General features: G+C 43.8%; 7 protein-coding genes and 3 long non-coding RNA genes across 18 annotated transcripts in view; 3 read left to right on the top strand and 7 right to left on the bottom strand.

Moving 5' to 3' along the window:
• The window catches only part of rtn4rl1a (reticulon 4 receptor-like 1a), a 101,972-nt gene extending 74,505 nt beyond the window's left edge, over positions 1-27,467 (bottom strand). The window contains exon 1 of the mRNA XM_077020322.1: positions 26,597-27,467. Coding sequence (XP_076876437.1) covers positions 26,597-26,609 — 13 coding nt within the window. The 5' untranslated portion in view covers positions 26,610-27,467. The remainder of the gene's footprint in view (positions 1-26,596) is intronic.
• A 6,693-nt stretch (positions 27,468-34,160) lies between these two features.
• LOC143525877 (uncharacterized) lies at positions 34,161-40,573 on the bottom strand. Its single transcript, XM_077020321.1, has one exon. The coding sequence runs from the start codon at positions 38,491-38,493 to the stop codon at positions 34,801-34,803; it is 3,693 nt and encodes a 1,230-aa protein (XP_076876436.1). The 5' UTR covers positions 38,494-40,573; the 3' UTR covers positions 34,161-34,800.
• Positions 40,574-57,583: 17,010 nt separating this feature from the next.
• ovca2 (OVCA2 serine hydrolase domain containing) lies at positions 57,584-59,180 on the top strand. The gene is made up of 2 exons (XM_077020320.1): positions 57,584-57,962; positions 58,475-59,180. The coding sequence occupies exons 1-2, from the start codon at positions 57,803-57,805 to the stop codon at positions 58,987-58,989; spliced, it is 675 nt and encodes a 224-aa protein (XP_076876435.1). The 5' UTR covers positions 57,584-57,802; the 3' UTR covers positions 58,990-59,180.
• A 2,609-nt stretch (positions 59,181-61,789) lies between these two features.
• On the bottom strand, positions 61,790-66,667 carry LOC143525876 (uncharacterized). Its single transcript, XR_013133750.1, has 2 exons — positions 66,373-66,667; positions 61,790-62,862 (listed from the first exon to the last, which is right to left on the bottom strand). It is a non-coding gene; the product is annotated as an uncharacterized LOC143525876 (long non-coding RNA).
• Positions 66,668-71,348: 4,681 nt separating this feature from the next.
• On the bottom strand, positions 71,349-73,297 carry LOC143525874 (uncharacterized). Its single transcript, XR_013133748.1, has 2 exons — positions 73,165-73,297; positions 71,349-71,725 (listed from the first exon to the last, which is right to left on the bottom strand). It is a non-coding gene; the product is annotated as an uncharacterized LOC143525874 (long non-coding RNA).
• On the top strand, positions 72,187-85,962 carry smg6 (SMG6 nonsense mediated mRNA decay factor). Its single transcript, XM_077020319.1, has 19 exons — positions 72,187-72,320; positions 73,238-75,563; positions 75,796-75,988; positions 76,153-76,263; positions 76,986-77,092; positions 77,189-77,267; positions 78,211-78,321; positions 78,623-78,835; positions 80,212-80,273; positions 80,647-80,792; positions 81,643-81,759; positions 81,882-82,041; positions 82,184-82,400; positions 82,579-82,758; positions 82,879-83,034; positions 83,169-83,313; positions 83,416-83,645; positions 84,201-84,282; positions 84,448-85,962. Exons 1-19 carry the CDS (start codon positions 72,218-72,220, stop codon positions 84,576-84,578), a joined length of 4,869 nt encoding a protein of 1,622 aa, XP_076876434.1. The 5' UTR covers positions 72,187-72,217; the 3' UTR covers positions 84,579-85,962.
• Positions 85,963-86,581: 619 nt separating this feature from the next.
• Positions 86,582-97,266, bottom strand: zdhhc20a (zDHHC palmitoyltransferase 20a). Of its 3 annotated transcripts, none has more exons than XM_077020317.1 (15): positions 97,073-97,266; positions 96,692-96,891; positions 95,595-95,624; positions 95,319-95,413; positions 94,678-94,798; positions 94,520-94,589; positions 94,384-94,416; positions 92,593-92,713; positions 92,258-92,293; positions 91,961-92,093; positions 91,639-91,765; positions 91,358-91,441; positions 91,013-91,119; positions 90,444-90,491; positions 86,582-89,147 (listed from the first exon to the last, which is right to left on the bottom strand). In XM_077020317.1, exons 2-14 carry the CDS (start codon positions 96,807-96,809, stop codon positions 90,448-90,450), a joined length of 1,119 nt encoding a protein of 372 aa, XP_076876432.1. In that variant the 5' UTR covers positions 96,810-96,891; positions 97,073-97,266; the 3' UTR covers positions 86,582-89,147; positions 90,444-90,447. The 3 variants fall into 3 exon arrangements, with proteins under 3 accessions (XP_076876432.1, XP_076876431.1, XP_076876433.1); XM_077020316.1 differs by having other exon boundaries at positions 96,692-96,841; XM_077020318.1 differs by lacking the exon at positions 92,258-92,293 and having other exon boundaries at positions 96,692-96,841; positions 97,073-97,265.
• A 916-nt stretch (positions 97,267-98,182) lies between these two features.
• Positions 98,183-99,906, bottom strand: LOC143525870 (uncharacterized). 2 transcript variants are annotated; one of them, XR_013133747.1, is made up of 3 exons: positions 99,580-99,906; positions 98,762-98,905; positions 98,183-98,588 (listed from the first exon to the last, which is right to left on the bottom strand). It is a non-coding gene; the product is annotated as an uncharacterized LOC143525870 (long non-coding RNA). The 2 variants fall into 2 exon arrangements; XR_013133746.1 differs by having other exon boundaries at positions 98,792-98,905; positions 99,580-99,904.
• Positions 99,907-99,943: 37 nt separating this feature from the next.
• On the top strand, positions 99,944-104,233 carry LOC143525869 (uncharacterized). Its single transcript, XM_077020315.1, has one exon. The coding sequence runs from the start codon at positions 100,198-100,200 to the stop codon at positions 102,616-102,618; it is 2,421 nt and encodes an 806-aa protein (XP_076876430.1). The 5' UTR covers positions 99,944-100,197; the 3' UTR covers positions 102,619-104,233.
• A 3,199-nt stretch (positions 104,234-107,432) lies between these two features.
• On the bottom strand, positions 107,433-133,142 carry phldb2a (pleckstrin homology-like domain, family B, member 2a). 6 transcript variants are annotated; one of them, XM_077020309.1, is made up of 20 exons: positions 132,901-133,142; positions 130,778-130,901; positions 129,078-129,248; positions 123,497-123,619; positions 121,619-122,574; positions 119,898-120,272; positions 116,826-116,960; positions 116,123-116,260; positions 115,717-115,845; positions 115,298-115,453; positions 115,017-115,127; positions 114,803-114,880; positions 114,414-114,560; positions 114,075-114,174; positions 113,778-113,955; positions 112,772-112,871; positions 112,268-112,414; positions 111,551-111,770; positions 109,655-109,740; positions 107,433-109,544 (listed from the first exon to the last, which is right to left on the bottom strand). In XM_077020309.1, the coding sequence occupies exons 1-20, from the start codon at positions 132,901-132,903 to the stop codon at positions 109,404-109,406; spliced, it is 3,618 nt and encodes a 1,205-aa protein (XP_076876424.1). In that variant the 5' UTR covers positions 132,904-133,142; the 3' UTR covers positions 107,433-109,403. The 6 variants fall into 6 exon arrangements, with proteins under 6 accessions (XP_076876424.1, XP_076876425.1, XP_076876426.1 ...); XM_077020310.1 differs by lacking the exon at positions 132,901-133,142 and adding an exon at positions 131,200-131,821; XM_077020311.1 differs by lacking the exon at positions 115,717-115,845 and having other exon boundaries at positions 132,901-133,139.
• Positions 133,143-144,179: the final 11,037 nt, after the last annotated feature.

Here is a 144,179-nt window from a genome sequence, read left to right as displayed (position 1 = left end):
TGTACAGGGGCTAACTACTCAGCAGGATTGCAGGGTGTACCAGGAGGCAACGACGAGGGCAAGGCCGTGGAGTAATGCATGCAGAAGGGTTAAGGCAGTACATGGAGAGGTTGTGCAATATTTCAAGAGTCGTTACTCTGAAATGCATCATATACGTGTTCTCAGATTGATTCGGTATTTCACAACTCGCTACAGTGCTTCACTACTGTTTCTGTTTGTATGCTTGAGTAACACACAGAGTAATGTAAAGGTTGTCAGTTGTTGTGAATTACAGAGAAAGAGTGACCGACAGAGTGAGTGACACGATGAAAGAGAGAGAGAGTGACACGGTGAAAGAAAGAGAGTGACACGGTGAAAGAGAGAGAGGGAGAGAGGGGGAGAGAGAGAGAGAAAGAAATGATAGAATAGAGAGAGAGGTAGAGAGAGAGGGACACAGTGGTAGAGTTTGACTGTGTGAATATGCAGTTTCAGAAAACAACTCACTTTTGATGAGGTTGCTGAACTGTTGGTCTGTAAGTGCACATCTCTGATAGACCATGAAAGGCCCCATGATTCTTGGAGTCAACTGAAAAAGCAATTTAATTAAAAATGTCTCAAATCTTTCTTTCTCCCTCTCTCGTGTTGGCAGCATGACTTGGGAATGGTTGCTGGAGACTGCATTTTTCCTTTGATGTTTGGAAAGCTGAGGTTAATCCAAATCTGTCCGGGTGCGATTTTTCCATCATATTACCCATGCTTTAAATGTACAGAATGGCTTTTCTATTCTGGGAGAGCCTGTTGTTACTTCATTGGGGTTTTAGGAAGGGAAAGAGACAGAGACAGAGATGAGACTTCATAAGGAATGCAGGGAAAGGCCATCGAATCAAAGCAGAGAGAGAGAGAGTGAAATAGAGTGAGAGAAGGAGAGAGGGACTAAGAGAGGGATTGCGAGAGGGATTGAGAGAGGTACATTTCCTTCTTACTAACCAATTGGGAGAGAAATGAAGTGGAATGAAAACCAGTAGAAATGATCAGTGTGTGTTCCTGGCTTGTCTCTGCCAGGGCAGGTGTGTAATTAACCAAACCTGCTGCTAGACGTCATGACTCACCTCCCCATAAAGAGGCGTATCATGGCTGAACATGAACACGCAGAACAGCTCATACATCAGTGGCCAGCTGCGGTTTCCTCACACGCAGGCATACGGACCGGGAGACGTTCATCCTCACACACACCCCGTGGAACACAAACACATAGGGTGGAGTTCATCCTCACACACACGCAGGCAAACGCACAGGGAGGCGTACATCCTCACACACACGCAGGCAAACGCACAGGGAGGCGTACATCCTCACACACACGCAGGCAAACGCACAGGGAGGCGTACATCCTCACACACACGTACGTGTATAATCCCGTACATATGCCAACCGCCCCCCAATGCTCTCTGCATGAGTGTGACAACCGCATGAAAGGAAACAGCCCCTGTATGAATAACACACAGGTTGATGACTGCACGCAATCTTAGATGTGGAACGGAAACAGTGAAACTGCTATCAAGAAAATATGAATATGAATAAAATCCCAACTTATTATGTTATTAATCATAAGGAATTGTATTAAGTAACTACTGTGGATTATTCAGGAAGTATATTGAAAACATGAACTGAATAAATTAAGTGACAGAAGTATGGACCACAAGGTTCCTGGGAGTTTAAGGATGAAAGAACAGATTCAAACCTCAGTGTACAGCCTTGAAGGCATCGTGTTCCTCCTACTCACGTGCCCTGCTGGTGGTCTCTGCCCCTGTTTCTGCCTCTGTCTCTGCCCCTGTTTCTGCCCCTGTCTCTGCCCCTTCTCCTGCCCTGTTGAAGGGCCATGCCCTGCTGAAAACATACCCACAAGGCTGCAGCAGTCAATGCCAGAGATGTCTGTTGTGCTGCAAATACTTATATGTGACGTGTTCTGCTGACAGAAACTTCCAAAACTGGCACTGGGATCCATCTGAAACAAATCCTGTTCCTCTATTTCTCTCTCTCGCTCTCTCTCTGTCTCCTTCTCTCTCTCTCTCTCTCTGTCTGTCTCCTTCTCTCTCTCTCTCTCTCTCTCTCTCTCTCTCTCTCTCTCTCTCTCTCTCTCTTTTCTCTCTCATAATTTGCAGATGTTTGATTCGTGCCTCAGTGATCATTATTTATCCAAGCATCACCACCACTCCTGCAAACACCACACAAATCATACACACACAAGCACACACAGGTACATTCACACACACACACACACACACACACACACACACACACACACACACACACACACACACACACACAAACACACGCACACACACCAGCAGCCAGCTTGAGTTTGTGTGACAGATCCAACCCAGTTAAGCACAACAGAGTCATGGTTGATAAAAATTACTTCAGTTCCATTACATTTAACTCACTTTAATTTAATAAAGTGAGACTTGCTGATAGTGACAGACAGAATGCTTCATGGCGAGCTACAGGGTTAATTTAGACAACTAATTAGAAACATATGGCTGTTTCTTAACCAAGAGTTACAAGTATTTATTTCACACATGCATGTAAACAGAACGGACTCTGAAATTGGTCATTATATCCATCAAGTTTTAATGGAATGTAATTAGGATGTTTTCCTGGCTAAAATGAAAAACAGACAACATGTTTAAGGAATAGGTCAAGTGTCACACAGCACAATTACTGTAAAAAAACTACAACTTCCAGCATCTCTCACCAGATTATTACTGTCACTAGTTCCTCATTTAATCAGCACTATTCATGGCACTCAGAAATGTCAGTGTGTTGTAAAGTATTTCCAGCTCTTGTGTGTTTTGTGCTACTGAGCGTCTTTCATTCTGATTGTTTATTCTAACTTCGAACTTGGTTTGCACTTTGACTCCTGTTGACCGCCTGCCCCCCTGTGAATCGATCTACACTTTCGCACTGTCTTCTGGATTTTTCAACGTTTTGCTTGTTCTTCTCGACTGGAGTGTGTTTTTGCCGCTGACTGCTCTTCCTGGTTTTGACTCTCACCTGTTCCTGACTATGTTCATCATTAAAGTGGTCTGTACTGTCTGCAAGCATCTGTCCTGTCTTACTATGTTACCACACGACTGCACTACACTGCCTCCTACTGCTTGGACCAATAAAGCTTCAACAGAAATCAAAACAAAACATTGGGTTCCTAAACCCAATACAGGATCCGGCCATGATGCAGAGAACAGAGAGGTCCACGCTGTGCACACCGAGATATGTTCTGTCAATTTTGTGACAAAATCCAGAAGGACTCAAACTGAACATCTGCCATGCTGCTCCCAGAACATGAGACATCAGTGGACTAGCTGTGATGATGGTGGTGACTATTCCCAGTTCTATGTGTAATTTGAGAGAAGAGATGAAATCTGAAGTCTGTTAAGTATGTCTTGTAAGTATAGTCGTTACTGGATCCTAGTAAGCAAACTTTACATTAACCAAACAGTAGCCGTCCAGGTCAGGAGACCCATTTTAGCCACAATGAAGTCATGTTTTATCTTTCAGTTTGTAGGGGGGGGAGTAAAAATAAATTGCATCTATAAAATTGTCAAAAACTGTAATAGGAGGTATTCTCACAATAACACGTCCAAAACATGTCACACTTCCACTGGCGTCATGGTTACCAGGGCAACCAGCATGGCCACATATTCCTTGTTTTGGTTTTGGTTTATGTCTCCAGCTTGTCTAGTTTCCTTCTTATTCGATTGTGATATGTGCATCGAATCTGTAGAGATACATACATACAAACATATATATAGTGATTTATATATAGAGGTGTGTGTGTGTGTGTGTGTGTGTGTGTGTGTGTGTGTGTGTGTGTGTGTGTGTGTGTGAACCAGAGTCCTTTAGCTAGCTACCACAACTGTCTAGATGTGTGCATCTTGTTCAAAACTTCAACTGTCTTCTGGACTACAGTTTACTTTGCTTAATTAGACTTATCAATCTGCAGTGACAACGATCTCACAGGCAGGCAGCACACAGTGAGATGTCTGTAAGAGTCTGTGCTGCACAGGAACGGTGATTGACTATCTCAGCCAAGACCATTAAAAATGGCAGGGAGGACATTTGTGTGACTCACATATTTGTATCTGTGATGGGTCTGGAAGTAGAGGGGGATGGATCACTCCATACCGGTCGCTATGAACTCCTCAATCACAAAGACATGTAACAACAGAATAGCACCTTCAGGGAAGCATCCCCTCCACCATCCTCCACGTCAGCATCTTGGCACGAGATCTTCCTCGACACCCACGTCTGCCTTGCTGACACATTCATCTATTGATTTAATTATCTGGCTAATTTCAATCCCCTCAATGTCTCATTTGATCTCTCGTATCCACCTCCTCCTCTTCCTCTCTCTTCAGCCTGGTTCTTTTCACCTGGGAGGGCTACCACACACACAGCCAGAGACCCTATACATGCATGTGGGTGCGTGTGCGTGTGTGTGCGAGTCTAGCAGAGAGAGAATTGTGTGTGGATGTGTCTGAGGCAGTCTGAGCAGACAAACCGCTGATGGAAAGATCGTGTTTGACATGGCAGTGAGACACCAAACATGTACGTTAACCACTGAACATGGGCGTGACCCACCGAACGTGTACGTGAACCACTAAACACAGATGTGACCCAAAGAATGTGGGCGTGACCCACGGAACATGGACGTGACCCACCGAATGTGGGCGTGAACCACCGAACGCAGGCATGACCCACCAAATGCAGGCGTGACCCACCGAACGTGCGCGGGACCCACGGAACACGGACGTGATCCAATGAACGCGGCCGTGACCCACAGAACACGGATGTGACCCACCAAACGCGGGCGTGACCCACCGAACACGGATGTGACCCACCAAACGCGGGCGTGACCCACCGAATGCAGGCGGGATCCACCAAACGTGGGCGTGACCCACCAAACGTGTACGTGAACCACTAAACACAGATGTGACCCACCGAACGTGGGCGTGACCCACGGAACACGGACGTGACCCACCAAACGCGAGCGTGACCCACCAAACGCGAGCGTGACCCACCAAACGCGGGCGTGACCCACCGAACGTGGGCGTGACCCACCGAACGCGAGCGTGACCCACCGAACACGAGCGTGACCCACCAAACGCGGGCGTGACCCACCAAACGCGGGCGTGACCCACCGAACGCGAGCGTGACCCACCGAACACGAGCGTGACCCACCAAACGCGGGCGTGACCGACCAAACGCGGGCGTGACCCACCGAACGCGAGCATGACCCACCGAACGCGAGCATGACCCACCAAACGCGAGCATGACCCACCAAACGCGAGCGTGACCCACCAAACGCGAGCGTGACCCACCAAACATGGGCGTGACCCACCAAACGCGAGCGTGACCGACCAAACGCGAGCGTGACCCACCAAACGCGAGCGTGACCCACCAAACGCGAGCTTGACCCACCAAACGCGAGCTTGACCCACCAAACATGGGCGTGACCCACCAAACGCGAGCGTGACCCACCGAACGCGGGCGTGACCCACCAAACGCGAGCTTGACCCACCAAACGCGAGCGTGACCCACCAAACATGGGCGTGACCCACCAAACGCGAGCGTGACCCACCGAACGCGGGCGTGACCCACCAAACGCGAGCTTGACCCACCGAACGCGGGCGTGACCCACCAAACGCGAGCGTGACCCACCAAACGCGAGCTTGACCCACCAAACGCGAGCGTGACCCACCAAACGCGAGCGTGACCCACCAAACGCGAGCGTGACCCACCAAACGCGAGCTTGACCCACCGAACGCGGGCGTGACCCACCAAACGCGAGCGTGACCCACCAAACGCGAGCGTGACCCACCAAACGCGAGCTTGACCCACCAAACGCGAGCGTGACCCACCAAACGCGAGCGTGACCCACCAAACGCGAGCGTGACCCACCAAACGCGAGCTTGACCCACCAAACGCGAGCGTGACCCACCAAACGCGAGCTTGACCCACCAAACGCGAGCTTGACCCACCAAACGCGAGCGTGACCCACCAAACGCGAGCTTGACCCACCAAACGCGAGCGTGACCCACCAAACGCGAGCGTGACCCACCAAACGCGAGCTTGACCCACCAAACGCGGGCGTGACCCACCGAACGCGAGCGTGACCCACCGAACACGAGCGTGACCCACCAAACGCGGGCGTGACCGACCAAACGCGGGCGTGACCCACCGAACGCGAGCATGACCCACCGAACGCGAGCATGACCCACCAAACGCGAGCATGACCCACCAAACGCGAGCGTGACCCACCAAACGCGAGCGTGACCCACCAAACATGGGCGTGACCCACCAAACGCGAGCGTGACCGACCAAACGCGAGCGTGACCCACCAAACGCGAGCGTGACCCACCAAACGCGAGCTTGACCCACCAAACGCGAGCTTGACCCACCAAACATGGGCGTGACCCACCAAACGCGAGCGTGACCCACCGAACGCGGGCGTGACCCACCAAACGCGAGCTTGACCCACCAAACGCGAGCGTGACCCACCAAACATGGGCGTGACCCACCAAACGCGAGCGTGACCCACCGAACGCGGGCGTGACCCACCAAACGCGAGCTTGACCCACCGAACGCGGGCGTGACCCACCAAACGCGAGCGTGACCCACCAAACGCGAGCTTGACCCACCAAACGCGAGCGTGACCCACCAAACGCGAGCGTGACCCACCAAACGCGAGCGTGACCCACCAAACGCGAGCTTGACCCACCGAACGCGGGCGTGACCCACCAAACGCGAGCGTGACCCACCAAACGCGAGCGTGACCCACCAAACGCGAGCTTGACCCACCAAACGCGAGCGTGACCCACCAAACGCGAGCGTGACCCACCAAACGCGAGCGTGACCCACCAAACGCGAGCTTGACCCACCAAACGCGAGCGTGACCCACCAAACGCGAGCTTGACCCACCAAACGCGAGCTTGACCCACCAAACGCGAGCGTGACCCACCAAACGCGAGCTTGACCCACCAAACGCGAGCGTGACCCACCAAACGCGAGCGTGACCCACCAAACGCGAGCTTGACCCATGCTAACAGCCTCCTGGTGGCTCTTCTTGCAGCTGCTGTATGATTCCTTTAGCATCAAAATACACATGGCAATCAGAAAAAAATAACATGAAAATCAGACCCACAATGTAGTGATGCAGTGAGGAAGCCCTTAGGAAAGTGTTGTGCAGTAGAGGCTGCGTGCCACGGGCCGCCGCCATGATGGCCTTCTCTCCTTCACCCTGGAGCTGAGCTGTGAGGCCCTTGGTAACCTGCACTGCCTGCTACAGCCTCCATTACTGGAGTGTGGTAAATAATCTCAGACAAAGGGGCCTGATCGATACCATATCTAACCCTTCCCCAATAACACTCTCTCCTACTGTTTCTCTTGCTCATCACTCACACACACACACACACACACACACACACACACACACACACACACACATGCACACGTGCGCACACACGCACACGCACATATTTTCTCTTTTCTCTCTTTCAGTTTCAAATTTTTCCTCTGCCCATACCTCATCCTGTCCTGATTTGATATTTTTTTCCTTTGTCTTTTGTTGGTTCGCTGGTATGTGGCATGTAGTGTTCATGGTTTTAAATGTGTGTGTGTGTGTGTTTCTGCATATGTGTACAGTCATGTGAAGGCAGGGATTAGTGGAGGTAGTGCTGGAAACGTGCAGAAAAGAGCCAAGCTTATCGTCAGAGGCAGCCGGCCAGACTGTGACTCCTAAATCTGCCCCCCAGATGGATGCGGGGCTGGGGGAGACAGCAGAGAGCCGCCCTGCCACACCACCCGGGCTTGGAGCTGCGACACCCTCACACCATCACTATTTGTTACTTTAACAAGAGATCCATCAGCATACGCTCTGTGTGTGTGTGTGTGTGTGTGTGTGTGTGTGTGTGTGTGTGTGTGTCTGTGTGTCTGTGTGTCTGTGTGTGTGTCTGTGTGTGTGTGTCTGTGTGTGTGTGTGTGTGTGTGTGTGTGTGTGTGTGTGTGTGTGTGTGTGTGTGTGTGTGTGTGTGTGTGTGTGTGTGTGATTGGGTAGATGAGTAAGAAAAGGAAGAAAGAAAGATTGCAGGAAACAAGGCAAGAATGAAAGAAGGACAATAAGCAAGAAACCTCAAAGGGAAAAAGGCAGGAGGAGAGTTCCATAAGCTTCTGTTCTTCCCATCAATCTCTGTCATCCTGGGACTCTGTGGGAAAGTGATTGTGCATGTGGCTGTCAGCAGCTCTAATCTTTACGACAGAGACATCCACATCCCTCCGTCCTCTCCACACGGACCGACCCGATCTTCCCCACAGCGCTCGCCCATCCGCGCCTCCACCAACTCCACCGATCCGAGGCCCGGCGGTATAAATCTTTAATGGCGGGAGCCCTGCAGCTGCACGTGGACCTGGGCAGCCATGCACAACCCAACGCTGCATTATTCAAACGGCCCTGGAGAGGGCGTCGCACCCAGAGGCCATGCACCAAACAGCCCTGTGTGCCCCCCCCCCACACACACACTCACACACACCGCACCTGCTCCCTGAGCCAGGCGGCGGTACTTTGCTCTTTGCCGAAGAGAGACCACAAAGACGTGGAGCGCTTTTCTCACAGTAGGGAGCAGTGAAGGTGGTACTTAACTGCAAGAAAGGAGAAAAGGTAGACACAACCCACAAGTCTTGTTTCTTGAGTTAGAGATGTTAGTATAAGCCCTCGTTTCAGACCAGTGCCCCAGCTGAGGTATTCTATCTTCCTGAATTGCAATCCTCGTCTTATAATTGTGAGGGGTCAGTGATAATATGGCATTCATCTGACTTTAAGGCATGCTTATTGTCACTGAATGCTCATGCCAACTTCACACGATGACGTCTAGTCTGATATAGTCGCATCAATCTCAACATTTTCTTCTTCTACTGTGTCACTCAAGAGGAACAGACCGAAATATTTACATTTACTCTTACTCTTCTGGGTTTTTTCCCTCTATTTTTCACGTTTTCTTTCTTGTGTTTATTGTGTGTGTGCATGTGTGTGTGTGTGTGTGTGTGTGTGTGTGTGGTGTGTGTGTGTGTGTGTGTGTGTGTGTGTGTGCATGCATGTGTGTGTGCTGAACACAAAGGAATCAGACAGTAAATGGATGGTCTTGTTACTCCACCTGCACAATGTCTGCGTTCCACGGGAGATGATGTTGATATCAGACAGGTACACATGTCTGAGCTGCACAGTGTAGTATGGATGATGGCCTTCATGTGCCTGTGCATTAATACCCGGCTTGTTGTGGTCATACTAAGGTCATACTGTCACTAGGCAGTCTGAGGCAGCCTGAAGCAGTCTGAGGCAGTTTGATCCAGCTGTTGGATCAGATAGAATGACAAACTAACAGAATGAGCACCTCAGGTCTCTCATTTCTTCTCATGCCTTTTTGCTTCACTTTGTGCTCAATTTCTCTTTGAATTTGGCCTCTTTGTCTCTCGTTTCCACCTCCTGTTTGCTCTGTTGTCTCTTACAGCCGCTCGGCTTTTCCTGGGAGGTGCTGGGTAATATATGCGTACCTGCCACTGGGGACGGCAGAGCTGGGGAGACCGAAACCAGAGGTGCGAGCACACATCTGACAGCCACACTTTGTGTCTTCCGGTTTTGTGTTTGTCTCTTGAGAATGTAGAGGAGAGAGAGAGAGAGAGAGAGAGAGAGAGAGAGAGAGAGAGAGAGAGAGAGAGGGAGTGTGTGTGTGTGTGTGTGTGTGTGTGTGTGTGTGTGTGTGTGTGTGTGTGTGTGTGTGTGTGTGTGTGTGTGTGTGTGTGTGTGTGTGTGGTCATGTGTCACCTCCTTTACTATCTGTGATAAACTCAAGGCCAGGCAGAGCTGATGGTGTTTTTCTCGCCTGTCTTGCTGCTACTGTGTCTTCCTGCAGCCGTCTCCCTGTCTTTTTTCTGCTCTGTCTGTTTTCTGCCCTGTCTTCCTGTATCTCTACCTCTATCTATATACTCCATTAGTCTTGGTTTTCATCCTAAACATCCTCATGCAAATATGTATACTTGTTTTTAGATTCACAATGTTCAGTGCTGTCCAAGTACCAAAGAACCGCACATCTCCAGCTGTGGAGGTGTGATGGAGAACACTCAGGCCACTCAGGCTTCCAGATTACCTGTGTGGATCCCCTACATAAAGCCAGTAAACATCCAGTTTACATGTAACCCCAGTCTCCCTTCAGGAGAAGAAAAATCTGATGTCAGCTCAGAGCTACAAATATAAGCTCTGAAGGAATTTCAATTTATATTGGTTTAGTTAGCTTATATCCCAAAATGTGTTGGGTTTTAAGAGGTCACATTTATACTGATTCTCACTAGAATGTGTCCCAACATTCACTTTGCACCTTGTTACATCGCCCCTCCCCTTTCCCTCCTTTCTTGCATACTTGTGAACTTGTGAACCTCTGCTACTGCCGCCCTGTTCCACTTACCATGTCTCTGCTGCATCTCCCTGTTCACTGTATGTCTCTCTTCTCCTGTCTCCCTGTTCACTGTATGTCTCTCTTCTCCTGTCTCCCTGCTCACTGTATGTCTCTCTTCTCCTGTCTCCCTGCTCACTGTATGCCTCTCTTCTCCTGTCTCCCTGCTCACTGTATGCCTCTCTTCTCCTGTCTCACCATCCTGTTAGCCTGTCTCTCATCTCCTGTCTCCCTGTCTTCCTGTTACCCTGTCTCTCTTCTCCTGTCTTCCTGTTACCGTGTAACCTACAAACATCCTCAAATTGTCATCATTAATCCAGTAGTGAAGTTTAAATCTGTTGTGCTAAACATACATAAGATACCTTTAGCTTTGTTTTGTTTTTGTTTTTTGCATTGTAATGAATTCCTGGCAGTTGACCATGAAATTCATTCAGACTCAGTATTATCGATGTGCTCTGAAACAGGTTTACAAGTAGTAAAAGCATGAGATCTTAAAATGTCTTCCAAAACTCGCCACAAAAATAATACCAACATTGGTTTCTATAATGATTGAGTCTAGTGTATCTTCACAGGATTGTAAGCCATTCCTGATGGGAAAGAAACTCTTTTGGGAGTATCTAAGAAGAAAATGCACAAACCACACACACACACACACACCCTCCCACCTGCAGTGGAGCAGGGCCTTTCCTGCCCAGAGGACTGTCTGTCTCCTCAGGGCCAGTGGGTGGAGAGCCAGTGTGTTGCGCTAACGCACCTGGCCCAAGGGAAACGTGAGCTAGTGCAGAGTCATATGCCCATAACTGAGAAACAGAAGTGACAGCTGCTTCAGCCCGCACTGGCTGGGCTAATGCCTTAGCATGTCTTCACCTTTTTACACAGATGAGGAATGCACAGACTCTCTCTCAGGTAGATGAATCCTGGGAAATGGAGAATATGAATGGGATGACTCGACATATGTCCTAGCTTAGCGGGAGGGGTATTGAAAGAACACTGTCGCTGTGATGTCTGAAATCAAGGTCCTTCAGTTGACAGCTTCCTCCACACGAAATGTAGCTGAAAACATGAAACCCCATTCGTTGCTTTTGGTAAGTATACTAACACATTACACTACTGTGTGCTAAATTACGCTGTAATCATGCTCAACCAAGCCTGGGTAATTTAATTAACACTGGATTGGCTTTATTCAGTAAAGGCTCTAATTTCATTTTCACATTTTGTACTTAGCATTAGAGTGTGGGTTGCAACAGAAAGTCTGCAATAAAAAATTACAGTGTCACCTTATGTAACACATTAAGTATGCTGTTTTAAACGTCACCACTCCATAATTCATGTTCATATATAACAGCCGGGAAAATGGTGTCGAGGGTTGCCGGAAGATTCCACTCATATTTTACAGGTGTAGGTCACAAAGTTGCGAGAAAGACCACAAATTCATTCATGTTCAATTCAAATCCTCATATTCTGCATTCCCATTGTACTGACTTAATTTATGATTTGTTAGTGTTTTATTTCTGTATGCTTTAAGGAGTACACCAGGGTTTATACACCAGTCTTTATACACCAGCACTGGCGCTGAACGGATCCAAGGCCCATGTAATCAACATTTCATCTGTGTCACTGGATTCCATGTTTAAACCTCAAACTAAACCTGCTGAAAATAAACCAAGCCTATAGCATGACTCACTGAAATGAGACACCCAATGCCGTTTTTAACCAAAATGTGGTGGAACAACCGTTGCACAATCCAGAAACAGGCAGCCGATCTCTTTGTGAGGCACTTCAAACAGCCAGTCAATATCTGCGTCAGTAGAGATTCATGTTCAGGTGCATCCAGCCACAGAACGTCACCAGATTCTTACTAATATCCTTTTATAATACCAGTTTTGATCCAAAGACTGAAAGTTCCAAAGAGGGGCAGATGCATGAAAGAGCCCGTGCTCCACATTACGTAAAAGCTTTTTTTATTCTTAGTAATCATAAAGTTGGCAGGACGGATGATCACGGATAAGGGCCCGCATGCCAGCTGTTGCTCCTGAATATTCTCTTCTCCCTCTCCCTATCTCAGTATCCCTCTCTCCTACTTTCTTCTATCTCTCTCTCTCTCTCTCTCTCTCTCTCTCTCTCTCTCTCTCTCTCTCTCACACACACACACACACACACACACACACACACATAATTTCTTTCTTCACAGGCAGTCACAGGCAGTTGAAGTGTCTTCTTAATAACAAAATGTTTGCTTTGTTTCGGTGTTTACTTTCCATAAGATTTAGATTCACAATAAGATTTATTTCAGGTTTTATATAGTATTTCAAATTTTTTGTGTCAGATGTCAGGGTTACATACATGAGTAGTGTTTCATGGCCTTTAAACTGTTGGACTGGAATCAAACACTTGGGGTAGCCCTCCAAAAGAAAACTTGGCTCAGTTTTTTGCCCAGTCTTCTAGATGTAGCTGATGTGACTCAGTCAGGTTTCTGGGCCTCCCTCGGACACTTTTCCAGCTTAGCGCAAAGGTTTTCAGGGCTTTGCAGTCCAATCCTTTTACTTTGTCATTTTAAGCCATGTTGGCACAACTTTGGAGAAAATGCTTCGGATCAATGTTCTCTTGCAACCAGTCTGATTTCTGACTGCCTCCAAGTTTTGCTTCAGTATTTCTAGATAATCCTCCTCCCTCATTATATCATCTATTTTCTGAAGTACACCGAAGTTCCTCTTCAAGCAAAACACCTCCATGACACCCCCCCCCCCCCCACCAGACACATTTTTTGGATTGAACACCTAACAGCCTAACCTCTCTCCCTCTCTTCTCTTTCTCTCTCTGTCTCACTCTCTCTCTCTCTGATTCTCTCTCAGTATGAATTACAGTGAAGTAAAGCCATTATTGAAGTAAAGCCATTGTTGTCTTGGTTATCCATTATATATTTAATCTTTTAAACAAGGCGTCCATCATAGATTTATTGTGTGGAAATATAAGGACAAATGTTACATATTCATGCTGTGACCGGAATTGTAATGAATTTTATAGTGCAATGTAACATATTTGTATAGTGCAATGAATTGTTTAATTATTCATCTATGCTTTATATTCATTTGTAAGAATGTTTTATACTGTGTCATGCTAGTTATTTATGTATCCATACAACATTTGCATATTTCTGTGAATGTTATGTTTGGATCGTCCTTAAGAACAACCATAAATACACACAAACATGTTAGAATATGACTTGTGACATGTCCAGCTCAGCCTCATGCAGGTCCAATAAGCTGTAAGCTTCCAGTTGTGAGGGGACTCAACCACCCCAAGCCAGGCCAGACTTTCCCAAGGGTTCATGATCCAGTCCAATCCTGCAGCCAGCTTACATTTTAGCTCTGTCCCAGCTCCTGCCACATTTTAGCCAGGTAAACAAACACCACAGAATGGAATAAAATAAAAACAGGGACTGGATTTGGTCTCAGCAGACTGGACAGAAATAACCCTTTTCTATTATTAATTGGTCAGTTTTCTATTGTTTTGGTTCCATTGTCCAGCACTTTTGAGCTGAAATGTAAAAGAAAGCGTAACTAAAAGATTTGATTCGAAGGTATTTTGGTGTATACAATGTAACTAATAGCTCCATCTCACTGGCCCCATAACATCCTATCTGAATTCTTATACCCAGAGTTCTGGGTAAAACAGCAACCTGCAGACACACACTCCCACACACACATACATACAGCTGGGCTAGTCAGAGGCAGACAGGTGGAGACACTTTTTTTTCTAGAGGATCCCAGCGGTAAGCTGTTGAGGAGCATGGAGGTGCCAGCCCAGCAGCTGAGCTTGAGCCTCACGCAGAGTCGTGGTTGTGGCGGCAGATGGAGCACTAATGCGGAGGGTTACGTCAGAGCTGCCATTGCCGGTGCCGTCTCGGGGCTCCTTAACAGCACAGAACATCCCATGCTGGAGAACTTTACATACACACTGCAAGGTTTCTGAGATCACTGCAGGTGTCAGTCGATCCTTATGCATGGATATGTACTAAACAGAAAAGTCAATGATTTCTTTAAAAACTCACACACTGCTTACACTGAATAAAGTCTTACAAAACCAAATGATTTGTAAAGAGATTTCATATTAAGAAGGCTTTTAATTTCTTTGCCCATTTAATAACAATAAGTGCATGTTTCCCCAGCGGTATAGCACTGACCTTCTGGTAATTCTAGAGAAGGTTTGCTTCCCCCACTTGCCTGAGGACATTTTTGAGTCAAAAACTGTTTGGCAAAATAAAATTGAGGTGTGAATCAGCTGTTTCAAAAAAATGTGAATTCTATTTTGAAAACCGTGAACTATCCAAACAGCCGTCTTCATGTTCTTCTTTTCTCTCCTTTTCTTCTTCTCATTGAAAAAGGAACAAAACAGATTTCTATAAAATATTTCAGCAGTCTAGAAAAAATACTACAGGGTGGCAGTCTGTATTCTCAGCCATTATTATCATTTTTTTTCTACCTTGTGTTTTGTGGTAGCCAGCGTCAGTTGGGAGCAGTTGTGTTATCCTTGGCTAGCCGGCTGAGAGTCTGAATCTGAATAAGGCTTTCTTCACAATGTCACAAGAGAATCATGTCAGAAAAGAAGACTTGTCAGAGTAGGAGTAAGATTTTCAGCCTGTGTCACACGAAAGCACAATGGAAGATTCTATCTGTATTGAAATTCTGTTTTTCTTTTCATTGTAAAATTTCACTTGGCCAAAAAGTTTCTCTCGTTTTTCATCGAAGAACAAAGTAATAAACAACAGAACCATTTTTTCATCTTTACTAATGGATCCCATTCATTCTTGAGGACAGTGTGCAAGACAACGGCTGTTAATCTAATAGTCCACATTTATAGACTTAGTTCATTTGACCGCCCACCACACTTATTTATGGGTGCTGGGCTCTTTAGGAAGATTGGGACCGGTCCTGCTGCCAAGACACGCACCCTCCCACTGAGCTGGCTGGACGACTGTGTCCATAATTGGACTACAACTGTGAGACAAGCTGAGATCAATAAAACACACTTAATTCGTCACAGCAGAAGATGTCACGTTGTTGTGGAACATAGAGCGGCGGTGCGCCCGGGGCTCGAAAGCAGACGGATGGGTGGTGGTGGTGGGGGTGGGATGGTAGTGTTGGTGGGGGTGCTGGGGGTGGTGGTGTTGGTGGGGGTGGGGGTGTTGGTGTTGGTGGTGGTGGTGGGAGTGGGGGTGCCGGAGTAGGTTCAGCTCCACCATCAGACCAGGAATCAAAACACACTTTAATAATTCAGCAGAAATAGAAAAAGTGAGAGCGAAAGAGAGGGAGAGGGAGGAAGAGAGAGAGAGAGAGAGAGAGAGAGGACAAAAGGAAGTGAAAGAAGGAGAAAGGAGGAGGCAGAACAACAGAGATATCTGCAGATGGGGTTAAAGGAAACATGGGACAGCACAGCCCGGGCAAGGGGTCCAAACACCAGAGGAGCAGGTGGCGCACTAACAACCCAGCCAGTAAACACAGCTATCAATCCACAGACACGCCACAAACAAACACAACCGGTTTGCTAACAGGACGGGAAGCACGCACCACGTTCCCATTTCCGTGGAGGTGCTCTCAACACGGTTCTGTTGTTCAAAGGTTTCTGTTGCAAAAAGCTGTCAGCTGTAGTGTTTACTGACGCGGGCATGTGTGTCAGTTTGAATAACCATTATAGCTGCACAGTGGTATTTACATTAACCTGCAATTGCCTGGAGCCCACAGGCAGCTGTGATGAAGCCTGCTTTAACAGTGACATGTGGGAACGCAAAGCCCTGTGTCCACTGTAAGTCTGTTATGGAGGCAGTGGATCTTAAACCCTGGTGACGTGTGAACCCTGATCACTTGGCCTTGGCTCACTCTTACGTTTGCATAACTGACTGTCAGTAAATGGCAGAATGTTGTGTCTATATGAAGAGCTGTTTCGCCTCAGAGCTGCGGACCAATAGACGTGGGATTTAGAAAAAGCTCAGAACCCAGGAAATGGTTGTTTTTGGTACAGTAATGACAAAAATAGCGCTGCTAAAATAAGCAATGCATGAATTTTTCGCCCATTCTTTCAGTGTGATCTGTGGTGGCTATGGTAACATATCACAAATCTGATATGCCTTATAGTATGTACACTGAATACACTGTAATGCATGTCATATCTTTCAAAGACAAAAAGGCTGATGGTTTAATCGCTGTGATAGTCTTTAAAACACACAATGTTGTGCAGGATGAACCACTAATATGATGGGAAGAATGCTTATTGCAGTATTGTATGTTGGACACGTCAGCTAGCTCTCCAGAGTACCGTGAGACAGGTACCACGCTAAGGTTTCGCTGACATGGATGAGGTCCAGAGAGGCTCGGGCAGCAAGGTCAGAGAGTGTCTGTGAGGACAGCGTCTCTCCAGAGGTGGCTGCTTTCTGCATGAACGCAGTGAAAAAAGCCGGCGTCTGTGTGCAGGGAGTGAGAGATTTGTTTTCAGTACAATTTCAGCACTGAGTAAACAGTGACGCTACACAGGTTGGTACTAAGCTCCGTGCTGTCCTGGCCACCTACAGCGTTCTGGGGGGAGGATGCAACTGAGACTGCTGCTTTACAGGCCGATGCACTCCAATATGTGGAGGCATCACTAACACTGTTTAGCAACTTTGTGCATCATTTAGAATAATAAGCCATACCCAGCAGACCGGTGTATTTAAAGGTGCAAACTACTGATGCTTGTGCCATTTTAAGTGGTATGTGTGATGCTGGCGAGCGACTGGGAATAGAGCAGGATGCAGGCGTGAGTCTCGGAGCAGAAGTGCATGCATTCAGACCCGGAGTGAAACAAACATCAGAGCAAAGGAGGCAAACGAGGTAAACAAGGTAATCGAGGCAGGCAGTGTGGACATTGCATTGACAATAACCAACAAACTCGCTAGTGAACAGAAGGGTTTAAACGCACACTATTTGGGAATGGAACGGTGGGGGGGGGGGGGGTGTGAAACATAAGGAGGGAAAGTAAACACACAAGGTGACATCAAACGTCAAACATAAAGGCAAAGACCAGGAGAAGACGTGGCAGGGCTGTACCATGTGGGTGCTACATGGGTTATGTATTACGTGGGTTATGTACCATGTGGACTATGTACCAATGTGGGTTATGTACCACGTTGGTTATGTACCATGTGGACTATGTACCACATGGATTATGTATCACATGGGCTATGGATGTGTGGGCTGCACCATGAACACTTATGGAACACTTATCTTTCTCATGTAAAAAATAACCCTGAAAATAAATTATGTTTGTACGAGCCCTTCATTAAAACTTGGAATTATATAGAATCTTCCCAATTAAAACAAAATTAAGACAATTAAGTTTTCATGAACCAAATGAACCAATGTGCAATGTAGATTTTGAACATTTTGTGCATGGGTGCTTCTGCTAATGTGAATATTATTGGAACAGAAACAGAAGCAGTTCATCTGTGACACTCTTGTTCTCAAACTCTGTTCATCTGAGATTATGTATTGTACCATCCCTATTGAGATTATCCCATGAGATTATGCCATCCTATCTTGACAGCTAATCCTGAATTGTATTCCATTGCCCTATTGACCGCTGCATTTAGCATCACAATTCTCTCATTCAAAATCATTTAGCCTGAGCTCATTTTTGAAGGACATGTCAATACATAGTCCTGCTTTAATCTGAGGGCATTTACATGTCGCCTGAATCATACAGAAACCACAGCCCCTTTTTAAGCATAGTCCTCATATATCAGGGGAAGAAAAGTAATTGCACAAATGATCATAATCTTTAATAAAGCTGTCATCTTAAATACTTGGTTCCAAATTGGTTTGCGGCTGATTACTGCAGGCAAGCCTTTGACATCACTCCGTGCTGCAGGCGCAGTGCGGACGCTTTTGTTTCATGGCCTTTTTTCCTTCGATGTTGTCTTCGGTACGTCAAACGCATGCTCCATGAGCTTAGCAGACGGAGAGACCCAGCCCAGAGCGTTCCACTCGCCGGCCCTGAAAAGCCGCTTCCGTTTGGCAGTGTGTTTCAGGTCATTGTGCGGCTCGTTGGTGCGCTGTGAATTGCTCCTTGGTGAGTTAGAAGGCTGTTGGTTAGATCCGAACAGTTCAAACGCTTTTATACAATTTAGAATTCACTCTGCTGCCAGCATCAGTCAGATCACATCAGTGAAAACAAGTGGGCCAGGTCCACCGGCAGCTCCGTTTGTCCACAACGTCCGCAGACGGACGGTACTTTGGACCACTAGCGGTTCTCTTTTTTGCATTATCTAATGAATCAAAGGCACACTGCCTAAGAAGCGACTTGACAGGTAATTACAGGTAATTACTTGTGGTCTCCTAAAATGGGACGAGTATGGATAGATCAGGCTATAATTCCAACACTGCTCTGCTGCTATGAACACACATCCTTGATTTAAAAGCTGACACTCTGCAGTTTAACTAATTACTGTTTCTGAGTACAGACCCAAAACAATAAAAAACTACACTATCCGATTTCTTCATGGGTTTCAGTGTAGGTACATTTGGGACAGGATAACCTGTAATAAATCATGCTTCAAATTGTGCATATCAACTCTACCCATCATGTGGGTTTCTCCAATCAGAACGGCTGAACAATTTCAGCCGGTACTTCAGAGAAAGATGCTTGCTGGCCACACAGACCACGTTTGTCCTGATCCACTGCCAGTCCTCTACCTGAGTTCTGTCAGAAATCACCTGCATTGCTACATCAAGCTGTTAACAGCTATTAGTACTCGGGGCTTCGTGTTTCCTCAACACAGCGTCGATTGTGTTGTATCCTGACTACTCTCTCTGATACACACCCTCTCACACAATATCCCTGAGACACACACTCTCTGTGACAAACACACCATCCCTGAGACACACACTGTCCCTGAGACACACACACTGCCACTGTCTCTCTCATGCACTCACTCAATCACACTCTGTGGCTGTTTTTTTCAGTCCCCATGCACACACATGGACGCTGTCTCTGTCTCCCTCTAGGAAGGCACTGCGTGTGTGGTGTGAGTTGCAGAGTTCCAGCCTCTGTGTTTCCCCTGGCGCCCCCCCCAGGCCTTAGCAGCAGCTGCGCTCCGTGTCTCTGTGGAGCTCTGGTGTCCCGGCAACACACGCCCGGCAACACACGCCCGGCAACACATGCCCTCTTCTCAGACGCACTCCACCCAGACTCTGGCAACATGCACTCATGATCACTACAGTACACACACACAAAAAAACAGTCACTCAAAACATGAGCTCCATACACACAAATGCAGATACAAACACACACAATGGAAAAATCCCTGTCTGTAGATCCAGACCTCCACATTTATATCCACTAAGAGCTCTACTTAAAAAACTCTGCACAATCTATCACTCTTACTTGCTCTCTCTCTTTCTCTTACACTCTCTCTCTCTCTTTCTGGCTCTCTCTCCATCTCTGTTCCTCTCTGTCTATTCCTCACGATTTTTAATCATCGGCTCATAGACAGTGGTATCTGTTATAATCAGGCAGTGAAAGCTCCTTCCGATGGACTGCCCTGTTGTGTTGTGTGTGTGTGTCCCAAGCCCAGTCCCAAAGCCCCAGAGCCCCAGCACACACACACACACACACACACACACACACACAGCAGGGTTGTGCTCCAGTGCTCTGCTGCGATAAGCGCAGCGGACTGCAGCAGAAGCACACACACACACACACACACACACACACACACACACACACACACACACACACACACACACACACACACACACACACACACACACACACACACACACAAACACACTATCTATATATTCCCATCCTGCAGGTCAGAGCCACTGCTAAACAGGACACACATATCCATTTCATCTAGCCGACCCGATGCCGGCGGCCTCTTATCCTGTGACCCTGTGTGTGTGTGTGTGTGTGTGTGTGTGTGTGTGTGTGTGTGTGTGTGTGTGTGTGTGTGTGTATGTGTGTGTGTGTATGCATGCTTGCGTGGGCAACCATGTGTGTGTATGTGTGCGTTTGGGTTTGATATCTCTTCCACTAAGACCACTTCCTCCTTCAGTCCTAACCAATGAAGTGCATGTCCTGCCTTACAATTCAATTAATCTGTCAGACCTCCCTGACAGAACACCTGGTGGAGGGAAACATGTAATCAGGCTGCAATTTCAAAAGAACTGATTTACATTTCAGTGAGATATCCTGCGCATGGTGCCATTTTACTGTGAGGTCAAAGGGCAGAAGCAGCGACCTCTCACTGAACATATGAAGCTTAGCTACATTTTATGATGCATGTATTCCAAACACACAGAAAACACTTATGGATATTCAGCAATATATGAACATCCAGAGAAGCACTCAAGTCAGACACAGACAGAGGGAACCGTCTAAGCAGGTGTTTGTCACAGTCAGCAACCAGCAGTTGTCCAAGAACCTTTGCTGGTGATTACAGAACAACACCAAAAGAACTGCAAACGTTGTCATACGTGTGTGTGTGTGTGTGTGTGTCTGTGTGTGTGTGTGTGATTACATGAGGGGTTATGTAGGTTTCTGTCAAATGTCATACGTGTGTGTTTACATGTGGGTGTATGTAGGTTTCTGTCAAACGTTGTCAAACGTGTATGTGTGTATGTTTGTGTGTGTGCGCTTACATGTGGGTGTACGTAGGTTTCTGTCAAACATCATACAACGTGTGTGTGTGTGTGTGTGTGTGTGTGTGTGTGTGTGTGTGTGTGTGTGTGTGTGTGTGTGTGTGTGTGTGTGCGTATGTTTATGTGTGGGTGTACATAGGTTTCTAAAACTACTGTGTTCGATTGTCACTCTTCTACAGTATTCTAAGTGGACTGAGTACTCTTGAATCAGTAAGTTCTGTTGTTTTGGCAAATGTTTAGTGGCATGTGACTGAGTTATCAAACGTTTGTGTGTGTGTGTGTGTGTGTGTGTGTGTGTGTGTGTGTGTGTGTGTGTGTTCGCGTGCTTGTGTGCGTGTGTGTGGCTAAAAGCACGAGAAAGAAAAATAAATCCTATATATTGTGCTTGTCTCAGTATTTGTGATCTACAGTGTTACATGAAGGAAAGAAAGATTTCTTTCAATGTGATTGTAAGGATATATCCTTGGATGAAAGCATGTTGTGGTCTGGTGTGGTATGTATGTGTCTGTGTGTGTCTGCATGTAGGTGGATGCAAATGTGAAAGACTGCATATGTTCTGTGGTGTCTTCACAGACACAGCTCAGCTGTACTTGAAAGCGGAATATAATGAAGCTTTTGAAAAATCCAATAATCCAGTTTGCCACTTATGCGTCTTTTTTTGCTTTTGTTACCACCATCCCCTTCTCTCACTCTGTTTCATCTGTTTCTCTGTCTCTTGTTCTCGTTGTCTATCTGTCTCTTGTTCTCGCTGTCTGTCTGTCTCTTGTTCTCACTGTCTGTCTATCTCTTTCTGTGGGCAGGACAGCTGCAGATGAGTGCTGGCCCCGTGCCCTGCTCCTCCGTAGAGAGTAAAGCTCCTCTGATTGGGGTCTGGGTGACAGAGCAGCGATACAACCCACCCTCTCATCCTCACACTTCCTCCATTAGAGCTCCTCCTTGTTGCACCTCCCACCCCGCCTGGCCCTCGGAGTGGCCGTCTGCCGAAACTGCTCCAGAGGGACCTGCCTGAAACAGAGGCGATGATCGTTTCCCACAGACGTCTGGAGAGGAACTGAGAGCAAAGCCCCTCTATGCCTTGCACTCTGCTAGCGTTAGCCACTTTCTCCAGCAGTGGCTCAGCGCTAACCCTGTCAGGCTAACCGAGCCAGAGTCTGACAGCACGTAGAAGACAAAAGCAAGGGCAACGGGGTGGGTGGAGCCCCAGCCAGACAGCTTCAACTCCACCCTCCAGGTGAGACAGCCTCGCCTCCACCCTCCAGGTGAGACAGCTTCAACTCCACCCTCCAGGTGAGACAGCCTCGCCTCCACCCTCCAGGTGAGACAGCTTCAACTCCACCCTCCAGGTGAGACAGCCTCGCCTCCACCCTCCAGGTGAGACAGCTTCACCTCCACCCTCCAGGTGAGTCAGCCTCGCCTCCACCCTCCAGGTGTGACAGCTTCAACTCCACCCTCCAGGTGTGACAGCATCGCCTCCACCCTCCAGGTGAGACAGCTTCAACTCCACCCTCCAGGTGAGACAGCTTCAACTCCACCCTCCAGGTGAGTCAGCCTCGCCTCCACCCTCCAGGTGTGACAGCTTCAACTCCACCCTCCAGGTGTGACAGCATCGCCTCCACCCTCCAGGTGAGACAGCTTCAACTCCACCCTCCAGGTGAGACAGCTTCAACTCCACCCTCCAGGTGAGACAGCCTCGCCTCCACCCTCCAGGTGAGTCAGCCTCGCCTCCACCCTCCAGGTGAGACAGCTTCAACTCCACCCTCCAGGTGAGACAGCATCGCCTCCACCCTCCAGGTGAGACAGCCTCAACTCCACCCTCCAGGTGAGTCAGCCTTGCCTCCACCCTCCAGGTGAGACAGCTTCAACTCCACCCTCCAGGTGAGACAGCCTCGCTCTTCACTGCAGCAGGGGCCACTCGTGCGAGCGTTTGCAGCGCCATGGGGGGAGATTCGCTCCCGCCAGGCCGAGAGTGCTTCACTGCTATTTCATCGTCTTTATGTCAGGCGTAAGGGAAAACGAAGGCTGCCATGTTGAATCAGTGCTACAGCTGGCTCCTGTCAAGCAGCCCTTGATGTTGAAGGTGTGCAGAGTCTTTTCTTCTGCCAGTACTAGAGATGCAAATGTGAGGGGGTGGGGGGGTCGTAGGAGGGGCACCACGAGTGTAGGCGTCTCGTTCTTTCTTTTCCATTAAATAACATTTAATTATATTCTTTCACCTCACCTTTTTCTGAATGCTGTTTTAGAACTCTCAAGTCCCCTGGTTAAAATATTCACAATGACATTTCAAACAGATGGGAGCCAATACTGAATGGGCACATTTTCTTACTTTAATTTCTGACAGTTAAGAAGAGCGAAAAGATTTCAACGTGCCCGAAACGGTTCGGTAATGTTCATTCAACATAAAGACAATGACAATGGCACTCCGAGAAGTGCATTTCCAGGGCCACCTTCCCATGTGTGCCCACGAGCATGTGGTGAAATTGACCATTATCTCCCTTTAAAGTTAATCTCACAGAAATACCATTCAGCATGCTCTGCTCCACACGGCCACTCTGCAAACAGCCCCTCTCGTGCGATCTCCTCTCCAAAGCGGCTTCACGTCACCGCTGACCTTTCGGCATGTGATTACCCTCTTCATCCTCTCCCATCCATTATTAATCACTTTACAGGCTGCGAGACAACAGGCCTCTGTTTGTTTTCTTCTTCATCGTCTCCTAATTATCATCGGCTAATGGCCCGGCCTTCCCACCCCTCCGATTTAATTAGCACTCCAAAGTGGGAGAGCGGTGCAAATGTTCTCCAGGAGTTCAGGTTAAAGCATCTGCTTTGGATGGAGAGGAAGCTGAGTGCAGCTATTTTTATTGTGCCGAGGCCTTGGTAAACCTCTACAGCTATGAGGTAAACAGCAGAGGAAAGGAGATCTTCCTTGTCAAGAGATTAACCAAAGTCTACGTCAGTGTGGCCTTGAGTCCTGCCGAAACCTCTGGACACTTTTAACTCCTGAAAATGCTTTTAACTGATTCTTACTGCTGAAAAATGCTCGTAAGGCTGTGTTTGGAAACCCTGTCAAATCTGATTCTTTTTTCACAGCTCAGCTAAGCATCTGATCTGCTGCATGAAGTCTAAATAAAGCATGCACAGAAGATATTTCCAGAGATGTGCTTTTCAGTAAATGATCACAAGCTGATGGCATCTGCAAATCTCCACTGAGGTTAAAACAACAGATTCAGATAAGAGTAATGAGCACTGAAGCCTGGAGGAGAACAGCACAAAATATCAGCAAAAGGTTGTCAAAGTCGTCACTGCTCATTTTCACAGTATGCAAAGTTATGCAAAGTGCTGTCAATTCAAATTTCATGGCTGGATCAACTTGGTATTCAGAGTGGCTTTTTAACTGAGATCACTGTGTTTTCACAACACCCTGCAGACACAGCACATGGGCAGTCTGCCATGTGCGCTTAGATACATAAATACAACATCTAATATTTAGTCATTCCAGAGGTAGAGGAACAATTAAATTAAGGATAATGTCAATGTGTTATTGCTTGCAGTGTGACGCCCATCCTTATCTTATATTACAAGAAACCTCACAATTCACACAAGCAAAGATACACACAAATGCATCATCTGCTGCAAAAGAAGGAGCTTGTGTGTGTGTGTGTGTGTGTGTGTGTGTGTGTGTGTGTGTGTGTGTGTGTGTGTGTGTGTGTGTGTGTGTGTGTGTGTGTGTGTGTGTGTGTGTGTGCATGAAAGGTATACTAAAACAAAGCCATGTCAGTATGTATGATTGATCTTTCCTTTCAACATGCAGCCACAGCGTTCCCATGACCTCTGACTCCACGGTTGTGCAAGAAAAACAGTCCAGTCAGTAGCGATGTAAAAAGTAATGAGCACGCCTGAACAATATGCTTCAGAGACATCCAGTCCAAGGTGCAACTACCTATCTGACCACACTGCTCACTCTCATCTGTAACCACCTTTATCCCGTGAGCCGCTGCACCACACCCGTCTTTGCAGACCGGGATCAACCTGTCGCATCCCCAGCCAGCAGAGGAGTCAGAAATTGTCATAACACTCATAACTCGCCATCACTCTTTCACTTTGCATCTGTTGTGCTTTCAGATTGGAGAGAGGCTCCCTTGCATCACTGAGGCGTCATTTTCAGCGAGCTTCTCTCTGTCTTTTGCTCTCCCCGTCACCCCATCCCTCCATCTTCGCGCCTGGAGCCCACACACTGTCTTGCCAGGTCTATAATGAAGTAAATGAGGGAGCCAGTTCCCTAAGCAGGCTGTTCAGAAGCTGCCAGCTGAATGCTGGTCAAAGTTCTCTGAGTCTGCAGAAATACTTTAACGTGCGTGGATCCTGCATAGATACAAATGGAATGTGTGTGTGTGTGTGCGTGTGTGTCTGTGTCTGTGTGTGTGTGTGTGTGTGTGTGTGTGTGTGTGTGTGTGTGTGTGTGTGTGTGTGTGTGTGTGTGTGTGCATATGCAGGTGTATTTGTGTGTATGGCTGTTTTTTTTTCTTCACATAAATCCAAAAACAACAACAACAAAAACATGATTTGAAATAAAATAGTACTTATCATTTATTCATGTTTACAATAGCAAAAATAGATTAAATCGTTAAATCCAAGACAACTATTGCGTCTAATATCAGCCCCTCCTTCATGTAAATTAGCACCACTCGGTGGTAGAAACATAAACAGCTCAGCCATGCCCTGAATGTTTTCTAGTCATAATCTACAAAACTTATTTCTGTTGTGGAAACTACAGTGCCACCTCATGGGAGCCCTAAACGACTCTTCTTAAGAAACTGTTTTAGAAAACCCATTTGTTTCCATAACATGTAAGTCAATCTGCCTGTAATAAAATAGCAGTATTAATGTATTACTGCAGTCTGTGTTCACACTAATAGTTATTGTTTTCTAAAAGGCCTACTTTGTTGGGGTTTTGTTCATTTTACATTCGGATCATGGCATGTTTCTCAAGATCGGCGGTCTCTTTTTTCTACCTCTTGCGACTTTAAAATTCATATCAGTATTGGATTGAAATTACTGTACGCTATTTATGGAGGTTCGACTAAATGTCAACTGCAGTGCGGCACTGGCATTTTCTTTATATAAAAATACCATTAAGCGATATATGCATGAATATTTCATTCTCGAGTTAAAAGCTATAACAAAGCGGAATTCCATCCCTGGGACACTGAGCAGGTAAACTGTCTAAACCACGAAATTCAATATTCTGCCTTACAGGACCATGAAAAGTCTCAAACAGATCGATGGAACAGAACTAACCCATTTGGCAATAACAACACAAACAGTCTCTAAAAACGACAGCTGTTCCGTACTCAGTAAACATAAAACTGGCTATTAAATACATCTTGTTAACGTTACACCCAAGGAAAAGAATGATGCGGCTCCCCAATATCGAAATATTGTTCTTACCTCGCTTAAACATTATGAAAATGGCGTGACCCTTTGCTGCGAAATCCCGTCAAAATATACGTCTCATATTTGCTCTTCCACTGTAAAAGGCTCCTGCGCGTCGAATATGGCTAAAGTTATATCATTCGTGCTGTCTTCAACCTGCCTGGACTGGGTGGAGATCTGGATCATCTGAAGCAGAAGAACTTGACCCAGGTCTCAGGTAGCAAATAAAATGGGAACCATCCTGAAACGGAAACCTCACAAAATCTTCAGACCCTCGAGGAACATAAATGTGAAAGAGGGATGACTCCGAATGGATCTGAAGATGATGTCCGACACACAGTCCGCTTCCCAAAGCCCCTTCAGTAACTACACACAGATCAGTTATGTGGTTCCGATGCTGCTGAACGTTAGAAGATGTCCGATAGCGTCAAACGACACAGAAACACACGCCAAACTGCGCGACTTGGTCGAGCGCGTCGTACACGTCCAAGAACAAATTCTGATTGGGTTTCTATTAGGGAGGCGCTCCGTCCGGGGGTGCCAGGCTGCCTCTCGGTCAGACGTTTCCCGGGCTGTCAAACACTCTCACCTCCTTAAGTCGCGGAGCTCTACCGAGAGAAGTGAATGAGCCGTAGTTATTTATCCTACTGCATTTCACGTTTTTTTTGTGTTTTGTTTTTTTCTGTCTTTTCCCGAGTCCTAGTCCGGGCGTTTCACTCAGCTCATTACGATGTACTTCAAAAAACAAATAGGAAAAGACATACGATAAAACTGTGTTGTCTCTTTGAGTGTTTTTCTCTTTTAGTGTTCTGTTGTTTTGATGTAGTTTCCATGGAGGAGAGGATGGAGCTCTCGCGCTCGTGCCTACCTGCTCGTGCCTACCTGCTCGTGCCCTCCTCTGACGGTGAAAACAGAAAATGGGCCAGCGGTGATGACTGCCCACGCCATTAAACTTATATAGGATAGTTGTTTTAAAAGTTATTTTATGCCATAATTTCAGTCGCACAGAGTCAAACTGTCGCTTATTACTATAAAATGCCCATAGCTTATATATTTAGCTCTTCCTTATTTATTTAAATAAATTGATTTTAGTTTCAATTATAACGCTCAATTCTAAAACTCATAGTTTATCCACAATAAAAAATCTGTGTCATTTTGGTATATAGGCTACTGGTATATATGATTAGACGTTTAATCACTGCTTTATTGTTCGTTTTTGTGGTCCTCTTATTTAAAGCCCATTGGATTTTTTAGGAGGAAATTATGCCCGGTTCTTTCCTTTAACAATGCTTTGTCATTCTTGACTTCATAAACTCTTGTTAGGGCATAAGATCTCGTCGGACCACTTTGTCCACTTATATGTGTTTTTCATGCAATTGATTTCTGTAATAAGTTAGTGTAAGCATAATAAACAAGGCCTTTCAGTTCATTTGAGACTGCTGCTTTGAACTAAATTTGTGTTGAGAACAATAGATATTCCCAGAGGCTCCGTCCTCTCATTCTGGTGGGAGGGTATGCCAGCAGAGGCGATACATCTGTGTCTGTCTGTGAGCAGACGGGAATGGATAATGTTCCTGCTTGCTGTTCTCTAACAGATATCTGCAACATACACATCTTACTGTCGGTAAAGTACTGGGGTCAGAAATCACAGAGTCCGTTCTAAAAAAAGGCTAGCCAGGACTACATGTCTCTGCATCGATTTCTTCATTTTTGTTAATCAGTTTAGTCGAAGGTAGTTTTGGCATGAAAATGATACTGCCATGATGAAATAATATAGCAAAGCATATGTTTATTTTACATATATTACATAATTAAACAACAATTACACTGAAAGTAATATCAGCCTGAGATCTCAGAGGGCAAATTAAGTGCAAATATATATCCATTAGTGCAGAAATTCCAGAAGAGATGGAGAAGTTCTTCCTATTGTGGAAACACAGGCCATTTAAAGTCTCCAAGGTCTGAGTTATGACTGGTCTGCTTTGTGTAGCTTACCTAACGATCTCTCATTCTCCAGCATTTCCTGAACAGTGGTCTGACTGTGTCTTTATCACAAGGCCCATAATACATTTCACAAATTTACAAATGTCTGATGGTTTGTATTCAAACACTCTGTACTTTACCGCAGAGAGGCTGTTTTGATAACCGGCTTATGAAACATGAAACATTTATGTTGTGTAATGACACAAGAACCATGTTCTTGTATTTTCATTTCTGTTCCTTTAAGCCTTCATAAAGTCACACCTGGTCTATATCTTTCTTATCCACGGTTAGCAAACACAGACGTGCTGGTCATTAGAGTTTATAAGATCTCACCCACATGAGCAAGCACCAAAGCTCTAGAGCTGTATGATGTGTGTGGTGAGACTCATTAGTGCAAACTTCACAATCAAGTGAATTCATTGTGCTGAAAGAAAGATCTCTTGGTAAATTAAACCGCATGCCTGCGTGATTGATTGAATATACATAAATTGATTGTTTGAGAAGAAGGGCAAGACAACAGCAGGAGCACGAACATGGATTCAAAACAACGTTGCATGTGGAGGAGCCGTGACCCTCTTGCTGGTTCTCCCTGGGGGTCTAATTGACAGACGAGCGGCACAAGTCGTCTCAGATGAATAGGAACACTTACCTTGGTCCTCCACCATAGCACTGACACACTCTTTAATACCAGGTTGACATTGTGTTATGAATGTCCCAACTTTCCAGGCATTCATTTTGACATTCATTCTGACTTCTTTTTAATATGCCTGTGTATAAATGCTGTAGTGTCACAGTAATGCTGTGTGTTGTAGATGTAAAGGTTAATGCCTGATTTATATTTAAGTTACATAAGGTCTGTAGAGACCCATTACTAAGCAAATAAACAGACAAATGTAATTTGGCGTGTGTCTGAACAATTTCTTGTGTATTCCATAGAGAAGGCAAGGCAAGTGCATTTATAAAGCACCTTTCATACACAACAGCAATGCTAAGTGCTTCTGGAGAACAGGACTGTTTTGTACAGGGATTACTGAGTTAGCTGGATTGGATTGTTGATGATATGACATGATCCTGGACTTTTCCGTTTTTAGAAGCTGTAATTAGGCTTGTTGCCAGCACAAGCCCTTGATCTCAAACTAGCTCAGGAGCAAGATTGTTCAATGTAAACAAGATTACATCACAGATTTAGACATGTTTTCTCTCAGCTGTGGCCACTCCATTGCTTTGGGAACAACACACTGAGATTGTGACACAATTGTATTAACATGCAGAACGTTTGTAGCACATAATGTATGTTACGAGATTGCTGATAGCATTTGGTAAATGCAAATCAAAAGGCAGCATTTTAGTTGGGATGAAACTGTATTTTAAAAGTATAATGAGGCCACACAATAAAACAGTTTGGCACAGTTGTGTCTTGACAATAAAGCAGCCAATGTATTGATTAGCAAACCTTCACAATGGTGTACACAGAGGTTGCGGGAAATTAGCCTAAAGAGTGTTGGGTGCTGAGAAATCGGAAAGGTGTTGCTCTCAAAAAGAATTTATTAGATCTCATTATCATATTTAGAGTGCAGACTACTAAAGTGGGCTTTTACTCCACCATGGGCAAAGTTAAATTATACATGACTTTGAACATTTGAACACTGGCATAACAGTTTGCTGTTTTGTTGAGAATTCCCTAATGCAGATTAAAAGAAGCCATAAAGCAGATTTTGTTTAAAGAAGGCATTTTCCCAGCATGTATTTCATAACTAACATTAAATGAAAAATCACCACTGTTAAAGTAAAACAACACTTGAACATTTTCTTTTTAGCTTTTCATTCATCCTCTTAGCTGTGACATCGGAAAAATAAAACAAAAAAAATTCTACAGCAGAAATTAATCCAACCATAAAAACACATATGCATTTAATTTACCAGCTGCTTTCTGCAACCCTTCTTTTTACATCACAGCTGCTTTTGGGATTGTATTTAATGGTTAGTATGATTAACTTCTGCCTTACACTCTTAGTTGTGGCCCTGCAGCTGATAAAGGTCTGAGGTTTTTGTCTCAACATTTGTCTCAACAACATGCTGATGCTGACTTTGAGTTTCTATTTTTATTCATTTTTCCATCAAGACCGGAGTTCTGATTTCTCAAACAACCTAATCTGGCCATTGTAATGAAGTTGACAATTATGCAAAACAAAAATACACACACTAACCTGTTTGGATTTATTATCAGATCTAGTATGTGCCAGGTTATGCTGTACTGGATATGAACAAAATAACAGGTGGTTAGGTATGTTGTCTAGGTGGTTTGTATTGTAATATTGGCTGGTGGACCAATATAGGTATATGCAGGGAACTATTTAACTTTTTAATAGTTATTCAATACGTTTTCAATTAGAAAGGTGTTTCACTGTAATAAAATAATGTTCTTTTGTTCAACAGTTTAATTCCCAAGGCGATTAATCTCCTCAACCAGACCTCAGAAAATTCATTACAACTGACAGTAACAACCTTCAATTGACTTATAGGCACCCGGAGAGTCTATAAAGCTAACAGACACATGCCTTGTTTCATATACATTTTAAGGATAATTGGCAACTAGTATGTAAATATTAGGAAATATATATATTTCATAGACTTTCTACTGCACATGTTTACTTTAATAACACCCACAGCTGCTAGTGGTTATTGCATTGCTGAAATGACTAATGCTGTATCTGCACAGAACATCTTATACATGTTAGCTCATGGACGTGTCCTCACCTACACACTTACTAGATGTATGTCCATAGATCAGTTATAGCATTGCACCATACACACTTCTCCTCTGCTTTACTGACTACTGATGCTCTACTACTGATTCTGTATTATTTGTGTGTTACTACTACATCTGCATTCTGAGATTCTTGGAGAGCACCACTATAATCTCAGTGTACTTGTACAATGACAATAAAGATTTTCGTATTTGTATTCTGTACACTGTAATTTACAAACTCTTAAAATCCATTAATATATCTCCTCTCCTTCATCTACAATGACTGAAATAGATTCAGATCAATAAGAATCAAGAGTCTTCAGATGGCTTTACCTGGTCAGTCTGTATTAAGCACATACCTCCATAAGGTGGGATGGTGCATGTGTCTTGCCTGGCCATCATTCCTTCATGTTATGTGCATTTTTATGCTGTTTGTGTGACGGGCAGGGAGTGCTAAATAAAATGGAAGCAATCACACCAAGTCTCAGAGAAAAAGGAGGGTTTAATGATTAAAGTGTGCAAACCAAAAATCCATGACTCGATTCGAATTAAGGATATAATAATCAGCAGTCAACTGGTACAAAGACAAGACATATATAGACAGACAAATGACCATCAGGTGAGGTGAATCATAGACCCCACCCACCTGAGGGACGAACACAATGCAACAACAACAAGACAACCGCCGCTGTGGACAGGGGCGACCGGCAGGGGGCCCTCCATAACGTGACAGTTTGTTTTCATTTTTGTTTTTTCTTGAATGCCTTGACTGCCAAAACCTTCTCATTATCGGCTTGCCCATTGTGGATCTATGAAGTCGTTATTTGTTGCGTTGCGTTGATTCCCAGCTTCCCACCCAGAAACTGTTTGAACTTGTCACCTGCTTTTTTTACCTTGCATAGCTGAGAAAGTGCCACAGAAAAGGGGAAAATGATCAAGCCACCAGGTGAAGCTGAAGACTCTTGATGAGCCAATGTCACATGTCCTTGCTTTCAAACCATGTCCAGCTATTGGAGTCCATGGTGAGATTACCTCATGAATCAGAGACACCAGGAACCAAGAGATGCCCCTTTCCAGTGTGTTATTCCAATAGATCCAACTGATCACAGTCACTTTACTCTTTCTTATTGAGTCCATTCTTCTAATGCAGAGGAGGACATGGCTGGCCAAATTTCAGAATACTGAACTACATACACGTTCTTGGCACAGAGGCAACACTGTGTAAGATGGCAGTTTTGTTTCAAATGACTTGTAATTTGGTTTTTCTACAACAGAAACTTTGCATGGCACGATTGACATTTTCTTTAACTCTGGACTGCGGATCGTAAGTTATTTGGCACCTCTAGGACTACCGGATGAGGTGGAGGTGCAGCTGTGGTTTGTAAAAACCTATCCATGCTCTTACTGTTCAAATGTACTCTAGCTTTGAAATTCAGTTGCTACAAAATCTAGATTTCCTGTCCTCTGTTCGCTGGTTTACAGCTCTCCTAGAACAAATTATTTTATTAACATATTTCATAATTTAATTTGTGTGTGTGTGTGTGTGTGTGTGTGTGTGTGTGTGTGTGTGTGTGTGTGTGTGTGTGTGTGTGTGTGTGTGTGTGTGTTTGTCTCCAGTCATGCCTACTACTAAAGTCCATTGATTTTCAGGGATTTTAATATTCATGCTTTTTGTCTCACTGAAACCTATAGTTAGTGCTTTCAATCATCTTCTTGACACTTTTAATAACGTACAATCCATTAATGGACACTTCTGAATATGGGCCTACTCTGTATCTCATATTTTTAACACACAATTATCTTGTCAAGTCTCTGCTACTGGCAGATTTGAGTTTCTGGTTGTTGCTGTTAGTCCTTTTCCAGTTGCTTTTCAAATGCTTACCTATACCCACAGGACAATCGACTGTGGCCTCATCTCCTTAGTTGAGTATGGACAAACAAACCCCTGTTTAAATCTGAAGTAAGCCCAGCTTCCAAACATGGCAGAACAATACTGCTGAGGAGTGAGGGCTGGAGTGTGTGAGTTGTAGTCTGTGAGTTGTAGTGTATGTGTTGTAGTGTATGAGTGTAAGAATGCAGAGTTGGAGTGGAACAAAAGCATGTATGACTATTGACCAAAGGGCCACACTACTATTGAAAGTTTTAGTTTGAGATTATTTTCAGGAACTGTCAAAGACTTGATGTTCTTTTATTCAAAACTAACCTCAGTGTGCCGCAGTGATAATGTATTCTCTAAAATTGAATATTTTCTGAATTTCTTCACAGCTATGATTATGAATTTTAAATGAGAATCTGATTACGGATTATGGAACTCAGATGTTTTTAATTAGTTTGAGCTGATTTGTTGCTTTTATTTTAATAAAATAATATCATATGTGTGACATATGATGCCCACTAGACTGGGTTTCAATTCAAACTTTTTGCAAAAAAAATGTGGCAAAAAAAAAAAAATTGTAGGCCAAGCAATGAAACTGATTCATACCACCAGATGTGCCAGGGACACAGAAAATATCACAACTTGGTCTGATCTGGTGAAAGGAAATCATGTGACTCAATACATCATGGTTTATTTGAAAACCGTTTTTCTATTGGCCTGTTTTGCATTTCAGCTTCAGCGATGAATGTCCTAACTATCTCACCTCATCCAAGCATCCAAAATGTTCTCTATGCTTATCTATGCTTCTCTATTGAGGGTTTTGCTTGATCACTCTCATAAATTGGTCTATGGGTTTTGATGTTATCCCTTCACGTGTCATAAAAGACATTAATGTAAATGCCATTTGTTACGACCCTTGTCTAGGCCCCGGGGCGCAACAGCAATAAGGAGAGAAAAACAGGACCAGTGGCGTGACTTGTGGGTATTTATTGAGAGGAGTAGCTTCAGGAGCCGACCAGGCCAAAACAATAACCAAAAAGGAGTCCAGAAGGAAAGAAAGAGTACCTTACCTACCTTTTAAAGAAACACAACCAAAATACATAAACCTACCCTGACTCCCTAAATCAACACAATATGTAACGTGAACAAAGAAAAGGCGTCGGGCTCCCTACTTCCTCGTATACCAGTATTCGCTATTTACACTATGTACAGAATTTACAATCAACATTTACAGATACAGATACACGCATAGAAGAACTCAAACGTAGACACACTATCACAATGTTATCAAAACGGGCGAAAACACATATGAACTACACAGCCAACTCTGACATGTCAAACACCGAACCAAACAGACAGACCAGCCACACCCTGTGTCAAACAGCGGAGGAAAAAAAAACCCTCCCCTTCCTGATCGGACGTGTCGGTCTTATAGGCGGTCCAGCGAAGCGCCGAAACGAGGCAGCCAATCCCATGACGTCGCGACACCGGGCCGTCGGCGCGGAGGCACGTCTGGACCATAGCCTAAAAGGAACAACACAAACACATACTGCACACAAAGGGGCCGTAACACCACCCCCCTTAAAGCGACAACCACGGTGTCGACACATATCACGAACGAGATAAACAATCAGCCACAACGTTTTCGGAGCCTTTCTTGTGGACGATATTTAAATTGAAACTTTGGCATAAGAGTGACCAACGCATGAGACGTTGGTTCTTGTTGGACATTCGGTGTAGAAACACTAGCGGGTTGTGGTCCGTATACACCGCAACCGGTATGGGGCTGGAGGTGACGTAAATTTCGAAATGTTGCAAAGCCAACAATAGCGCCAGAGCCTCCTTTTCTATTGTGCTATAATGTACCTGATGACGATTAAATTTAGCAGAAAAATAAGCCACCGGGTGATCCAGATGCGCATCATCCTCCTGCAACAACACAGCCCCGCAGCCCGAATCACTAGCGTCAACATCTAACTTGAAAGGTTTGTTGTACTGTGGGGCCATCAACACCGGAGAAGAACATAGTAATGCTTTTGCTGCATCAAAGGCCGCTTGGCAGTCCGAAGTCCAGACGAAAGGGACGTCTTTGCGTAGGAGAGTTGTCAGGGGTAAAACCACATTGGCGAAATTCCTACAGAAACTCCGGTAATATCCGGTCATTCCCAAAAAGCGCCGAAGCTCCCGCAAAGTGGTTGGCGTTGGGAAAGCCACGATGGCACGGACCTTTGAGTCCACGGGACGAACGCGTCCATTACCAACCTGTTTCCCAAGGTAGACCACAGTAGCTCGGCCAAATTCGCACTTATCGAGGTTAAGCGTCAAACGAGCCTGACGAAAACGTTCAAACACGTTCGCCAGGGTACTTAAATGCTCGGGCCAGGATGCTGAAGACACTACGACATCGTCCAAGTAGGCGTCACAGTCGTTCAGGTCATTCAAGACAATGCGCATCAGCCTTTGGAAGGTAGCGGGGGCATTCTTTAGCCCAAAGGGCATAACGGTATACTGCAGGAATGTGTCAGGCGTGGCAAACGCGGAGATTTCTGATGCGCGGTCTGTCAGAGGCACCTGCCAGTACCCTTTTAGTAGGTCTAGCTTTGTGACGAACTGAGCGTGTCCCACACGATCAACACAGTCATCAATTCTTGGTATCGGAAAAGAGTCTGCCTTGGTTAGAGCGTTGACTCTCCTAAAATCAGTACAAAACCGAAACGTGGCGTCTGGTTTTGGAACTAACAAACAAGGTGAACACCAAGGGCTAGAGCTTGGAACAGCCAGGACGTTTTCTAGAAGATAATCAGCTTCTGTTTTCATCAACGCTCGTTTTTCTGGATTGACTCGATAAGCAGCCGATCTGACTGGGGTATGATCTCCCACGTCAATGTCATGTTCTATGACGGTGGTTCGGGACAGAGCGTCGGAAAATATGTCTGCATACTCACGAACTAAATCTAACAATTCCTGTCGAGCTGTTTCATGCAAATGATCGAGTTTGGTCGGTAGCACCGCAAGAGCCTCGGAGTTCGGCAGCCGAGCTACGGGAGGACATAGGCTGCCAAAAGACAAACCATCGTTCTCAGGAACGTAAGCCGTAGAAGGAGCACTGACAGACGTCATCAACAGAGCGGGAACAGGGGTACTAACAGCCGGGGTATGTGAATCAGCCCTAGAGACATAACGTTTCAACATGTTGACGTGACACACTCGTGTCTTTTTCCTGCGATCAGGAGTTCGAATCACGTAATCGGTGTCACTCAATCGAGATAGGACCTCGTACGGCCCCACGAACTTTGCACACAGGGCAGAACCCGGCACTGGCAACAATACCAGAACCTTGTCACCCACATCGAGGGAACGCAGGACGGCCTTTTGGTCGTGTCTTGACTTCATGCGCGTCTGTGTGGCGCTCAGCGACTCCTGCGCCAAAGCACACACAGAATGTAGCCGCTCACGAAACGAACTAACGTAATCCAACACGTTCGTTGGGGGAGACGAAGGAGGCGTATCGGACAACATTTCTTCCTGCAATATCTTCAGGGGTCCTCGAAGTGCGTGCCCAAATATTAATTCAGCAGAACTAAACCCTAGGGACTCCTGTGGGGTCGTGCGCACAGCAAAAAGAAGGAAAGGGAGACCTTCATCCCAATCCTTATCATGTGATAAACAATAAATCCGAAGCATGGACTTCAATGTTTGGTGGAAACGTTCGATGGCTCCCTGTGACTCGGGATGATACGCACTTGATGTATTGTGTTGTATGTGTAATTGTTTCATTGCTCTACGAAAAACAGCCGACATAAAATTCGACCCTTGGTCTGACTGAACCACCTTCGGTAATCCGAAAGTGGTGAAAAACTTGATCAGAGCCCGAACTATAGCTGGGGTTTTAAGTGAACGGAGAGGGATGGCTTCGGGGTATCTGGTGGCCGTACACATAATCGTAAGTAGATATGTGTATCCTGTTTTGGTTTTTGGGAGAGGGCCAACACAATCGATTAACACCTTCTCGAATGGTTCACCATATGCCGGGATCGGTTTTAGCGGAGCTGAGGGAATTGTTTGATTTGGTTTACCTGCTAACTGACAAACATGGCACGACCGACAATATCGAGTGACATCCGACTTCATTAACGGCCAAAAAAAATACTGTAGTAACCGCTGGTATGTTTTGCGCACCCCTAGATGACCAGACATGACCTGGTCATGTGCTAGACTCAGGACGTGTTCCCGATATGGCTTAGGAACGACTACTTGAAAAACAGTACTCCAGTCACTCTCGGAATCCGACCTCTTTGGGGTCCATTTCCGCATGAGGACGCCATCGTCGTAAAAATACCCAACAGAACGTGAAGAGAGCTCTTCCGTGTTCACAACGTTTTTCGCGTACTGCGCTAATGAGCTGTCCTGTTTCTGTGCCAAGACCAGCTCTTCTCTGCTCAAGGTGGGAGACAGCGAAATGTCAACATCACACCCAGGTGCCGACGTAGGAACGGCGTCGGCGGTAGCGGGGTCCAGCCCCTCAGCTATGGGATGTTCCGAACATAAAAACGAATCTGACAGGTTCTCCACCTCTGCATACCTTCGGGCTTGGGCCCGAGTTAAAACACATGCCGGGAAGACCGTAGGGAACTCCTCCCCTAGTAAATCCGAGGGTTCGGGAGCCGAGACCACTTCAGGTAGACACGAACCCCTCGAAATGCCAACAAGGTCGTTCCCTAATATAAAAGATACATTGCTCACGGGTAAGTGGGGACAGATGGCTACCGTAACGGTGCCCGTGACAAGGGCTGAGCGCAGGTATATTTTATGCAGGGGAGCTCTTAAAATAGACAAATCAATGCCTTGCACCAATACTTCAGAGCCACAACTGGTGTCGGCAGAAAGCGGAACAACCGAGGCCAGCATAAACGACTGCGCTGCACCCGTGTCCCTCAGAATGCGTACAGGGCGGTGGCAGTGGTCTAATGGAGATAACGCCACCGACCCCTCTATGATATATGGCTCAAAGGAAGAGGCTTCTGTTCCCACCAACGGAACGTCAGGTGCAGGGGTGACAGCACGTACCAGTCCAACCGGTTTGATCTGCCCTTTTTTTTGTTTCTGGTTCTTTTGTTCAAGTCTAGGGCACTTAGCTATCACATGGCCGGCCTCATGGCAATAATAGCACTCACGGTTTTCACGCACGAGCGGTGGCCGGAGAGTTGCTGGTGGGTCGGGCAGCGGGAGTCTCCCCACGCGGAGTCCGCTTCTGTTCGCGCTGTGACGACGAAAACACAAGTTTGTGGGTGAGCACGAATTCATCTGCCAATACTGCCGCTTCCGTAAGGGACACAACCTTTTGTTCGTTCAAGTATACGACAAGCCTCTCAGGTGCACAGGTCTTAAACTCCTCCAACAATATTAACTCTTTAAATTGCTCCAAAGACGAAATCTTACAGGCAGCACACCATTTGTCGAGAAGAGCAGCTTTCTCCCTCGCAAACTCCACATACGTTTGCGTGGTGGCCTTAGAATGAGCGCGGAAACGTTGCCGATAGGCTTCAGGTACTAGCTCATATGCTCTCAAGACAGCTGCCTTCACAGCATCATAATCCACACTCTGCTCAAGAGTTAGGGCAGAACACACCTCCTGTGCTCTCCCTACTAACTTGCAGTGTAACAATAACGACCACACCTCTTTCGGCCACTGCAACGTCGTCGCTATTCTTTCGAACACAGGAAAATATGTGTCGACTTCGGTTTCCCGAAACAACGGAACCAAAGCAAGGTTCTTACTAATGTCAAATCTGGAGTGTGTGACACTGGTGGGTGACAGGTGGGGAACCAATAAAGATGACGTAGCCCGTAGCGGAGACGCCTGAACAGAGGACGAGGTGTGACGTGGTGTGGGAACAGGGGGAGTGGGTGGCTTCCCCCTTAATTCCAATTCCAGTTCTCGCACCCGAACGTCTCGTTGCATTTCGATTTCTAGCGCGCGAATACGCTGCCGTGACAGCTCCAGGTCCAGCTCTTTCAGTCGCAGCGTGATCATCGGGTCAGTCAGTGGCGGACTGGGACCGGTGGGTCCTATGCCCAGTAGGTCTTTTGACTCAGCATCAGCATTCGCGGCCGCCGTGTGCACTTCCTCGGGCTGAGGCGCGTCAACTACGGTCTCGTTATCTGCCGCTACGTGCATAGCCCTGGGCTGAGATGCAACGTACTCGGGGTCGTCATCCTCAGGAAGGATCTGCATCTGCACGAGTTCGGCGTACAGAGCAGCCTTTACCACTCTCTTGGCCGCACCGTGGGGCACCGAAACACTAAAGAAATCTGCGATTAACAATAAATCGTCCTTACGACACTTCTCAAACTGCTCCAAAGTAGGACACAACGTGAACCGCGTTAAGTCGAACCGCCCAGCCATCACAACGCCAACAGCACGACACACAACCACAACCACAACACCCCCCCCCCCACCAAAAAAAAAGGAGAGAACGGAGGACGAGCCCCCAATTCTGTTACGACCCTTGTCTAGGCCCCGGGGCACAACAGCAATAAGGAGAGAAAAACAGGACCAGTGGCGTGACTTGTGGGTATTTATTGAGAGGAGTAGCTTCAGGAGCCGACCAGGCCAAAACAATAACCAAAAAGGAGTCCAGAAGGAAAGAAAGAGTACCTTACCTACCTTTTAAAGAAACACAACCAAAATACATAAACCTACCCTGACTCCCTAAATCAACACAATATGTAACGTGAACAAAGAAAAGGCGTCGGGCTCCCTACTTCCTCGTATACCAGTATTCGCTATTTACACTATGTACAGAATTTACAATCAACATTTACAGATACAGATACACGCATAGAAGAACTCAAACGTAGACACACTATCACAATGTTATCAAAACGGGCGAAAACACATATGAACTACACAGCCAACTCTGACATGTCAAACACCGAACCAAACAGACAGACCAGCCACACCCTGTGTCAAACAGCGGAGGAAAAAAAAACCCTCCCCTTCCTGATCGGACGTGTCGGTCTTATAGGCGGTCCAGCGAAGCGCCGAAACGAGGCAGCCAATCCCATGACGTCGCGACACCGGGCCGTCGGCGCGGAGGCACGTCTGGACCATAGCCTAAAAGGAACAACACAAACACATACTGCACACAAAGGGGCCGTAACACCACCCCCCTTAAAGCGACAACCACGGTGTCGACACATATCACGAACGAGATAAACAATCAGCCACAACGTTTTCGGAGCCTTTCTTGTGGACGATATTTAAATTGAAACTTTGGCATAAGAGTGACCAACGCATGAGACGTTGGTTCTTGTTGGACATTCGGTGTAGAAACACTAGCGGGTTGTGGTCCGTATACACCGCAACCGGTATGGGGCTGGAGGTGACGTAAATTTCGAAATGTTGCAAAGCCAACAATAGCGCCAGAGCCTGTGGTCCGTATACACCGCAACCTAGACAAGGGTCGTAACACATTTAATATCACAGTATCTTTCCCACAGTAAATATTTTTAAATTGTTTTAGACATGTAGTAGTATAGCCTTTATTTTTCTTAGTAAAGTTTATTCCATTTTCCAAAGATGTTTTTAGAGGAAGCAGTTTTTTCCCAACTTTGCTCGTACTTGAGCAAACATGACATTTTTAAAACTCTCATGACATTTTAAAAACTCTATGTGCCTTGTTAAAATGGCAAAGGTCTTATCACTTGCTGTTAATTCTGCTAAATATGCTATCTTGATCCTTTTCGATCTCAGTGCTGCTTTTAACATTGCATATATTAACATCCTTATTGGATGTCTTGTATGCACAGTTGACCTGCAGGGAATTTCTGTAATGTTTTAAATAGAATCTCTGTCATATAATTAGCAGTTTATTTTCACCATTTAGCTTAGCTGTGGAGTTATTCAAGGATCTATTTTAAGGTCTATACTATTCTCACTATATTTACCTCTAAAAATACATTTTGCAATTCTGAAGACATGACTTTATCTTGAAGGCCAAACAAAATCTGCTGATTGAAGCAGCTTGACGGCTGCTTTAAAGTACAATAATAAAACAGTTGATACTCCTTTAAAGTTTTAGCCTTTCCAATTTGAAATGTATCAATAGGAAACCCTTTCATATATTGCTGCCTTATTTTAGCCCATGTTTCTGATCAGTTACACTTGGTTGTTCCACAGTCTCAGGTGATCGTGCTACTGTCGTCACTGTCGTATGGCTGGAACAAAATAAGATGTTGTGTATATACATATTATGATTTAAAACATCTACATCTACATAGAGATGGTTGTGCGTGAAAATCCCAGTAAATCAGCAGTCTGGTACCAGCAACCATGCACTTTGAACGTGCAAAGTTACTTCAATCACCTTTCTTCCCTATTCTGATGCTCGGTCTGAACTGCAGCAGATCCTCTTGGCCATGTCTGCATGCCTGAATGCATTGACTTGCTGCCATGTTCGACATTTGCGTTAATGAGAAGTTGGACAGGTGTACATAATAAAGTGGCCGATGAGTGTATATACTGTATACCGTGTGTGTGGGGGGGGGGGGGGGGAGGGGGGGCATGTGTGTGTGTGGGTGTGTGTGTGTGTGTGTTTGTGTGTGTTTGTTTAAATATATGTATAAAAGTCACTCAACACTGTAAGACCAGAAAGACCAACATGTACACCGCCTGCATTGACTAAAATAAATCTAATGATTCATTGCCCAACACATGGATTCTGTGATGCTTACAACTGTATAACATCAACAGAATGCTATGCGCCTTCATCAAGAACTCAATGAGACTGTGGAAGACAACCCTAGAGGCCAACTTCAGACTAGTATGAGTCACTATCGAGTGTGGGATTTACCAGAGTGATACCCTGTTCCTGCTGCTGTTCTGCATATGCCTGAACCCCCTCTGAAATCTTCACCAAGAGTGACTATGGATACCAGCTACAAATAGAAAAACCATCAACCACCTCCTCTACATGGATGATGTCACATTGTACGCCAGAAGTGAAAGAGACATCAATTTACTAACCCATCTCACCAGGATATACAGCGATAACATGGAATGTCATTGGAATGTAGCAGCACATAGAACATAGAACATAGCAGATGTTGAGGACAGATTCTCATACCTTGGCATCCCACAGGAAAACGGAAACCACAAAGAGGCCACAGGGGAAAGCAGTAATAGCCAAATACCTACAAAAAAATGAGGCAGGTCCTGAGAAATGAGATCCAGGCCATCGACACCTATACTCTACCAGTCATCTGACAATCATCTGGACAAAGGAGGAAACAGAAGATGCTGACATCAAGACAAGGAAACTCCTCACAATGCATGGAGAGTTTCATCCCAAATCCAGTGCTCTGAGACTGTAGACTAAGCTAAGGATTAGTGAGCATCAGAGTCACTATCCAGAATCCAAGATCCAAGTTGTTTCCATTTCTTCACTAAGCATTTAATCAGAAGATGGCCCTGACTGACAAAATGCTTATTGAACACTTCAGACAGCAGAAACCCTGTGGATGGGAATACAGAGGAGCAGGAACCATCATGTACTACCAGCAAATAGTTTGCTGATATGCAGGCAGAGTATACATGGAATTCCATAACCAAGTGGCTAGCCCATATGTGCCGAGTTTGGGCTGGACCACGTTCCAAGGTCAAAGTGGGACACACCTCCGTCAATGGTGGAGAATGACCGAGCTGTGTTCCTGTGGAACTTGTGGTAGAGGACCCGTGATTAAGGGAAACAGAGACCTCCCAAGGGGCGGCAATTTTTTTTTTCAATTAAGGAAAAACTGTGATGTTTATTAGATGTAATTTTCATAATAAATAATTAATTAGTTCATGTAATAATTTCCATTTGTTCAAAATGTTGCAGCTACTGTATGTATCATAGACATTAGTCCACCGACTCACATAGATGGCATCAGTCTGATGGGCCTTTAACCTTTTCTTGACCTTTTTCCACCATTCCTTGGCCTTTCGCCCCTTGTAATGAGGGTTTGGTGAGCCTACCTTCCTAATGTTCAGCTTCCAAACACTCACCTAATGACCTTTTCAGCAGAAAGGCTCTCAGTGTTTTTCCGTTCTCTAAATTGTACAATGCCTTTTTATTTTTGAGTTACTGAGTAACTCTGAACTTCAGTGATTGCTACACTTCTAGCCACGGTCATTTGTGGGGAGGTTTGTCCTTTTCACAAGACAGAATTACAGCACATCTCACTGCCCAGGCTGCTATGACATCCAACACAAATATGCCAGTCAATATCTGGGTGGTAAGAACATGCAGTATCCCAGAGGAGGAGCAGGGCACAGCGAGATGTGAGATTTAAGATCGGCTGTTCTTTTGGTTTTGTGTGTGAGGAAATCCTGAGGGATACTAGACCACTGAGTTGTTGACTTGAAGATTTTTTTAATGTGGTAGTTTATTAGTTTATATACATGATTAAGTATTAAAGATCATTTTAGACTCTAAGAGGACTTGGGGGGAGGGTGGTTCAAGGCCTCCGAACAAGAAAGAAGGTTTAGGAGTTCTGTTGTTTTATTTTATTTTTGTGTTTATATGATTTGAGTCTATACTAACCCACAAATCAAAAACCTACTACATAATTCTCTTTGATATAATAAGGGTTTAATGAGCATGCCTTCCTAATGTTATATCACTTTCTCACTGTAATGATATAACTATCACTATAAATATATATAGTGATATAACTATATATTTAGTGAGGTATATGGTCACTAAAACACATGAGATTTTCTCTACTGCTAAGAGCAAAAAATGTTAAATCCAGAAAAAATTATTGCAATACCTCCTTATCTGGCCTACCACAGATCCCCTTGATTACTCTGAAATGAGTTCTGAGTGTAGCAAAACCAAAATCCTCACTCTTCTGGAATAAGGGATCAGAATACACCAACTCAGATCTGCCCTGTGCCTACTCATATCTTTGAGTAAATTTTTAGATCCTTTTATTACAGCTCTCATACTTTGACATCCTTCTACCTTAAGATATGATTGTTGGATATGCTAATGTATCATTTACTTAAGTAAAACGTTGTTGTTGTGGTTGTTGAATATTTATCTTCATTTATTCGGGAGCTAGTTCGAACAGTCACACCTCTCACACATTCATTGCCAACTTGTTGTCTTGTTTACATACCTGTGCAATCAGTTATTTCACAGTACACTGCTTACCACAGACCTCAAGGGTTCCTGTTTTCCTGCTCAGGTGACTCTGTGTATGTGTGTGTGTGTGTGTGTGTGTGTATGTGTGTGTGTGTGTGTGTGTGTGTGTGTGTGTGTGTGTGTGTGTGTGTGTGTGTGTGTGTGTGTGTGTGTCTAAGCACATACAATGATTCTGCGCTCTGTTTTGTGCACATTCTCCAAGGGATAGAATTTGTGGTTTTTGTTTATGTGCATGTAAAAGAAAGCAGCGGAGACCTTTCCCCTGTTTGAGGGAGAAACCTAACCCTCAGCGGCCATTTGAGTATGGGCATCAGATGTACTTCTATAAGATTATGAAAAGTATCTCAAAGTAGCCCACATAGAGGAGTCTTTCTATGGCTCAGCACTGAGAACATATTGTTTCATTTTTCTGGACTGGCCATTTTTCTGCTGAGAGACCAAGTTTCCAGGAGAGATACACAAGCACTAAGAAGCACAGCATCTGAAGTGTAACTGCAGTGTGCAGGTCCTCAGGTCTCACTCGGGGGATTTCTGACGCTTGTTTGAGGGTTCTGTGGTATGTGCATACACTGATGTGTTTATGGTACGCACTCTTATAGTCAGAGCAGCAACACTGCCGAATCTCCATGACTGTGGGCTGATGTAGGCCCTCTAAAACCCCTTTTAATCAGGCCATATTGCATCATATTGCTCTTACTGCAACAGAACCTTGAAGATTACATAACCCAAATTGTGCGTTTTTAATGGGGCATGTAATAGGGCAGGTTAACCTCACACCTAAACCAATGAAAACACTTCTCCAATTACCGTGTTTTGCTGAGGTACGTTTCCAAGAGGTTCACATAATTCTCTCATCAATGACCTTGACTACTTAAACCATAAATTAATTGAAGGTAGCACAATGTAGAAGGTACATGTATTTAAATAAGAAAGCTTTTGTTTATTATATCTTAGACCATATAAAATAAGACCCTTTTCATGTGGAACTCCAGTTCATTCAAAAGGGTTTACAAACATTTACAGTTACATAAAAACACTTCAAACCTTCAGATGTCCCGTTTCTCGTCTGTGGTGGATACCTGACCTTGTCTTTTCGTCCCTGCCCATGGAGTGTAAAGGGACGCAGGAGCGAAGAGGATGTGCTGGAGGGATGAGAGGGGCGGAGCACAGGTGATGGACAGCAGACCTAATTGCCTGGAAACGACGGGACCTTTTTTGAGCGAGACGAAGCACAATGCTTACACGGCAGGTTCAGCGGGACACTGTCCCCCCGAGACTCTGTATTGCACAAGCCTCCGTCAACTTCAGCTACAGTTGGAATGCAATGTTCTCTATTATTAAACCTGAAAATGTGAAGCAAAGGTTGTGACCATAGTCCTCTGCCATGTGTCCCCGCCACCTGGCCTTTGGCACCATGGGCCACCTGTGACACATATCTGTGTGAAAAAGGAGTACATGTTTTACATGCCTATAAACCTTAAATAACTATAAACAGTCAACAGTGTTTTTTTTTTTACATATTTTCATATGTCTTGCTTGAAGGGACTGTGAAGTCTGAGTGTGTGCACTCTTGGGTTTGAGTGGGAGATGGTCCGTGAGTTTGTCCTTGAAGATAAGGGTCCCTGTACTGTACTCCGACAGCCACAGGCTGACCTCTGTCTCCGCAGACCTCTTCTTATTATCATAATTCAGACCAGCACTCCTCTTATCAGTGCTAGAGAGGAGGAGAGAGAAAGGGTGTGTGTGTGTGTGTGTGTGTGTGTGTGTGTGGGGGGGGGGGGGGGGGGGAGAGAGAGAGAGAGAGAGAGAGAGAGAGAGCAAGAGAGAGAGAGAGATATGATGAGACAGTTGAAATAAGGTGTGATTCTAATCTTAGCACCAGTCTTTCTGATACCCAGTCTTCATAAACTAGAGTAGAAGAAAAACGTGTTTGTTTTTTAAGCAGGACAGCTCATTAGTGTGTACACACCTCACTGCCCTGTAAGAGTCAAACACCACCAATACACACACACCCACACACACACACACACACACACACACACACACACACACCCACACACACACACACACACACACACACACACCCACACACACACACACACACACACACACCCACACACACACACACACACACACACACACACACACACACACCACCCACACACCCACACCCACACACACACCCACACACACACACACACACACACACACACACACACACACACACACACACACACACACACACACACACACACACACACACCCACACACACACACACACACACACACACACACACACACACACACACACACACACACACACACACACAAACAGGTCTTATATGAATATACATACAGGTCAAAGCATACAGTGCCATCTATGTTGATTTGGGGATCGCGTGTTGCTTCACTCGTCTATTCATTCAGAGCAAACCCAATTGAAACTTCTACAGTGACTATTGTAATTGTGCTCATTTGGTAACAGTTTGATTACTGAAGTATAAGTTGGATTTATAATAATGACATAATGGCGAAACCATAGCTTACAAATAAACTGTCCTATCAACCCAAATGCTTTATACAATTGGTCTTTCTTGATTGTTCTAGAATAGTATGGACAGCCATTGTTAAATCATAAATATAACTACCTTTTAACAACCGACAGAACACACCAGTGTGCCAGTACTGATCTTGGCGAAAGCCATTTAGATAATTGATTCCACAAGTACTGGCATAGCTGAACATATTTGAAAGAGACGTCTGGAAATCTGTCTAAACAACTACAGCGGCAGTAACAAGATCGACAACTACAACAATGACAACGAAATAATGTCATTGTTATTCTGTTTTAATTACATAGCAGCTTTCTTTGTCTCAAGGATACTTCACCGTAGGTAATGTTTGTGTCTACCTGGATGTAAATATAAGTCAGTTTAAGTTGACACATAGCCACACTGCACATACATTGTGAGCAACTAATAGAAAAAGCTAAAGACTTGAATTAATATTAATGGTAATGTTTGTCACATTATATTCAACATTCAATCTATTCAACTGCTATCAGTGCAATTCTGAGGACTTGCAAAAAAACTGTTCCAAAGGCTCTCTCTCCCTCCCTCTCTCTCTCTCTCTTACTCCCCCTCTCTCCCTCTTTCCCTCCCTCCCTCTCTCTTTCTCACTAACACATGCAAACACAGAAGCATGCCTGGGCCTGTTGCCTCCATCATAACGCTACCAATGATCAGAAATGCTGAGTGTTAATTGGTTTTGCTCAATCTCTTTATCCCTATCAGTAGTCCGTTTATCTCTCCTCGACAGGCTTCCTGGATCGGCCTCTCTCCAGCTCCCTCTATGCCTCAGTCCTCATCCCAGACCGTGAAGAAGTATACTGCTTAAGTCTCATGGATGGCTAATACAAGTCTGCTCCCTCTACAAACCACAGCTTCTTCTTCTTTTGATGCTTTATGTTATTTTTGACTCTGAGGCATCTGTTTAAAGCTACTGTTTCTCTGAGGCCTCTGTTCCTTTTCACATTACAGCCTGTTCTTTGTTTGTTTCTTTCTCTTCCCTCCCTCCTTCCATTCCCTCCATTTTGATTCCGCATGACCTGGAGTGACAGATACTTATAGCCTTGTGTAATAGCAGCACAACTTTGGTCGTTTGATTTACCGTGGGAGTAAATTTGCTCATGTTACATAAGAGCACTGGTCATGATGATAGTGTAAATGCTACAACCTTCACCAATTTTATGCACATTCTTTTTTTTCTAGTTTTGCAACAGCCATGTGTTGGAGATATTCAGCCCACTGCCTGTGGCGGTTTGGGTGGAGGTCAGAGATGTGGAGAGGGCCCCATGTTCCCACTTGAGGTTATTGTGTTCCTCTCTGTTGTAGTTAACATCTTCCACTAATTCTGCTCCTGTGGGTGATAAGGTTAATTAGTGGAGCGTAACCAGCCAGATACAGGCCCTGTGTGTCTCCTCCTTCTTCCGAGTCTGGGACTTTACAGGCATACTGGTATACACAAAACCTGTGTAAAGAACTATAATCAATACAAAAACATATAACTGTATGTTTGGATTAAGAAAGACATTCACATATTTTAGTTGATCTTCAATGTGAGTCCTTGCATTTTTTTTGTTTCAGCGGTAATGCATAGGTTACCATAAGCAGCAGTTCACTGTTATGTGTTCAGTTATGGGAACTGAGAAGCAGCTGGATGTTCAAATCTATGAATAATGATTGAAATTAGGGATAAAATGGCAATCCAGCTCTCTATTTTCCTATCTCACCCTACGTTTGCTTTTCATAAATCGCACTCAAATATTAGATCGTACTTATTACTGACCACTTCTCTCTCTCTCTCTCTCTCTCTCTCTCTCTCTCTCTCTCTCTCTCTCTCTCTCTCTATCTCTGTCCTCCTCTCTCTCCCCCTTCTCTTTCTCCCTCTCTCTGTCTGCCTCTCTCTCTCCCACTCTCTCTCTCATACTCTCTCTCAATCTGGCTCTCTCTCCCACTCTCTCTCTCCCTCTCTCTCTCTCTCAGGCTGCATCTCTCTCCCTCTCTCTCACTCTCTCACTCTCACTCTCTCTCACTCTCTGTGTGTGTCTGCCTCTCTCTCCCACTCTCTATCACTCTCTCTCTTTCTCCCTCTCTTTCCCTCTCTCACTCTCTGTCTGCCTCTCTCTCCCACTCTCTCTTCTTCTCTCTCTTTTTCTCTAACCCTTCATTCTATTTCCCACTCACTTCATTACTATGTAATGAGCCACCCAATCCTTTCTTATTTATTACTTTCAAGCCAAGGATTTTTGTTGCCTAATGTTTGTTGCTTAGAACTTAAGTATACATTGACGTGTGATGAGTTATTTCCAATCACTGACAGCACAGAGTATCAAGTGATATGTGTTCACTGAGGAAACATTTAAACACATATAGTTGTAGGTTTAATGCTGAGAATGAGAGAATACAAAGACACTAGCAAGACATGGTGATTTATGTAAGAGTATGTGCTATATATAATTTAAAGCTTTTTATTCGTGCTCTTACTGAAATATTTATCAGGAATGCTCTCTTCCAATGTGATCAATAAGTTACTGCTTGTCTTCAGTCAAACGTTTAAGAGGAGTTATGGAGATGTTTGGTGCTGGAGATGTTTGGTTGGTTGTCCAGTGTTGTCCATGGTGAGGCTACACAGCTCCTCAGAGTAAGAGTGCTGATTATTGATCAGCTATGCCTGCCCATAAAACCTGTTAAATGTCTTCATTGGGATAGTAATAAATACTTAAAACCCTTAAACTCACAAGAGTTGCTGGTCAGTACATGTTCTTAATCTTCAGTTCTTATAACTAGGCTACACTTTTGTTTTAGGTTCAGTGTATTTAATAATTTACAGAATTTATGGAATATGCCTTAAGATGAATAACTAAATTAGAAGGCGTATGTTTAAGAGGTTAATGAAAAGATGTGGCCCATGGGCTTACATTCTCCTTCTGTCATAATTACACAGTGTAAAAATGTGTCCTCGCTTCAACTGAAAAGAACTGTAATGGTCGCCACTGTTGTGCGAGGTGTGCAGAGGAGAAGAGGAGAACCGGCAGAACAAGCCGATGGCGTCTGTAGAGAAGACAGCAGTTAGCTGCTGAATCATCCTGCTTCTGCCACTCAGCCTGCATGTTAAGTAGCTGTGTGTCAGAAATGAGGGCCAGACCCAAACTCATCAACTGGCTTCGCAGTCAGCCGTGCCACGTCCACAGAATTGGCTGTGTGTGTGTGTGTGTGTGTGTGTGTGTGTGTGTGTGTGTGTGTGTGTGTGTGTGTGTGTGTGTGTGTGTGTGTGTGTGTGTGGATTTAGGATTTACTGCCTTCGTGAGGCACCCATGTCCTGACCCATGTCATTCCTGGTGGGAAGAATGTACTGAAATTCTGGACTTCATGGAAATATTCGCCTGATTTCATTGTGAAGGTGTATAATATTCCAAATATATTTATTGTTTATTATGGTGAGTGTAAGGTTAAGTATAAGAACAATGGTATTAGTCAGTAATAGGAGAGTAAAATAACTGGTGTAATTGTGTTGCAGTAAACATTTGTAAAGCAGATATGTCTACAGCCATTGTATTTGAAGGTGAGTCATAGCCCTTTCACAATAATATTTGTTGGAGCCATTAGTCTGAACTTTGAGAAAAGCCAAAATTTTCAGTTTGCATTTCTCTGATGTTACCAGTGGCCCTACATGAAAATTAGTGCATAATTTTGTTGATGATGATAATGACAAATAAAGACGTAGTCTCCTAGGAGATCTGTTGGGGACACACGGCACATCGCGCATCTGCGGCTCGAACCTGAATCGCACCGATCATGGACGGCTCAGGAGCCCGCTGGCTTGGCTCCGCACATGCAGGCTTATGTCCTGGGCATGTAGCTGTTGAGCGTGCAGTGCCACAGTATGCGCTAACTGTCAGTTTTATTGATCGTGAGCCTGGTTTAGTTAAAGATGCATAAGCGCGCCACAGACGCCCCCTCCCCTACTGACACGGGCTCACGGTTGTTTACTCTCCCTCGTCTTCAATGCACTACAAACAAACAAATGCTAACAAGAGCGAAGAGAAGACGCCAGGTGGCGGGGAGACACTGTTGGGGCTGTATTTGACTCATAACAAAGAGAGGAGCAGATGTCCTGATGTTTTTGGAGATTATGGAGGGGATTATGCCCACTCGGACACACACAGCAGTTCCACACATACACTAATCCCGGTTATCCCAGTCGGAATGATCCGTGTCAAAGCCAGGCCACATGACCTTCACTGGACATATCTACTTTTCTCTCTTGTCTTTGTATCATCCTTTGCCCCTGATAATCTCGGTCAGGATACAGCACGCTGTCACTACTCTATGTGTTTCTTTTCCCCTCTCTCCCTCTGCCTTATCCCCAACAACATTCTCCTCGATACCTAAACCTGTGTTCTCCATCCTTTAGCTTTGTTTTCTTTACCTTCCTCACTTTGTTAGACACCCTGGACCTTCATCACATCCACCATGACTTGTGCTCACATTCAGTTTCCTGTATTACGCAGCATAGGGGATATTACATGAGGCTAAAAATATGCATCTTGTATAAGAGATTAAAAAACTTTGAGCTCTGTCTCTCTCTCTCTCTCTCTCTCTCTCTCTCTCTCTCTCTCGCTCTCTCCTCTCTCTCTCTCTCTCTCTCTCTCTCTCTCTCTCTCTCTCTCTCTCTCTCTCTCTATCTGCTGCCTTACCTACCATCCTTGTCGGAGCCTCTTAAGAACTTTAGAACCACTTTTCTCAGTTCTCCTCCTCCCAAACCTCCAGTCAGCTAGCTTATGAACACATGCTAGTTTCCTCTGTCGCTCTTTGTTGCTGTGATAAGCTTCTAATCTTTTATTGCAGTGCTCCATGCTTGTCATAACCTATAGTTTCTCCTTTATGCAGACATGGAACTCTCCCGCTCTCTCTCTTTTTCCCCGTAGAGCCTCTGCTCATCCCATCCTTCTCAGACATTTTGCTGGACTCTCTCTCTCTCTCTTGCTCTCTCAACCTTCTTCTCTCATGTGTACCATATTATATTAATGAAGATTCCTCTTCCTTAAATAATTAAGGTATTTGAGTCAGTGAGTGCCTCTCTAGTCATTTCAGTGATTCATGAACTCGGTGCTGAGGTCAGAAGGGTGTCTTCAGTTTCACATCTTCAGCTACGCATGTAAATATCTGGCTGTGAGATATAGACGTCTGATAAATTCTCACAAAATTCTTGTCCTATTCAGTTTCTGACCTATATTAGGGAAACGACCAATCTCAGTTGGTCTCTGAAATACAAAGGACAATCCACTTTCAAGTAATTGCCAGTGGTTTGTATGTGTGGACTTAAAATGTAAGTAGTTTGTACTCTAGTCATCCACCTTAGACCTGCTATCAGCAGCCTCTAGGTACACATGTCTTGTAGATATAATATGTATAAATACAATTACAGACTGTTTTGCATGTATTGCTTAGCATAATTTGTTGATGTCCCATGCTGCTCAAATGATATAATTCAAATGTAAGACAGTGGTGGTTGAAGGGCAGTGTTGTTATGAGTGTACAAGCCACAGTTTGTGGTCCGAAAGTGATGCAGAGTTAATGTCTAATGGCTATGTGATGACTAGTCCAAACAGTGCATAATAAAATACAGCTACTAACCACTTTATTAGAAATACCTGCACATTTGCTTATTCATGTAATTTCCCACTGGCCAATCACAAAACAGCAGTGCAGTGCATAAAATCATGCAGCCTCAGGGGTAGAGCTGCACAGAACATGTAATGTGTGTGACTTAGACTGTGACAGTGTTAATGTTATCAAATCTGGTACTCTGGTTTGACTATTTCAGAGACTGCTGATCACACACACACTTCAATCTTTAGGGTTTACACAGAATGGTTCAAAAACATGTCCAGTGAATGGTAACCCTGTAGGCAGAAAGACACTGATGTCAGAGGGGGGTGGCCAGACGGAGTCCAACTGACACAAAGGCTGTGGCAACTCAAATGAACACCCTTAATTCCTATAGTGAGCACCAAAGTAGCTCAGGAGGTACATCACATCAAGCCTAAAGGCAGATGGCCAAAACAGCATAAGACCATATCAGGTTTCGGTCTGCTCAGCTGAGGACCAGAATCTGAGGTTCAGTGAGCACAAACACAGTGAGACCAGAAAGTGCAAGATGGCAGGATGTTTGGGTTTCTGCTCTAATACGTAGATGGGAGGCTCCAAATCTGATAGCAAATGGGGAATCTACCCAGTATTAGCAGAGTGCTTCTAATTAAGTATTAAACAACAGCCTTGTCTCACCCTTGTCTCACCCTTGTATGTATATTAAGACGTTAGTATGTCTTAAAAGAGGTTTGCAGCAAGTGTGTAAGACTGATATAAGGCTGATAATGGTTAGGTCTGCCTACACTAATAGGTGCCAGTAAAGCAGTTTTGTAATTGTCCCCACCTGTGAGCTTTCACTCACACAGTGAGTCCTCATTATGACCACGTACAAGCAGAGTGTGAGCAAGAAGGAGAGAAGGAGGAAATGAAATGAGAGGAAGTGAAAACGACAGCCTGGCTTCAATGCAGATGAAGATCACATGTTAGTAATGTGCGTGAGTGGATGTATTAGCGTGTGCGTGCAACTATATGTCGGCAGAATCATCTTAAGATAAAGAAGAAAAGGAAAACCAGTCCTCCGCACCCCCGTACTGCCATTCTAAAACATTTTGCATCGATTGACCTCTTGCTATTTGACACCGAATCCTCCACTCTGCAAGACGAGCATCTTCTAAGGAGACAGCAGATCTCTCATGTGCATGGTCTCCACACACGCACCGAGCGAGTTGTGCATCCTCAGACCAGAACGGCTCCACTGCTCAGCTGCACAGCATTCCGCAGTCTCTTTTTGGAGCGGTCTGGAGGAACATTCTGCCTCCTACCTCCTGCACTGCGGCTGGCACTGACTGAATTTAGTTCAGTACACTGAAATAAATGAGCACACCGAAAGGAATAGGTGAATTTTAACAGGAGATTTCCAGAACCAGCCCTGGTGAAATGTATTCGGTCCCAGTGCATTCTTCCACTCTACTGTTCAGTATTCTAATCATGCAAACGAAACCTCAAATCATTTGTCATCATTTATTCAATCTGACTTCATTCTGTCTCCTGAAGACAACACAGACACACACAACAACTAGTAATTACATGAATATCTCATTCAGCTACATCTTTCCTGCATTTTAGTTGATGTCTTCACTTTCCTTAAGGAGAGCATTCAAACACAGGTTTGACCACAAATAGCAGGTGAACGGGGAATAGTAATTGCCCTGTCCTTTGGGACTGTTTTCTAAGTGGTCCTGCTTGCCTTTGTATCACACTTAGCTCCTCTCCACTTGAGGGCCTTTTACAGAGAAATCAGCGTATGCCATGTCGAATTGGTCAGGGCTTACGCTGAAGTGCATGGTGCTTTGTCAATTATAAGGGGGATACGGACGAGAGGAGATCTAACTACTACTTTGGAGTAAATGTCAGTCCGGTCCAAGCACTGGACATAGCTGTCAGGAGGCTGTAAGAGATTCGTTAGCATAGAACAGTTTGGGTGTATGCACAAGTGAATCCAAGCAATATTGTTATAATAAGATATCATAAAGCAAAGTAGGAGATGCAACAAAGAAATAAATGTTTCAGACAGCAACAAATCGCACACACATGAAAACAGTAACACCTGCAATAGCAGACATGGGGAAAGCACAAAGTCCATATAATTAGGAGCCAATAATTACTTGCTGTAAACCATAATAAAAGTACTGTTCATGATAATATTAACAAGAAGAAGAAGGGAAAGAGACTTTTGTTTTAAAGCACACCTTTTGTTGTACTGTAATTAACTACACGTGTGTGGGTGTGTGCAATGTGGATATTACAAATGTGTAATCAGGTTTGTTTGCCACGCTGCGGATGGTTGGGGCTTGGGATCAGCGCTGCAGGCGTGGGTGAGAGAATCACTCCTCCAGCGGCCTCTAATTTCACATAAATCACATAAGCACTTCTGAGAATGAAAACTAGCCCCATGCCCTTTATTTATTCAGACTTCATTTATGAATCATCTTTTGAAGGCTCATCATGAATATTAAAGTAGGACAGCAATCAGAGGGGCTCAAGTAAGCAGCAGACTTATATGACAAAATGGAAATACAGCAAAAACAGTGGCTGATGGAGAGACCCCCCACTCTCAGTGTGAACTCCTGGTGGTCAACTGAAACAGTATGGTTTTGTGATTATTCCTAATCTATAGAGTGGGCAAGCCAATACCAATATATGAAGATTATATATGCTGGCCTGCCTTCAGCCACCAGAGGGCGTCAAATGGTGGCTCTAGGTAATCAGGAGCAATTAGCTACACCTGCCATCCTGGAGTATTTCAGGTAGCCACCTCAATGGCCACCATTGTGGTCTCTTTTTCTCTTTCTTGCCCTTTTCTTCCTGAGTTCCATCAGTCCTGGCTAGTCTGTCTAGTGCTGGTCTTGGGTTGGACCTTGAGATTTGTATTTTATTCCTTTTGGTTTTTGAGCCCCACTCCTGAAGATCAGAAGAGAAAGAGAGAGAGAGAGAGAGAGAGAGAGAGAGAGAGAGAGAGAGAAAGGGAGTTTGACCCCATGTTGAGTCCCTCATTGTTTTATTTATATATAATGTGAAAGTGAATCCAGGTTCTAGCACTAATTATAGTGCTTCTGTTCTATTTTCAATGAGCATGCTGATTTGCTTCAAAACGGCACTTAATTATTGCTCACAGCATATGGTCAATGTCGTTTTTTCTCTCTCTCTCGCACACACACACACACACATACACACACACACACACACACACACACACACACACACACAAACTTGTATGCATCTCAAGTAGTCTTAAAACTTGGATTTTACACATGGGCTGAACACCAAATGCAGGAAAGAGTGGTCTGAATGGCTCTGAGTGTGAATGGTAAAACTTAATAGAATGGAAAGCTTAAATGCTATTGGGCAGTGATGATGTCATACAGGAGCCAGAGATAAATTGGTCTGTCAAAGCTGGAAGAGAGATTCTATCTAGAGACTGGCCTTCATTAGTCATTTACAGACCTATCAAAATTCTTGTTTCATCTATAACAAGGAAACGTACAGAAATGATCTCAGACCAGCACCAATGCGCTCAGTTTGTTTGTCATCCTGCAATGGAAGACATCTTGAATCATACAAACTTTGTTATACTGGGATTAGTGGCCTCCATCCTTCAGGGTGCTTATATATTTTTAGCTTAATTCTAAAGTGCTCAAGAAGCAGAATCACATTGGAAAACTCGAACAACAATGTCAACATGAAAAAGTAATCCGAAAAACGGAATTATGAGCGCTCCCCTTAGGAAAGCTCACTACTGGGATGCATGCAAATGTAAAGATTTCTTCCTTTGCATTGCCTTGAGTCTTGCTTTTCTTTATTATGCAAACATTCTGATCTGTATATAAAACAGACCCCTCACATTTCTCCGAATAATTATGAAAAGCGTTCCGACACCCTTTCTGCTTGAAAGACTTTAGCATTTTAAATGCAAGTTATTCGCTTTATTTTTCAGCCAGTAGGCGGCACGCCCACGCACCTTCACAGCTCTGTTGCTTTCCAGGGCAACTGCAAATCTTCAGTCCAGATACTAATTAGTAAGTTCATCCTTACACCTTTAGCCTCAATCTCTCTCAGTTCCACAACTACTCTCCTTCATTCTTCCTCTGTCTGCCACGCTGCTATGTGGGGTAGGTCCACTGAGACTGGCTAGTATTTGCTACCAGCTCTCCTTAACTCATCTACATTCTTTCTCTCATTTGTCAGATCCATACTGGCCTTCTTCTGCTCTATTTCTCTCTCATTCCATTTCACCTCTCCTTTTCAAAGAACTCGTTCACCCTTCTTCTTTGATACATTTTTGGCTGCAACCCAACAAACATTTAAAGACTCAAACAAGACTGGAAGAATTTCATAAATACAACATATGCCTGCTACAACCTTCACATCTGTAACAAATATGAACTGTATATCAGGAACTGTTTAGTGATTTTAAAGGGAAAGGACATTTTCATAGGTAATGCACCTTACATTTTAAAGGTATGGGGTGCACCCTAGTGAATTAATAATGTAACTGCAAGATTGTCATGTTTGCTTTATCTACACAACAACAACCACAACAACAACAATAATAATAATAATGATGATGATAATAATAATAATAAAATAATAATAATAATAATAATAATAATAATAATAATAATAATAATAATAATAATAATAATAATAATAATAATTTAGGTGTTTTTCTTTAAATTAACATTATTATTACTTTGTTATGACTTGCATCAAGAATGATAACTAGGCACCTATATATCTAGTTAACTAGTTAAAAGAAATAATGCTAATTAACGGCTTTCTGTCAACCAGTGGGCATGTAATTGAAATAAGACCTTTTCAAAACAGAGCAAGATTATAAAATAAAGTCTCTACGCATTATACTGGATCTCTCATTCTAGGTTGTCTGTAGTTCTCTTACTAACACAAACTCCCACACACACACATGTATATTGGGCTCTAGCTGGTGAGGCACTAACAATGCAGGAGGAACCTTATCAGAATGTTTCCACACGGCTCCACTAACCAGGCGTACATGTAGGAAACGCCAGTGATTTCAGTTGTATTTGAAAATCTGATTCCTGTGTAAAATTATATTTCGTTCCAGTCAGGATTTTTGGCAGTGTTTATTCGGCCAATTATTTGTACTTTCTAGACTTCATGCTGTGTCTTAAGTGAAACTCGTTTCATAGCGCTCGTTAGAAGACAACACAACAGAGCTCTTCCGCGGTCATGTCCAGCGCCGCAGTGCCGCTGCGAGTCCTCTGTGTTCACGGCTATCGCCAGAACAGCAGCTCTTTCAGAGAGAAAACTGGAGCTTTGCGAAAACTTCTCAGAAAACAAGTCGAGCTAGTGTTCATTAATGCGCCACATCAAGTTCCCCCTATTAGCAGTAAGTTTACTATACATTTGACCGCCTCTCCTCTTGCAGCAAACTAGTTAACTAACTAAGCGAACTTGCATTTCTTTACTTTCTGGTTAACTGGTTTAATAAAGCAGAGTTACAGGTAATTTGCTAGGTTCATTGAGTTAACCAGTACCAAGTGGCGCTCTAACCCTTATAAAATATTGGAAATTTAAACAACGAAGTTACTAGCAACATATGTTATATAAGGTGCAAGATATCGGTTTGAATCAGCTAGTAGTTCATTTTAAATAATAATGTTTATTTGTATAGCACCTTTCGTACATACATAAAGGCATTAAACTTGAGACAGCCTTGTGCCTTCTATCAGATAAGCCATCCCTAAACAACATCTATAGCTGTTTTCTTTTTTTTAATCAGGACAATGTTTAATGAAACCTAAGGGCAATGAACTTAAATAATTTTAGGTTAATATTTACTCTTTAAAAAATGGCTTGTGATGTGCAGGACATGACTCACTAACACACTGGTTCCACCAGGCGCCCAGGTGCAGGAGAAGTCTGCCAGTGATGAGGACCAGAGGGGCTGGTGGTTTTCTGATTCCCAGGCACGCAGTTTTGATGCCAGGCAGCAGTGTGAGAGCAGCCTAGGCCTGGAGGAGAGTGTGGAGGCTGTACGCATGGCCGTGAAGGACCAGGGCCCCTTTGATGGCATCCTGGGTTTCAGTCAGGGTGCCGCCCTGGTGGCCATGATTTGTGCTCTGCAGGAACGGAAACAGGAGCCGGTATTTAACTTCCGCTTCGCTGTCCTTGTGGCAGGCTTCCGCAGTGCCTGTGCCCAACATCAGCACTTCTATGAGAACCTGGAGATCACCTTGCCTTCCCTGCATGTGTTCGGACAGGAAGACAAAGTCATCCCAGAGCAGATGAGTCGAGACTTGCTACCCACTTTCCCCAGGGCGCACGTCCTCACTCACCCAGGTGGACATTTTGTCCCCGCTGGCTCAGCACACAGACCGGTCTACCAAGAGTTCCTAAAATTATTTCAGCAGTAGGGGGAAGATTAGGAATGAGCCCATTTACCTAAGACTTTATGAATATTATGTGATATGTGAACAATTGATGGGTTCAGTTGCAAATTCTCTATGATGTTACATGACTGTAAGTCTGGAACAGTGATAAGTAATATATTGTACTACAGGTCTCAGGGTACATATACTTGAAATAAAATAATCAGTTCATATTGTTGGCATGTTTTATTTCTGTCTTTTAAAATTAATAATCTGATCAGAATTCTTTCTTCTGTCTACATGGAGTATCACGTGCAATATTCCGCTTCGGGGCAGTCATGGTCCTGGGGTTCGATACCCAGGCCTGAGACCATGACTGAAGTGCCCTTGAGCAAGGCACCTAACCCCAACTGCTCCCTGGGTGCCGGGCTAGGGCTGCCCACCGCTCTGGGCATGTGTGCACCACAGCCCCTAGTAATCACTATGTGTGTGTGTGTGTGTGTGTGTGTGTGTGTGTGTTCTAACTGCACATATGGGGGAAATGCGGAGGACAAATTTCGATTGCGGTAAAAAATCACAATTGACAAAATATGGCACATTTCATTTTCAACATTTCAAATTCATTAGTTAGTGCAATACTGATGTTGAACACTTGGAGTGCTAGTGAGCCACAGGAAGTTTTCTGGCAGAAGCATTGCGCTCGTGCACAAGCATGCGGGAACTTTGTGTTCTTTTGTAGTTTATGCGAGCTTGTGATCCAGTATTGCACTCATAACCATTTCCAGATGCTTGAGGATTGTGCCCTTATTTCTTTCTCCTTTTTTATGTAGCCAGTGTTCTCTCACCTTCTTTCATCCTTTATCTCTCTCCGTCCCCGTGTGTAACTGGTGAAACTATTAGGAAGGGCCTTTAGGTCTGGCTGGAACACAAGGCTCTGAGCACCCCACTTGGTTGTAGTTCCTTTTTCATGCAGGCAGACCACTGTGTTAGTTTGGGCAGTTTGTTTGTGTGGTGGTTCTTGGGCTGCTGTCCAGCAAGCCGGGCTGCATGCTGTGGTCGACCATTTATTTTTCTGCTGGAGGAAATGCTCCACCACAAAGCCGCTTCCCTGCGCTCATCTTCCTCCCTCCTGTTTTGTTTCTTCTTTATGGAAGTGGACCATCATCTGTCTTCATTAGTGTCACAGCAGCGCTTATCTTTGGATATTTTTTTAAAGGTAGTTGTATCTTCCTCATTAAAAATGATACCTGGTTTAATAATAATCTGACCAGTAATTGCACTGACTGACTGGAGTCTTCAATCTCTTTTTTTGACCTTTCTTCCCCAAACTTTCACACTTCCTTGCTGTCTCTACCTTTCCTCTCATCTGTGGCATGACTGTCCTGCAAACATGCACATTGTTTTGATAAAAGTCAAAGAACTAGTGGGGAGAGAGTATAATATGTAGGCGGACAGCAATGGAGAAACACAGAAGGCACCTCTTGCCAATAAGCTTTACAACAGGGTCATGACTCCCCTTCTGAGGAATCTTTCCTATTGCACAACAGCAGCTATGCAGGGAGTGGGAGACTAGGAGAGAGAGGCTGATGGGAACGGTTGTGTAAGTTAGGGGAGCCGTTGCTCTGGAGGGAAGAGGGAGAAATGCGTCACTGTCTCTGTGTTTTGAGTCAGGGGGGGCTGAACCAGAAGGCAGAAATGTGCCGTAGAGGGATGGGGGCCTCTGGAGGTGGAGTTTCAAGATGAGGTGGGAGGGGGAACTTCTGTCTGTCTGTATAAGAGTAGTGGAGACTTCATAGTCTCAGTTGGGTTTTGAGAATTGTATTGTAGCATGCTGGTTTTTTTTTTCTTTTGATATTATTATAACTGGATTATATCTTGATCGTTGCCATTGCTGACAACTGGAATTACTCTTAACTTTTCCGATTGCATGTCTTTTTGAATGGGTCTGTGGTTTTTGCTGATGTTTTGGTTTGTATTGTACCTTGAAGTGCTGCCTAACCTTAAGGATTGAGCAGGTGATGTCTGTGCCTCTTGAATACTTTATTGCCAGTATCTGGATGTTTCTGTAATTCTCGTTTATGTTGTGAATGACCATCAGCTGCGTTGTATACTTTTTTAATTTTCCCCAACTGCATCTAGCTTATGAGTAATGGTTTGTCAAGAGGTTCTGGCTGTTTCAAATGAACTGGGCTGTGCAGTTCAGTTTTCTTATCCTGGGGTCATAGAACGAAGACGGGATGAGCATCATCATCATCAGGTAAGATCAGGGAACGTAACAGTCTACAGTCATGGCTGGATCACTGACCCAGCGGAGGACACGTCTTGTACAGGGGGCCAACAAGAGGTTGGAGAAGATGAGCCACTGCTACAGATCCTGTGGCAAGCGCAGACGTTCTCCTGCTGGAACACTTCCGTTGTCCTCTGACACACATGTTTGGTATTTACAAATAGAAGATGAGGTGGAGGAGAAAGTCAGTGGGCGGAGAGAGCTCCGCAAACCACAGTGGAAAAGAAGAAATGGTGGAACAGATGAATGAACCAAGTGGAGAGTTGGGAACTACAAAAGGAGAAGAGATGAGAGCCAACGGGACACACGGGTTCATTCAAATATACCAGGATGCGGTTTGATTCCAGATATGAAAAGAGATAATCACTATATGATGGAAGGTCCACTAGGTGTCTGTTGTGCAATCCTTAAAATAATTTGTTGTTGGTTCTCTCCTGTTTATATTTTCATAAACCGGACTTCCAGTAGGTAAGATGGGGGTAAGATCCATTTGTATGTTTGGGGGTTTTTTTTTGGTTATTTTTATTGTCTTAAAATATAAATTTTTTGTGTGCAGAAAGCAATGTAATACAACTTTGTTTATGAAAGAAACTTGTGGGAGTGTGGCTATGGTTACTTATAATTCACGTCCAGTTCAGGCCAAACATGGTGTCATGGACACACTCCTGCTTGGTGGTTTTCCTGTTTATGTGGACTACTCATCACGGTGGTTGGGCCAGGACTCACACGTCAAGCTGCTGTTATTCTGCTCAACATGTGGCATCTGTTTTAATGTTGACTTCCATACTTCACATAACTCTTCTCCTCTGTCTTTCAGTGTTTGTGTGTGCGTATGGCTATTTTTGTCACTTGCTCATGATTTTAAAAACTGGAACATTTTTGAGGTGTGGTCGTTATCCAGCCTCACAGGTGTGTTTTTGTGAGAGCAAACCTGAGTCACCACAAAGGGAAGATGGATTGCGGACCGACTACACTTTAATTCCATTCTATTTCTTTTTTTCAGAATTTCATGAATTAATTTTTGAGATAGAGGGAATTCACGATCACTTATTTCTATTTTTTTTACCAACTAGTTTACTAATGTTTGTTTGGTCCATCACGCTCAAGGTGGTTTTGGTGTCCGATCACAAGCTCTCTGCCCTAAACAGTAAGAGTTTATGTGCTGCCATTGCCATATCAGCACATAGTCTCTTACAGTGTTGGGAGGGGAGACTCCAGTACACATGATTTAAAAGACAATGCTTTACGTCTGGCCCTGCCATGTCTTTGGAAAGAAACATGAATGATGAGTCAGAAAAGGCTTAATTTAAGTCAAATTTTCTAACTTTATTATTACTTTAACAGAAGTGACAAATCCATGAAAGATTGAGTTGCTTCATTGGAAGCGGGGCCTGGATCCTCCAAAGTGAAGCACAAAGTTTGTAAGTTTAAAAAATAGGAGACAGGAATGTAACAAGGATTAGGATAATCACTGATTCTTTTGATAGTTTGGATCATTTACTTTGACAAACTTCATTCGCATCCAAATCTGCAGATATATTCTTTAACCTCCAGAGGGCAGCATGCTACCACAGAACAAGAACTGAGAGACCCTGTCGGTATAGCTGCTTTCCCGTGTTCTGGGGCATGTCCTAGAGGATAGAGGAAGATATATGGCGCATCATTGAAAACACTTTCTTGTTCAAATAAAATTTCAAATATAGCAATAAAATGAGTTTGGAGTTTTCACTGAATGACAGTTTGTCATGACATCAATCACTTCATTTTCATGAACACATAAATGTTCTTCTGTGATTTGTTTTCTTTCTTCTGTGACAGGTGTGACACTGATGCTTAGCTGTGTTACCACAAGCTTAATCAGGTAATGATTGAAGGACGAGATACATACAGTCAGTATATTGGACAGATAGACAGACTCATTAGTGGTATTTCAGTTCACTACAACTGTTATTGTCCCAACTGCAACGCCACTGCATCCCTCAAAGATCATTGCTTCATTAGATGCTTTGCGATATGTAAAAACAGCTGCGTAATCACAGATATATGACATTTAAAAATGAAAAATGAATAGACATTTTCAGGATCAGAGTCTTAATAACAATTATGTGGTGTACATGCTGTATACAGATTAGTGCTCTTGCTCTGCAATGCCAGCTAAACATGGGCCAATATGTTAAGGATGGCAAATGTCTCTGTTTGACGTGGAGAAATTACATTATTAACATGTCAGTGCTTTCTGCTCTATGGATTCCATTATCCACACTTTGTTTAAAATATTCTCAGTTCTCATCATGCAAATAAACATAACAGATAGACATGTCTTTTGCTTTGGAAGATTATTGGAGACAAACGTGCATATATATATATATAAACCCAGAAAGACTCTGACCTACTTTGAAGAGTCAGCCGATTACATTCAAAACAAGTTTTAAAGTTCTAGCAAATTTAATAAATGTGCCGCAATTATAAAACTCGATTGAAATATTAGCTCTTCATTAAAAACATGTCGTTTGCTATTCTGTTGTTATTACACCTGCCCCTTGACGACCATGGCTGTAGACTGTTACCACGTGCTGTTGCTACAGTAACAATCTAAAGCCACGGTCACCACGGAGACAGCAGAGGCAGGGAGGAGAGAGAGTTGGCATGGTAACTGCAAATAGTGCAGTCTGATTGGCTAGTTAGATGACACGCCAAAACTCCATAGCACAGGACTCCCCCAATACAGTCCCACAAATACGGTTCTGTTTTCTGTCACACCATAGCAACCTGATTTAGTGTGCCAATGCATATGGATGTCCACTATCACACTGTTCAATTGGCAGTCACATATCTTTGTGCATTTTTAAAGCATTTGATCAGTTGTAAATTAAAATAGAATCATTCTTCACACCACTACAGTGAGGATGCATCTTGAGAGCATTTCAACATAAGTATGTCTCTCTGAGGAGGAGAATTTGACTTGGCAGACTCACCATCCAGTGAGACAACATCTGTAAAGCACTATAATAACATACAATTATCTTGCCTTTCACAGACTGATGTCAGAGACTTAATCGGGTTAAACATACATTCCATAAGCAGAGTGAGAGAGGTGGGCTGTTACCAGACTTCAGTAGCCATGACTGTAGACTGTTACTGTGCTGTTAGATTCCATAAGCAGTAAGCAGTCTAGAGCCAAGGTCATGATGTACTGGCTCACAAGGCATCAGTTCCCTGCTCTGTTGGGACAGTCGAGATTGTGTGGACTTCCTCCACTGCTAAGGAGTTCTAAGGACAACAGTAATAAGCATATGTTTTCTCACACGAAAAAAAACTGAGAGATCTTATTGGTGACTTAGATGCTGACAGAGATCTTAATGGTGAAATTTTTCACAATACAAAAATAAAGACATAGTAGGCAGGCTTAATATAATGCAGTCCTCATAACTCTAGTCATAACTAGTCATAACTCTTAATTATTGATATCTGTTATTTTAAGTCGCGTGTAACCGTTATCAGGACAATGTTTTCTGGTCAGTGCTTACAGGCAACGTGGTCTCGGAATAGTGATTCCCATGAGTCCGGCGCGGTTGACGTGATGACGTGGGAACTAAACTGCTTACGTAGTTTAGAAGTAGAACGATTCGAATGTTACAGTCTTATTGAATATATCGACTTGTTTCCTCTGTAATTTGTTAGAACTTCCACGGACAACACGCTGTTAACGTCTTAGCTTTGCTGTAGTTTTGGGCTGATTGATTCTAGACGTGTCGAAGAGCGCGCTGACCGCTGTCCATGGTGCTGAAAAAAGTGTTCGATACCTTTTGGTGCTTAAAATTACGGACACCAGGAACCAATAAACGTACATGTGAATATCATGATTTAAAGCTACAGATTTTGTGAAAATTAAGTAGGCGTGTAATATAACCCACGTGATAGATCTAGTTCCAGAAGTTTTCAACTTGGCAGTCTTAATTTGTCATGAGGCTTACAAGCAGGTATATATAGAAACGGTGACTCTAGAACGAGGAAACAGCATGATTCTTCTAATTTATGGGCTGTGATCATTATTTTATATTGTAAGATTACGTTTGGTGCCATTCAAAAGTAAGACACAAATGAAATTTCATTACACTTGACTGAAAAAACTTACGTCCACTCCCACAAAAACTCCCACACACGAAGAGAATGAACTAGAGGGGTATACCGCAGTCAGTGTGTGTGTGTAGCCGACGCGCTGTCTCTTTAAAGGGTTACAGTAGGTGCCTGCGAATCATCTGCAAAGTGCGCAAGAGTGACGCAGGACTGACTTCAATGCTTGAAACACGTCACAGAATTTGTATAGAAAAAAATGCTAAACGGAAGCGGCAGGTGGGAAAGTCATACGCTCTGGAAAAGATGGAAAGTGAGGTAGTCAGAATTTCTAATGTGTATCGATAGTAATCAAAGGACAGTGGAGAGCAAAGGGAGGTAATAACCGAAAAGAACCAAGGGGCTACAGTCATATCCATCGGAAACGTCTCCGTGTCGCGTATTGGCTTCAGTAGAAGCGGCCGGGTGGGTGGGTTGTGCTCCATGGACATACATATGAAAACACGCTAGCCTAGAAACTAATCAGAGGGAAATCAACGAACGGAATTATTCACTTTATTCGTTTTTTAAAAGATTAAGAGCACAATCGTTAATCCAGCAAATCTCCATATCAAAAAATGCTATAGGTAAGATGATTAATATCTAATGATTTATATAACAAAGACGTCAGTTTCACCATCATGGTAAGCTACCAAGATGATATTTGTGAACGAAGTCGTTACCTTCCTCTCTACGGTTATTGACGGAAAAATAAATCTAGATGGACACACAGATGCAAATTGCACTGGACCCTAGTCACCTATTCACCGTCCTGTTTAACGGGACTACATGCTGCCCACGTGCGAGGAAAGTGACTCACACTGCAGTAACTTTTAAGTTATCCGCAATATGCCGTAAACTCCATAAAAGACACGCATAAAAACATCAGGGTTGTAATAAACAGAGGTTATCGTTTTAAGTTCATGCTTTTTTTTGGCTTGGAAATATTAGTAAAGATTATGCCCAAAATCTATCACTTAACACATTTGACAACATTTATACTCTATCAAGATAAAAAATACACTTACCGTGGAATACTCCGTTCCTGTCACAAACGTGTTCACAGTTACAGGAGATGACAGTTCCTCTTGAATTACTTCATTTCTCCAAGAGTAGACAAGCGCGCTTATTATTGGGACATAAACTGTGCGTAGTGAAGCTAAGCAGGACGGATGTCTCTTACCTACATGTCTCCATATGGGTCAGTGTCTATTGTTGTTATCCTCGTCTCCTTTTCCTCGTGGAAACTAACGGCTCTCCCGATCTAGACATCTACAGTGCGCTTTTTATAGAGATCTCATAGTACTAGTAAGCTGGAGAGGGAGGAGGACTCATTCACTAAAAAGCATCACCTACACAACTACGTGTATGTACTACGTCATTGACGGAATGTTGTCAACGGGACTTCTATTTATAAAGGCCAGACTAGTGTCTGGCAGCGAATGGACTCTGCGTTCTCTTATCCGGACGCATATCTGATTTTCTGATAGTAACAGCAACCACTATAAAATAAATAGGTACTAAATATAATTCCATTTGGTTGTTATTTGTTTCATTATGTTTATTTATGTACATGCCTTGATTTCCGTTTCAGGATTTGGCCTGTTTTACGTTATTCGTCTCGAGCTATGGCCGGAAGCAAACAATTGCGCACAGTTATAAAGAACGGTCTCGATACTGATGTGTGAGAATAGTGAAACGCACTGGACTAATTACATATGTGATATGCCAATATAGCATTTACATCGCTGTGTCTTTACATAGCATATAGACGGCATAATGTCCGTTTTTTAATTATTATGTGTGCATGTGATTCAAGGTTCTCGAAGCGGACCCGTTAATTTTATACCACATATGATACATATTTCAGTGTAAAGAAGAGCAGTTCACATTATCAGATCACTCAACTGATCAGCTCCCTGATTCATCCAGCAGGATGATTCGTATTAGTTATTTAGTGATAGGCGTCACTGGTACGTTGACTGGGTAGATGGATTAAATCAATCCGGTTGGGGAGGGGGGCGGCGCACAAAAGACACGTACGGTCACTGAGGTGTAAAACCGGTAGTTTACGTCTTTATGCCCATTTCTAGACGATGACTGGGGGAACCCAATAACGTAATACACGTCAAGGCGGGCACTGAGCCTGTTCGTAGTCCGTTCTCCAAAACGTGTTAGTAGGGAGACTGCGGAATGCACCTCACGCGTTCGCAAAGGGTACGTCCAACTTTTCTTGGAATCTTAACTCCCGTCAGTTATCATTTAAATAAGCTGAGGAACTCAGGGGTGCGATAATAAATGTTAAGCGAAGTAGGAAAACAGGAAAGTAGTAAAAGTGTTGTACATGGCATAAAATGACATACTTCTAAGCTCAGTTATTACCATGGTAATGATTACGTATAGAGGCAAATGGTTTATATAAATATCAAAGAGGTACACGAAGATTAAGAAGTCTGTTGATGGACAGAAGTGTGTGCGTGTGGGAGGGTGATGTTTTGTTTGTTTGTTTTTTCTAGTTTTATTTTAGTCATTAGTACTTTGTTGTGAATTACTTCATCAGATAACTGAATCATCATATCATCAGCTGATCATCAGTTCACAGGCATATTGTATCAATGATAATAAGATTATCCAGAAAATATATATATATATATTTTCCTAATGGTGATGTAAAGACCAGTAGAGCCCTACACCTGCGTGAAGCACACAGGCCCTGAGCTACAAAAACACACGTTTGTCCCCACGTGTCCCCACGTGTCCCCACACGCTTTTTTCCCCCGTTGTTCAATCCTAATATTCTAAATCCAGCAGAACCTTGGTGTTCTGACACAGTTACATCAGTCTATACTGAGCAAATCTGTGTTGGTATCCCAGGCTTTTCAAACAACACGCCATATAGATCCTGCAGTTGGACAGCGGCTGCTCCCAGTACCAGAGAGGCTGTGGAAACAGCTGCCACTGGGTTGAGTGGGAGCTCTCGCACCGAGGGCTCGTTCACTTCCGCTTCTATTTTCAGACACCCGGCTCCTCATCAGGGCTCCCATGTTTTTAGAGATGCAAAAAATATATTTGTCACCTCTCTTCCCACTCTGTCTGGGATGTCTTCTTCTCATTCTTCAATTTGTTCCTTATTTGTTTGCCATTTTTCTTGGCTAAGAAGACAATGCATCATACTATGCTAATAACTGGTATTTATTATTCTTAACATTTTTGTCAAATAGTGACAAAATATAAATAGTATATATATATATATCAACATAATTCCTGTACTGTATGTCATTACACCTATAGTCTTATACTCTCTCTCTCTCTCTCTCTCTCTCTCTCTCTCTCTCTCTCTCTCTCTCTCTCCCCTGTCACTTCCGCCCACTCTTCTCATCCTACTCTCTTCCTCCCTCTCCAATACAGTCGCCCCCACAGTCACTGTCACCTGGCTCCCTCTCCCTCCCTTTCTCTCACATCTCTCCACCTTGTCACTGCTTACACTCTTACACACTACTTGTCTACCCAAAGAGACTGATGGTAATTGCCCCATTTCTTTACACATATATTATTATCTGAATTTTACATGGTGAGTCACAGCAAAAAGACTTTTGTCTACATTCTGCAGCCTTTGCTAACCGAATCCTCCCCTTTTCTCTTTCCACTGCTGTCCCTGTCTCTCCCTTTTCTGTCTTGTTCTGTATTCTGCACACAGAATGCAGTCAGATCAATATAAATCCCCCTCATCCCTTGCTTATTCCCTCTCCACCCTCTTATGCACCCACCCACCTTGCTTCTCTCTTACTCCTACCCCTCTCTCTCTCCCTCCCTCCCTCCTCTGTCTCTGACTCATGCAGAAATCCCTGCATGCCAGAGCCTCATTTGTGTTTTCTCGCTCTGATTGCCAGGCTGACTTGCATGTAATGAGGTTGGCTAGAGAGATGGGAAGAAGGAGACTGGGAGGGGAAAAAAGAGGATGAGAAGCAAGTGGATGTTGATTGGAAAAATCCCCTCCACCCGCACATCATCATTTACACACGTTCCCTCCCCATCCCGCCTTCACGCATGCACACACACAAATGCAGATTTGTCTTACTCTGAATATTAGGCTGCATATTGTATTAGCATTAAGTGTGCATTTATCAGATACACACACACACACACACACACACACACACACACACACACACACACACACACACATTATAACCCAAGACATATGCTTGAAATGCATTATTCTGTAATTGTATTGATTTGAAATCCATATGCCTTTTTTAGTAGGTACCTGAACAGCCATTGATTAAACAAACTTTTGCACTGATTCAGGGGAGGTCCAGATACATTTATCTCTCTTTTTCTTCTCTGTCTCTCTGGCAGAGCTAGTGTGAATTAATCATTAAAAGATGTACAGCAGAGAGGGTTTTTTTCCACTCGTGTTAACCGCAGTCACGCTGCATGCGTCACAGACCCGAAAGCCCTGGTTCCCTGTCTCTCTCCATACATCCTCCCTCTTTCACTTTGTTTCACACTCTCTCTAACTTACTGTCTCAGTTTCTGCACACACTTTGTCTCTGAATAATTTCTGCATTGCACATTGTACTTCCCATATTATGGTCCATTTTATTCATTTTGGAATCACTTGAACATTCTATCATTTCAGTCGAAACCACCTGTTCTTGTGGTGTGGTCCATTTTAGTTTTCCTCAGATGGTCGATTTTTTACATTTACGTTATGATATGGGTGCATCCTCCGAGATCAGTTTTAAGAGGCAACGGTGGAGTTATTTCCTCTACCTCACCCTCTCCTTTCACCATCATCCACCTCCTCTCTTATTACAAAAGTCTGTTTCTCCCACCACCCTGTGACTTCCCAAGGGAGAGTGGGGAGTGGAGGTGGGGGGAGATGGAGGGGGGGGGGGTGTGAGAGAGAAAGAGAGAGAGGGAGGGTGAGAGAGAGACACAGAGAGAGAGAGGGTGTGTGAGAGAGAGGGAAGGGTGAGAGAGAGAGGGAGAGAGAGAGGAGCAGGGACAGAATAATGAGGGGGCAGGAGAAACCCCCTGGTGTTCAGAATTCACCTGCAGAAAACTCCCTGCCTTTGCCGCCTCCGCACAGCTCATCTGTATTCTGAGTCCTTGTTCTCACCCTCCCTCGCTCCCTCTCTCCGTCACCCTCCCTCACTCCCCCTCTCCCTCATCCTCCCTCTCTTCTGTCTCCCAGCATTACTTTACCTACACTAGCAAACATTCACCAGAATGTCCTCTAAAACAGCATGGCCAACTAAATCAGTATTTATCCACACAATGGTCGGTTCATTGCTTTCACAACTGCACAAAACAAATTCACGACTCTTGTCCACTAACTGTCATAAAATGGAGAGGTGATACTGACTTGTCAGTGTTATTTTTAGCAACGTCTCATAAAAACTATTGCCATTAAATATACAGCCATTTAATTCAGTCTAGGATGCTGAAGAGAGTGAATAGAAGGAATGCAGACAAAAGGGAAAGTGTGCATCTGTATCTTTAAATCTGCAAGTGATGCCATGTTGCTAGGGAAATGAAGCTGTTTACTCCACCAGTGTGAGCTGGCTGACTCTCCTGTCCCTACACACTCTGTTTTTTGTCCTCTAGTTGCTTCTTCATCTCTTCCTGTGTCTCACTTGGCTGTTTTTTCTTTCTTTTATTACGACTCTTATTATGACACTTATTATGACTCTTATTATGACTCTCCCTTTCTTACATTTTCTCTTATCTTGCTTTCCCTCCCTGATGTTTCTCCTTCGCTCTCCTACACTCTTTTTTATCCGCTCTTTATATATCTGGGAAGGTCAAATCAAGTTAAAGTGGTTTCATTAGCTGGGTTTAGAGCATGAATCTACATCAGTGCAGGGCCAAAAGTGGCCCTCTTCAAGGCAGATGGTGGCCAATGGGCTGATATGCAGTTGTCCCATATTTCAAAAGTAAATGTAGAAACGCAGGGTCTTTTACACTTCTTTTTAGTCGTTCACTGTACAAGTGAATGTCACATTTCAACAAATGTATTTTTCCACAACTTCAATCAAGCATACAATTTATAAAACCTGAAATGCGGTTTTAGAGACAAGCTGAAATGTTGACCCTGGCCATGACGGTCTACATTACATCTGAAAATGCCACAACGCTGACATCTGCAGGTCAATATTTAAACTGCACTTAAGTACTGGAAAATATGAAATACATGTTAAAAACACAAAATACCGGGAGGGTAAGGTCGAGTAATCTCCAATTGTGGTTAAATGCGCGTTTTATTCATGTATTTGTTGCTTTTCCCATCAGTCTCTGCTTCGCTCTCCATCTCTTCATCAGTCTTCATGACTCACTGAGATGACTCACCATCTCGTTCACACATAGCAACGCCTTCTACAGAGAAAGAGATTCGATTATTAATTTGATTAAAAAATGTCACTGAAATGTGTTGCTAGGGTATGATGTGGTATTTGATATGGGGTATGAGTGTCAAAGCAATTTCAGGCGCTATGATAACATTGACTAATTTCACATTATTGACAGGAATTAACGCACACTACTGACTCTACTGTGAACGGAATATCTTAAATATACACAAAGTCGAGGTGAGAATATATGTTTCCATACTAAGTAACCAGATGAAATAGTAACTCGGGAAATTATACCATTAGATAGGGCTAATAAATCTGCATAATTACAAAAGCATTTGAAGTAGAATGAACAACGTTTGAGATTAATTGAACAACGCACTGCAATAAATAAACGTACAAAGTTTAATAAAGAAATACGTTTCTCTGTTGTGTTATCGCATTTTCTAACGCGTTCGCGATGACGGTGAACAATTTTGGACTTGACAAGCCTCCGTATGTTTGTGTTTTGTGTTTGATGGGGACGAAAATGGCGGACGAGCTGGATAGAGTACGAATTTCAGCTGCTGAACTACGAGCAGAGGCACTGGGTTTTGTCACACGTAAGGGCAACTTTAAAGGTTAGTACTGATGTTAGTAATACAGAAGGACTGCGGATGAGGCAAAAGTGCAAGCGAAAACTAAACTTAAACGGACCAGTTCGAGATAGCATAGCACAGCTAGCTAGTTTGTCAACCTGTTCGCTTGTAGTAGCTGTTTGGCTAATCTGGCTGTGATACATGACCTTATTATTGTTGGCAAGCTTATTATTTACTGCTCAGTATTTTTCAAAGTAATTGTCTAGCTGGCCAGATATGTTTATCACCATAGATTGGCAATAACTCCAACAATTAGCATAGCAACAACTAGTTATCTATTAATGTTAAACCAGTTCAGCTAGCTAGCGGGCTAGCAACTTAACGTTGTAGTTAGTTACTCAGCTACTGTTCTGAGCCACATAGTTAGCATAGCGTGCTAGCTCACGTAGCGGGACACCACGACTGTAAGCTACATTTGACCGACTCGAGAAAACACAGTTAATTAACTAGCAACAACTAACTAGAATGGGTCATCTAAGGTCGGCTAGCCAGCTAACCGTGCAGAAGTAACTTCAGCTAGCTGGTGAACGCGACAGGGTCGGTTCATGGCGTTCTTTACACTTTATCAACACAACTAGTTAATTAAGATAGCTGGTCTATTTAGTTGGGTTATCTAACTGTATACGCTCGTCCGTTATCCCGTGTGCAGTTCAGTCAGTGTAAATGTACACGGTTCCAGGTGCAACAGGTAGTTAGCAACGCTAGCACCCGAGCTAACGACGAGGTTACCGCTCTAAAGGGAACCTCCGCTTCTCGGTCTTCGCTGTGAATACAACTTGAGTTTTGAAGAGATAAATTAATGAAAGTTAACTAAAAAGCAACTTACAATATTGTATAGTGCGTATTCAGCCTAATGCCTTCAGCAACCCTCGGTTACGCTGTCATTTCCCCTCTGTCAGAGGTCCAAGAGACCGGTAAGAAGCAGCGACAGCGAGAGGGAAAACGACCCGATCTTCAGCGCTATCAGCCGGGAGCAGCGCAGCCGCGCAGACGCACAGACAGCACGGAGGGAGAGGCGCAGGCGCAGCCGCGCAGACGCACAGACAGCACGGAGGGAGAGGCGCAGGCGCTTTCCAGCGAGCCTGCACACACGTCGGGGGAGCACGTTTCAGATCCTGACATCAAAATGTCTGGCAACTCTCCATCTAGTTCTGATCTAAATCTCAGAGACAGCTTTAACTCAGAAAGAAGTAAAGACTCTACCAACCATCTACAGGCTGAAAGTCCTGTTAAAGATAAGATATTAAGTGGTGCTACATCTCAGTCTCCAAAACTGTCTCGGAAAATACGTAAACCTGATCGTGAGATATATCAGCCGGGCGGACGACGGTCTCAGAGCAGCAGAGACTCTGGTTTAAATAAGGATTTGGAGCATATCTCCAAAGAAGAGGTAAAGGAAGAAAAAATAACAAGTAAGGATGTGCATGTGGAAGACATGAAAGAAAGAGAGGAGAAAGGAAAGGCGAAGAAAAGCAGAGAAGGCAGAAAAAAGCAGGAGTCAGGAATAAAGCAGAAGAGTTCAGACTCCCCATCTACAAACAATGGTCTGATCAGCGTGGACAACATAACTGATAAAGTGGAGAACCTCAACCTTACCAGCCCAACCTTAGAGTCACAAGAAAAGAAGGGAACCAGAGCTGAAGATTGTGGCAATAGAAGGAAAAAGTTGAGCGTCGAGGGCCGCAGGAGCAGAGCAGGGGGAGGAGAGGGAGGATCGTGTGATGGGGAGGAAAAGAAGAAGGAGAGGGGAACCCGGAGGTCCAGAGGGGGTAGAGAGAGAGGTTCCAACTACGCTTCAGGGAGGAGGGAGGAAGGTGAGGGAGGGGAGAAAAGTTCTGTGACAAACCAGTTGGAGAAAAACAAAGAACGAACGAAGGATGAAGGGTTTCAGTGGGATCTGAAAGGAAAAGATGTCGGCCCAGACCAAAACTTGCAACAAGAAAAACATAGAAACAATCATGCGAGAGACAAGAATGGAGAGAGACGCAGGGCGTCTGAGGGAGTAGATGCTAACAAGGTCGGCTCTGCTTCAAAGCGCTACTCCAAGTCAGACATCCGGCGTCCTCGAAACCGGACCTACAGCACGAGCTCAGCCAGCAGCGGGGCTAGCATGGACGTGCCAGGAGCCTCCGAGAGGCGCAGGGTTAATGCAGCTTCCGGGGGAAGAGAGAGGGGACAGGGAGGGCCGGCAACCAAGTCTCATGAAATGATGATGGTGGAGTTAAAAGAAGATCCTGCAGGGAACCAGCCCAGACAGAAGAGGTGTACAGCTAGAGAGATGTCCTCCACAGATTCCTTTGAAGAGGGTGAGGTATGGGAGAGGGACAAAGCGAGAAGAGCCCTGCGAGGCAGAGAGGACGATGACGGTGCTTCCAAAGCCACTAAAGGGAACGCCAGGGGGTTCAGAGGACCTTTGGGCAGTGGTCGAGGAGGAATTTTAAGAGTTTCTTTAGACAAGCAGTCAAGTTCTGCCACTGGAGCTGTTGAGGACCAAACAAAGCGAAAAAATCAGGGTCCCAGAGGTAGAGGAAGAGGAATCCTGGTACTCCCAGCACACACTGAGCTGACCGCGTCCCCAGAGCCTGGGCCTCGTCTGATGGGCGGGATGCGAGGTGGCGTGGGCCTGGGTAGAGGACGAGGGGGTCGTGGAGGAAGTACAAGACGACTCTGGGACCCAAATAACCCTGATAAGAAACCCGCCCTAGCAGGCAGCCAGCCATCTCAACATTCACCTCTCCAGCAGTCCTTATACCTGCAGCATCAAGGAGGATATGGCCCACTGCACTTTCTGGACACTGATGATGAAACTGCAGGGAGCCCTCCAATCCCCCAGGGGGATCACTTCCAAAGTCAGCAAGCTGCCGCCATGGCTTACTATAAATTCCAAAACTCTGACAACCCTTACTGTTACCCCCTACCAGCCAATGCTCCAAACACTCCTCCACGCTATGCATATCCTTATCAGTTTTCGTATCAAGTGCCTGCTTCTAATGGGATTTACCCCAGCCCTGCTATGACACCCTTCTATGGAACATATGGTCCGGGTGGTCAGGGCTACCCCACTGCAGGTGGCACCACGATTAGCCAGGAGGAAGCTGAGGTACAGACTAGGGGGGAACTGGGCAAACTGCTGCGATTGGCTGACAGTCAGGAGCTCCAGCTCAGCAACTTGCTGTCCAGGGAGTGCCTGAGCCCAGATGGACTGGACAAGATGGCCCAGCTGAGGTAAGCTAGGTCTGAGAAGTCATAAACCAGAAAGAAGAGTTTTTGAAAGTCAGATCATACGAAGAACTTGGCACAAGTATGTTAGGGTGTTCATTCTTTTTAAGGTCTTCAGTGTCATTGTTGCTTCTTTGAGATTTCCATCACAACGTTATGGACAACGTAAGTTTGTCAACCGATGTTTGTAGGCCATTTTGTTTTCCTGACATTGGCGGCACTTTTGTTTCCCTCTCAGGGCGGAGCTCCTTGCGTTGTACGAGCGAGTGATTCTAACTGATATCGAGTACTCAGACTCCCAGAACTTGGACCAGGTGCTGTGGAAGAATGTGTTTTATCAGGTCATTGAGAGATTCAGGCAACTTCTGAAAGACCAAAACTCGGATACAGCTGTCCAGATCAGAGCCATGCTGTTAACAATACTGGAAGAGGTAAAATGTACACTTGATGTCATGTGAGATCTTAACGGCACCGTTTTATTTCGTAGAGGATAATGTACCACCGTTGTGCATCTATGCTGCTTGGGTGGACTCATTAGTCCATGTCAAACAGCTGTGAGAAGGAGTCGGCGTTGACCGTGTTGTCTGTTTTCTAGGGGGCGATGTTCTTTGACTCATTGCTGCAGAAGTTGCAAACTGTATTCCAGTTTAAGCTTGAGGAACACATGGATGGAATGGCGGTGCGTGCAAGACCCCTGCGCAAAACGGTAAACACGTGTGACTCTGCAGGGCTCTCGGGAACAAGCCCAAGTTCCCACCCCTGTTTTAATCCAAGGACTCAGAAATATGTCTTTCATTTATTTGAAGTACTGACCGAGGAGCATTTGATGATCTGTGATTCACCTGCAATTGTTTGTGGGTACAAATAAGTATAGTGCGTTTAGAAAACGCTATAAATACTCTGCTTTTTGATTGCTTTTTCTGCGCAATTGGACTACAAGCCACAGTTCTTACAAATGATGGGTGCAAAAGTGGAGAATTAACCTAGTCTAACCTAGTCTGTTACCTGTTATGGTCTTATTATTATTATTTGGTCTTAATTATTTACTGACTTATGTGAGACTCGACCGAAGGAAGGTTTGATCTTCCCAGCGCAGTCTGGGCGTGGTGCACAGAGGCTCAAACCTTTAAAATCATATGGCGCGATGTGTTTAGATCACGCAGAAATGTCTCCACACATCTCGTGGTGTGTTTTTGTCTGAGTTTGGGGAATTGACATCAGCATTTTCCCCTTTCATACTGAAGGAGAACCACCCCTGCACTTTCTTCATCAGAACAAGTATCTCAGTTGGCGTACCGACTGAGAGTAAAGATGCTTCTTACTTCTGAAGCAGCCACCTTGCCAGCAGTACCAAACTAGTGAAGAGGAGAATTCAGTACTCCTTTAATTTCCCATATTCTGATGTCCTTTCATGTCTTTTCACTGCAGGTGAAATACGCTCTGATCAGTGCTCAGCGCTGTATGATCTGTCAGGGAGATATCGCAAGATACAGAGAACAAGCCAGTGATTCTGCCAACTACGGCAAAGCGCGCAGGTCTGAGCTTGTGTCCCAGTGCATTGTGCAGTAAGCTGCAGTGTTGCCCTTAGTTACACTGCATCCACTGTCTTTTATATTTGTGTTTTTCCACAGTTGGTACCTGAAAGCTCAGCAAATTGCACCCAAGAACGGACGGCCCTACAATCAGCTGGCCCTGTTGGCAGTGTATACAGTGAGATGACCTGTTTACTGTGAAATGCTCCATTAATGTATCTGTAAGGGAAGATGTGGGACTAGTAGGTCGTGACTCAGATGTTAGGGCGTACTCACACTAGGGTCTATGATCCGGGCCCGGGCACGGTTCCCTGCCGAAGCACGGTTCGTTTGACTAGTGTGATCGCCCCGAACCGTGCCCGGCCCAGTTAACCATGCCCTGGCCGACCTCTTCGTGTGGACTCGGGCACGGTTCGCTTCTAGTGTGAAGTTCTAGTCGACCAAGAAGCGACTAGTTCTAGTTGCTTCTTGGTGCCTCCTGTGATTGGTTCATTTTGCCGTTACTCAAACATGACGTCAGTGATGTGACGCTCACGTTAAACAGTCATGGCGGCAAATGACAAATGATCGATAAATCTGTGCTTGCACCGTGTTTCTGCACTCCCAAAACGACTCCAAAAATACAATAAAAAAAGAATCGTGAACTCCATAGTGTTGTGCTTGATGAAGCCCGGGGATAACCGGGCCCCAGCATGGAACCAGCAAACCGTGCCTAGTGTGAGTACGCCCTAACACCCGGTGTTGAGGACCTTCAGAGGAATTATCATGCTTATTTCATAGCAGAAGGTCGAAGAACATTGAAATTTTGTTTTCCTGTTATAAATCATTGTCATCATGTATGACTTGGACTTATAAAGGTATTGACTGAGATTGTGTGAAACAGTAGCAGAACCCTTCTGTCATTTCTGCAGATGAAGTGGTCAGGTATAGAAAAATCCCTGACCTTTTGAACGCCTCGATTGACCAATCATAATCAAGTATTTTGCAGCTTTGAGTCATAAACTTGGTCGGATAGCTCATATTTTTTTCCCCCTCTGTGAGGCAGCTGTAAAATCACATTGTACCTGTCTGTCTGTCTCACTTCCTTCTCCTGTCTGCCTCTCCTCTCTTTCCTGGGGCAGAAGCGGAAGCTGGATGCTGTGTATTACTACATGCGTAGTCTGGCTGCCAGCAACCCCATCCTCACGGCCAAAGAGAGTCTGATGAGTCTGTTTGAGGAGGCCAAGCGGAAGGTGAGGAAGTCCTCGGACACGCCGTGCCTTCACTCGCTCTCCCGTGGCCTCGTGGGATATCGTAAACCTTTTAATTGGGGTTAAAGCCCAATCAAACCTTTACATTTGAAAAGCATCAGTTGAAGGTTTATGAAGCACCAGCTAGTGCATGCTTTTGTTCATGTCTTTAAGTATGTGTTGCAGTGTGTGGGGAGCTGGAGAGACCGTAAGGTGTACTTGCTGTCTGTGGTGTTGACACATTACACCTGCTTTCCAAGAATGGGAAAAAAAAAAACCTTTGCTCCACCCTCCATCTCCCTAGGCGGAGCAGATCGAACGCAGGCGTAAGCAGGATTTGGAGGCTGATGCCCGTGGCCTGCGGGGGCGTGCAGGGGGTCGGGGCGAGGATGCCACCCGCGTGGAGATCTGGATCCGTCCCAGCGGGCATCCGGGAGCAGCGTCCAGCCTGGCGGGCACCGAATTGGGCAAAGGGGCAGAGCAGGACACGGGCTTGGGCGCCTTGACTGCTAGTGATGTGAGTGCGGCTGCACCTCCTCTCCTCCTCCATCACCACCTCCACGTCTGGTGCAGGAGTGCAGGATCTATTAATAAATGGTGCTCTGTGTGTGTGTGTGTGTGTGTGTGTGTGTGTGTGTGTGTGTGTGTGTGTGTGTGTGTGTGTGTGTGTGTGTGAGATATCAGTATGAGGTGGAGGGTGCATTTGTTTTTGTGGCCCTTGTGTCTTCCTGTAAATGCTATTCTGTCCACATTAGTACAAACCCAGAACACTCCCACTGCCTTGGGTGTGGCTGCTGGGTGTGAGATTGTGGGTGTGTTTTTAAATCTCTCTCTCTCTATCTATCGCTCTCTCGCATGCGCACATGGGGAACCTTGAGCTGAAGAACACCTCCTACACAGCTCAGCAGAGTGTAAAAACACACACACTTGAACTCAGTACACTTAATCTACCTCCCGTTTCATTGATTTCCCCCCCAAGTCCTTCAAGCGTTTTCTTTTCCTTTTTCCTTTCTTTGCTCTTTTATCTGTATCAGTTCATCCAACGTTACGATATTGTTAGTTCCCTTCTCTTTCATTCTTGTTCCAGGTAGTGTTCAATGTGCTGTTAATAACGTGTTCCAGGAAGATGAATAAGAGACAGGAAGTTGTTACTCAGATGTTTTTCCTCCCATATCCGTTGTAGGGAACCTGTTGTTTTGTTATCAAATGTCCATGTGCATGGCAGGTATCTTAGAATTGCATGTCATGACACACAACTGCTTAAATCAAAGCACTTCGAGTCACTCCAGATAAGAGCATCAGGCAAGTGCTTTAACCATAATGCTTCTGCCACAATGCTGTTGTACCTATGGACAAATTGGTGGGGGGAGGGGGGTTCTAACACTCCTGAGTGCTCACATTTTGAGCCATGAAGAGGTAAACCTGAGTTGTTTATGAGCCTTGCACAGGATGTAGCCACATGAGTCACCATCCATGGAGGAGAAGGGAGTCAGTGGGCCGTAGTGCAGCCTCTCTCTCTGTTTCCATAGATATTCACCCACGTCAGCATAAACAAATACACACACAGTTCTAATCCTTCCACCATCATCTGCATTTATGGATACAAGCTTTTATTCCATTTGGGAGTCTGGCTTTGGGCTATAAGGCAATTAAAGTTTATGATATTTATCATAAAATCATTTATCATTCATCATTTAGTCATTGGTTTAGTCACCTGTTGGGTTGTCTTTATATTGGACTGTTTTCTGTTAAAACATTGTCTTGATGAGACCTTGCAGTGGTAACTTGGCATTCAGTCTATAATGGTAATATTTATTGGATGGGTTACTAGAGGTTACTTTGATGATGTGATCTCTTATTTTAACCACCGTTCTGTTTTTATTTTTTTTCCAGCTCAATAAGAGATTTATCTTGAGTTTTCTCCACACTCATGGAAAGCTTTTCACTAAAGTAGGGTAAGTTGCTACAGTATGCCTCTGAGCTACAGGATTTAATGCGTAAGGCTTTAATGTTGTGGGGATACACTGTGCAGATGGAGAAACCAATATTCTTATAAATGGGACGAGTTGATGAGTAGTGCTCAACTAAAAGTGCCACTTTTGGGTGAAAACCCGAGCGAATAACCTCATGCTGGGGCAGATTTTGGTTTGTGGTTGGCGGGAAAGATCCAGTAGTTTTGTTTTCTAGGGTTTAAGTTGTTCTTTTGTCACTCTTCAGCTCGGTTTTAGGAACGCATTGTTACCTTCTCAATGCAGGCTGATGTTTCAGTGTGAGTTCAATATTCGGTCCCACATGTCTTGTTAGTTATGAGTTCTGATTGGTCCTCAGGATGGAGAGCTTCCCAGCTGTGGCCAGTCACGTGTTGCAGGAATTCCAGGCCCTCCTCCGACATAGCCCCTCCCCCCTGGGCACCACTCGCATGTTGCAGATCGTCACAATCAACATGTTCACTATCCACTACGCACAGACCAGAGGTACAGCTAACCAACTCCTACACTACAGAGTAAGGGTGGGCGATCTGACCATTTTATATCGTGAATGACCTTGAGGGCATTCACGATCTGCTTTTTAAGCGAATCATGGAGATGGTGACATTTTGTGTTCTCCTATGTTTTGAAACTTCATGAAAAACATTGATGGCAAGTAATGAAGTGGATCCACATTACATTTACAGACCAGCAGAATGATACAAGATGACTGTGCTGACTGTCATAGCACAGGTCTCTACTATAGGGTCTCTCATGTGTTTCGCTCTAATTAGTTAACTGATCAGTTATAAACTTTCAGAGAGAGTTTATCTGTATCTCATGTGGTCCTGAACCAGAGTTATCACTGGCATATGTATTAGAACACACACAGACATATGCAAAAACCAGCAAATGATTGAAAGAGGGTTTAAGATGTTTCAGGAGGGTTTCAGAGGAGTTAAGAGGGTTTAAGAAACTGATGCTCTGTACATGCATGGAATCATGAAGTTGCAGATATACACTATATTGCCAAAAGTATTCGCTCGCAAAGAAATTTTACGACTGGGTTTGTTGTACAGGTGGCATCCTATCACAGTGGAATTCACTGAGCTCCTGAGAGTGACCCATCCATTCACAAATGTTTGTAAGAACAGTTTGCAAGCCTATGTGCTTAATTTTATACACCTGTGGCCATGGAAGTGATTGGAACACCTGTTTCCGATCATTTGGTTGGGTGAGCGAATACTTTTGGCAATATAGTGTATTTCTAACACCAAAAGATGACAGAGGACTGCACAAATAAAACGCAGCAAATTGTTTAACTTCACAAACTCTGTTGCCCCAATCTGTGTCCCAGCTGTAGGACAGGGAGACACTCGATCAGTGCTGGAGGAACAGTCCACTTCGTTGGGTTTGGCTATGTTTGGGCTACTGGTGCAACGTTGTACAGAAATTCTGAAAGTCACCCCTGCAGGTGAGCAGTGAGCACGCATGCTGTGAAATCACGTCAGACTGAATGTGCTCAGCCGTGACGTGGAAGGCCAAACCGGCACTGCGTAGGGTTGAAGGTAACCGTGGCTTCCCCCTGCGCACCAGAGCGCATTCCAGCTGAGGAGCTCGGAGAGGAAGAGGAACCCATGGTGCGAGTGTCCACGTTTCCTGCTGACCTGCGAGAGCTTCTGCCCAGTGTGAAGGTCTGGTCCGACTGGATGCTGGGTCACCCGGAACAGTGGAACCCTCCGCCGTACTGCATCGAGTAAGAACCCCGTCTTACAAACATAGCCGCGTCAGTTGTAATCGTGTTGTTCTCACGTAGGGACACGTGGTAGAACCCGGCTGTATAGGATGCAAAAGTTTAAAAAAATTAAAAAATGCGGCGTGTGCCTGCCTGCCTGCAGTGGCAGTCCAGACGTCTGGCGGTGCCTGGCAGAGCTGTGTAATGCTCTGGCGTGCGTCTACCACGGCGAGACGCCGCTGTACAAGGCAGACGCAGACAGTGAGTGTGAGGAGGAGCTGCGTCTGCTGGTGCTGGAGGAGGACCAGATGCTGGCTGGGTTCATCCCCCTCCTGGCTGCTCCACAGGAGCCCTGCTACATCGACCCGCAGACGGACGCCGTGAGTCACGCCAGACGGGGGCGCATTGCACTCTCCTATCAGTTACACTGTTTACTATCAGAATTAGAACACAACATATACACACGCGTGCACAGAGCGTGTCATCCCTGTCTCTCTCTCACACACACACACACACTCGCTACCTCACATATGGGAATATTTGTGTTTGCTGTTGCAGGCCATGGCGGCAGACTGTAAGCGAGTGACTGTGCTGAAGTACTTCCTGGAGGCTCTGTGTGGTCAGGAGGAGCCCCTGCTGGCCTTCAAAGGAGGGAAATATGTCTCGGTAGCGCCCCCTCCTGCTCCCAGACAGCATAACGGAGGCAAGAGCCAGACGCAGAGTCGTGAGCACAGCCAGGTCAGAGCGTCGGAGCATACTGCAGCCCCGTGTCCACGCACTGTACCCACGGGGGGCAAGATGACCTCTAATGTGTGTGTGTGTTGTGTGTGTGTGTGTTGTGTGCGTGCGTGTGCGCAGGAGGATGATGTGATAGTGGAGGACTCCTCCCTGTCTGCATCAGAAGGAGAGGTGGATGGAGATGTGAGCGAGGATGACATTCGTGAGCTGAGAGCTCGACGTCATGCTCTAACCCATAAACTCGCCCAGCAGCAGAGGAGGAGAGACAAAATACAGGTAACACACACACACACACACACACAACATGATACCGGTAACACACACACACACACACACACGATACCGGTAACACACACACACACACCATCACAAAATCAGCAGTAGAAAAGCAGAGAGACGTGTGTGTCCAGGCTGTGCTGCAGACAGGAGGTCAACTAGAACTGGAGATCAGGCCCTTCTACCTGGTCCCTGATACCAACTGCTTCATCGACCACCTGGATGGCCTGAAGAAGCTCCTGGTCTGTGGGTCCTACATACTGGTGGTGCCTCTGATTGGTAAGACAGCCGTAATGCATCTGAACCCTCGTGGATGAATACGCCGGCACGGTCTCCATTCACGGTCTCCATTTCATCCATTTTCACCCGCGCATCGCCCAGTGATCACGGAGCTGGATGGCTTGGCTAAGGGCCTGGAGACCCGGGACGGAGAGGCGGCTTGCAGGACCCAGGCGGCCCACGCGAGGCTGGTCCAGGAGCAGGCTAAGGCGGCCGTAGCCTTCCTGGAGAAGGGCTTTGAGGCCCGCGAACAGGGCTTGAGAGCACTGACCAGCAGGGGGAGCCAGCTGGAATCTATTGCCTTCCGCAGTGAGGACACTTCTGGACAAAAGGTCTGTCATGTCGCTATGCTAACAGTTGTGTTGTTTATAATATTTGGGTTGCATGGTATGGATGTGCACACTGTGTGGTTAATTATTCTGCTGTGTGTTGTAATTGGGTTGTCATAATGTTGGTGAAGGCTTGTTGCAGATTTGGTCTTTGTTCATTTTGACTGAAAGGATTTGTTCTGTCATGTGAAGATGATGCAGCAGAAGTCTGTGAGATCTGGTCAGGATGCTCATAGAACAGAATAAAAAAAACTAAAGATTGTTACCGGGCTAGTTTGTAGTTTTCTGCTATATCAGTATTCCAAATCCCAATATTGCAGTCGCTAGATACATATTTCGTATGTATTATCCATATTTTTTTAAACATACACATTGAAAAGGCTGTGCTTGTAATCTTCAGGGAAAACATGTTGGTTCTATCTGCTGATCTCATTCAACACTGCTTCATTACCTGGCTCAGGAGTGTTTGAAAATGGATTAGAACCAAAACTCTGGGCCCTTGGGAGTGTATTGAGAATCTCTCTCACTCTCGCTCTCTTTCTTTCTTTCTTTCTTCAGGGCAACAATGACGATGTGATTCTGTCCTGCTGCCTACATTACTGTCAAGACAAGGCCAAGGATTTCATGCCAGTTCAACGAGGTGAGAGATCAGTTTCTGCTTCACTCGACTAGTAAGCGGGACTCGTGTGTGTGTGTGTGTGTGTGTGTGTGTGTGTGTGTGTGTGTGTGTGTGTGTGTGTGTGTGTGTGTGTTGATGTCAGTGATTCATACAATGTGTGTGACTGATTTCTGTATTCTGTCCCAGATGGACCGGTTCGCTTGCGCAGGGAAGTGGTTCTGTTAACGGATGACCGGAATCTGCGGGTGAAGGCCCTGACCCGCAATGTTCCGGTTCGAGACATCCCCGCCTTCCTGAGCTGGGCTAAAGTGGGCTGAAGAAAGGGACCAGCCTTCCCGCTGTAGAAACCGCTCAACCTCCACTGCAACTGTGGGTGGAAGGCAAGATCATGTCAGAGGGAGAGAGATGGGGTGTGTCGTGTGAGGGGAGAACGTGCTTTTATTTTGTTAGACTTAACAACAAAAAGCATAGAATGAGAAATGAAGTCGTTTGGAGAGTTTCTTTATCCCTTTAACAGCAGAGCACATGAAGACCAGCAGGAGAGAGCTTGAGACGAGACGAGTAGGAACTCGCACGTTAGGTGCACAGGATGGTTTTACAGCTGCAGGTCTGTGTGTTTGAGTAAATGAGTGTTAGAATGGGAGCAGACCCATGGAGAAGCATTCAGAGTTGTTCTGCTGAGTGTGCGAAGGCAGCCGCTGGTGTTCAACATCACGCCAGAGGGATCACGCCACTGAGCTGGAGCATTGCGCTGATATCAGTGCACACGGCCAGACACGCCTGACTCCGGCATCACACACGGCGCTGGCGAAGAGGTCAAAGCCCCAGGAGGGGTGGGAAAGAGGGGTGGCAGAGGCCCAGGGCAGGGGCAGTATTCTGGGTTTCCCCTCGCTCCTGTTTCAGGGCCTAGATGGCTATTTGTACCACCTTGCTTCAGTTTGATTGATCATTTGCAGTCATTTGTTTATTGTGCTCTCCTAGCCACCCCATCCTAGCTTTGCAACATAATTCAGCTTCAGATTTCAATTAATAGTCAATATGATGCATTTATATCCATTACGGTGATCCACTCCAATGTTCTACTCCAGTAGGACTCCATTGTACACCGGATTCATTCCTCACAACAGCTGTGTGAGTAGTACAGTACTCATCTACACAGTGCATAACTGGGACATGATCAACAAATATGAAACAATTGATTTCTCTACATCCTTTTTACTTTTCAACTAGTTTTGCTTTAATTCAGTTCCTGGTACAGTGCATATTAAATAAGCCATTCTAAAAGAAAGTTCTGCTTCATACAATAGAATAATTAAAATCTTTAAAAATGTTGAGCAAATCCTTTTTTTTTTTTTTTTTAAACAGTTGTACCACAGTGGCTTCAAATCATCATAAAATGTGCATAAATGTTTTTTCTTTCATGTTTTTGTGGGTGAATATTTTCGTAATGTGCTTGTCACACAAACAGCATGGTTTGCTTTGGAATTTGATATTTTAGACAGGTTTAACAGACCTGATTTTTCAGCTTGGTGAAATGTGTTTTTATACCCATCATTTACTGGCATGGTAACATTGAAAAATTGTTCTAAAAAAAAGAAGGGAGACTTTGTTTAGCAGTGCGTTGTCTAAGGGCAGTTAATGCCCCCATCTAACCCCATGGAGAATTTCCTTTTGGTTTAATAAAAATTTCAGGTTTCCTCATTGCGTTTATGTTGTATGTTTTATTATGGCCACTAGATGGCTCCCTTCCCATACAGTATACGTTCAGAGCTGGGTTATGAGGAGTTTGGCCACGTAATGACTGCAAAACGCCAGGAGCACGCGAGCAAGTCCGTATTGCATGGGATTTTTTTATTTATTAAATAGACTAAAAACTTAAAATGGATTCCACAAGGATCTTCGTTAAATTTAGAAAAGTTAAAATATGTATTTAAAAAATTTACCTATATTTTGGACACTGCTACTGAATAAATATAAGAAATCCTGGAGGTAAATGGTTGAGGAGCTAACACTAACGTATCCTGCCAGAACCTGTTGATCAGCTTTTACCCATATTCATTCTCATTGCAGAGTTTTATCTCTAGAGATGATCTGATTTGTTCATTAAAACAGGAATGTAAGAAACGTTGTCATCCGCTGCATCACAGTAAATGCAGACAAACTAATATTTTGAAGCATTACAAATAGTAAAGGAACTTGGACACCAAAAGCACAGGAATACTGAGCAATGAAAATGTAGTTTATTACTGCCATCAATACCAGAACTTTCTTGTGTGATCTACATAATGCAAACCTTCAGACATAGACAAAACAAAAACTATTTAGACTTATGAAATATTTATTTAAATATTACATTATAAACACAAACTGCCCTGCAGGTAAGTACAAAAACAAAATACATTGCATGCAAACATAAATACAAATTGTATATTTTTATATATAAAATACTAATGCTTAATACTAACAGCATAATGGTCCTTGACACACATTTGGTATTTGATCCCAACATCTGCAGTGTCACAAGGTAATCTGTAATTAGTGAGAGTCATTGTTCTTCAAAGAATGTTTATTTTTGGTGTACTTCTGTCCTGATAAACTTGGCTACTTTTATGTCTAAACCATTTCCAGAAACATAGTTAATACTCAGGCCTCACAAAATGCAAAAACAAATTCAGTGTTGATTAAAGACATTGAATTCAAGCCATATGGCCCATAGTTGCTTAAAGATTATTAAAATTCATTTCAAAGCAGTATGCAGTGTTAAAATGTGCTACAGTGGTAAATAATTTGTGCAGGTCAGTGGCTTCATGTTGATTTAGAAAGAGGATACTGAGGTTTAGACGGGGATTTAGATAACAACTCGTGCCTGTCTGAATCTTCTCTACAGCAGCTACATCTACTGACCCAAATACTCCACTGTAGTCACTTTTTCCATTACTGGTTGTCTTCAAAACATAAGCAATTCACAATTTGGCCTCAATCATCATTTGGCTTGAAGCACCTGCTAATAGATTTTAAATCTAAAAATCAAAATATGGACAATAAGTTAACCCGATGTGAAATGGATCAAAAGGGAATAGATTATTTACTTTGAACTAGCATTCCCCTTCAAATTAGGCCCTGATTATTTCCATATTTTAATGTAGTTTTGCATAATTTGTGTGGAAAATGAAAGGCAAAGTGTAAAGCCAGTGTAAAGCCATTATTTACAAATTCTGGACTTTGTAAAAAATTGCCATAAAAAAAAAATGTGATAGTTTTCATCACTGCACTAGCTTTGAAGAGTATAAAAGTATGCATCATATGCAACAGAGTTGTATAAAGTGACCGTGTGTATAACATACAAACAGTATTTCCCCAGCACTCACACCTCCAGAAGACCACACATTGCAGAGTACTACAGTTGTAAACAACTCTAACTTCCCTTTACGAAAAACACTCACATGGAAAACTGTCACAAACCTTAGATGAATCATTTCTAAAGTGCAGTTTGTGGATGAACAGTGGTCCAAGTAAACTCGTGGATTAATGTGTTAACAGCAATATCGTTTTTTGTTTGCTACGTGTAGTTAGGAAATTGCTAAATGGTAAATACATAAAGTATCATTAAATAAATCCTCTTTTACCTAATCAAAATTTCTTGATCTAGGCCTTGTGTAGTGCCACACAAACAGCCCAACACTTACTCCTAAACCAAAAGGCACTAAACTGATTTTCTAACATCTATTTTATTAGGTCTACATTTTTACGGATTTTCATCAGGAATCCTGATGTATTTACATTTTGGCTTTCAGTTTTTTGGGGTTTTTTTTGTTTGGCTTTCCTGGCTACATGTAACATGCTTTGGACTTATAAATGCATATTTATGGGGGTATTTTTATGTTAGTTTATGAATACTAAAAGGTGGTGATCAAGGAGACTCAGAACATTCTTATTCGTGATGTATCCAAAACAGAACCTGATCCAGGAATACTGCTCCTATTTTCAGAAATTCTAAAAACGCTGATAATAGGCTGGTGAACCTGTTCTGAGGCGTCGCTCAGCAGTAATGAAGGTGAAATGGTAGAATAGCTTGGTGCTGTTCAGCAAACATCTAATGGAATGTACATATTAAATGCATCTTCTCAAATACACTTGGTGGCAGTATGGATTTAAAAAGCTCTCAATTGTTACACTGCTTTTCTATTAGTATAAAATACTAGATCTCATTCTAGAAGTTAAACATTTAATCACCACCCTAGAGCTGATAACAACTGGTCTCTAGCATAGTGAACATTCCTGTTTTTCTACAGGTTTGGAGGTACTGTTGTCTCATGCCTTGCAGTGCCTATTTAGTGTGTGTTATTTATTATACCAACTAGCCTGAATGCCAAAATTGTTTGAACATGTATTTCTGCTGCCTTCCCAAACAGTGCAAATGGTATACTTATAAAGTGGGGAGGGGAAAACAAAATCCCAGCTACCAACCTTCAGCAAAATGTTCCTATCAGTGGAGCACCATAACGTTCCACAACAGTGTCCTGTTTCCAGTTTTTACCTTAAAAGGTCCCAATGTAAAATTAGCCCAATTACAAATACAAACAAAACAGAACTGGAATATTTGGTCAAAAAATTGGCTGGTCTATGTATTCATTTGACTTGTGACTGAAACTGAAATTAGTTAAAGTCTTATTAGTATAGAGGAAACAATAACGTGATCAAAGTCCATATCAACATGGATGCTGTTTGACACTCGTGGATGTGTTTTCACTGGTTACCAGTTTCTATGGAGATGAGAGGAAGCTGCTAAGTTTAAGGCATACTGGGCAGCTCTGTAGTCACTTCAGTGAAGTCTTTAAAAGATGAGCACAAGCCTCCAGACTGGCTTCTGACAATCATTGTGAGCCCTGTAGAAAATGGCAATGATTAAAATAGTCAGGATCACTGGCATTGTGAACACAAGAACATTATTTGCATGGCTAGTTTTGAATCATAAGATCATGTCTGATTACATGTCTAAGTATTTGCTGAAATACATACAAAGATGTTCAAATCTGTACTGAATAGAGTATTAACTTCGATGCCTTCAGGGCTACGGAAAACACGAACACAATGGTGATTCCCACAATGGTGAGTCCTGGTTTCAGTGAAGAAATCGTTACATAGCTGTATTGTAGAGGATATGCACTGATATCGCTTTTCCGTCTCCACATCTCCACATTCGGACTGAGTGGCAAAACACCGCTACTTGGTGTACGAGGGGTAACATGTGAAAACCATAAATGAAACAAGGGAGTTTCTGTTCAAATTAAAAGGTGAGTGACAGTCATGGTCCAGTGGTAGGGAACTGGTCTTGTGACCAGAGGGTCGTGGGTTCGATTCCCAGGCCTGAGGCCATGACTGAGGTGCCCTTGAGCAAGGCACCTAACCCCAACTGCTCCCCGGGCACCGGGCTAGGGCTGCCCTTTGCTCTGGGCATGTGTGCACCACAGCCCCCTAGTAATCACTAGTGTGTGTGTTCTAACTTCACAGATGGGTAAATGCGGAGGACAAATTTAGAAAATTTGTCCTGAAAAATCACAATTGACAAACATGGCACATTTCAATTTCAACCATCAATCCAAAAGAACCTCTGGGTCAAGGTTATCAACAGGAATCAGTTTTTTTTTCCATTTACTGTATAGGATAGCTAGCTGCTTTTGATTGTGGCACTAGGTAAATACGCCAAACAAAGCCCACTAAAGACTTGCCAACGTTATACTACAATAAAGTGAATGTACAAGGGTTTGTTGGTGAAATGAAAGCAACCAGGACACCAATGGATATTCTGGTCCCATGTGGACAGGTTTGTACAAATATTTGTATTTAATTACAACTCCAATTTGAAAAACTGAGCTAGTTAGCAAGGCTTACTGTATTGTAGTGGGCCATCACAGTCATTAAGTAACAGCATCAATTCGTGCAGGTCAAACCACCTCTCTCCAATGACACCATTAACTACTAAGTCCCACGATTCCTGTGGTCATCGTAATCTTAAATGTATCTCCATTCCAAGTAAACTTCGAAATCTTGGAGATTATATGCGAACTAAACGGTAACGCTACCACTCAGAGAAACTGTAGTTACTTTCCCCAGGTTTGTGGTCACATGCACAGCCTCACAGAGTAGGCAGATGAATGTGTACAATGTCATTTCCTGTTTACCTGTTTATGGTTCACCTTCCATGGAGACTGTCACGGTCTGACCATTATCTGCAGCACAGAAAGCATCGCGTTAGACTTCACACAGGTCCGAAATGTTTAAGCTCATTAATTAACTCATGACACATCCCTGCATCAGATATAGTTAGTTTACTAGGTTGTATCCAAACGTTTCATAAATGGTATGCACATTCAGGAAATTTCAGCAGGAAAAAAAATTTGAGTCGTTTCAATCTACGATCATGAGAGCAAGCATTAGAGAACGTAGCTATTGTTATTGGGGCAGCATCGGAACAAGCAAAATTTAGATGTGTAATTCGGTCTTACGGATTGATAAGTCATCGTTTATTTGAAAAATCCCTTCCCATCACTTTTTTGCATTTTGCTTTTGTGATATTCAGACTTTTCCCCGCCTCGTTCTAGCGTGGTGAATGGAAACCAGCTTGAACAAAAAGTCGATTTTCTTCCATTTACTGTTTATTCATTTGAAGTGACCTCCCTTCATCTTAGTATTTAAAGTAATTCAGAGGGAATTGGAAGAGTGAGCAGTGAACGCAGAGCGCTGGACCCACCGGTCCTGCTGTTACAGTCCTTCTGCTCCTCCGTGCACACATCGCTGCTCAGGAGATGGTTCTTTGAGTCGCTCAGAGGACGTGAGTTTGTTTGGACATCGACAGCACTGTGCATTACACACAATTGGTCAGCAAGAGAACCTTGAATAATGTTTTTTTTTTTTGTCTTCAAGAAATTATTTTTAATTATATGACTTATGTGCCCATGAACACTACTGATACATAATGGAACAAAATCACATTAACATTACCTCATGATTAGGTCACATGCATAACAATAATATAAATGCATTTAATTAATATCATTCGCAGAGTGGAATGAAAGAGAAAAAAATGGGACAATACCATTTTGAGTTGGCCTGGTTCACAGGTCCCTGTTCAACGTCTGTGTTGACTAACCGCGTAGGGAATGTATAACCATCCCCCAAACTTTATAAAAACACAGTGAGAAACACAGCTTACTGGATCAATCTTCATTAACCTACTTATACTTTTCAGTGACTGAACAGAACAAATTCCCAGCATATATTTCCCTACTAGTCCACTGGCCTTTAAAATAAAAAATATATATAGAATATTTTTCTAAGAAATACACTAAAATGGTCAGGAACAAGATTTTTTCTTACCTTGTGTAAACAGGCAAGAACCAGCATTTCCTTCGGTCTCCAAAAACCTCTGTGAAGTTCTTACGGAAGCCCAGAGTAAAGCCATTTTTATCAGGCCCTTGTCTGAACACTGGGGCTCGGAAAGCCTCTGTTGGGGAGAGAAGCAGAGGGAGACATCAGCAGGCCAGTCACTTCCCGGTTACCTCATCAGGCAGCGTACTGAAGGCCTTTCCCCTCAAACGCTTTATGAAAATACCACACAGCTTTGTCATAGCTTAAATAAACACAAATTTTGCTTGCTGTTAATTGTCCATTGTAGCGTGGGTGAGATGAAGAGGTTCACCTATAGTAGTCCTGTTCTTGGCCACCAGCCACATATGGTATGTGAACAACGACAGTATGCTGATGAAGAACATGGCTGCCACGAAGAAGAGGAACAGCACGTGGAACTTGGCGGAAGTTTCCGAAAGCTGATTCTGAGCAGAAGGATTGGAGGTGAGTCCCATTTTCAAAATACATAGCAATTAATTTCAGAACTTCATTACATGTATCTTGACTAACATGATCTTAACAAATGCAGCTCACAATGGAGGAGACAAGTGATTTCAAGCACAAAGCCAAGCAAGCACGCATAGTTTACCTCTGGACAGTGCTCTATAGCTCTCCTTTGGCAAAGCTTTAAGCATTAGAGACATTGACAGAATGTTAGATTCAAAAAGAAGACTCGCTCTCTCATATACACTCACATACACCTGCGCACACTTCCACACTGAGAGCACAACAAAGTTGCCTGGTTAAGCTTTTTCACATGTGGGTCAAAAAGCCCCTTCAGACATGAAAAAAAGACTGGACTGGTTCTGTCGTGAAATCTGAGGGTCAGTCACGCAGTTCAATACGAGTTGAAGCTATTGCTTAGTATCTTCATCCAGGCTCATTTATGGGTGTGGGTATGTTGGTGTGCGCACGTGTACTCACTGTCCAAAACTTGATGAAGTACTGCAGGACGCTGGCAGCGATAAACACACAATACAGCATGGAGTAGGCCAGAAACAGTACAAAGAACTTGTAGTTTGAGAAGCCCACACAGTTATTGACCCTAAAAGATATGAGGAGAGACAGAGACATGTTAGACAAAGAGGAGACGAACAGGGAATATTTATATTGATAACACTTTAAAAATTGCACTCTGAAACAAACAAACAGGTGGATACAGTGAAGGGCACGACAGAAAACACAAATTCAATGTCCTCCAAGGGTGAGGGATTACTTGACAAAAAAGTTACCACATCCGTTAGGTTGGAAGTGGAATGGATATCTCAAATGTAACAAAGTACAGACTAAGATGGCCTGCAAAAAATGTTGTTGGTCAGGGCCACTGTAGTCTTGAGTGCTGGAGTCAAAAAGTAACTGAGATTCTTTTGTGGTTCTTGATGACATCACCTCTCCTCCAAAAGGTTTCTTCGGTTCTAGAAAGCTCTAGTGGGGTTGACGCTAGGAGGTGTTCCTGAGTCACTGAGCCATGCTGGGAGTCGTTTGTGAGTTGTTGCCCCATCCTGCTATCATGTGACTCCTTAACCCACCAAGATGGGAAACAAGTCATTTCCGTCACTTGAAAAGGTGCCATTCCAGTGACCACACATGGATGATAGTCAGTCTAAGGGATGGTGTATCAAAACAACAATAAATTGTGCCTCACCTGCACTAACGGTCTGTGTCGTGGCCCGGTTACCTCATCAGCTCTGACTGCGACACACTGCTACATCTTCGTGGTGCGCGGTTTGTTTACAAGCCTAGCGAGCCGCTAATACTTTTAAAACCGGCGTTGTGGAAAACACGCATTTGACTGTCTTCACACGCTCGAGTTACTAATTTGCCAACTACTGGCGATCGATCGCGATATAATACTTATATTTTTGTCCATTACACCCCCCCCCCCCGTCAATAATTTACATGCCCATGTATGATGTGGCTCTTTGCCATAACACAGTAAAAAAGTGGCTCTTGGTCTCTGACGGGTTGGCCACCCCTGTTCTAGAGCTTAAGCCACTGATGTTTCAAATTTCTTCCATCTGAGGTTTAATAAAACTGTGCTCCAACACCTACTGACACTGAAACTTACGTTACAGTATTTGAGATAAGCAAAGCAACTAATATATAGATATATAACTTGACTAAACATAATGTTTAACTGTTAACGAAAGAGAACATACGAAGGGATAACGTTATGATAATGTCCGCTGTCAGCAGCGCCAACTCTAATAATAAGCAACGTACGCGGTTGCTTAGTGCCTCGCGTCCACCAGAGGGCGCCATAACAATCTAGGCCTCAAGATCCTGGTTAATAATGGACCAACAAAAAAGAACTTAGCCAGCATTAAATGTTAGCTAATGCTTAACATGTGGCATCTAACAAAAGTAGATGTATGTGTTTGATAACTCCACTGTTTCTAAGTAACATTCCTGAAAAGACAACAAAAGGTTTTCCTTTATAAGCCAGTGTGCTTCAATACCGCTGATAAATCGACTGATTAATGTGAAGCTCAACCGTAGCCAGAGGGAAAAACCCACTGCTGGCTCAGGTCCTGCATACCAAAAGCCCTATAGCAACACGACACAGAGGAAAATAAGTTTTTACACTTCTGATACACATCTTCAGTGCCACATCAATAGTCACATCTCATCATCTGTCAGTCATGAGTGGTTAAAAAGCATTGGTTGTGTTTTACAGAAACCTGCTCTAATTACAGCCCTGTAGAAGTTACACACCATGGGCAATGGTGATCCATCTTCAGTACACACCTAATAGAAAACAAGAGAAGAGAATATATAACAGAATCAAGTTATATATATATTTATTTTTAATGATATATTGAGGAATCTAAGCGAAGAGGGATTTGCTCACTGGTCACATGTGGAGCAGTGATGGCATCTGTCTGGTTTGATCACCTGACAGGGGTCACAGTAGCGGATGGCTGTGGGGGAGAATTAGAATCACAACGACATGTTTAAAACGTACATGGTGGATTACATAGCAGAATATGTGCAGTGCAGACCGCTGACCTCCAGAGCCGGTGCGGGTGTATATGGGTAAATCTCTGGCCACTTTCCTCAGGATCTCTTGCTGGGCTTCTGGGGCTTCCTCTCTCTCGTACTGCTCCTTCTCTGCTTTCGGTAAACAGAACTACAGCCCACAGTGCAACAGTGTTACAACAGCAAGTGCTTGTTCAACCATGTGTGTACTTTTATGTACTTAAGAGAAAAATTGTAACCTGTGACTCTAAATACCAACACTTTGTAACATAAGGAAATTTGGCTCTGTTAACTTAGCAAAAAATGTATTTAAAAAATCTTCTGGAGAAATTAACCTCCACATTATCCATATAACCAGCATTACATGGTCATATATTTAAGTGCAAAATAAAAAAATTATTCAATCATTCACCGAGACCCAAAAATACAGAATTCTCTGATGATCTTTTCCTCTTGTCTGTTATTATGGTTTGTGGTATTGTAACTACAGACTAGCCAGTGAACCACCCAGCACGGCCTCCGATTGGCTCGCTTCAGCTACACAAAGGAGCAGAAACCTTTACACTAATGTTAATGACATCTGCTCAGTAACAGTCTGTTCCATTTGTGGCACAGGTCTTTTAAAAGCAGGGGAAGAACAAGAGGGCGTCGCATGGCTGGTGTAGGCGTACCTCTTTAGAGGGGCTGATGGGTTTGGAAATTATCGTTTTCCAGTATGACCACATGAACATCAGGAAGCAAACATGAAAGACTATCAGATAAATAACTGCAAAAAAGAACAAGAGACAGAGGTATTAGCTGTTTTTCACTTCAGCCTGTACAGCCCTAAACATGGGATTTACAGCCCATTTACAGTGAACACTCGTGTAACAGAGTTGAGTAATGAGGGAGTAATGAGAGAGTAATGAAAGTGTACTCTTATGTTCTGTCAGCAGCCACACTCTTACCTTGCTCTTCAGTGTGAGAAGAGAGTGTGTCTGGAGAGGGAAAAGGAAAGGGGGGGGGCATTAGAATGACAATCCATCAATTAACTGCCACTTGCCCTCCGTTCAGAGCAAGCAGCTGATAGGAGAGTGACAGCTTTTGTCTCATCGTTCACCTGCTGTGCCCAGCCAGCCCGGCCACGCCAGGGTTCTAGGAGGCTGGCAGTGCCAGCCCTCAGAGAGAAAGCCTGCCTTGTGTCCACCAGGAAGGGATTACCAAGTACTCCAGCCTGAGAGGTGCTAATGTTGCTGAGTCTTAGCAAAACGTGAAGCACTAGACTAGCTTGTTCTGTAGGCTTATTCATTAACTCTGTGTGTGTGTGTGTGTGTGTGTGTGTGTGTGTGTGTGTGTGTGTGTGTGTGTGTGTGTGTGTGTGTGTGTGTCTTTATAGGTCATAATCAAGGAAACTGCTCAAAGTACTGCACAATGCTTTATTAAAGCGGTATAACTGGGATGAATGACACAAAGCAGACAATGCTGCCAAGCGATATTTTTGTAATAACAAGGAAGAGAAGGCCTAAAGTGTTTTATAGTTGCCAGGCTTCTTGAAGTAAAATTGCAACTACATATATAAAATATGCATTCAAAGCTTCTTCAAACTGAAACAAAGATAATAGGGGTAGTAAGAGACATCTAAGACTAGCACAGTCCTGAACTAACCACAGAAACGTTAACTGTATTCCGCCTGACGTAGTCTAATTAGGAGTTTACGTCTGTGCTTACAGCTAAGTTTTTTACACACACACACACACACACACACACACACACACACACACACACACACACACACACACACACGACAACGAATTTAACTAGACAGTTGACTAGACAGTTCATGTGACACAAACACAGGAAAAGTTTCAAGATGCAATTGGCAACATACATGCCGCGAAGACGTGTGATTTCTAAATTAGCCACTGATTTCACAAATCTCGGTACCAGGCAGTTACAGCCTCTATGTGCCGACCCTTTTCCTTTTGCCGGCCGTGACTGCAAACTACGTCCCAAACTTTCAACGAACAGCAGCGATACAATGAAGTCCGTGTGCGATTGTACTTACAAATGCAGAGCTCCACTACGTAGGCGTAATACGACCAGCATACGACCAGGTTGATAAAAATAACAGGTATCCAAGATAATCCCCGTTGACAGCATCTTAGTACATGGGAGGGCGCCATTTTGATCCGTGCCTGGAGAGGCCGTGACGTAGCTGCGGACCGGAGCGGTCGACCCGCACCGGAGAGACAACAAAGAGCGTCTCTGGCCAGCAAACGAGTTCACAAAATACATTTTAAACAGTATTTTTCTCTAAACGCATATAAACACAATTTACATTTCTTAAATACAAGAATATGTAAATGAAAACTGCAAAAATTAATGAGAAAACGAATATCTTATTTTAATCTAACGGGACATTGTTAGATTTATACAGCTACTATACCTGAGCGTCTCTCTGCTTTGTCGAAAGTTCCCTGGATAAGATACTCGTCGTTGTAATCACGGTTGGCAGTTATTTCAACATCTGGACATATTCTCTCTCTTTTTACGCCGTACTTTTCAGTTATATACTACTTTCGTCCGGTAGAAGGCAGCAGTACAATGGGTCGATTAACTTTCCGGCCTAGTCTGATATCTTTAGCGCTGCTGCTCAGTGCTCAGGGAACCAATAGTCTTGGTTGGGCGTGGCTTCGCTGTTATCGGTTATGGCAGTGTGCTTTTTTTACTGGACAATGGACCAAAACTAACAGTTTACTGAGGTGTAATGCACAACTTATATTTTAGTAAACAAACACAAAATAAAGCAGTACAAAAAGTTATTTTGAATGTGCGTAATTCCTTATTTTGCTCATGACTCTAGTCTAAATTCAATTACAATAAGCCCACACAGTAAATATAAAATCTTTATTAGGAGGTTAAAGTATCCATTCATTGGTGTGATATCTACCTGGGATCTAGGGGCTCACCACTATTCTCATGAAACCTCAAAGACCAGGACAAACTGGCTATGAATAGAGAAAATTCTTTCTCAATCATTACTGGTCTTGGGCATAGTACGTAACGCAAATTAGTTATTTGTTGAGTTATGAAGTTCTTATTCATTTTAATTCACATTTATTTCCTACAGTTACTTTTTTGTGTTGGATTGTTAATGTTTTTCAGAGTCTTGCTGAGCATTTGGGCACTTTGACATGAAGTTTTGTTCATTGATTTCCAAACAGACTGGCTCAATTTAGGATTGTAGGGTGAAGACAGTACCAGCTATGAGGAAATAGCACAATGTAGTTACATTGTGTACTATAGCACTCCGCATGCTAGAAGTGCTTGGCTCAGCTGTGGACTGTAAGAAAAGGCTGCATTCTGCATACAAGCATACAGATTTAAAGTATTTTAAATGCAATTAAGGCATGAACCAGAGCTTTGCTGAGTTTTTACTGTGATCGGTATGGTTTTGTGAGCTATGAAATTTTATTGCCCAGAGTAAAAGCTTGAGAAGTGGGTAAACATGTGAATCATGAAAAAGCATGACAAAAAATTAGACAAAGAGGGTGTGTTCATGTGTCATGTGTTATTTTAATGGAGAATTCAGGCCTCACAAAACACACATAGTGTGGTTCCACTTTTCAATACAAAACCATTCTGGCTTGCTGCCGTGTTTCTTAGACATCCCCCACCCCACATACACATACACACGCACACACACACACACACACACACACACACACACACACACACACACACACACACACACACACACACACACACACACAACCCCCCCATGTTTGGTTGATTTGACCTGCAGCTTTGGAGTGTGCTGGATATGAATTTTGACTCATTGCAAAGGCCTCCTTCTGTGTGCTCAGAAGAATGGAACAGAGCTATGCTGCAGAGAGAGAGAGAGAGAGAGAGAGAGAGAGAGAGAGAGAGAGAGAGAGAGCTGGAGAGGGGGAGAGAGAGAGCTGGGGGGGAGAGGGGGGTGTGGGAGAGAGAGAGATGGTATCATAATCAAATTTCTTAAATTAGTCTTCAAACAGAAACAGTATAATGGGCACACCATGAAAAATGTGACCAGTATCATCTAGACTAACTGCTGTGACCACAGGTCATCATCTGTTTCATATGCGCCTCTCACTTATGGTGGTTTCCATGTTTGTGTGCCTGCCTTGTGTGGTTGTGTGGGGTTGAGGTATCTCTCTGGTGAGTAGCCCCTGTTTGGTGAGTCCCATTCAAAGCCCCACTTGAGGGATGAATGCATTCATTGTTTTGTGCCGATGAGCTGAAAACAAGGAGAGAGAGCATTGCTTTAGAAGAGGGAACGTGCAGATATTGAAGGGGATGGATGAACAAGGATATAAAGGAATAGGAGGTTACAAGTAAGACTGGGGGATGAAGTGATTAAGTGGACAGAGGGAGAAAGAAAGAGGTTGCGAGTATTAGAAACAGACCCCGAGATGCAAAGGCCAATGATGAGACTGAGAAAGGATTCCTCTCATGTCACTATGCACTCAGAGGAGCCATGTTTGACGCCACCATAGAGGAAGGGGAGGGGCCAGCCCACATTATGTACCACATGTACCACAATTCCTAGGAGTTTGTGTATATGTGAGGGAGAGAGAGAGGGAGAGGCGGAGGGAGAGGCGGAGGGAGAGAGAGAGAGGGAGAGAGAGAGAGAGAGAGGTGGAGGGAGAGGCGGAGGGAGAGAGAGAGAGGGAGAGAGAGAGAGAGAGAGGTGGAGGGAGAGGCGGAGAGACAGCCTGCATATTAATATGGGAGGTAGGCGGAAGGGGAAAATGTGCTTAAGCACAGTGCCATTAATACTTAATGCAACATTTTAACAGGTTGTCTTTTAACAACATTTCAGTTCCTTCTATTACAGAATACATATTCCAATGTGGAAAATGTCCATATCTCCCATACATTAGTGTAGATTTATAAAGGGAGTAAACATACCTCTTTTAATTGTGAGGGACTTGTTTGTAAATCATTCAGGAGTAGATTTTCACAAGTGGTGAGGGAGCGTGTCCTTTTCTTTGTCCTTTGCATGATAACGGAAATATTGATGCAATAAGAACACAGAGAAGAAGCGTGTTCATTGTAAGACAAGAAGGACTGATACAGATGAGATGGAGGAGAATCAGAAGGTAGCAAACAGAGAGAGAGATAGAGAAATAGAAAAATAAAGAGAGAGAGAGAGAGAGGTGTCTGGAGTAGGATGATGACAACCCTTGGCTCCGCTCCATTGCTGACGAAAGCTGCTTAGACCCTCAGTTGCCATGGAAACCAACTGGAGCAGCCAGAGAGAAAGAGAGAGCGGGAGGGCGGAGGCAAAGGAGGGAGGAACAGACAGAGAGAGAGAGAGAGAGAGAGAGAGAGAGAGTGAGGGAGCGCTGTAATAGAAGGAAGGAGCACAAATAGAAACAGATACGCATTACAAGCCATTCTGCAAAAGCAAGCAAAGGTAAAGAAATACTTATTTATTCATTCTTCCATGCATCATATGTAAGGAATCTGTGATAGAGGCAAGCAGAGACAGAACAATAGACAGACACGCTGCAGTGGAGAACAGATATGGATACCCAGTCAGAGAGCTGCGAGCCCCCACCATGCGATCCTCAGCCGCCAGGTAAAATCAGAAAGGCCCTCAAGCTATTCAGCAAGCGCCGGCCAGGCAACGGCATGGCCAGCATCTTTTCCATGCGCAGCAAAAGCGAAGGGGGACCCAAATCGCCGCCCTCGAGGAGCCAGACCCTGGATGGTTTAACAGAGGCTGTGGCTCCAGAAGCTGAGGCAGAATCGGTGGATCTGGACCAGGAGGACTGCCAGAAGGAGGACGCTGCAACGGAATACCCGGCCTACGGGGAGGGGAACCTGGGCTCCACCCCAACCAGACAGTCCATCTCTTCCATCACTTCCGCTAAATCGCTGAGCTTTCTCAATATGCTTCGACGGAGTCGGAAAGGAGGAGGGGGAGAACGGCAGACCCAGACCGAGTCACAGAGACCCGGACGCCAGAGGAAAGGCCTGAAGGGTCTGTTTGGAAGTGTACGCTGGCACGGAAAAGACAGCGAGGGGAGTGACGAGGTGGAACCAGGCCCGCCTCTTCTGGCCTCACGTTCCAACAGTGTTGAGATCATTAAAGAGAACCTGACTCTGACCCCCAGACCACCACCTCGCTCTCCCGATGGATCGGAGCCGGAACCACAACCCCAAGCATCGCAGGATGAACCTACTTCCTCTGAGAACACTACAAAGGTGAGCGAAATTGCAAAACCACCAATTAATGATAGGCTGAGCACGCTGCTTGGAGATATCTCATCTATCTTGAGCTTCGACTCGCTGACGGGCGGTGGAGATATCGTTGCGGACGTTGAAGCGGAATGGATGAAAGTCAGCAGTCGGGTGGAGGGAACAGCAGACACAAATGAAGCTGTGAGGAAAGATAAGGCTTTGTCAGCTGCTATTTCAGCCAAACTTAAACCTACCCTTTCTCCCACATCTACTGCCTTTGCCAAACCCTCCCCTACATCTACAGCAAAACCCATTTCATCCTTTGCCACACCACCCAAACCCATACCTAGTCCTACCACAAAACCCAGGCTTTCCCCTCCACCTTCACCTTCTACTTCAGCTAAACCTGCACCCTTCCCCACTTCTTCACCTGCACGCGTTCCTACACCCAAACCAGACCTATCCTCAGATCCTGCTCCAGTCCCATCCTCTAGCCCATCAACCAGACCCATGCCCATCGCTATCACAAAGTCCCCTCCAACAACCCCAACTATTTCAGCAGAATCGTCCTTTGCCCATACATTTATCCTCACTCCTGAACCATCAAACACACCTACCCCAACCCCTACCCCTACACCAACCCCTATCCCTAGCCCTGTTCCTACCATCGATTCCACTCCTGCTGCTACATCTGAAACTTCCATCTCACCTACAGTTCAATCTCCTGCAGAATCTATTCCTTCACCTGTCACAACTCCTGAGTCAACTCCCACCCCAACTTCTGCAACAAAATCCATGCCGTTCCCTGCTCCCCCACCCATAACAAGACCTGCTCCTTCTGCAGCGTCCAAATATCCTCCATTTAATACATCAATCAAACCTGTGTCCACTGGCCCTATAAACAGACCCAAAATCATCACTACGTTTGGATTATCGACCAGCCGCAACACCGCACCTATCGCCAAACCTGAGACAAAGCAGCCTGCATCTCAGACAAAATCAATTCCCCCCCTGTCGCAAACTGACAAAAGTGGGTCATTTTTCACTATGACAAAAGCTTCAACTTCGGAATCTGGACTTCCTCATTATGCTGCTAAACCTCCACCTGCAACCAGCCCTTCATCTTACACCCCACCAGTGACAAAACCCCACGCTCTACCATCCGCATCAGGCCCTGCGAGTTCGTCTATGAGACCTCCTTCAACGCTCACACCTTTCCCAGAGACATCTGCCGCTGCTCTGAGAAGAGACAGAGAGCACGAGGATGTTTCCAGTCGAAGAGGAGCGGAAGAGACGGGAGTGCACGTCCGACCTCAGAAGCTGAAGGCGGCGGGTCTCAGTAAAATTCCTGTAAGTGGTGGTGGCCGGCCTAAGCAGCACCACAGAGACACCCAGTCCAATGGCGACGAGGGCCACTGGAACCTCCCTACTCCTGTGCACGAAGAGGAGAGCCCGGTCTCTCTCTCGCGAGAGAGCAGTAGCAAGGAAGCCCTGAGTGACTTCTCCACTGGATCGGGGCCTGTTACTCCTACCCTGTCCCAAAACCTCGAGGACGTCTTGGACTCTGCAGTGCGCCCCACAGCAGAGGCAACCAGCTTACCCAGGGAGTCTAAGATCCCCGTCAAACATGGCTCCACTGCAACATACCACTCTCTGCAGGGGAAAACAGAGACAGCGCGGTCCAAGATCCCGGTCTCTAAAGTGCCCGTTCGCCGAACCAGCAATAAGCCAGCGCCCGCTGCTGCCGCCCCTCGAAAATAACGGACAGTTCCACTTTAGAATGCAAAACACAAAACATTCCACTCACAGCTGTTCGGAACCTTCTGATGTTGGGACAGGCATCCTCACAGGAATAATGCAGGATTGTCGTTATTATTATTCTTTCAACTGAAATGCATTTGTGTCGACCACTCTAAATGTACTGGGTGTATCTATTCATATTGTGTCACTGTAAAAGGCACCAATGCTATGGATTCAAACCCTGAGCACACCCTGGGAGAGAGATCACATTAAAGCCCAGCTGAAATTATCTCCATGGTAACTTATATTGTAAACACTAAGGCAGATGTTGCAACACAACACCCCTCGCCTGGGAACCAAAGCCATGACGACCAAGTAGTGCATCTCTTCAATTCAGTTGAACCTTTGGATGTGGACACATCACCAAGACCAAGAAGACCAAGTTGTTTGGCACTTATGAGAGCTCTCCATCAGCAATCTAAAATGGAGTCTTATTTCTCCAGGTCGTTTGGTTTGTATTCAGGTCTGAACCATCAGAGGGGTTTGTGTCACCACTTATTGGTGCTTTTCTCCTGCCACGATGAAGCAAATCTTTTCTAATGGAGGATTTTTTGTAGCCCTTGTTACTTCCATTTTTGTAGACCTTTTTGTGTCTAATGTCCTTGGTCCTTTTTTTAATATATATATATTTAAGCAAACATTGTGGATCCACGTCTGTCTCGATTGGAACTCTATGCTTATGTGAAAAGAGGCTGAATCTCTCTCTGCATACATGAACCCCACGACAGGACTTCTCTCAGTATCTCTGAATGTATGTAGCAGAACGCATGCCCTATTTTTGAGCCGGAGTAGCCACCACGCACCTCATCCTTCAGCACCTCTCTTCACGTTTCCCTTTCTCTCGCTCTGTTGATTTTTACACTGTGTTGGACAATACAGTGCCTGTCAGCTATATCAACCATCTGAGTACTTGTCCGTGAAAACACTTTGGCTTATGGATCTAACTCTCGGGATATACAGGATTGCCTGTCAGTATGACTGGAATGCAATTTTGGATAAGACTGGTTTGATGAAATAAGGCCTTGGGACAATGCTAGAGCTGTCTCATGGACTATCAGAATTATAGGTAAGGCTATATGTTTGCTGAGGGTGCCAGTCAGGTGCAGGATGGATAGATCCTTTTTCCAATGTGAAATGCTTTGTGCACATGGCTAGTAGAGGACTATTTTTGTGTGTGTGTGTGTGTGTGTGTGTGTGTGTGTATATCTTAATGTCAATCTGTTTCCTATTTAATCAATAAATCATGACTATACTTAGAACTTAAAACATTTTGCGCAAGGTGCTTTTAAATTGAAAAGTGGATGCCTTTTTAAATTAAACAGGAAAAGAATAGCGCATGACAAAATGACCGGTTCATAACCCGATGTATGAGTGTCAATGGTATTTGATATTACACACGCTCACATACTTGTGCGCACTTGCACGTCGTCCCCACACACTCACTAAGGGAGTGTGGGAGGGGCTTCATCATCTGAGTCTATTTGAATGATGTCACACTAAAGCCTGAACTGATGCAGGCAGGAGAATACGTCACTGAAAGACTGATGAAAACTAAGAGCAAATGGGTGGAATTACCAATATGTCTGATTCTCTCTCTCTCTCTCTCTCTCTCTCTCTCTGTGTTTTTCTGTCTCTGTCTGTCTCTCTCTCTGTATCTCTCTCTCTCTCTCTCTCTATATATATATATATATATATATATATATGTGTGTGTGTGTGTGTGTGTGTGTGTGTGTGTATGTGTGTGTGGGTGTGTGTGTGTGTGTGTGTGTGTATGTGTATGTGTGTGTGTATGTTTGTGTGCATGTTCATTTATTTCTGCATTTTGTGTAACCATAGAAACGGACTGGTAAGGTGAATTCAAGCTTAGAGCACACTGAATATTGTTTTAGTGGTGGTCGTCCATGTGTCCCGTGTGGTCATTCCACTCTAGGCCGTGAATCATCTCCCATAGAGTACTGACACTGTGAATCATATCCCATAGAGTACTGACACTGTGCTAAAAGCCCCTCTACACTCAGGACAGCAGGAGGAGCCCAGAGACACAGTACAGCGTTTCATCTGTTCCAGCGCATCGCTGCTCTGACTCTCTTATTTATCTGATATCGGTTCTGTAGGAGCTCTGTTTGCATTTAGCTTTTGTCACCAGTCGGTGAAGGGCAGATGGCCAAGACACAGCCATGCCAACACTGCTAAAGGCAAATACAGAAAGACAGAAAGAGAAATGCATGGTAGCTGAGCAGGCTTGTGTGGGGAGAGAGAGAGAGAGAGAGAGAGAGAGAGAGAGAGAGAGAGAGAGAGAGGAAAGATCCTTCCTTGTCATGGACCACTGCATGGAGGCAGCCAGAACATAATGGGACACAGTCCAGGCTGCTTTCAGGGCTTCTTCAGAAATGTTTTATTGTGTTTGCCTGTACTCCTTTGAAAATAAAAAGGAGAGTAATTGGTTCTAACAGACAAACGAGTGCTCAGACGAAGCCACATGCTTTAAAAACATGATAAAATGGGTTACATGGCATAAGTAAAGTATATGATCATATTAGAGATTATGACATACCAAATGACAGACAGAGCTGATACCACGTAAGGCTTAAAACAGCTTTGATGTTTGTAACCTATTATAGTCACAATTGACAAGGGAGTCATGACAGATTTATGCAGACGGGAACATTCAGGAAGCCTAACATTTCTTTTGGGTGACGCAGAATATTTTCCTTTGTGAAATCCATCGTAGCATGTTGTTACAATAAAGCCGACATAATATGAAAGACTATAGGAAAGACTCTGGGAGTCGGACTCTCATGTCACAGATTTTGGGTCTAGTCATGGAGCAGAAAAGAAGGAGATGTAAATTTTCCCAAAGCAGAATGAGAAACAAAGAATTGATATTTATAGACGGGGCTCCACAGTGGCAGGGCACAAACAGGGCTCTGTTGGTTTAATGAAGCCCAGTGCTCTGGAAGTGTGAAGAGAACGACGTGTTTCGCTGCAGGAACACGTGGTGCTCCCCGCTTAGCGAAGGGAAGCTGCCCAAGAAGAGGAGGCCACTGTTGATGCAAGCCTGCTCTGTTTACGGATAAGCCAGCGCCTGGGGTCTCCGCTGGAAGATAAAAGACCTGTTTTAACAGATCCAGGAGCAGTAGATTACCCTCCCACCCCCCTTAAAACACACAAGAGAAAATGTAAAAGTGGTCTTGAATCAGCCTTTGGCATCAGTAAGGAAGATCAAAGTGGCCTATAATCTTGATTCCAGCACAAGTTCGAGCTCACATGTCCAACTGGCATTGCAGGACAACATGGCCAACCTGATTCACCCGAATAACAACTTATTCAACGCTGAAAACTTGGTGTTGGCACGAGGATTTGATATTGTGGGAGTTTACGGGACATATGGTACTATTGTTATTGATGTTATTTTCCAGAGCTTTGGTGTGAAATCAATGTGAAGGCGGGCAGGTTTCAGACCCAACCTGATGTCAGACCCTTTCTACCTGCTGTAAATTAATTTTACACATATTTGGTTAGATTGCTGAATGGACTGAAATCTGAAGTCCAAATTGACACTGGTGTATGGTGGTGTATACATTTTGAGAAGAATTGCAGTTCTTCTTTTCTGAACACCCCATATATGTTGGTAGATATCTGTGATATATGTGTAACCCTGTGATGTCTGGAGCCTCAAGAATAGGTAGATGTTGGTAAGAGTCAGTTTCAAGTCTGCATATTATTTAGGATTTACACTGGCTAAATTTTGACATATATTGCAAGTGTCCAAGCATAACAGATAAAAGTTCTAAATCAGGATTAACTAGAAGACTGAAAATGTTCCTTGTGCTCATTGTCATGATTCGATAACAGGCACTGACTTCAACATTGCCTGTGGAAAAGAAATAATATGGTATTGCTGTGACTTTCGCAAAGATTTTAAATTCATTCAATGCTGCACAAATCTAGTTTAAACTAAACTAATAAGTAATAACAGTTTTTATCATTCAACTACAGAACCAACAGGCATTTTTACATAATCAGAGCACTATTGTATAAAATCAGAATATTGTGTTTGCATTAATAATTTACCAGATCAAAATAGGTCAGTGCGAGTGGGTCAAGGGCACTGAACACTGCACGTGTGTTTATACATGTGTCTGGATAGCCTGCAGCCAAAAGATGCCCTATTATTATGTGTTTCTAATTACCTATGCTTCACTGACAAACAATCTCCATGGCAACCTCACAATCTCAACCAATGGGAGGCTAGGAAAGAAAAGGTGTGTGGTTATCATGTGAAGGAAACTTCGAGAGATAGCAACATATGCAAAGTCATTAGAAATATTATTTAAGTGTTCATTTTCTAAATATTGGAGATTTCCAAGGCTAAGCAGGAGAAAGCATGTTAGCATGTATAACAGATGGGATACACCCGATAATGTGTTTCTAACATATAAATTGGGTCAAAGTTTCATATGACAGCTAATTCAGTTAGTGAGTGTGAATGTGGAAACTGACTGTTAACCAAACAGGATGTTACATTCTAGCACACACAGCCAAGCAGCAAAACCCAACACACAGCAGTGTCACAATAACCAGCACACACATGCCCACTGGCCTAAAAATAAACAGTGGACACAAACAGTTATTTATGCATTTACTGTCATTTTCTAACTATTAATGTAAGGCAAGGTAAAAAAAAGCCCCTTTTTGACCTAGTCATATAGGCAAAGATTACATTAGCCCTATTAAATCGCAAATAATGTACAATATTAATTAAAAAGTCTTAATTTGAATAAAATGATTTTATTATTATGCATTATATTTAATTTATGTAAAGACTGCTTTAGCTTCGTTTAAAAAAAGTATTTAAACATAGGTACACAAATTGAGAACAACAGTACAATAATACATTTAAATAATGTAAGAATACATTTAAAATAATTTAGAAAGGTATTTAACTTCTCTATGCAGTACCTTTCTCAGACTAGTAAATACATGAATTAAGACTTTGAGAAAGCCTCAGGCAGCACCCTAGATCATGTCTCAGACAGCACCCTAGATCATGTCTCAGGCAGCACCCTACATCGTGTCTCAGGCAGCACCCTAGATCGTGTCTCAGGCAGCACCCTACATCGTGTCTCAGGCAGCAACCTAGATCGTGTCTCAGGCAGCAACCTAGATCGTGTCTCAGGCAGCACCCTAGATCGTGTCTCAGGCAGCACCCTAGATCGTGTCTCAGGCAGCATCCTAGATCGTGTCTCAGGCAGCACCCTACATCATGTCTCAGGCAGCACCCTACATCATGTCTCAGGCAGCACCCTACATCATGTCTCAGGCAGCACCCTACATCATGTCTCAGGCAGCACCCTACATCGTGTCTCAGGCAGCAACCTAGATCGTGTCTCAGGCAGCACCCTACATCATGTCTCAGGTCGCACCCTACATCATGTCTCAGGTCGCACCCTACATCATGTCTCAGGCAGCACCCTACATCATGTCTCAGGCAGCACCCTACATCATGTCTCAGGCAGCACCCTACATCATGTCTCAGGCAGCACCCTACATCATGTCTCACAGGCACTTCACACTCGTTGTTCAGAGTAAGATTCACATGCTCCTAATACTGTAATAGTGTGTCCTGTGCAAGTAGCTTCCTTCATATCAAAATTTAAACCACTTCAGTTCAAGTCTTAACAATATTACTATGTAGCTAATGTACCTAATACCTCATTTTCTCTTTACCCTACAAAATCCATATAAACTGAATGTCCTACTGTGTTTTTGGTAGATAAACAAGCAAGTCATAGCTATGAGTTAATGAGCTATTAATACTGAGCTTGGAGTCTTAATTATTATAAGGCACTTTTGTTGCTATTGACAACAAGTGCCCAACAACATTCTGGTACCATGAAATGACACATTTCTATTGATTTATTACTGTCATGAAATCCCTGGCAATTACATACCCCTCAAAACCTGATAATTTTGTTCATTTATAACTATGTTTAAAAATATCAAATGTTTGCACAGTAATTCAAAATAAAATACAGAAGGATAATGCTGTTTCTTTTAGAAATGACAACTAGTCAGTGTTGAAGGTTTTTGACTGCACCTTAGATTAAACAAAAGGTCTATGATGAAGAAAAAATGATCGTGTTATCACTGTGCAAACGGCCTTTATGTCCTGAAATACAATACTATTTCTACGATGACAGAAAAGGTTTGTGCTGTTCTGCTGTAAATAAAACCCAATTTCCTGATTTTAGCGCATAATTGTACCAAGTCAGGGGATGAGGGGAAATCACAAGCTCAATTAACAGAAAAAACAGTTAAAGCCAACCAGGATAATATACATTTCCATTGTAATATAAATTTACATTGTAATACACATTTTCTGTGTCTGCGTTTCACCATGGCACTTGGGCAGAGCAACCTTGTCCTTGTCTTTGGCTTTTTCCATAAATGAATACAGGTGTGCCATTGTGTCAGTGAGGTGCATATCCAATTCATCCGGTTTGCCCTCAAGACTCAAGAAATGCAACCTCACACTCTCAAAACTTTAGGGGAAAAAGTGTCTACCCTGGTCTTCACTGGAGTTTTGAATTCTCAGTGTTAACAAACATGTAGAATTCCTTAAAATTCCAAGGGGCAAAAAAAAGTGATTTCTGTCCATGAGCAGATGCAGGTCCTTCCCACAGGCCAGAGTGAAGGGCCCTGGTCTCCGGAGGCAGCGGTGTGGGGGGGGGGGGGGGAGCTGCTCAAACCAGGAAGTGGGTGTAACCCTCGGCACCTGTGACGATCACATCCATCCAGATACGCATAGCTTCGGGAGATGGAGCCACCATGTAATACACCCGATCATGTGTCTTCACACTGAACGTCAGTGAGGGGTTCGGACTCTGTGTTTGGGAGAGATTAACACTACATGCTAATCCATGTGGTGAAATCTTTATTTCATACCTTAAATGTTCTAAATTGCACTCTGATGGTCATTAATGGTGAAGCTCACCTTGTGTGCGTTCTTAAGATGATCATAGTACACTTCCTCTATGGCCTGGAAGTAGATGACCCCTTTCATTTTGGCTTCATGTTTATCTAGTTGGAAGCAAAAGTCAGTCCACAATATTAGAACAAAATTACAACATTGCATATATATATATATATATATATATATATATATATATATATATATATATATATATATATATATATATATATATATATATATATGCGCAACGTTGCATATGTTTATTTTATAGTATTTATTTATAACTTAAAAAATTGCAACGTTGCACAGCTGATGATGAAGGACCTGTGTCTGAAACACCTTGTACTCTGGGACTGTACTTCATTACATTTTTGATTACCTCTACAAATTTCCGATGCAGTTACTTCCAGGTATCTATATATAAAAGAGATGAACACAGTCCAAAGCTTGAGATAGTGCCTTCGGCATGCACCACAGCAGGGCTGTGAAAACCTGAGCCCCACAATGTACAGAACACCACTCACTCAAGAACGCAACCGCAGTTAATGGTTGTGTGTCCACACGTTTACAAACAGTTTTTAAAGTTTTTAAATATTCTGCAAAAAAATGTCCTGCATTAAAAAATGTCCTACATCCTGCATTCAGTTTTTGTCCCACCTTTCACTTTTGGATTAGATGGTCCCTTTGGGTCCAAAGCCCGCAAGATACTAAGGTGACGTGTCACTTTTAAGTGTTACATATGTGACAATAACTGAACATTATTAAAGCAACACAGCTTGTTATCTATATCGATGTGACTTAAGACTGACGAAGCTTTGTAGCATTCCAGGCTTTCCTGGTTAGTTAACTGTGAATCCAAAAGGTAACACTGCAAAGACGAGTCTAAACAGAGAGACGAGAGCAGAGACTAGACCAGACAAACCAGCAAAGGACAGAGATTAAACCAGACGAACCAGTAGAGGACAGAGACTAGACCAGACAAACCAGCAAAGGACAGAGACTAGACCAGACAAACCAACAAAGGACAGAGATTAAACCAGACAAACCAGCAAAGGACAGAGACTAGACCAAACAAACCAGCAAAGGACAGAGATTAAACCAGACAAACCAGCAAAGGACAGAGACTAGACCAAACAAACCAGCAAAGGACAGAGACTAGACGAGACGAACCAGCAAAGGACAGAGACTAGACCAGATGAACCCATAGGGGACAGAGACTAAACCAGACAAACTAGTAGAGGACAGAGACTGAAATCAGCACAGAATTATTATAAATTTAATTTATAGTATTTGTATAAATGATGCTTATACTCTTTTTACATCATGGTATTTTCATATACATAAACAAATATACTCTTCCAGGAGCGTCTTCGACACTGTCCTCGTCATGGTCTGTGCACAGCACGAGCTTTAAGGGCACCGCTGCAGCGTCCTAGTTTTCTCTTTTAAGAGCAAAGCTCAATGCTGCCCTCTAGTGCTTCTGTCTATTTAATGTCTGGATGATAACTACTAGATAGCAAAGCTAAGTTGGACTATGCTTCAATTCTACATTGCTAAACAAAGCACACATTGTATGTGTGTCCAAAGGCACAGACTCGTTTTTTCCTTGCTAGACTTGGAAGTTTTGTGAAAGGAGTTTAAAAATACATGGTGGATCATTTTGAATACGACCAAAGCCACAGAGGTCTCCCTGTCCATAATCTCTCATCCCTGTTGTCTTTCGAGGACTGTGATTGATACATCTGTGACATCTATCCAAACCCTCATTCAGAAACATGAGGGTTTTTTATTATAACAAACACTAAAGGCTCACAGAAAAGTTTTGTCCTTTATTAATCAGCTAGCCAATTGAAGCAGGAGTAAAAGAAGAGGGCAGAACGTGTCATGTGTGATGAGGAAGAGGACGAGTGTGCCGACCTGCGTAGTACGCCAGCGTGCGCCGGTTCCGGTCGAACACGAACCAGCGCTTCTTCCAAGTCTTGATTTTGCCACCCATCTTGACAAGGAAGCCACGACAGGTCTTTCCAGTGATGGCCAGGTGAAAGCAGGTGTCGGGGTGGTGACCTGCCACCTCCACGTGAGCGCGCAGGTCAAAGTCGTCCCTCCTTATGGGCAGGTAACGGGTCAAAGGGCGAGCCTGAGGGCGCAAAAGTCATATGATGCTACATTTAAATGTTTTTCTTTTGACCATGTGTGTGTGTATAAAATAGACAGTTAAAGTAAAACTCTGTTAGCTATAAACCGCAATTTTAACATTCGGTTCAGTACACCGGAAATGAGTAGAATAGAAAAACCTCAGTAAAAATATTGATTAAAGAAATTAAATATTAAGCAACTAAACACTAATAGTAGCAAATCAAAGTATCAGGTAATAAACCTACATGTGCTGAGTTCATGATAAATGATTTTATTGTAGTGTAACTGAACAAGCAATATTCTACAATACTATTTTAAAATAGGTAGATTCATATCCATAAATAAAAAGTTACAGCCTATGGTTGTTGAAGGTACATGCTAGAGTTTACCATGGGTGTCACTCCACCCCACCTTCCCTTCACTGCTCCGCCCCTATGTTGCCTATGCCCCGCCTCCTGCTCCATCCCCCTTGTCTCCCGCCCCGCCCCCTGCTCCTACCTGCGTCCTCTGCTTCTCACGCATCTTCACCTCCCTCTCGATGAGCTTCTGCCGTATGTGGGTCTCCTCCTGCAGTCGCCTCTCTAGCTCCTCTCGTCTCCTCCTCTCATCCTCCAGGGCCTGACGTCGTAGCTCCATCTCTCGCTCCTGCACCAAGCCCAACACACAGTGTGAACACACACACACACACACACACACACACACACACACACACACACACACACACATGTGCATCCACATGCACATTCAGAAATTACTAAGCAATTCTTCATTTTTTTAAGTAGGCTGCAAAGTACATGAAAACTACCTGTGGCCTAAACACAATTCTAACACTCACATAGACAATCTACTAATTTATATGTCACAACATAAAATGCTTTCATTTTATAATTTTCAATGTGCAAATAAATAACTGAAGTCTACTTCATCACCACTGAGAATCTAAGATGTGACATATTTCTACTCTGAAGGAGGGAGGGGTAGGAATGTGTTTAAAAAGGTTACCTTGTGCTCCAGAATTCTGTTCTTCTCTGCCTGTGCCTCTCTCAACAGATGCTCCATCTCCTCTATCTTAGCCACGTTGGACATGCTAGCACTGGCACTGCTGTGACACAACACACACATTCTCGTTTACTATACTTGTAGGGACTTTCCTCGACATAGTTATTACTATAGCTAATTAATACCTCACATACTCCTATACCTTACCGTAATCTTTTTTTAACCCTTTTTTGTATAAAAGCATTGGTACCTGTGGTCCCCATAAGGTCAGATGTTCCTGTTTGTAAGCACATCTTCATGGAAATAAACACATGCATACAAACACACATGCATAGTTACAAAAGTCATTTAGTATTCCAAAAGTCCAATCTTTTAGCATTGGCCTCATATGCACCACAGCAAGCATATTTTACAGGCCTAGGAAAGTGTGTTTGAAATCAGGGAATCTTCACTGGCAACGCTGGCATTGCTTCCCATGCTCTGGGGAGGAGAGGAGTCACTCCATAAATGGTCAGGGCTAACTGGAATGCAGTTAAAATTCCAGTGAATCAGACAGGAGATTGTATATTTAAATGAAACGAAGACTCTGACTGCTAAATAATGGCAAACTGAGCAAATTGCCTGCTTCAGTCAGGCAGGACAATTTGACATGATCACAATCACAACTACACACACAAACTCCACAATCACCCCTACACACACACTCTACCATCCATCACACCTACACCCTCCACAATCACACTTGCACACACCCCCACCACTATTTCTGCATCGTATCCAACCCCACAGTCAGAAAATTAACATGAGCTCAGCAGGATCCTGAATCCCCCGCAGTTTTAATGAAGGCACTTTACAGCTCTCATGCTTTCTGTGTGTAAATACGGGATACGTGTCATTCTAACCTCTTCTATGCACTTCTCTCTTTTAAGCAGACTTCTGGAAAAACCTGGGGCACCAATTGAACTCATATGAAAGGTTTACGCGACTCCCTCATTAAGTCTCCAGTTACCTCGAGATGTTGTCAGGAGAGCAGGCGGAGACGCTGGTTTCCAGGCTGTCTGAGCTCTCCACGCTCATAGTGTCAACGTTGACGCCGTCGTCCAGGTAGTGGAAAGGATCCTGGTAGACATTCGACTCGGACACGGTCCTAGCGGTCTGCCTCTCCTCGTTTGAATACAGCTGCCCAGCTGAGGGAGGAGGATGGACAGAGACAAAAGAGACGAGAAAGACAGGAAAGGGTCAGAACGTGAGGACGGGGGCGCGAGCGGAGCGGAGGGGAGGGCGTGGTGGGTGAAGCGCGCGGTACCCTTGAGCAGGCGACGGCCGTTCAGCTCCCTGGAGGCGAGAGAGAGCGAGCGCGGGAGCATGCTGCCACAGCTGGAGCTCTGGGCCAGGGGTGGATGAGGCTACAGCATGGACCCGACACACACAGAGAGAGAGAGAGAGAGAGAGAGAGAGAGAGAGAGAGGGAGTGAAAGAAGGATGGAAGGATGGAGAGATAATGAGAGTCAGTGTCTGCGATGCAAGAGAAGTAGACAACAAACGCAAATGCTTCACAAACACTTAGAAAAAGCTCAAGCACCAAAACCTTTATGTGGAGATGATGAACAACAGAGGGATGCTTGTGAACGTCACGCACTCTGACCTTTGGGGACAGGCTGCGGCCCAGCGTGGACGTGCCGAAGGTGCCCGAGCTCCGCCTCTCCCGCTTACGGGGCCCGATGTCACTCAGCAAAGCCCCGCCCTCCTTTCCACTGCTGCTCCGCCTTCTCTCCTCCATGGAGCGAAAATGCTTTAACAATCAAAACATAATGAGTTATGACTAGCTTATGATTTCAGATAAATAAGTGACTATGTCTGGTCTTTATGAAACTGCTCTACTAGTGGACTCATTCCATGATTAAAGGAGCATTCAGTTATTAACCATTTTTATTAATAATATTAACATTAAACATGTTAAACATTTTTAAAATAAATATTTTCTTGTGTCTTGCCCAAAGGGGCAACAGTTCTGTAGGAGCGGGCTGTCCTCACATCCTTCATAGACACAGGGGTCAGGCCACCGGTCAGCTCCACATACTTCCGCTCCAGAGTGGAGAGGTTCTCCCGCTCCTGTTGTGGGAGATGTTTGTGAGAATGTAGCCATTCACCCCCCATATGCAGGCACATATTTTTATAACTCCACACACACACACACACACACACACACACACACACACACACACACACACACACACATTAAGCTCACCCGTTGCAACATGAGGTGCAGATTGCTCTTCTCTTTCAGGAAGTTCTCTTTCTCCCTTTGAGCCTGCTGGGTAATCTGAGTAGATTGTTTCTTCAGGGTCAGGATCCGCTCCTAAAACAGAGACATTTTTTCCGGGTAAACAGATTAAATTATGATAAAGCCTCACTCCTCCACTTCTTGTTTCCTGGGAATGAAACTGAATCAACTAATAATACACTTAATGAAATATATTTAATCATTTAACCTTCTCACTCTTCACTTGTTCACACACACACACACACCTTGCGCAGGACTACACTGCGCTGGTACTGTGCAGTCTCTTGCAGAAGCTGCTGCAGATTTGCGTCCTTCTCTTCGTCCTGACGGCTCTCCCGCTCCAGCTGCTGAAACTCCAGATCCTCGAAGTGCTTCGTCTCGGCCTCCAGCGTCTCCGTGTGCTGGGAATGCACAGACACACGTCAAAGCTTCCGAACCAACACGCTGCTGCTACTGCCATGCGTGGAACAGAAGCAGGTCGTGCCAGGAGCGCCGCCTACCACAGGAGAGGCCTGACTGCATGAAGCAGGAAAGGAGAGGGCAGGAGAGGAGGAGAGGCCGGGGTCCCAGACACGCGCAGGGCGGCGGGTTCAGCATGCCAAAGCAGCGCGGGAAAAGGCACGGAGGTGGTGGAGCGGGAGGGGCCTGCAGGTGGCTGACTGACCCTGGAGAGCTGATTCTGGAGCTGTTCCTTCAGCGCTTCCGGACACGAGTCCAGCTGGCTCTTCTGCTCCGAGATCAGCTCTGTTAGCTTCGCTATTTTAACTCTCTGTGCCTCCAACCGGGCTGTGTCCTACGGCGGGACCCCAGGTGGACGCCCACGGAGCACACACAGAGGACACGCACACAAGGACGAGAAGGAGTAGAACAGGCAAGGCTGGGTTAGAGCAATGGAAGCGGGAAACAGAAGATAAGGTACAGGTGTAAACGTAAGAAGGTAAATGTAAGAAACGTAAGACATCCTCACGCTCACTAACGTGGTCTTCAGTGTATTTACGTTCTCCACATTTGTAGCATAACCAAACTGATAAGAAAAGTCATTGCCTCCAGGTCCATCTGTCTGGGTCTACCTGAGTCTGAGCAGCGTTTGTGCCTTTCTCCACTTTGCCCATCTTCTCGTTAAGCTGCTCCAACATCTCCTTATCCGCGTGCAGCAGAGCTAACTCCGCCCCCTGCTCTCCCTCCAAAAGGGCCTTCTCCACCTCCATCTACAGAGAGAGAGAGAGAGAGAGAGAGAGAGAGAGAGAGAGAGAGAGAGAGAGAGAGAGAGAGAGAGTGTAGTTTTCAAAAAACTAGGCTTCAACAATTGAGATCTAAACACCAATTAACAATCCCCGTTTAAGATTTTAACCATTTTGTGTATGAATCTTACAAAATTTACATTTAGTAACAATAATCTATGAAGAATAATGATTCTTTTCAGTGCAACAATTCAGTGCCTCTTAAAATAGCTTAAAATGCAGTGTAGGTGTAAACCCTGTTGAAATTCATAGTCACCTAAAAAACCAAAGTTAATGAAAAATGAAGATTTATACCATGTATATGATATTTGATTTTCAACATCTGTCTAGACCAATAACATTCATTGAGAGTAAATTGTGCTAAATAGGGAGCTATTATTGTTCACCCTATCCGTCTTCATCATGTCTCATGATAGCTTCACACTTAGCTTATGATTTAGCCTTTAAATCAAATGACTTGCTGTTACAGGCAGTGTCACTACCAACGTGCATCACATACGCATATAAAACAATCAGGATGTCAGGCACACACCTCTCTGATAGACTCGTCCATCTGCGTATCCAAATCCTTCATCTTTTGCTCCAGCTCTTCGATGTTGTTGAGCACCTGAATCCTCTCTTCTTCTATCCGGGTCACTTCCTGACTCAGCTGAGTGTCCTCCAACACCTGTGTACACACGGACGTCATTCACAAACATCGCCTTAAGACAAATCTGTACAATCAGTTCTCTACTTAGGCGTAACTGTAAACGTGAGCTTTAAAGATTACTGCTTGCAATGTGAAATGGAGGTATTCTGTTCCTTTCATTTATGTGATGTAACACTTGTGAAGTGTTTTGGTTTAAGACGTTTGCTGGAAGAAGGTGAATGAGATTAGACTAGTGAGATGAGAGATGCGAGTGTGTGTGTAGGTAGTACACGTGCTAGCGTGTGTGTAGGTAGTACACATGCTAGCGTAGGCCAAACTCAGGGACTGTACTCAGAAACCAGACTTTCAAATATCTGCATCGCTTATTTCGGTCATAAGCCTATCTCAGTTCTCAATGATGGATTAAACACACACACACACACACACACACACACACACACACACACACACACACACACACACACACAAACATGCAGTCATGGAAAGTAATGCATTTCATAAAAACATACAAGGCAGTCTTTGAATCATGCAAATTGGCTTTCAGTAGGAATCTTCAGTTTATAGCAGTTTTGCTCTTTATGGTTGACTGGTCACATTTGAGGCCACATGGTATCCAGTGACAGTGAAGAGAAATGCTGAGGTCACCAGATGGGGGGTGTGTCCTCCTGTCTCTGGCTCAGACACACACATCTCAAATTCCAATGACATTTACTATAAATATCCACCAGTGGAAAAAAACAGATGCCCTTCGATGTGTTTGCATAAATGTTCCATGTATTGATTATTAATAAACTAATGTGATTAACTATAAAATCCCTTTTATATATCTAACTTGTAGACAGAGATTGTTGGATCCCAATGGTTGATTGATGGTTGATTAATGATGCCTATAAATCTTCTGTCAGACCTGCACTTAGTTGATCATACTGCAAATCCCCAGTTTATAGATCTGTGTTGAAAAGGGAGATAGTAGTCAATGAGTCGCTGAACAAGAGTGAACAAGAGTCACTGCATGGCTGTTTTCTTGTCCAGCTTGGAACATTTTTGGACAGTCATGAGATGTAAAATTATTTATGCTTCTTAATGAGAGCAAAGGGTTCGTGATTATGCACGTTTCTGTGAAGAAACTATAATCCCGCTGAAACAATATGGGAATGCTCTAATGAAAAACCATGGACTATATAAAGTATCTTGTAAATCACACACATTTAGTCTTCAAACTGGGAACTTGTAGACGCTACAACAACATTAATCTATTTGTAAAAGTTTGGAAGGGCAGGAAAAGGACAGTTTCTCGTCAGCTTTTAATATGATCCAGACCTCCCTACTGGTGGCTAAGGACTCTTTGAACTTCAGACCAGTAGGGTGGATTGTTGATTTTCTTTTACTGACTCTCCAAAAAAGCCCCCCTTGTTTATTAGTTATGGTAATGACTGTAGGGGTAGAGTTGGCAGTGTGAGTGTGTGTGAGGACAGGTACACCTTAGAGGACGCACATGTCTACCTCTGGGCACTGAGAATGGTCCAGTAGTACAGGAAGTGGTGTGCGGTGGTGTGAGGATACACTTCAAGAACCTTACACTGATACAACTGATCAAAAAGAGATGGTGATCAAGTTTAGGGAAGATAATATGTACTCTGCCATAAATGATGGCATTACAGCTGGAAGTCTTAGCATCTAGAAGTACCTCTATACAGTAATTGATGATGAGCTGTGTTACAAACAAGATCTTCAAGAAATGATTATTTGTTTACAGAAGATTCAATACGTTTTAGTTCCACACTTGTAACTACTTTAAAAGTCCTGTACTGAGTCACTTCTGACATTTGCATTTATTGACTGGTTAGAACATCATGAACAGGAATCTTCTCAATAGCTTCTGATTAAGGGACAGATTAAACAAGGCTGAATGAATGACAGCATCAGAAGTTACTCTTCTTAGGTTCTGGCTGCAGACGCCCAGATATGAACGAAATCTGCAAACTCTTTTATGCCCAGCGCAGTTATGCTGTTGTACACATGGTACAAGTACAAGCAACACCGTCTTGTTTTAGAACCCGTTTTGTAACTACAGTGGTTTAACGGTAGTTTTGCCTTCTGTGGTTATACGAATGACTGCTGCAAATCAGTTTTCTCTTTGAGATCATAATAGAGACCCCAATGATAACGTGTTATATAACAGTAAAGGGAAAAAAGAAACAGATGAGAGCAAACCTCTTTTTTCCATTTAGATTTCTGTCCTTCTTTTTTTCCCTTCCATCTCACAGCCACATTTGTTTATAGCTCTCCCTCTCTCTTTCTCTCTCTCTCTCACCCCCCACCCCAACACACACACACACACACACACACACACACAATTCCCTATTGGGAATACAGTCATTTCCTGCTCCTCTGAGTAGAACTGGAGGAAAAAAATCTGGCGAGTGTGTAAGTGCCCTAGTGTGAGGCATTATTCCATCAAACCCAAACAGACCATGAAGCCATTACAGCTTTCCAGTGGAAAATGACTTATTATATAAAATACCCCAACTCAATCTGACTTCCCCTGCTACCTCCTTGTATGGTGTAGTGTGAAAGCAAAACCCACTTCAAGCACTTACTCTGGATGCGAGACCAATCTCCAGTCACTGTGAAGATTCCCACTACAGCTAATTTTCCCACACTTATTTACAAATGCGTCTGGGGTCAAAGGTTTAAATGAGTAGAGGATGCCTTAGCAAGGACTGAGTCCTGAATGGAGACCTTGCAGCAGTCGTCCACGCCCACATCTGCCCTACATCATACATGCTTCACAATCTAGATGATTTGAACAGCAACTGGACAGAAACTGTAACAACAGCTGCTGAACCGAAAAAAAAAATCAAACACTATTTGCATTAATGCTTTATTCCAGCACTGATAAGCGTGAAGGGTGACGTCACCGTCATGTTTCTGCCAGTGGCCCACCTCACTCACCTGGCTGTGTGGGCGTGCCGAGTGGGAATGAGCAGCGCTCCGCGTGCTGCAGGCAGGGGACAGTGGCCTGGCCTGGCTCCGCCCACTTTGTTGACTCCACCCACCCGGCTGGCTCCGCCCAATCAGCTGGCTCTGTCTGCGAGACCGGATCTCCCCGCCCCCTTTCCCAGTCGGGCTGCCCTCCGAGGGAGCGCCAGGCGAGTCGGAGAGCATGGACTCGTCGTCCGACACCTGCAGTTTCTCCAGCTCCCGGTTGATCTTCTGCAGGTCCGAGACGGCCACGGCTCCAACTCCGGCGCCATTGTCAGCGCGGCCCACCTGGGAGTGGCCCAGCTCGGAGCACAGACTCAGGATGGTCTCCAGACGCTGCCGCTCCTGGAAGAACGAGAGGCTACAGCAGTGAGATGCCTGCACTGCAGTGGCAGTACTGCACTTTATTATCTAAAAAAAAACTCATTCATGGTAGCTGCTTACTTTTCATGTTACTGTTTACTGGGTTTTGCTATAATGTATAGAGTGCAGATCCACCATGCAGTCTGGCCAGCCAGTGAAAGTGAAACGTACATCATAATGGAATTAATGCAATGTGTGTACACATGAATCTCATACATATGTTGTAGATCTCAAAATCAGATGTATGTTGTAGTCTCAAGTAGATTCATGTTGTTCTCAGTAGATTCATGAGTAAATTCTAATTTCCAGGTATAAAACCTTTACACTACGCTAGGCTACACTGACATTAGCTAACTACAAAACAATTACCAATAGTTACAGATAATTATAGATGAAAGTGTAGTGAAGTATATGTAGTTCTTCATCATTCATGGAGCTAGCACTTTGTGTGCAAGCCCATGGCTGTGGATAGTTTTATTTTCATCCTGACAATACCGTTCTGACAGCCACAAATTAGGTTGATAAAGTTCATATTGATATCAGTATGGGGATCTGTAGGTTTGTATGTATATGGCTATATGACTCTTATTCACCTTCGCTGCAGTTATATTCAGTTCTGCGTGAGTAGTGTAACTGGCTTGTCAAGTGTGTTCACTGGAGCATTTACAGGACCAGATCATTTTCAGGAAGAATGACATTTGGTTGGTTGTATTTCTGTCTTTTCTTTTTTTATAGAAAAATTACTGAATTTTTCTAAGACCTGAAACCAGCATCATGCAACCATTTGTGATACTTTATCCCGTGTTTCCTGGGAGGTGAGGGCTGTACAGAACCCAAACACACACTCTTCAACAGTCCTGCAGTCCCATCACAAGGCACATGACTAACTGTTCTCCAGTGTGTCATGTGACTTTCAGGAGGCAGTTAAATAAATTACCCACAAGTCACAGTAGAGTAAGGCCAGTGAGACTGCATTTTAGACCCCAATAAAAGGCTGAAGTGTGAAAGTCAAAGTGACCCTCCAAACTAGTTCACAGTCATTACCCATTTGTGTGACTGTGTGAACTAGTGAGTTAGTTAAGTCAACAGCTTGTGAGGAAAGGTGTGAGCTAGCAGGAGAACCTTCCAGAACTTGCGCCTGCACCAGAGATCAAGCTCCTGCAGACCCTTTGGTGATTCATAACAGTCTCAGAGGAAGCAACATGGGCTAGGACTCAAAGCAGCAAATCACCATTTCCGCATGGAGGCTGATTTAGAATAAGGATATGCTTCCAGCTAAAGAAGCGTGTGTGTGTGCACATGTGTGTGTGTGTGTGTATGGCCCTCACCAGTCTCTCCACTTCTTGTTCTCTGAGTCTCTCGTCCCTCTGTCTCTGATGGTAGTCATGGAGCTCTTCCTTGCTGCTCAGGGAGGTGATGCTGCCTCTCCGCTGACCCATCCCCGAGGCCACTCCCCCCTTCCCGAACGACAGCCTCCGTTCCCCTAGACCCAGGTCCAGGCACGGCGCTGACCCCACCGATGACAGGCTTGCCCTGCGGGGGCTGTCGGGCACGCCGGCCGTCACCGTCACATCTGGAGGGCGCTCCAGGGAAGGGAGGCTGCGTCTGGGTCTGGAGGAGCGGCGTGGGGGCAGGGAGAGGGTCGGCACGTCCCCCCGGTACAGCCTGGGCATGGAGCGGCTGTGTCCTCCCAGGCCGTTCAGCGAGCCCGTGGAGTACTTCCTCTGGCGCGGGGAGGGGTCCCCGCCTGGTTCCGAGTCACGGACCAGCAGCCGCCGACCCAGTCTGGGACTGGACGGCATGCTGGCGGCTCCGCTCGGACCGCGGCGGCACGACGGAAGAGCTTCGCCCGCGTAAGAGGAGCCGTTCCACATGGACAGGAAGGAGCTGGCGGTATTGGGGCGATGACCATCAGGTGACTGACAGAGCAGAAGGCTGTCCTGCGATTGGTGCCGTGCGTGAGAGTAGGTGTGGACCGGACTCATGGGCCGTTCTGATTGGCGAGGGGAGGGAGGCATGCTGAGGCTACTGGCGGCGCTGTACGAGGAGGGAACTCGGACTGAGAGGGGTGGGCGTTCTTGTAGGAGAGACGTGGGGGAAAGAGGACTGGGGGGAGGAGACAAATTGTAGTAAGCGCGCTCTGTACTGGCCCGTAAACTGGCTTCCAAGGCGGACTTCCTCCGCTGCAAGCTGTCCATCAAATCCTGCAACTCCGCCTTCGAACGGGATCCTCTGACACTGGAGCCACCCGCAATGTTACCATTGGTGTGTAGCTTTCCACAGTCTGAGAGCAAAAACAAAAATGACACAAAACTAATGTCATGCTGTTAAACGACAGAGCTTATGTACTGATACTTAAGCCACAATTTCAGACGTTGGTTTAATTTGACATTGTATTGATGAGTTAGTTGACTCATGATAGAATACTTGCAAGTTCTGTAAAACTGGTAAAATCACAGATGCATAATATCAAGCAAACCCGACTGAGGACGAATGCCTCAATAAAATAATCAGAAATGTAAACTGTGATGTTATACAACTAATGATGAGTCCTGGTTCATTTCAGCCCCGGGAGAGTGCTAATACAACAACTCTTTGTTTAGGTGGTTAGTCACATAGGCAAAGATTAGCAAAATAAGCGGCAGGAAAAAGGGCAGTGTTTGAGCCGCAGTTTTGTTGAGGATGAAGGCGTAATGTGAGCTCAGTGGGCTGCTGACTACAGACCCCAGAAGCCCCCTTTAGATAGTTCTGGTCCCAAAGCAAACATGAATGATGGTGGGGGGGTTCTTCTAAAAATGGCAAAATGCAAGCAGTACGAGGTGAGCTGGAATGTGTTTGTTCTTTTTGGTATTGGTGGAGGGGGGTTTGGGTCAGAACAACTACAGGGCAGGATGTGTGGGGCGGCAGTCTCTCTCACTTTCTCTGTCTCTCTTCCTCTCCCTCCTTATCTCGCTCTCCTTTCTGTTCTCTCTCTCTGGCTCACACCACCTGGACTCCAGAGTTTAGTTTGTATATCGTCTGTTAGATCCTGAATTGCCCTGAGGACCTAAACGTCCTCCATCTATACAACTGTGCAATCATGCTACGTTCATAACGTAGGAAGCAACAGAGAGAGAGAGAGAGAGAGAGAGAGAGAGAGAGAGAGAGAGAGAGAGAGAGAGAGAGAGAGAGAGAGAGAGAGAGAGAGAGAGACTGAGTGTCTGTACCTGTGCTGCTGTAGGCCAGTGTAGGTCCGGGATTTTTCTGAGGCAACATGATCATTTGATTGGATTCTTCTTCTGGACAGTTATAGTGGAGAATGTACGATGTGCCAAGATGCAACATGCAGCCTGAAAAAAATTTATGGAATTGAAAGAAATACATACATACATACATACAAGCCCGCAACATACTGCAAGAATGATGTTAGTGCAAGTTTCCTTTACTTGGTCAGACCAACCTTTTATATGTCTCTAGGGGGGGTCTTACTCCTCTTTAGAGCACAAACCTATGAAGTAATGTAATGAAGTAATGACTAAACATTCTGAAGTTGCATAGTTATATGAAGACAACCCAGTTAATGGTCCCAGTACTATGAAATCCAACAGGACCTAAAGTGAAAAGTCTCCTTTAACTTCTATATTTGAGAGAGGGAGAGAGACAAGGTAAAAGACAACGCTGAGTGAAAAAGCAGCTTCAGAAAAGAACGAGCTCAGATTTCAGCATCCATCTGGATTCTCTGATGGCGTAAACATCAGACGTCCAGTGACGTTAAATCTCCGAGTTTGCTCCTCCTTGTAGTCTGAGGTTCATCCCCTCTGAGGTAATGATCTTCAGCCATTGACTAGCTCACTAGTCACTGGTCAGCTGATTTGCTCCCACTAGTGAACAAAATCAACTGATAATTTAGGTGCTGACCGGAGTTTTTTTTTTTTAAACACATGCAAAATGATGCAAAGTCAATAAAAAAAAACAACTCTCTAACTGCATATAAGATACCACACACATAGACACATAAAAACCATAACGACATCCACATTGAGTTACTCTGAATAATATTACACACACACACACACACACACACACACACACTCTCACACACTCCTACAGTCTGCGGCTGCCTGGAAGGAGCCTGCACAGGAAGTGAGGGATCATTTTACGCCGTGAGCGACACAATCCTTCACCATGAGTTCACCATCTCCCACCACCTGAGAAAGCTTTGGCTTTCCTCTGAAGCAGACCAGGAGAAGGTCCACTTCTCTTCCCAACTACAACCCCCCCCCCCCCCCCCATCCACCCCCCCCCCTCACCCCCACAGCCAACCTGTGGGATCTCAAACACCCAGGCAACAGAACAGAGGGATGCTTAGCAAAGGAGAAATATACTGCAGTGTTGCAAAAGTGATGTTAATGTGCATATTCAACCATTCAATAACGAAGACTCAGTCTATCCAAATGTATTAGTGGGATTTTTATGTACTGCACACGTTTAATATCGGATGGTAGGAGACCAGCTACATTTTCTTGTGTTTCTATCTAGGTGAGACATTTAGCCATTCGCATTTAACCCGTGTACCTTCCACTAATGTCATGACCTTAGGTCAACGACACTCTTTGTTTAATGATTTGCAGTTTCGTCAGTCGGCATGGGTGACTGTGATAACGCCTGATAGCTGAAACAAGAGACTCCCAATTCAATCAATGCTATGTTGCTTTCATTAACTGAACTTATCGTGACTATGGCTTTTAAGTCGAACAGCGTGACTACCACAACAGTCCTACACACTCCCTCCCTTACTCCCTCTATGTTTATCTAGCGTTCATACTAAAACCAGTCATTAAAACGTTAATGTGTTTGCCTCAGATAGCTAAACGGATAAATTAAGCGCGATTTCATCTAAGCACCTTCGACATGCTGTTATTGCAACCTTAACAACAAGCTGTAGATACACAAAGGAAACTGCAACAAGGACGCTAATTATGAACAATAAAATACAAAATAACAATCGCATGTAAATAAACAGGATAAGTGGGGCAGACTGTCAGTGGTCACGCGCGTGGACGCTTCTTCACAGCATGTGCGCGCTTTATACACAAAACGCAAGACGACTCTGAGATTTTTAATTCCGTCACTTTATGTTTGCATCACGAATGCATTATTCAGCGAAAAGGAATTCAAGTCGCTCCTTTTAACTCAGCGTAAAAAGTTCAGGTATCAGAAAACTTGAGTCGCTGCCGGGGAGATGATAAAACACAACGCTAATAAACTTTATTTGCGTCTATAGGACATGAGACTGACCACCGACCCGTGACAGCATCAACATCACCCAATCCCATTTCACTTTTAGTGAAGATCGACAATTATCAGTAATAATAGGAAAGTCTCCCACCTTTGTTTTCTGTCCCATTCAAACTGCCCAGCGTGGATTATGAACGGTCCGCTCTCTCTCTCTCAGTTTTTTTTATGACAAAGGAATGTGATATTCAGAACTGCACTACTTTGGACTCGTTTCCAGACACTCCTCCCCCCATCTCGGGCCGCCACAGCGGGGTCTGGATTGAAGTCTGGAAGTGCCTCGTCTGAGTGATAGTGTGCGCGCAAACTTCCCAACTGGGAGGGTATGGTAGAACGTGTAGAACGTATATTCGCAGAATAGAACGTAGGGTAGAACGTGTAGAACGTATATTCGCAGAATAGAACGTAGGGTAGACCGTGTAGAATGTATATTTGCAGAATAGAACATAGGGTAGACCGTGTAGAATGTATAGTCGCAGAATAGAACGTAGGGTAGACCGTGTAGAATGTATATTTGCAGAACAGAACATGGTTGAACGATATTTGCAGCTCATCTAACTGTCCGATCCATAATCAGCGGTTATGGTTGATTCTGACTGACAACAGCAGTCTACACAAAAATGTACATAACTCATACGGTAATTAATACCGTAGGTATTGTATTACTAATTTATAGATGCCAATTATTTTTGTTATTGTGTTTTGGGTGGTCAGTGGTTCACCATCTGACAAGCAAACATTTTTAATGTAAGGATTCAAAGTAAGTAAAGGACAGTCATGTAGAAAAACAGAAGAAAAGATGACATTTCCCAGCACAAATCTTATCAACAGGCTGTCTATTTGACATATATAATACATCAAATACACACATAATTTAAAGTGTATATATTCAGATGCATTCCACATTGTATTCAGACCTTGACCTTAAATTCAGATGTCTTAAAAAAAAAACAAACAAAAAACTTGTGACTGCATGTGAGACCGAGAGAGTGTGTGTTGTGCGTATGCGTGTGTGGGGTGGGGGGGGATCGGGGCAGAAGTCCCTCCCCCTGCCCTGCAGGCACTCTGGTCACCAGTTGCATCATGGGGAGGGAGGTGCTGGTGCATGGCCCGGCAACTCTGATTACTTCCAGACGTCAGCCCTACACCCCCATACTCACACACACACTCTGTCGCTGACACATTCACATCCACACACATTAGCTCACCCAGTGTAGTGCATATATGCAGTAAAACCACAAAGATAAACAGTGATGAAGAGAAAAAAGGCTTTGTATACGCCCCACTCTGTGACAGATGATGGTAGGTAAGAGGTTAGAGACATACAGGTCTGCAGAATGGCTTGATAGCAGGAAGTTCATTAGGAATGCTAGTTTATACCTAGCAAGCAGGACACGGTGAGGACACAGTGAATATGAAAAGCACTTCGCTTGAACAATTCATGCATGGAAACTGTAAAAGGGAAGTAAGGAAGAAAAGGTCTGTGTGTGTGTGTGTGTGTGTGTGTGTGTGTGTGCGTGTGTGTGTGTGTGTGTGTGTGTGTGTGTGTGTGTGTGCGCATGCGTGTGTGTGTGTGTGTGTGCCCATACGTGTGTGTGTGTGTGTGTGTATGTGTGTGTGTGCGCATGCGTGTGTGTGTGTGTGTGTGTGCCCATGCGTGTGTGTGTGTGTCCTCCGAGTACTGTAAATATTTACCTTTGTCCTGAGGACACGGTCAGGTTCTGACCCTTACAAAAGACAGATGGTTCAAATCCAGGACGAAACATGAGATTGAGGATGAGGATGAGGGAGTGCATGTTGCTTTTTGTCCCATGAGCCACAGCTTTAGGAAGTTTAGAGTCAAAGTATGAGGCAATGATTTCATATAAAAAGAGCCACCCTTGAGTCACATGATTATGAGGCAGAGTCAGAGAGGTGGAAGTCAGAACTAAACCCAAGAGGAAGCGATGACCCAGTGAATGCTGGGAAGAGCAGAAGGTTGATAAAAGGGAACATGAGAGGCACAGAAAGACAGAGACTCATGGTCAGAGCTGCAGAGACAGCTACATGGCCTACTAGTCACTCTAAAGTCAAGCTCAGCCTGTCCTTTATTAAGTAACCTCTGGGATCCCTATGTATGCATGGACTTTGTTTGGGCTATTGGTTTAATGAGTTAAAGATGGCTGGAATGCATTTGAGTGCTTTTCTCTATCTAAACAGAACTGAGTGAATGCATGTGTATGTCAACAAACCTGCACTATGTTTCTTTCTCTATCAGATTTTTAGCACCTCCCCCCAACTCTCCCATTGCTAGGATGTTAGAGCTATAATCCACCTGCAAAACTATGCTGCTAAGATAAGAATAATTCATAATCAAAGCATGAACACAAAAAAAAAAGTGAAATATAGTTACAAAAAACTCACAGCCATAAATAAAGACAGCATGTGCAGTCTTTTAGAGATATGGCCATATCTATGGCCAACAATCAAGAACCTCCATGAAAGTGCCTTTGTTTGGATGGTAATTTGAATGGGTTCAGATATGGTTTTTGACCTGCCCTGCCATATAAAAGATAGGCTGCAGTTAACTGCACCTCACAATTCTATTGCAATGTGGTGCAAAATTACTCAAACATTAGAACCTTAAAGAATTTCGTTCAGTCAGGCAACTGGTATGCAAATGTGTGCAAGGTGTGCATGCAACTAAAATTATTTCAGCAGTGTTGCTGCTCTGTCTGGGCTGTCCAAAAAAGGGTCCACAACATGAGAAAAGTCCCTAGATTGGTATCTGCACGGATCTCTAGTATCTCGTCCATCATAAAGAACACTCTAGATTGGCAGAAACCATTGGTCTCCAGAAAACCACTCTAGCAGTGCATCAGAAACCACTGGTCTCCAGAGAGCCACTGCTGGGCATCTCAAAACTACCTAGATGTTCTACATCACTACTGGAGTCATGTTCTGTGGCACGCAGGAGAAACGTTGACATTTCTGGTAAATGTACAAAGCATTATATTAAGAAGAACCACATCTAAAACATGGCACATTTCCACCAAATATTAAACAGTGTGTGCAACATGGAATGTGTTGTGTAATAAATGGAGGTGGTGGGAGGGCGTGCAGTCTGGATGGTGTGCAATCATGGAGAGACCAATGAATTCCAAGTCTACAGCAGAGTGGCATGCTAGGGGCAGCTGCATTCTGGGTAATGTTGCATGACAATAAATGCAATCAGTAAATCAACCACAGAGTAGGAAAAAACAGAAGGAATTCTACATTTTACCATGAACAAACACTGACCTCACTTGGCTGAAAGCATGTGGTTGAAGTCACTGCCAGTAAAGTTAGTTGCTAGCGTATTATTTTGCTGTAACACTGGTTATTTAAATCTAAAATATTTGTTACATGTGTTAGTTGTTCTGTAAAATTGATATTATTTAACCTTTTGACTTAAATGGAGATGGTTACATTTTAGATGCTGATGCGTATAGTAATCTCAGCTTTTTCTTAAAATTATACGTGTGTGCGTGTTACCTTGCGTAAGCTGCGTGGGCTGAGTAACTGGTACTCCATTAGGAGCACACGGGTTACCATGAGGATGCAAGGCAACAGCGCCACCTCTGGTGATGATGACACAGTGCTCTGCCTGGACACTCGCGCCCCCGCCGACCGCGGGCACATCCTCCCAGACCACCCGCTTCAGCTCTGCCGCGCAACAACGCAAAATTTGATATTAGGGCAAAACATTCCTCTAAACGAAAGGTAAGGCCATACAGGAACACTTTAGACATAAAAGGTGACATTTTTCAATATTAATAGAAAGAAATGGAGGGTTGCATGTTACTCTCATGAATTCTCTGCAGGTAATAGCAGTTTACTCCTAAGCCTAAATATGACTTTAATAATAACGTTAATGGTAAAATATTTTTAAAGAAATTACATAATAGATAAGACAGCATATAAAAAGAGTAAAAATTGACAGGGTGTTCAACGCTAGTCAAGGAAAGATGGTCACATTCCAAAACCATATTTGAAAGGTCTAAAGAGGTCTAAAGGTCTAAAATCTTTAAGCAAAAATATTTCCATGATAAATCAGGCAGAACAGGTCAGAAGTCAATATGTGCTATAATGCAAGGCACTGGGGAACAACTATGAGCTTCATTATTGAACAATAAAATACAGTAATGGGAAGATGTAATGGGGTTAAATGCGCCTCTGTAATACAAAGCAGTCTGATGTATTCCTGGATATATTGGGTAACTTATATGCACTCAAAATGAAGGATGTGAGAACAATAAAATAAGTAGGTCCCTGGTGCCCCAGATTACAGCACTGATTGGTGATCAGTCCCCGTGCCCCAGATTATAGCACTGGTTGGTGATTAGTCCCCGTGCACCAGATAGCTAATAGTTTCTGAGCACTGAAATACCCCCAGAATTAAGCAGTTATCATTCGTTATCATCAGTGTAAAGATGCCAAAGCACGAGACTGCAACACAGGGCAGGATCTGTGATATTTAGATAAGTTAATGTGTGTTTCCCTAAGGCAGGTACTGTGGAAACGCTAACTCTCTGGAATACTGCCAGAAAAAAGCTACTAGCCAAGTCAGTGGGTGATGGGGGCCCAGACATTCATTTTTATGATAAACAGCATAGTGGGCCCAGTATAGCCCTATATTTCAGTGGCACTCGGCTATAGACATTTTGTTCCAAGTACAAAATCTTTTATGACTTTACTGCAGCACTGCCAAGGGGTAAATTGTGACACGCCCTTCAAGATGCCAGAATAAAAAATAATCGCATTTTCAAATTAATAACTTAAACTTGGAGTGAACCATCTGCTGAGATCAGCTAGAAACAAACACATGCGAGCAATCAGGGGAGGTTGTCTTGGCACTTGCAGTGTGCCTGTAAAACGGTCACACACATCCTGACTCCAAAAACACCAGTGTAATGTTCGGCCACTTTTCACAGAACAGAGACGTGATTAAACGCAACGTTCCACTGAAAGCTGTCTATATGACCACAGAGAAAGCTCTGGTGCTGTTTGAGGAGGTGCCTATGATGGTAAAAACAACGTTGTGTTTTTATGTTTAATGTATGACGTTTGACTTCATCTGACGTTTTTTTTTCAGACAGACCCTGTCAGCAGCAGTAAATGACCATCTGCTCTGTAGTAAGATGGGTATACATTCACAGCATTCCCTTGACAGCATGATAATGACAGTGTAATACCTTTATTAAATGGCATGACAGTGATGGCAGTCTTAAGCACCTTTATTCCCAGGTGCCCCAAGTAGGGTGTAGCTGGCTGAATCTTCAGAACCCTCACAGTGTTACCCAGATGCAGTGGCTGTCCCTGTTTGGAAACAAATATAACTACACATGTACCAAATACACAAGGTGTAATTTTAACACTGTGGGCTTTGGTGTGCATAAGATGTGAGGTGGTCTGCTACTATCGGTGCTAATCATTTCTGATGTGTATGTGGTTGCAGCTCAACACAGAAAACCACAGCTACACTGAAGCGTTACACGTCCACTGCTCCTGACAATACACACCCATCATCATTAAGAAACTGCTGTGAAATTGTAGCATTTCTCTTCATTTCTGTTATAAGAGTACAGTATGTTAGAATTACATACAGATTACATACATGTGGTTTTGGTCTTCAGGCACATTTTCTGTGACTGGCTCATCAGACTTGGAAGAAGAGTCTTACGAGAGAAGTAAAGCGTTAGAGCCACACACATGACAACAGCTTTAAGTCGGGCCACACAGAGCAGAAACGAGAAGGTACTGTGAAGGAGGAATGTTTTCTAACTATCCTCTGGAGTATGGAGTTACTGGGGAGGGGTCCGGCCATAAACCGTACAGACGGAAAACCAAATAAAGACCAGGAGTGGGCTGCCTTAGCATGCTGGCGAGGTGCCAAGACTGTGGAGAAAATTCTGAAACACACTAAATATCCAAATATCAAGGCGACTTAGCTTTGATTAGTGAGATCACTGAGTACTGAAAAGAAGTGAACAGAACGCTATTTTCCATGGAAATAAACAACAGGGGCGATAACCTGATGCTCCTTCTCTGCTCCTTCTCTGCTCCTTCTCTGCTCCTTGCTGGCTCCTCACTGACATTAGGATCTCATGATGTCACCAGTAAACCACCGACCTAAACCAGCACAGTTCCAGAGAATCTATGGGAGCAGCCTGTAGTTCTCTGGCCTTGAGCCTACAGCTGTCTGCTGGGCGTTTCCCTTTTGGGGTGAGGGGTGGGGGGCTGAGACTTAGAAACAGCTGGAAACATTGCACTCTTTCCTGTCTTTTAGTGCCCGCTCCCTATGAGGAGAGGGGATTCATCAGACTTGTGATTCCCCCACTGTCAAGAAGAGGCCACTCTCTTTGTCCCATACACAGAATAAAGATCATGTCACATGGGCTTCATGTTGTATGTCTTTCGGAGGTGTGGTCTTCAACATAATTTTTACATCAGTCAAAAACTGATTTTATTCACAGTATGAGAAAAGCAGATATAAAAGCAAGACAGCAGTACTCGTATATCCTTTATGAAAGGACCTCTAGAAGAAAAGGAGGCGACAAGAAATTCATCCTCAGCCAGAGCAGTCAGTTAAGTGGGGTTATTAAAACAATACAAAACTGTGCCACGTTTTACGACATTGAGCAGAACTCGCACGAAAATAACAGACGCAAAAGCCTTTCTACTCAGTGACCCATCTGACTTACACGAGTACTTGTGCCGTTTCACACCGCATTTTATACATGACCCAAACGATTCAATGAGGTGCCTTGGTTAAGCACAGAGAGTAGTGTTGGGAATATGCTTCACGTTAACTTTTACATTCCACTCATGTGACTAAGGCCCGTACGTTCACACAGCTCTTTGGTGATCACCCTAAGTGGAACCAGCTTGGGAGTTCACATGAACCCTGATATTGTTACCCATGCTATGTTTTGGTTCAGTGTTATTGGACCTGACTGACAGACAATCTCATGTTCAATATACCAGTCTGACCAAACGAAAGAAACCTGCACAGAAATAAGATAGCTTGTTTATTCCCATATCCCTGATGACCAGTGAAACAGTTCAGCAGGTGCTGATAACAGCTGCAATATTATATTAATATAATAATAATATAATATTTCTGCACTACCAAGACAATAATGCAGTCTGTTCGCTGTGGCATTTTTACATAGGTACGTTTATACTAATTTCTCACTATTTCCTTATTTTATTAATTCTATATTAATCAACGTTGCAAGGTTAACAGGAATCGAGAATTGAGCCCAGGTGAACTGTGTCAACGCACAGTTCAGTGTGTAAATGTGTACCTACTCACCATGTAAAAATAGCACGAAGGGCTGTTCTTGAACAAAAAAATGAACAAAATTAGAATGAACGGTGCATGCTTGTTTGCGTAGTTCTGCTCAGTTAACAACTCTGCATCCTCATTTTTATTTTAATAGCCATGTTGGATATCCGGTCACCGGACGCGTTTATAATTAATTAAAAGCTCACGTGTCTTTTAAAAGGCGATTTAATTCAAGCGTAACGTACGTTCCAGTCGCGAACCAACTGAGATAAGCGCAGAATCTTCTGTTTGTAAACAGGAAACATGCCTCATACACGGATTGCCAGTAACTCTGGAGATACGTTTTATTCGCAGATCCAAGCGAGTTGATCCATGATATTGCTATTTTGTCTCGATTTTGTGGTAACTATGCAGTTCATGTTAAGACCTAACTACTAGAATACATCACTGAGACAGGCAAGTCTTTGTTTTCAGTAAAAGAGTCTGGAAAGTTAAGTCATTTTGTTGTTGACTACAGTCAAAGAGAATAATGCCCTAAGAATAATATCGGTTAAATAACCCCACGAGGGCCCATTCCGCAATGTAGCTAAATAAAGTAATAAAATAAAGGTATATTTTCAGTCAACTGTTGTGAATCATTCTATTCCATAAATTTATTAGTGGATATTGGCTGTTTTAGAAGTGAAGTTAAGACGACTTAACTAGCTTCATTAGTTCTTTTTTATCCACCAGAACTCATAAATTAAAAACAGTTGAAAGATGGACAGTATGCTTCACTGGACTTACAGTAAGTAAATCACTAGCACCATCTACTGGTCGAAAGTGATTAATTTATGTCCTTATCCATTAGTAAGGACAGACGTACAGCTCAGCTTTTCTACATTTCCTGTTAGAAACGCATATAACTTACCCATAGAGGTCGCTGTTGGCTAATAGATAACCATCCGAGGAGGAGTTCAAAGGTGTTCCTGACTTTTTTCTTGTTGATTGTAAATTCGAATTTTACCTGACAAAGGGATTGCCAAGGATGCATCTTAATTTGTATATTTATATACCATCGCAGGCATATAAATTCAGGGGTGCTCATTACGTCGATCGCGATCGACCGGTCGATCGCGAAAGAAGTGTCGGTCGATCGCGAAGGAACGTGCATAGATCTCGTCACATAAAATAGTAGTAGATGAATCGCACATCTGCAGTGACGGTTGTATTTGGATTGACATTCACGGTAGCCAATCTGCAATCCACTCAACAAATTACGTTCGCCACCCCCCCCCCCCCCCCCCCCGCTCAACATATTACGTTCGCCACCCCCCCCCCCCCCCCCCCCCCCCCCGCTCAACAAATTACGTTCGCCCGCCACCCCGGTAGATCTTTCTGACTCGGTCATCTTATAAGTAGCTCGCAAGCCGAAAACTTGTGGGCACCCCTGATCTACATGAATATGCTCACGGACGTAATTTGGGGGGGGACATGTCCCCCCCACTTTTTCAAAAGCCGGTTTTGGTCCCCCCCAGTTTTTACGGTTAAAACCAAATATTTAAATAGCGACGAATCCATGTCCCCCCCACTTTTGAAATCAAAATTACGTCCATGAATATGCTGGACTGTAATCTGGTTCAACTTCGACTCCAGAGCTCCATTTATTTATTTATTTATTTAACAGTACACTGGACCTGCACCCATAGTAACTCTGAGATACATTGATTACATTGTGGTTACATGCACATTCAAAGACCAGACCTTCAACTATTCATTTATCCTCCTCCAAATTCTCTTGTGTTTTAACTCTGGAGAAAAGGCACAAAAATATTGGCGTAGTATGGAAGTAGGCTACTTCGGATATTGTCTTGTTCGTGTACTGAAATATTTGGTCATAGAAATATGTAATCACAGACATACTGTAGCAATTCAAGTCACATTCTGCCTACCTACTACGTGACTAATATATAGTATGCCATTTTGAACACCACATGTATACACACAAATCATAGTGGCTTAGTGTTCATGTACTGAAATATTTGCTCATAGAAATATGTAATCTCAGACATACTGTAGCAATTCTAGTCACATTCTGCCTACCTACTATGTGACTAGTATATAGTACGCCATTTTGAACACCACATACACACAAACCTTAGTAGATACACAGATGCTGATGTAAATACCAACAAGTCATTGGTTTATTTTTGTTGAGTTTATGCTTATGAAATGTAGGAAAGGTGTTTAGTTCGGTTGTTTTTTAAGCCTTTTACACCAGTATGTTGTATAACAATCACTGAAACATGCTACATTCCTATAGACTATTTATAGCATCTGAGTCACATTCAGCATGTTGGCTTACTTTCTTAGGCCCTGTGTGCTGTGCTGTAGATTTTGTCCTGATCTGGGTGAATGAAGAGAACAATAAAACCCTAGATTATGTCCTACACCTCTTCAACACCTGTCCATTCAAAGCCTTGACCTCAGTGAAATGCTATATTTTGGGTGGATCTTTTAGTTCATTATAGTAGGTTAGCATATTCAGTGAAAGTAATGCAGTTATAATAGTTTCAATTGCTCCCCTCTTGACTTGACCACCTGGACCATGTCAGCCTTTAATCCTCTCTAACACCTGCTAACTCTCACACAAATGGAATGATCTGGATCTGGTTAGAATTTATTTAAGCATCTAAATATAATTACAGAAATCAATATTACTAAGAGTAATAACAGGTCTGGATTGTATACAATCTGATCATATAACAAATCTCTTTTGTATGAAGTTGAAAAAGTAGCATAGTTTTTGAGATATTAGCTGAACTGCAGATCATCATAGAAAGTGTTTTCAGTTGTATCTGAATTCGCAGATTAAATTATAACTTTCACTTTCCTCTGACAATGACATGAAGTACCAGTCATTTCCCATATGACATTAGAAAAAGCAAAAATGAGGCATTGTTCAAACATCTGGACAGATTCATAAAGGTTTTGATGGTATCAGATTAATATTATCTCAGGTTCATCATAAAGAGGAAGGAATCTAACCCCAGCCCACCTTCTTCAGCTGGGATACTTATTTTCCCCGCTCTGGTAGTTATTATTTTTTCTAATACATGTCATTTTTTATGAATCACCTGAACCCATTGATATGTGATGACTCAGGTTGTGTGGACAAATGGATCTCATTAATATATGCACCGTCAAGAGCTTGGAACCCTCCCCGACGGTCATTTCCTGTTGGCATTGGCTCACACGCAGCTAGGGCAGGTTCTCCTCCTGGATCTGTGGTGGCAGGCACACCTACCCCAGGTGTGTGTGGTCCTGAGGTCATTGGCATGGGTGGTTTGGACGTGTTTCCTGTGACTGGTGTACCAGGGGCAGAGGCGTTACTCTTATCCACATTTATATTTAACATGGTACCCTCTGTTGAACAGGCTGGAGGGCCAGACGCTGCAAGTCCATCCAGCTTTGGTTTGTGAAATTTTGGTTCTTCAGCGTTTGTTCCATGTAACTCTGCAATGCTGGTACCTGACTCTACCGAGGCCAGTCCATTGTGTCTTGGTTCATTCAGCGCTTGTCGATCAAGTAATGGGGTATCTGCAAGAAAAAAAATACTCGTAAGAAAACATCTTTGGATAAGAAAAAAAAATCTTTACAAAATATTTACAATAATTGTATTATTTCCTTTAGTTACCAGTCCTGGGGGATCCGCTGTTGCATTGTTTTCTGATGCCTGCATGAGTATGTGTCTGTTGCTCACCTGGAAATTGGTGTTAACATTGTACTGTAAATGCATGGAAATTCTGTACATTGTCTATATTATATTATTCTGTATATTTAGGTATTCATGATTGTGAGGGGAATTGAATTATCCAGATATTACAAGAATCTGTGTAAAGTCTATAATAGAATGATGGTGCAGCAGTGAACTGATAAAATTTACCTCTGAGTCTGAAGCACCGTGACACAGCCACTGATATTGTTAACACAAATATGAACACAGAGGCTGCGGTTCCCCACCATGACCTCTTACAAACCTTTTCATCGGCATCTTTAAAAAGGAATTACGGTATTATTAATAGTAGTATAGTAGAAGTAGAAGTAATAGTAGTAGTAGTAATAATAGTGGTGGTGAAAATGAAATAAAATGAAATGTGAAATTAAATGTGCCATATTTGTCAATTGTGATTTTTTTTCACCGCAATCGAAATTTGTCCTCCGCATTTACCCATCTGTGCAATTAGAACACACACACAAACACACACTAGTGACTAGGGGGCTGTGGTGCACACATGCCCAGAGCGGTGGGCAGCCCTAGCCCGGCGCCCGGGGAGCAGTTAGGGTTAGGTGCCTTGCTCAAGGGCACCTCAGTCATGGCCTCAGGCCTGGGAATCGAACCCACGACCCTCCGGTCACAAGACCAGTTCCCTAACACAGGACCATGACTGCCCACCATGACTGTGGTGGGGGTGGTAGTAGTAATAATACTGGTGGTTTTATGGATTATGTTTTTATCAGTTCTGGTTGTTTTATCACACTAATCTGCCCATGGTGTCCAGAATGCTAGTATGTAATAGTTTTTAGAAAGCCTGTTATATTTACTCTTAAAAGGTAGAGATTGGTACTTGGGTCCTGGTGTTTCATATAGTTAAACCGTACCTTCAACCCGGACTGTGACATTGACCCGGGTGTGGACCTGGTGCTTTACATGGAAGCTTGAATAAGTGCAGCTGTAGTCCCCACTGTGGCCTAAGCTGTCAGGACTGAGGAGAGTCAGAGAACCATTGCCCCGGTGGGCCTGGTCTAGGTCCATCTCCGCCTGAACCTCCCAGGGGTTAGAGACCCTACGGCTCCGACTGTCATAGGTGAAGATGATGACAGGTTCGGCAGTTCTGATGAAAGTCCAAGTGAGGGTGAAGTTGTGGAGGGGCTGTGGTACCACGCAAGGGATGAGCAGGGTAGACCCCTCCTCACCAAGTAGCTCATCTGTTAAATAAAAGACCCAATTAGATCAGTCCTTCGAAAAAATAAACAAGATGTTTGTGAGATAGCACTTTATAAAGCTCTCAAGGTTTGCTCTTTTAGTTTGTAGTGATTTTCTCAATAATGGGTGATCCCACATGTTTGATACCTTGCTGTTTCACTGATGCTGTCCACATCTGACTCCCATCCGCAGACATGACGGAGCAGAAGTAGGTATGCTGAGAGATGTTTCCCAGAATGCTGACAGTGCTGTCAATGGTGAACAAGCCCTTTGAATCCGCCACATTGCGGGTATGGTTCTGGAGGCTGCTCAGCTCTGTGGGTGGATCAGTGGACCAGAACAGCTGAGGGGCAGGATAGATATTTTGGGCCAGACAGGAAACCTTCTCTTCACTAATCTCAATCTTCACTAGCTGGATCAGAGCTGCAAAGCAAAATGATTAATTAGGTTGACCGATAAATTACTTGGATCCATCTTTAAAAAAAAAAAAAAGTGTATTTATGCTAAGGCATCACAGATAATTCAGTTGCTGTTTGCGCAGTTGTGTTGTGATATTGCTCCTGTAGTAATGTTTATATGCTCCTGTAGTAATGCTCCTGTAGTAATGTTTATATGTACAGTGGAACTGACCTTTCACACCTAGGTTCACAAAAGTCTCTTGGTTGCCTTTTCTTGTACTGGTATAACATTTGTACCGCCCTTTGTCTTGAACCTTCACCTTACGCAGAACTAGAGATGCATTGCCCTGGGCAATCTGGGAGTTAAACAGGCATGTCCGTCCACTGAAGTGCTTGTTCTGGAGACCAAACTGGTCTCTGTTGTAGTAGTAACTGTGGACCGGGATCTGTTCTTTGTACCAGTGGATCACTACAGCACCTGTGGGCTTAAAACTGCAGGGCAAGATGCAGTCTTCATGTAGCAGGCAGGTCACGTGAGCATCTGTTGGAGTACAGAAGCTTCAGTAAGAGTTTCTGCTGATGGCTGTGAATAATGGTGCTATGTGCTAACCAAACCATTCTCAACTAATATTGTACTGTGAAAGCCACACATCATCAGCAGGACGAATATAAATGTCTGGTGATGCAAAGGCATATAAACACAAGGTGTTTCTTTTAAATCTAGGAAAATCCAGATTATATTGATCTTAAAGATGGTGAGTTACGTTAATGATAATAAAGTGATACTTTATGTGATTCTGTATAGAAATGCTTTTCCATTTTTGCTACCTGTAAATGCATATACTACCATTTATAGCAATGTTATTGGTGACCTCTCACCTCCCTTTTCCCCATGTCACGTTTCTCCTCCCTTTTAAGTATAAATTAAAAGCCTGATCAACTATTTGATTTCCCTCTGGTCTAAAACAAGTATCAATGAGTAACAGGATCTGGTTTTCTACTCACACCTAGAGCATTAATCCAGGACTAATGGTGTTTCCTACAACACCTGGTCCACTGAGCTGTGACAACATCACAGCCTCTGAGTTTAGTCTATACTAGGAACGGTAGTTCATATTCAAAGAAAGATAAAAAAAAAACTCTTTGCTGAATAGTTAATGCTATATTTGTGACAAAAGACCTGGTTTTGGTGTCTTTTTGACAAAATACTTTTTGTATCTGAAACAGTTCATTTGTTCATGCATATTCATGTGACAAATGCATGTAAATGCATAATTATATTTCAATTGTGACAAGTTAGGAACACTGCTGTTGTTTTAGCACTGTAGTTTTTTTTTTTAAGAAGGAACAGCTTACCTTTTTGGGGATGTGTTATAGAAAGACACGTCTTCAGAAAGATGAAGAAGAGGGGAGCTGCTAGAAGGCGTGTAGGCGTCATGCTCCTGAGATGATGTCACGCGAGCTTTATTCCCGCATTCCTGTCCTGCCAGAGTCTCACACGTTTCTCTAACTACCTGTTTCTCTTTTTTCTTTCTTTTCTGACTATTATTCTTTTTCTCTGGGAATTCCTCTCTCTTCCACTCTCTTACACACACACATACACACACTTGCTCTCTGTCTGTTTCTCCCACCTCATGTGTCTGTGTGCATGAGTTACAAAGAGAGAGAGGGAGAACCATGCAGACACCTCAATAAAATCTGTAAAACTTTAACCGAGGGGCTCATGAGTGGACATAAGGAGAGTGGCCTTCTGTCCAGGGCATGTAACCAACACCATAAGGAACAGCTATTACACAGGGAACAAGTGTGTGTGTGTGTGTGTGTGTGTGTGTGTGTGTGTGTGTGTGTGTGTGGCGTGTGTTTTTGTACCTGTCTATTTGTGTGCTTGTCCAATGCTGCCATGTGCTCTAAAACAGACTGTCCTAAATGTTGTAAATGACACCAAACAAACAGGCTAATACAATCTTCTTCCTAAGATAGACCGTGTTATTTAATGCAGCCCATGTTAATGAACACAGTCCATGTTAATGAACACAGTCCATGTTAATTTACACAGCCCATGTTAATGCAGAGTTCAGAATTTCCATTATTCGAGTGGTTGGAAGCCCGTAGCAACCTATTTTCATTTTATTGATAAATGGCCAAAGCACTTGTGTTTGGCCTAATCAATAGTGATGGATTTACTTAGAAATACTGCCAGACGTAATTGAATCAAACATCAATAACAACGTCTATTTTCAGGTTTGTCTGGATGCCCCAGACTCTTGAATTAGTGGTTGTCAGACCTTTGATCAAGACACACAAACTTAATCCGTACGAGCTGCCTAATCATAGGCCAGTGTTTTATAGGCTACACGTGGCTACATTCACATTGGCCACAAGCCTCATTGTTCAGTTCAGTTTTTTCCTTAGATCAAATCTATGTATCTTGGCAGTTCACATTCACAATGGTGATGCTTCCGGTAACATTTACATTTTAGGCATTTAGCAGACACTCTTATCCAGAGTGACATACAAAATCCTTTACCATCTGTTTATCATAAAAATAATACCATGTACATTGAGATTAAAAGCAACTCCTTTTTATGTATAACATATAACAACATAAAACAAATAATGAGAAAAAATAGGGGGATAGGGTGCATAATTATGAGGTGCTATAAATACAAAAATATAAATATGGGGTTATATAAATATTGCACACTAGTGGTGATTTTATACAATAGGTAGTGGATGTTGGACAGTGAGAGTAGTATTATTGCACAATAAACAGATATTATACAGATATATCTTTGTCTAGGACAAATATATCTGATCTGTAAACACATATGAATGTGATTCAGATATGAGAATATTGCATTTCTATATCCACACATCCCTGACAAAATCAGTTTAAAGCAAAAACAATGGATTTCAGTCACTTCAGCCTAATGTTAACACAACCTAAAAAACTATAGATTAGTCACAGATTTATTCCAATTTAAATTCACTGTGTCAGATTCTAGTGGGTCAGATGTTTACATAAATCAATTTGACTGCATCTTTAAAACATCTTGAAGATTCTAGAAATACATGAAATGTTTCTTGGATCTTCTGATTGGCCAACTGTCATAATTGGGTTAATTGGGGTGAACATGTGGCAATCCACAGCTAGTGTTTTATAACCCCTGACAAAACAGGAAAACCAAACTCAGTTAAGACCTAAAAAATACTTGTGGACCTCCAAGTTCTGCTTCTGGAATTTCAAAACAACTGAAGGTACTATGAGCAATCTTTACAAACAAGAGTGTGAAAATATAAGACACTGCATCACAGTTAACTCTCAAAACTGAGTGAACTTTGGTCCAAAAGTTTCAAATGAATCTGACGACAACAACAAAGGAGCTGGTGGAGTTGCGGGCATCGGGTATCACTGTGCTAACAAATACTGCTAAAAGAGTCCTTTTATCAATATTTTTCAAACCTATCAAGCATTGAAAAAGCATCTGCTCAGAAACTTGATTTACCAGTTTTGCCTAAATGAAAGGATAAAAATTCTGGGAGTTTTGAGAAGCTTGTGGAAATCTTCTGCAAGCATTACATTCAAATGAAGCATTTAGAAGGCCACCAAACATTAGCAGAGTTTGAGAGAGAGAAATTTTGAATGTATTTATATTTGTAAAAATAAATAAATCAAGTTTGTGTGTGTGTGTGTGTGTGTGTGTGTGTGTGTGTGTGTGTGTGTGTGTGTGTGTGTTTGTGTGTGAGTGAGTGTGTGTGTTCGTATTGCAAGCCTAAGGATTTGAAGAAAAACCTGAAAAATATATCAAACGATTTTGAGAATTCAATATCAAAGGAATTTGAGAATGGGGAGACGAATTGCATGAAACAGGGAAGTGCAGGAGCAAGCACATGTAACTCAGACTGACATGTAACAGTCTCAAAAAGACGAGCACAGGATGAGACCAACACACACGATTTATACACGTAACGTAATAAGCACCGTGTGCAGCACATTAACGAGACGAGTGAACATGCACACAAACAAACACACCCACGGAAGTACAGTACATATACAGACACGGACTATGTTAACACGCCCGAAGGGAGGGGTCTACGGAAGAGGATTAGGGCCACTATAAAAAAAAATGGGGCATTGGGGAAAAAAAAGGTCAACCAGAATTCTGAGATTAAAGAATTCTCACAATTCTGACATTAATCTCACAATTCTGACTTTTTTCTCACAATTCTGACTTTATTCTCAGAATTGAGACTTTAATCTGTGAGATTAAAGTGTTAACACTAGTGTTAAAGGCACAATTCTGAGATTAAAGTCAGAATTGTGAGATTAAAGTCAGAATTGGGAAAAAAAGTCAGAATTGTGAAAAAAAAGTCAGAATTCTGAATTTAATCTCAAAATTATGGCTGCCCTTTTTTCCCCAATGCCCCATTTTATTTTATTTTATTTTATAGCAGCCCTAATTCTCTTCCGTAGGGGTCCGGGGCTATATCGGGAGTTTTAGTAAATAGCTTCTTTGTTAATGACTTCATGCTTTATGTTCATATGTTTAGTCATTTTACATCATTCACAGTGTAAAAAAAATTTCGGGTAAGGTCACCCAAGATGATGGGTAAGGTGTCCCAAGATGACTGGTAAGGTGTCCCAAGATAACTAGTAAGGTGTCACATGGTGACGGATAGGTCACCAAGTATAACTATATTTTCATTTTCTGCCAGTTGTTATCATTGTGACTTTATTAGTCCTCTGTGCATTTCTCAGCTTATGTTTGTTCTTGGGTTGCTTTTAACTGGTTATCATCCCTGCCCATGGCCGGAGTGGGCCACTTTTTCAGCCCGGGAGTTTCATGCTCAAATCCGGGGCCCAAAATAAATTTTCCCTCCCAATCGGCCCAAACTAGAGATTGACATGAGCCGGCCCATCGGGAATCCTCCCGAATCTCCCGATTAGCCACTCTGGCTCTGTCCCTGCCTGATCCTGTTGCTTTGCAGTACTGACTATGATTATGGGTTCACCTGCATTGTGTTTTCCCACTTGTGTTACCCCCTGATGCCTGTGATGTAGCCTGATTAAAAACAACTCCGAGCTTCCCCGATATTACAAACAACTTACTTCTTGTACACTTTGAACATAAAAGCTCTTCTGTCTTGCCAAATAATACGAAAGAAGTCCACTCAAAATCTCAGGTGATTTTTGCTTGTCATTGGTTCAAACTCTAAACTGAGATGTTTAAGAAAGTATTATAGCTTTATGCATGCTTTTTTATTTGTGGAGAAATTCTACATATAAATAATGAATTGACTTTACCTGTCAGCCAGTATTAAGCTAGTTGCATATCTTCACATTTAAGTATTAAAGACATGTCAAAGTATGCATCTACATTTATCTTTATTCTGTAGTGGCCTCTGCAGAGAAATGTATAGAAATGAGAACACGTGTAATAATGTGTTCTATTGTCAGACTTGTTAAACATTTAGTAATGCAGAATTGTTAATATTTTACCACCATATAGTAAAAACAAATTCTACTACAAGTTAAAAAAAGAATAGATAAGACATTAATTTCTAATGAGCAACTTTTGGCCAATTTAATGTCGAAGTCTAAATTGGCTTTTCAAAGCCAATTAGTGGAGGATGGGTTCCACTGTGTTGTCACAGCTGTTCAAGATCTCTTCCTCTTGATGTTTTTGGGTGGGTGAGACCTTTAGCTTTCTGTTCTCTGACCATATCTGTTGTATGATTGTGTTCTCGTGTGTCCCCTTATCATAATTAAATGTATATATGTATATATTAAATCAGATAAACATTTGTGAGAAAATATTTAATACATGTAAGCCATGTTACAAATTACTTTGACTTTAGCGAAAAAGGTGCACAATTCTATTTAAAATACACTGATTAAAATATAGTTAACATCTGAAATGTATCTGTTTTAACAAATATAT

The sequence above is a fragment of the Brachyhypopomus gauderio genome, chromosome 10 (genome assembly GCF_052324685.1).
Source record: "Brachyhypopomus gauderio isolate BG-103 chromosome 10, BGAUD_0.2, whole genome shotgun sequence".
In the NCBI taxonomy this organism is placed as follows: domain Eukaryota; kingdom Metazoa; phylum Chordata; class Actinopteri; order Gymnotiformes; family Hypopomidae; genus Brachyhypopomus; species Brachyhypopomus gauderio.
This window is presented reverse-complemented; position numbering and strand designations above follow the sequence as displayed.

Coding starts and splice junctions, on each gene's coding strand:
- LOC143525877 (XM_077020321.1), bottom strand. CDS start 38,493: ATGAATTCGTGCTCACCCACAAACTTGTGTTTTCGTCGTCACAGCGCG.
- ovca2 (XM_077020320.1), top strand. CDS start 57,803: ATGTCCAGCGCCGCAGTGCCGCTGCGAGTCCTCTGTGTTCACGGCTAT. Junction 57,963..58,474: donor TCAAGTTCCCCCTATTAGCA/GTAAGTTTACTA, acceptor TGGTTCCACCAG/GCGCCCAGGTGCAGGAGAAG.
- smg6 (XM_077020319.1), top strand. CDS start 72,218: ATGGGGACGAAAATGGCGGACGAGCTGGATAGAGTACGAATTTCAGCT. Junction 75,989..76,152: donor TGTTAACAATACTGGAAGAG/GTAAAATGTACA, acceptor TCTGTTTTCTAG/GGGGCGATGTTCTTTGACTC. Junction 84,283..84,447: donor TTTCATGCCAGTTCAACGAG/GTGAGAGATCAG, acceptor ATTCTGTCCCAG/ATGGACCGGTTCGCTTGCGC.
- zdhhc20a (XM_077020317.1), bottom strand. CDS start 96,809: ATGGCGCCCTCCCATGTACTAAGATGCTGTCAACGGGGATTATCTTGG. Junction 94,799..95,318: donor CCATCAGCCCCTCTAAAGAG/GTACGCCTACAC, acceptor TGTGGGCTGTAG/TTCTGTTTACCGAAAGCAGA. Junction 92,294..92,592: donor ACTTCATCAAGTTTTGGACA/GTGAGTACACGT, acceptor TAATGCTTAAAG/CTTTGCCAAAGGAGAGCTAT.
- LOC143525869 (XM_077020315.1), top strand. CDS start 100,198: ATGGATACCCAGTCAGAGAGCTGCGAGCCCCCACCATGCGATCCTCAG.
- phldb2a (XM_077020309.1), bottom strand. Junction 114,175..114,413: donor GCCGCAGCCTGTCCCCAAAG/GTCAGAGTGCGT, acceptor TCCATGCTGTAG/CCTCATCCACCCCTGGCCCA. Junction 111,771..112,267: donor GTGAGAAGCAGAGGACGCAG/GTAGGAGCAGGG, acceptor TTGCGCCCTCAG/GCTCGCCCTTTGACCCGTTA.